The sequence below is a fragment of the Girardinichthys multiradiatus genome, chromosome 10 (assembly GCF_021462225.1).
Source record: "Girardinichthys multiradiatus isolate DD_20200921_A chromosome 10, DD_fGirMul_XY1, whole genome shotgun sequence".
In the NCBI taxonomy this organism is placed as follows: Eukaryota; Metazoa; Chordata; class Actinopteri; order Cyprinodontiformes; family Goodeidae; genus Girardinichthys; species Girardinichthys multiradiatus.
The window spans coordinates 35,062,411-35,204,173 of NC_061803.1; the positions used below are offsets into that span (position 1 = coordinate 35,062,411).

Consider the following 141,763-nt stretch of genomic DNA (forward strand, 5'->3'; position numbering starts at 1 on the left):
TTCTCCTCTTCCTTCCAGGGTGCAATAGCTCCTTAGGCTCGTCAGGAGGTGCTCTTAGGAGAGCTTGGATCCCTGGAACAGATTCTTTGCTCACTTAGTGGTAATCAAGCTTAATGTTATGATTTGTGGGTGTTTTTGGGTTTTGTTGGTCTGTTTCACAGTTAAGGTTTTCAATCGTGTTTCTGTTTATTATTTTCCTAGTCATGCTTTAGTTTTTGTCTTCTAGTTCATGTGTTGTCAAGTTAAGTTTTTGGATCTGGCTATGCTTTCGTTTCATGTTTTTCAAGTTATGTTTCCATTAGTTTGTATTCTTGTTTTGCTCAGTCAAGTTTGTTCTCTCCTGTCAATTAAGTTTATTCGGTTCACCTGCACCTAGTTAATCTGTCTTGCTTCACCTGGTTCACACTCCATATATACACACCTGTTCTGTTTATTCCTTGCGGAAACATTTTCTAATCATGCTCATTTCTAGTTTTCTTTTGGATCATGCCAACCCTGTCTTGCCTGCCCGTTTATTGTTTTGTTCCTGCCTCTTCTATGAGTGAGTTTTTTGTTAATTAAATCCTTTTGCATGTACTGTCATGCTGCCTGCTAGTCTGCATTCTGGGTTCCTCCGTTGCTCAAGTCCTAACACTTAATGTAATGCTTGTAAGTCAGGTTCTGACCTTTTTTGTCCCCCTCCACAGAACTACCGGATTCCTTCTGTGGATCTCTTCAGCCAAGGCTCCTGAAATCTGTTCCATGGCTCTTAGCGTCTTTGGGCTGAACGCTACGTGGGTCTCCATTTCTTGCTCCACTGCTCTCCTGGTAACTGCCTTTTGAGTCCTTACCTCTGCTCCACTGCCAATAATTTGCCTGTCCACCCTCCCACTGATCCACGGATTCCTCCTGGAAGGAAAAGAAAACAGACATGAGAAAACCAAACACCTGCCAACCTCAGATTAATGGATTGCTTACCTCCCTCTGGATTCCTCGTCGCCTTTCTGACAGTAATCTTCTCTCATCCTGAAATATTTCATCTGCATCATCTTCTGATCAGCTACTAGTACTTACCTTTTCTCCTAGTGCCATCCTGCCGATCTTATTTTCCTTATTTGAAAATAAACATTTCAGTTTTTGATCCCGCTTTGTTGTTACTTGCCACCCGCACCGGAGTCTCACTAAAAATCATGAAAAAAATATAATCCTTGATCACATCGAATCAATGTTATTTGTTAAATTTAATCTTATTTTTCAGAAATGTTTTAATAGATGGTTCCAGCTATGGGCTAGCTAGAACCTGGGTTGCAGCAGATCTAAGGAAGATACTGTTGTTGAGTCACTGTATTGTAGAGAGAATGATCTGACTTGATCAACCAGAGTAAAGCTAAAGAGGAGAGATGCTGTGCTGAAGGTAAGGTAAGTTTATTTATATAGCGCTTTTCAGCAACGAGATACTCAAAGCGCTGTACATAAAATTACAATACAATCACAAAGCAAATAAACACAGATACAGACACAGAGAAACAAATCAAATGATAAAATCAAACAACAGAGGTAATTTAAAAAAGTAAAATAAAATAAAGAGAATAGAATAATGGACAAGAAAATGAATGGAAAATGGACTGAAAACGCAACTAATCATGCCTAGATGGCACAGTCCAAGGCCCCTCCAAACATAAGTTTTTAATCTTAATTTAAAGCAACTTAGGGTTTCAGTGCTTTTACAGTTTTCTGGGAGTTTATTCCAGATTAGTGGAGCATAAGAACTAAAAGCTGCTTCTCCATGTTTGGTTCTGGTTCTGGGTATGCAGAGTAGATTTGAGCCAGAAGACCTGAGAGGTCTGGATGGTTGATAAACTGACAACAAGTCTGTAATGTATTTTGGTGCTAAGCCATTCAGTGATTTATAGACTAACAGAAGTATTTTAAAGTCTATTCTCTGAGCTACAGGAAGGTGATTCTTTGGATCAAACAGCTGTTTAAGGATGCTTTCCGGACTCCCAAATAGGTGTCCCAGGCCTGCATGCACATGGATGTGTCCTGGGAACATCCATTCCATTTTCATCTGAACCCTCCTGCACAAGCAGGTCTACCTTTTCCTCACATTCCTCCTGTTCTGAAATTTGGAGCAATGCTCTGGAAATTTTGGCAACACTCTTCGTCACATGTCCATTACAGTGTTTTTACAGTTTTCTGTGTGAGGGTATCTATTAGACCTTTCCTGCACCTCCACTGTCTGCCTGCACACAAACACACGTTTTCGTTTAACTTTGCTTTTGTCCGAGTCTGCCTCACCCTCCAGTCTGGCAGAGACCAGCTGTGAGCAACGGCAGGAACCCATGGTAACCTGCAAACATGAAAATAAGCAGCCGACCATGAGTAAACACTTCAATTTGTCATTCTCTCCTGTTTCTGCTTCCCCTTCCTCCTTCATCCGTCATGGATGTGTACATGAAAATCCTCGACAGGCTAAAGGTTTGCTTGGCAAGAGAAGGCAGTGCAAACAACTGCCTTCAGAAGTCCTCTTATTAGTAAATAAAGCCCACCTCTGCGTAATTTAATTACAATATAAATCCAAGACCTCAGAAGTTTGTTAGAGAACATCAATGAACAGACAGCATTGTGAAGACCAAGGAAGACAGCAGACAGGTCAGAGATAAAGTTGTGGAGAAGTTTTAAGCAGTGTTAAGTTATTAAACAGAATCTCAAACTCCCAGAGCTATGTTCAAGCCAACAAAAGAATATGGCACAACTGCAATCTTACCCAGACATGGTCAATCAGTTAAACTTAAAGGCTGGACAAGGAGATTATTAATCAGAAAAGCAGTCAGGAGACCTATGGTAACTCTGTAAGATCTACAGAGGTCCACAGCTCAGGTGGGATAATCTGTTGACAGGACAACTATTATTTGTGCTCTCCAGAGATCTGCTTTTCATGGAACAATAGAAAGAAGAAAACAATTGATAAAAGAACGCTATAAGAATGTCATAATCCAGATGAGTGTGATTGAGTGAGAGTGTGTCTCCCTCCTAAAAGAAAAGAAGATCCTGGTCGGGGTAGTGGTTCCAGACAATCCACCTTTGGCTGATGCTTTACCTATCTGATAGAGACAAGCTAAACCCTTGTAGAACATCTGAAGTTTTTAGCCTACGTTTTTCACTGTGGTCCTTTTAATTCCTGCTTACCTAAGATCTCTACTCATTCCAAGGCTGCTGCCTTCTCGCTAAGCCTTCTGCCGAGTCTGAATTTCTCCTTGGCGGAACTTCTCCAAGACAGTTTATTGCTGAACCAACTCCCACAGTCATCTTCCGACTGCCCCTTTGTCCCCTCTGCTCTCTGCCTGCCCATTCGGTTGCTCTTCTCCCAGAACCCAAAATATCTTCTTCAGCTTTGCTTCTTCCATATACCCTGGAGACCACTTACCCCACCTCACGCCACCACAAGGATCCACCTCCTCAAACTTCATCCTCTCACCTTCCCACTGTAAGCTCTCCATTCATATCCAACAGTTTGGATACAATAACTTTGTTGCTCCTCTTGCTCCAACTAAACTGTACTCTCCAGATCCAGATGAACCCTTTAACAGAGGCCCTGCAACAGATTTATTGACTTGGTTTCTGCATGTGGGTCAGAAAAATACCTGGTTCCATGTCAAACACTGCACATGACCATAAATACACCTTCCCCACTGTGAAACATGTTGGCAGCATCATGCAAACAGGCAATCATGGAAAAAAACCTGTTGGAGGCTGCAGAAGGCTTGAGACTGGGTTGGATGCTCACTTTCTAGCAGGACAACAACCCTAAAACATACAGCCAGAGATACAACGGAATAGCTAAGAACAAAGCACACTCAAGGGTTAGGATGGCCTAGTCAAAGTCTAGACTGAAATCAGAATGAAAATCTGGACAGGACTTGAATATTGATGTTCACGTATGCTTCCAATCTGACTTTTTGCCAAAGAATAAGTAAAAATGTCTAGATGTGCAGTATTGGTAGAGACATATCAAAATGCGGCAAATCCTGCATAATTTTAATTCAACTTTATGATTGTCCACTGATTGGTGTTGGTGTGTCATGTAAAATTTCAATAAGTGGTGTGAATACTTCAGAAAGGCACCACATCTACCACATTTAAAGCGGACGTCATGCCAGGATCTAAAGAGCTCTCTTGGCTTCAGAGCCTCCTATCCTGTCCTATTTTTCAATTTATCCCTTTAATTCCACATATGAATTTTCATTACTGGCTGCAGAAAAACAACTGGCGAGCACAAGATTGTGCTTCACAAGGCTTGACAGATTCTGAAGGAATAAAATGGAGCAAACTCGCTTCTTTAGTCTCAGACCTTTGGCTGCTTCAGCCCACAGTCAGGCCAAAGTTGTCTAAAATATAAGATTAATGGGAAGGGATTAGGAGAAAGGAATTAAATAATGAATAATCAGAAGCTGCTGCTCTATTTTAAATGCATCTGGTGAGAAAAACTCTGTTTAGTCCACAGTTTGTCCTCTTGTTTCTGTTGTCCTTACGTCTGTTGATCTTTCTCTTCGTATTTCTCCTTCCTCTTTTCTCTCAACCTTGTGTATTTATCGTGTGTTTATTGCAGTTGTGGACTAGAGGAGGAGGAGAACCTTCCTATAAAAACCAGTTTATGTAACCACATCAGACTCACAATGGGCAAAAATGTTTCTCTTTGTTTTCTCCCCACTTTAATATCTGAAATCCCTTACTGTTGTGTCCTGTAAACTTGATATGTATATATAATGCCTTTCTTTTTTTGATTTCAGTTTTCAGTAAAAATGTTAGATTGTTCTGCAGTGTTTCTCCAGAATGGACCAGCTGTGGTATCAGTGTGAAGATCAGCAGCAACAGGAGCCTGGAGAGAAAAGGGAATTTCCTTCTGGATCTTCTGAAACTAATGCTGGACCTTCAAGCATTAGTTTTGGTGTTTTTCTTCTTAACTGTCTAAACTTTTGTTCTCTGAACATAGCCGTTTGTGATTTCTTTGTGATCCAGATCTTCAGCTTTTTATTTTAAGTGAGTATGTCTCACCATGCATACGGTGTTTACTGGTTTCCCCCAAAAGATTTCCTTAATATAGTAGTCTGGACATTTTTAGGAAATACCCTAAACTAAACTAAACTAAACTAAACTAAACTAAACTAAACTAAACTAAACTAAACTAAACTAAACTAAACTAAACTAAACTAAACTAAACTAAACTAAACTGTCTAATCAGTAAGTGTGTATTTGTTTTGCTCATCTGATCTTTGGATCGTGTATGGGGAAAACATCTCGTTGTGTCATTGGGGATTTTTTGCTGATCGTCAGGTATTAAAAAAGGAAAAGCTATGTTCTTTTTGTGTTTATGAGGTTACAAGGCAACCAGTGGACATCTTTAGATGCTGTTTACTCCATTGACAGCATAGCAGGATATCACATAATATTTTGCTACTTCTTGGTGTTATATAAACACTTTTTTTCCCACAAATAAACCAAATGTGTTTTAAAGGTGACCTATTATACTTCCTTTAAAACATAGGTCTATGGGCTATACAAAACATCAGCACTCTGTGCGGGAAACAAAACTGAAACTTATAAGACACAACAATAAATACTTACATTTCTGTCATCTGCAGATTTGCCACAAACAGTAGGGACTGAATTTTTCTTCAGTCAAACTCTTTCTGCAAATTCTGCCATGTGCTGATGTGAGTTCTCAAAGCAGTTCGTGGTGAAGTTCACGCAAACTCATACTGTCTTCGGCAATGTGACTGGAACATTGCCCTCAAAAATAAAATGAAGCCACGAATCTCTGTTATCCAACAGCAGGAGAATATGCATGGACACATCTGGGTCTTTGCAGCCAACAACAGAACATCTGCCTTTAAGGGTAGCCATTGTAAAGCACTTGAAGGTAAAATCAGCCGGCGAGATGCTGTTAGTCAGGGGCAGGACTCAGGTAACGTTGCTAGGTGCCGATGTAGTTGTTGACGTCACATTTACACAGTTTTTAGAAAAAATAAAACATTCATTTATACCCAGAAAACGGCTAAATGTTTTGGGGTTTCTTTGCTTTTAGACCGTTTGTAGAAGCATTAGAGACCCAAATGGAAGTATAAAAACGATTAAAAAGTAAATTTTGCATAATAGGTCCTCTTTAAATATTCACTTGTTCGCTCACTCCTAGGTTCAGATCCCATGCTGGGCTGTGGCCTTTGTGTGTGTATTATGCATATTTGCCCAGTGATGCATTACTTTGGTTTCATGTCACAGTCCAAAAACATTTATGTTCAGCTGGAAATCTTAAACTGTCAATAAGGTTAGTGTGTTAACAGTTGGTCTTATTCCAGTCTTAATATTACATAAACAACAACAGTTCACAGATATGAAAAAATAACATTAATTAAATGTAAGTCAGGCAAATTCAAGCAAAGAGTTCAATGGCCAACACTAAAAGTCTAAAACGGATTGCTTAAATATTTGAAAAATGTAAACGTCTATAATTACTTATGGGCAATAACTTTTTCTTGTCCTTCATTTCTTGGTTTTAATTATTTTGTTTTAATCCAGTATCAATTTAATTCAGTTTATTTCATTAGTACCAGTTTCACAACAAATTGTTCCAAAGCACTTTACAAACAAAACATCCCTAAAAAACTTGCTCAGTTCAGTCATGCAAACAGATTCAGTCAGTTAAAGAAACACAATGCAGTCAAGTTCAGTTTATTATTGAGATGGGTCAAAGAGTTTTCTGCTTAGCAGATTGCATCGAGTCATTCAGTTGCAACATTCACTCCTCCTGGATGAGCACAATGCAAGCAACTGTTGACATTTGCTTGCATTGTAACAGTGACTTTGCAACAATCCCTCATACTGAACTTTCATGTAGCGACAGTAGAAAGAAATACTCCTCTTTAACAGGAAAAAAACCTCCAGCAGAACCAGAACCTGGCTCTGTGAGCAGCCATCTGCCATGACCGACCCGAGGTTTGAGAAGACAGAGCATGCATGCAAAGAAAGAAACAAAAACCCACTGATCCAGGAGTACTTTCTATGTTTAAGAAAAGGTTAATGGCAGTAGTAGTCTCTTTGGTGGCTTTTGGGGCTCTGACTTCATGTAGCAAGTATTCTTTGGAATAGTTTTTATTAATATCACAATGAATACCACAAACTTTAGTGGTAACTTTTTAAGCCGAGCCAACTTTATTTATAAAGAACTTTAAAAACTGACCAAACAGTACTTTGGTCAGTACCTGCATTTCTTTAGCACATATAGCCCATCTCTGCACTGAATGTTACCTGAAAGCTAGGAGAAAGTTACTTCTAACCATTAGCCAACATTTCCAAATCACTTACCAGATAGAAGGTTGGCTGAGCATGTCCCAACAGTTTTCCTAAAACAAATATGAAGCTAACCTGCATTAACATTAACTTCCCAAGATGTTTTTTCAAAGTCCATCTATCTTCCTCTTTTTTTCCCGGTCAGCTGCTATTGGCAAAAACATGCTGTTCCCTGCTAAAGACATAAATTTATACTTTTATAATTAAAGCCTATAGTAAATACAGTATAATTACTTTCAGGCAACATTTGACCACTTTCTTCTCTCCTTGGTTTTGTTGTTAGTTGTAGTCTTTAAAATAACTGAAAAGGCACCAACCCAGTTTGCCTTTGAGTGGCAATCAGAGATTCTGCCACCAGTGACTTAATAACAGGTCACATTTTCTTTTCACTAATTTCCTTATTAACAATGTCAGCCTGTTTTATACTGAGAGAGTAAAACACCCTGAAGTTCTACTTCCAGACACTTACATGTAATTCTGCCAGTTACACACACACACAAACAAACACAAACAAACACACACACACCCACACACACACACACACACACACACACACACCCACTCTTGTTTTGCTATATGTAGTGAGGACCATGTGTTGACTCCCATTGACTTCCATTGATTTTCAGTCATTTTCAACCCTTTCTATGCCCTAACCCTGACAATAACCCTTAACCTAAAGTCAATTCACATCTTAGTCCTAAACCTAACCGTTAGCAAAATAGGTCGTGAGGACCAGCAAAATGTCCTCACTTTGGTACAAACGGTCCTCAATTAGATGGTGAAATCGGGAAAATGGTTCTAACTGTGATGCCAAGACAGGAACACACACACACACACACACACACACACACACACTCTTGTTTTGCTATATGTAGTGAGGACCATGTGTTGACTCCCATTGACTTCCATTGATTTTCAGTCATTTTCAACCCTTTCTATGCCCTAACCCTGACAATAACCCTAAACCTAACCATTACCAGTGCATGCCTAACCCTAACCTTAACCTAAAGTCAATTCACATCTTAGTCCTAAACCTAACCGTTAGCAAAATAGGTCGTGAGGACCAGCAAAATGTCCTCACTTTGGTACAAACGGTCCTCAATTAGATGGTGAAATCGGGAAAATGGTTCTAACTGTGATGCCAAGACAGGAACACACACACACACACACACACACACACACACACACACACACACACACACACACACACACACACAAAAAACAGATGTTCTAAAATACCACAATAACAACATAGTCAGGCAATGAAATCCCCTTTGGGAGTTTGATTTCTTCACTATATAAGCTGCGTAGAGCTTTTAGAGGAGACACAACAAACAAGGAGCTATTAGGTTTCAGGAACAGTATGTGATTACAGACATCAGGTAGGGATGGACAAAAGAAACGGGTGAAGAGTGAGATGGTGTTTATTTAAAACCATTTTCTCCTCATTTGAAAGTTTTGCCGAAGCTATTGTTTAGTTCCAGCATAGAAAGTGATCTTCTCTGTAGCTCAGCGTGAAATGGGAGAAGAAAAGTAAGGAAACTGATTTGTTGGAACTGTAGCAGGAAGGAGAATGCAGCTGGGAATTTTGCCTGGAGCGAGGCAGGCTGAAGATCTGTGGTGAAAAGAAAAACCATCATAAAGAAGAGATGAGCAGAGAACAAGAAGGATGGAAGTTTGAAGCTGGGAGGGTGTGATGGACAAGACTGGAGGAGGTGGGTGATTCGCAGGAGAATTGAAAATGGACTTAAAAAGAAGGAGGCAAGAAGTCTTATCAGAAAAAAAGAAAGGATGCAAACTCAATATCTGAGCCAGAGAATCCAGAAGAATACTGCCAGATCACACATTAAAACTGGGCTTCAGAGTGGATGAAGATCCGCTGCCATTAAAAAGATGTCTGAGAACAACTGATTCAGCTTGCACTTCAGCCTGTCTGGGATCTGTGTTTCTGCACCTTCGCTGCACCCACTGTCTCATTCTGCTAACGTGTTATTTGATGTTTGTGCACACACCCACAATGTTGCAACACTAGACAGTCACAAACCAGCTCCTCCTGGTAGTAGCAGGTCCCTGGATGCAGCCACACTGTCAGTGAATGCTGCAAACACATGCCTGCTCTCAGCTCTCAACTCAGAGCTCTTTTTTAAGTTCTTGCCAAGGAAGGAGGAGGATGGAAAGTGTGGCTGGAGAGAAGAGACAGAAAGCAGAAAGAAAGCAGATAAACTGAAAGACTTGAAGAATCTAACTGCTCAAATCTGGCTTGGCTCACTCTGTGTGACTGGAGGATACCTACAAGTGATCCCTCACATACTTTGAATCAATCTGGACCTTTAGCGCTTTTTTTAACTGTTTACTTTCCTCTCTCCTTTTGCTTCCATGATGAGAAGAGACCGTTTCCTCCTGGCTGCAGCCCTTTCAGCCCTCTTCTCTGCAGATTTCTACTTCATCCTTTTGCCGAAGCTGCAAAACAGGAGACGCGCAGCGGGAAACATTTGCTCATGTAGTCCTAACAGCAACCTTAGCCTCCCCAGGTTGGAGGCTCTTGCCACACCGCAGCTGTCCAACTGGACTCTTACACCTCTTCCAAGTGATGCAAGTGCACTTGAACTTGATGATAGAGGCTCCAAGCTGCAGAGGCTGTTTTCCCACCCTCTGTACAACATTCAGACTCTGGAGTTGAAGCCAGAGGAGAGGCTGCTGCAGGTGGAACAGCTGATAGAGTACTACAGGAGAAAGGTGTCGCACTGGGAAAGGTCAGGTTCTCAATTAACTTTATCCAACCTTATTTTAGGCATAAAATTATTCTTGCATTTATTTGGAAGGAAGGTTAGAAATATTTCATTCAGAGTACACGTGTCGCGGCATGCTGTGGTTGAGAAGCAAGGTCAGGGACAGAGCGGTCAAACCCCTCTGAGGTGCTTTGCAACACATAAACAAGAGACACATGCAGATTTCCAAACATGTTACTCTGACAACATGTGTCTTCTGGTCAACAAGGAATTTAACTCTGCACAAGCTTATTTTAATCTTCTGGAAGTTTAAGCTGTAATACCATGTTTGTTTATTATTGACGAAAAATACTTTGACTTGAAAAACTATTCATCCCCCTTAAGCATCTGATCATTTTGTCATATTACAACCACAAACACCAATGCAATTATAGTTAATAATAGAAATAATTAGTGTTAAACTGTAAAGTGGAAGGATTGTTCTCTAAATGTTTCTACAAATAAAATCTGAAAAGTGTGGAGTGCATTTGTTTTCAGTCCCCTGAGTCAAGTCTTTTGGCGTATGCCTCTTAACAGGTTTGCACATCTAGAGACTTATTGCTCTATTTTCCTTTTAAAATCCCTGAAGTGTAAGATCTCTGATGTTGGATCTACTGGATGAATAACAGATCCAGAACTCTGTCTTCCAGACTTCCTGACAAAGCAAATCAGGCTGAATTGTGTTAAATGCAGTGGAGAAATCAAAGAACATGATCCTCACCATGCTGCTTGATTGGTTTAAATAACAGTGGGTTTGTTGAAGCAGGTTTATAATGGCCTCTTCAACTCTACCTCCAAACTGCAGGGGGTCCTGATATGTTCTTGATTGCTTATTGAAGTGTGCCAAAATAAGTCTCAACAGGAACTTTACGATGTGAGATGTCAGGGCAACAGGTCTATGGTCATTGAGCACTGATGGGGGAGCTTTCCTTTGACACAGAACAATGCAGGACTGCTTAAACAACACTGGAACCTTCTTCTGGGCCAGGCTAAGTTTGACGAGGTGCTGCAGAATCCCACAGAGCTGCTCTGGACAGGCCTTCAGGACTTTGAGGCCAACATCATCTGGACCGGATTCTTTGTACCAGTTCAGTCTCTCCGTCTGCCTCTTCAAATTACTTCTAGAGACAGATAGGCAGGGGGGGGGGGGGGTCACACACTCAGTCATGACACTGAGGTCCTTACAATGTGACTGGCACAGTGCATCCCAGTCTGTAGACTCAAAACAACCCTGCAGAGCATCTTCAGCTTCCTGTGTCTATCTTCTTACTGTGTTTATATCACAGCTTGCTTCACAACAAGGTATTTGTACTCTGGGCAGAGAAATAGAAGATTATGATCTGATTGACCAAGAGGAAGTTATGCTCTGGAGATGCATGAATCCTTGACATCTGCATAAAAGAAACCCAGGGTTTTATTTTCTCTGGTAGAGCAGCTGACAAAGCTAAAACATGTGGCAGAAAGTGAGGTATGGTTCAACTCAACATGTATTGCAACAAACATAAGCATTGGGTTGTTGTGTCTGTATCTTAGTAACAACTGGGTGGGTAGGTTGACCCGCAAGCAAACTTGGGCTTTTGCGCTTTGCTCCATGATCTTAGTTTGTTTTAAGCCTTCGATGGAGTTTGTTTGACTGTCCCACTCGCTGAGGTCACCTTGGACCATGTTGTGCCCCTTTGACCATAGACTTTGTTACTGCTGGTTTCAGGTTAATCTTGCTTCATGCTTTAGCTAAAAAGCTGGAAGAGTGGTGTAGGAATGCCAGATTTGTCAGAATTGATTTAATTAATAATAAAAAAAAGATTTATATTTTACGTTTTTGTAACTCGAGCTAATGATCCCATTTTTTACTGTCCAAAAATGGTACACAGCTCAATGCTGAAATGATGGCATAATAATATTCTGATATTATAAAGAGGGAAGAAATTTGCCTTCAGGTTCTTATTAACCTTTGTCCATTGTCTTACTCTCCACAGACGTAACAAACTGTACAACGAGGCAACTGCTTTGACCAACATGTCCTTTATGGAGCAAAAAATGACTTATGATCCAAATGCGAGCTGGCTGAAGTTCCACCTAGGAATAAACCGCTATGCTTTGTACTCCCGGGATGACCCTGCCATCCTCCAGCTTCTCACGGACATGAAGAACATGACAATTGTTGGCGCAGGTGAGGGGAAATTAAAAAAACACTTTCACTGGCAGAGACTATGCTCCAAATTCAAGATTTTACTTTATTAACAAAAGATGAGAGGATAAGGAAGTAGAGGGATCAGAAGGTTAACCTTCATCTAAGATATCTTATTTGAAAATGAAGAGAGCAGACTTAAAAAAATCAAATTTGAGTGAAACTTAGATTAGACTGAAATTAACAGTATAGATTTGACAGGTTGTTTGTGCTTTCATTAGGATGTAGCATTATGTAAATTGCGGAAATTTGACTGAATTGAGCTAGGTGACCATGAAGAGGTCAGAGGTCAGAGGGATGACAAGGGGTTGCAAAGCCAGAGAAAGGAGGATGAATTCAATGAAAATGGGCTGAGTAGATAAAAAGAACAACAGGTTGCAGGGGGGCTTTGGGGATGAGTGGTTTATTAAAAACACAGGAAGCCGGGTCAGAAAAAGACGAGTAGAGATGAGGTACAGATGAAGCATCTAGCAGTAGACATGTTTGAGGCATGGCTTTGCTCTGCAGAGTAAACAAAACCATCAACACAATGCATGTTCTGGAATATAAACCAAATAGTTATTTTCTTGTTTGCTTACCAAGTTTGACATTAGATCGCAACAAATAAGTCCAGCAATTTGTTCATAAGGTTTGAGCTCTAAACCTTTCTCTCTTACAGATTACACCCAGGATGAGAAAGCTCTAAAAGGAGCCTGTGATTGCAGTCAAGGTATGAACAACCTATCACTGCTTTTAATGAAACATCTCTTATCTAAGATTTTAAGGGTGTCTGGGCTCTTTTTTCCTCCACGTTAAGCCCTGCAGTTTATCCATATTGTCCTCATTGCTTCCCTGTTGCTTCCACTCATCTCATTGTTGCTTGGCACCATCTGACACAAACACTCAAAAGCCTTTGTAATAGTCCATGTGGTTTCTCTTGTATCAGGCCAGTTCAGATTTGTTCTTTCCTATGTGATACTCACTGCAGAGCAAAAACACCAGACACGGGTCTGTGTTCAGAGGCAGTTTCTAATGAAATGTTTGATGTCTGAACGCTCTAACCTTCATACAGCAGCCACCACCTAGGCTTTCAACTGCAACTTCTCCTCCAGGAAATGAAAAGCTGTTCATATAAAGATAGATACTGACCTCGGGGGAATTTCATAGAGAACCTAAGGAAGCTGTTTTGTTCCATTCAGCTGGAAATATGACCATTACAAATAAAGCTATTTTCACTGTGTTTTTATCCCGTTTCTGCCACATTAGCATCCCTGCACAATGAAGTGGGTGACCACACAAACCCAACTCTCTGCCAAGGAGAAATAAACACCAGAACAATCTGCAGATTCAGTTTAAATTTAAGCTTCAATTTCCGTTCTTGTTATTTCAGGCCCGAACGGCGACCCAGTTCATCAACTGCAGCTGCTCATAGAGTACGGCTCCCCACTGACTCCTTTCCAGAAATATTTTGTATGTAAACTCTGGATGATTGTTAACTAATAATACCCTGGAGTTTCATGGAGCACAACATGTGGTTAGTCAGGCCTTACTGCTGAGACTATAATAAACAGGCAGACAGAACTGCTGAAAAAGCCTCAAGCTGGATGACCAAACCCTAATTCACTTTATCACACAGAAGAGGCAGAACAGCAAGGATCTCCAGACTTTGAAAAAGATTTTTTTTTCCCTTAATAAATGAAACCATCATTTAAAAACTGATTTTTGTATCTACTTAGGGCATCTTTGTCTGATATTAACATTTATTTATTGATCTGAAACATTAAAATGTGACTTAAAAGCAAAAACAGAAGAAATCTAAAAGGGAGTAAATCACACACCTCCTTCTGTCTCTCTTGCAGTGGTGAAACCGAGTGGACATCACCTGAAGCTGGCTTTGAAAATGCATAACTTTGGAAAAGTAATGTTCAAACCAATGAGGTGAGGAATCCACTGATGAGGGATGTGGTACTTACATCATGAGGCTCTGTTGGATAAAAGTGCATCTAAGTGTTTTTAGTGTTCGTCTGGTTTCCAATAAATCACAACAGAGACTGTGATGTCATGTTCTATCTTAATTTATATCTGGCAAAATGATCCAGTTGGCTGAGGAAATTACAGTATTTGTGTTGTTGATTACACACTGCAGACTAATGTAAGTGACATCTTTATGGGTGTGGGTGTGTGTGTGTGTGTGTTTCAGACAGCAGAGAGATGAAGAAACTCCAGAGGACTTCTTCTACTTTGTTGACTTCCAGAGACACAATGCAGAGATCGCTGCATTTCACCTGGACAGGTGAAGCTGCATCACCATGTTCTGTCCTTGGTGATAAATTCTTCCTCTATGACATTTGTGCATGACTGATTGATAAACATATTTACATACAGTGCCTTGCATGTTTTGTTGCCTCACAATCTGGAATTAAAATGAATTGTTAGAGAATTTGCACCATTTCATTAACAGGACATGACTACAACATTGAAGATGTATTTTGTTTTATTGTGAAGCAAAACCCCTGGGTGGTGAACCACATTGCCCATATCAAAAGCTGCCATGTCTGTTCAGTTAGGTACGGTAAGACTGGTTACTGAGATTAGATTAATTTTATTGTCCTTACAGTTGCTAGTTTTGTTTAGAAGTTATCACCTGTTTTTAAGAAATGTCCCAATGAGATGTTGGCTGAACTTCTGAGATGTTTTCACTAATGGTTGCTAGAATGTTCTATTTGGAGCTGGTTATCAAGCGTTGGTGGGTAGAGACCCTATTTTCCAATTTCCAAAAGGTAATTTAGTTTTTGTAAAAAGTCTTTTAAACAGAAACCAGCTGAGGTCCTTGATAGAGGAGTCATACATTTTGGGCATGTCAGTTTACTTATGTCTGGATTTAACTCAACTGATACAACATAAATCAGAGATGCAAATGGTTTAAAAAAAAACAATCCTCCCAGCAACCATTTATTTAGCTTCCAGAAAAGATTGCAACATTTCTCCACAGCCCAGAATTTCCCAACCTGCTGATCAGTTTAAACCACAGAGTTTGGGTGCAGACCCAGCACACACACAGCTTTAAATAAATGGTTGCACTTTAAGCTGAGATGATTCATTCTCAAACACAGTCATCTGAGCGAGATCAAGAAGCCACAAGCAGTGATGGGTCATGGCTTCGCCACACGAGACAGAAAACACCAGAAGAGGTACATCCCCTACTGAAACAGTTACTATCAGTGCTACAAATATGTTGGGATGTAAACATATTAAGTTTAAAGGGGGATAGTTTGCTCCTCTTGCTGCCTAACTGCTTTATTTAGGCGTTTTGTTGCCTCTGACTTGGCTGTCAGCTCTCATTATTTTCACTTGCAATGAGGGGTTGAGGAATGCCTGCAATTTTAGAAGCAGCAATTCAGCTTCACACATTTGATTGTTTGATTACTGTTTGTGAGACGTGAGTGAAATACAGCTGCAGGGTTTCTAGGATCTCGGTACTGTATCTGAGCACAGCCGGCTGGATTACACGGTGTGGAGGCTCTCAGGGAGCTGCACTGGTGATAAAAATCACTGAGACTAAAAAATAACACAGAACTACAACAGATGTAAATCTTTGTTACCTTTGGGCTAGCAAACAAAGCTTTTTTATAAAGATGCTGTTTATTTCATTTAACCTTAGGTGACTTGTGAAGGCAGCTGGTTGCATTTAACTTCAGTCAGAGTAGAGGTTCAGGTTTTTATTTGTAAAAATGTAAAAACCATGACACTTTTCCTTCCACTTCCACTTTGTTCATCTATCACACAAAATATCACTAAAATACATATCAGTTTATGGCTGCAAGATGACAAAATAGAAAAGGTTTAGGGGTTTGAATACTTTTGCAAGGCATTTTATGGGAATGTTTTTCTTTCTTTTGAATCTCCTCCTCCTGTCAGGATCCTGGACTTCCGGAGGGTTCCGCCGGTGGTCGGCAGACGAGTGAATGTAACTGGAGAAATCCTCCAGGTAGCCCACAATGAAGACCTGCGAGCCGTGTTCTTCACCTCACCAGGTGCCAGCATGGGTCATGATTTACTCATTTACAGGATAATACCATTGGAGATATACAGTACTGTGCAAACGTTTTCGGCAGGTGTGAAAAAATGCTGTAAAAGAATGCTTTCAGAAATATAAATGATTGTTTATTTTGATCAATTTACAAAATGCTAAGTGAGCAAACCCAAACATACAGCCACAGTCATTATGAACTATCTTCAGCATAAAGAACAAGACTTACTGGAAGTGCTGGTAAGGCCCCCACAGAGCCCTGATCTCAACATCATGGAGTGTGTCTGGGATGACATGAAGAGACAGAAGGATGTGAGAAAGTCTACATCCACAGAAGATCTGTGGTTAGTTCTCCAAGATGTTTGGAACAACCTACCAGCCGGGTTCCTTCAAAAACTGTGTGCAAGTCTACCTAGAAGAATTGATGCTGTTTTGAAAGCAAAGGGTGGTCACACCAAATATTGATTTGATTTAGATTTCTCTTTTGTTCATTCACTGCAGTTTGTTGACTGATGAAAATAAATGATTAACACTTCTATTTTTGAAAGCATTCCTTGTTTCAGCATTTTATCACACCTGCCTAAAACGTTTGCACTCTACATTATTTTAACGTGAAGGAAAAACTTTTTTAAACTGCCATTTTTTAGTGCTGTCATTAAAATGTTTTTTTTTTTAGCTTGAAGCTATTCAGCCTTTCTCTCCAAAACCATCAGCTACTTTGCATCAAAAATGGCTCAGGCTCCAATGTTTGATTTGTACCAAATCATAAACTATGTAGGTTTCCTTCAAAACGTTTCAGGTGATGATGTCACTAAATACAGGAAGTAAACTCTGGACTCTAAATGAAACATTTCAGCCATTTTGTTAAAAGAATATGTGTTTTTATTGCAAAGCTTCAACATGTGTTGTGTTTGCAGTACAACTCTTTTCCATGCCCAAAACAGCCGTTCAGGTCAGGATTGGCAAAAAACCTCCAACTTTCTGCCACTATGTCAATAAATCAACCGCAGAGCACTTTTCATGGCAGCAAATTATTGTACAAAGTGCTTTACAGAGGTTAAAAACCAGACAAGCAAAAAACCAAGATAGACAAGATAACGACAATAAAAATTAAATCTATAACCTAAAATCATACATAGTAAACAGTCATTTTCTACAGCGCTTCCTGCATAATGGATCGTGGGGAGGATGGTGCCTGTCTCCAGCAGTCTATGGGCGAGAGGCGGGGTACATCTTGGACAGGTCGCCAGTCCATCGCAAGACAACACAAACACACGCAGGACAAACAACCACACACACACTCATTCACACCTGAGGGCAATGTAGAGAGACTAATTAACCTAACAGTCATGTTTTTGGACTGTGGGAGGAAGCCAGAGTACCCGGAGAGAAGAACCCACGCATGCACGGGGAGAACATGCAAACTCCATGCAGAAAGATATTTCAAAATGATCAAAAACAAGACAGTGCTTGCCAAGATTATTAATAACCTAAAGAGCAATAAAATGATGACGCATCATTTGATGATAAAATACTTCCTGGGATTGTTAATACCTAAACTAGAAATAAAATAATAAAACAAAGGAGATGATAACTAGCTATAAATTCAACCCAGGACACGTAAACAATGCAGTGACATGAAAATTTCTCTGCAAACAATGACACAAAACAGGGTTTTATGTGGTTTGTGAAGTTTTAAAGATGACACTAAGGTTTTCTGACTTGATCTGAAGGTTTGGTTGCTAGTTTTTCTCTCTGAATGTCATTCAGACAGAGAGGTCCTCTGACTTCAGGCAGATTTATAAGTCTGAGTCTATATTACCTCTCCCACATCTCTGATTTTCAGCATCCAGAAGAAACAGCAGAACTGACCAAAAGCAGGACATGACTAATGAACTCCTTTTTTTTTGCTTCTACAACAGCAAGCAACACATGTTTCTTCGCCAAGTGCCTGTATGTGTGTAAGACAGAATACGCAGTGTGTGGGAGCCCAGACCTGCTGGAGGGCTCGCTTTCTGCCTACCTGCCCGGCCTCACCATCGCTCCACGCCTCTCTATCCCAAACCCCTGGAAACGTTCCTACAGCTTCTCTGGACAGGAGGAGTAAGAATCCAACCCCTGCACACCAGAGGAGCTTAAGTTTAGCTAACCTATATCGTGGCCTTAACAAACTGAGTCACTGGAACTATTTTCAGTTATTTAAACCATTTTAGGTCATTAGATTCATACAGTTTCACACATTTATAGAAATATAAACTTTACCAACATTATACCATGTTGAGTCCAGCTCAATAAATTTTTAATATCTTTGAAAAGTTTAATAATTTGGGTTAAACAAATTGTGTAGATTCTTTCCACACAGAGAAATATATCTCAGGTTTTCCTGTTAATGACCTATGGCTAATACAGAACCCATTTTTCTGCAGATGGGAAGTAAATCCTTTTTACTGTGACTCAGTTAAGCAAGCATATCCTTACAATTCAGGAAACAGGCTGCTCAACATCATAGACATGTCCATCTTTGACTTTCTCATAGGTAAGATGTTTAAACAACTATATTTTTCTTTATTTTAGTTTTTATTCCAATACTTTTGCTTTTTATTCAGGTAACATGGACAGACACCATTATGAGATTTTTACCAAATTTGGAGATGAAGGACTACTTCTCCACTTGGACAACGCCAGAGGGTGAGGCATCTGCCTGGTGAACAAGTTCAGGGCCAGCCCAATAACCAAAATTTGATTTGAGGGTCCACTTCCCCAGTCACCAAGCAGGGACTGCAGAACATTACTTATTGAGCTGAGAGGTGGTTTTAGAACGAGAACTTATGGCTTTACACCCAGGGCGCCCTCCTGGTAGGGAGCACCTTGAGTGAACCTTCTACAGTTTGCCTGTCCGGTCACATGGCAGTGGCTGTCCCCCTGTGTCCTGCTCAGTCTGAGCACTGTGAGAAAATATGGCTGTGCACTGTGGCTGGACAGTGACCCTGAAGAAGGTATCTGGTTCACCCACCTAGTACTAAACTAAAGGTGTATTTCACAGATTTTCAAAGAATCTCTATTTCAAAATCTAAATTATGTGTATAGATCGATTATCAACTGAATTATTCTTCCCTGAACAAAAATGAATTCAAACATAATTTGAGACAGGACTGCAAATAAATATATATTTCTATCTGTATATGAACACCACATTTTGTGCCCAGGTTTGGGAAGCATTCCCATGATGAGATGTCTATCCTGGCTCCTTTGTCTCAGTGCTGCATGTAAGTTCTGCAGGACAAACATGTGAATACATTATAGTTTACTTTTATTAACCCAAACCTTTTTTTTTTTTTTTTCTAGGATAAAGCGCTCCACACTTCTGAGACTCCATCTCTTGGCCCGATCAGACTTCAGGCTAAGCGATGTGATGAGAGAGTCCCTCAAGCAGGACCCTTTAAGGCCGGTCCTGACCGAGCTCCACCTCTTAGCACTGGACCGCAGGTTACAGAAGGTCCTAAGAGTGGTGCAGCGCTGCATCAGGAGGTTCGGCCAGGATGAGGTGATCACTAAAGACTTTATAAAGCCCACAGTGACTCCTCAGACTGCCACAGAAATGAAAAAGAACAGATAGCTAAGGATTAAGCTGTTTTTGAAGACCTAATAATGGCATACAGTCAGCTTGCGAACCAAGATGGATCTGATTGCAGCTAAAGGAACAAGTTGTTATGAGATCTTGAAATGAAAACATCACTGAAAACTTCAGAACATGTAGGAGAAAGAACGAACCACTAGAGGACCAAATCATAGGGAGATCACAAGCAATACAGACGCAGTACCTTCCATATATATTGGCACTACTGGTAAAGATGTAGAAAAAGCCTTAAAATATACCTATTTTTGTTCTTGTAGTAGCATAGTTAATGCTGACAAAATAGAAAATCCAGCCTTAAATTTCAGACTCTTTATTCTTTAGGAATAAAAAGATATTCTATGTTGACAACATATTTATTTTTAACAAAATCCCCAAAGACATCTGTAAAATACATTAAACCTGAAGCTATTTTTAATTTGCTTTTCCTTAATTGATCAGAGTGTCAAAGAACTAATAAGTTATTCTTGTTCCCCATTGGGTATAAACATGGACAGAGGCCTATTTCTCTTGCAAATTCTTCAAAAATGGGAAATACATAAGAAAATCTAATTCAAGTTGTCAGGAAATGGTTAGACTAAAATAACCGGTTGCCTAAACTTTGCCATAACTACTGTTTGGGTAGCCCTTAAAAATTTAAAACCACTCCAAATATGACAAACAAGGTTTTTTTTTTGACACACTGAACAGTGGGCAGGAACTTATAAGAGTAAAACTTTGCTGAAAGGTCACTGTCAGAGAGCTGCAGCAGACAGTGGCAATTTGGCGTCACCAAGCCTGCCAACCAGATGTTTGGTGTGCAAAGTTAAACAGGTGGGGTCTGCAGATTGAACTGTGTTCTTTGGTCAGATGACATCAGGCTGTAGCTACTCTGTAATGCCCACTCTAGATAGATGAATAAATGGTAAACAATGTCATGCTCACTGTGAAGCATGGATCAGGATACAGGATGCTTTGGGCCCATTTCTCACACAGAGGTTCTGGGAAGTTTGTTCGAGTGTATGGCATCAATGACTAGGACATTTTAAATCAGAAAGTATTGGTCCACCAGCAAGGAAACAATCTAAAACATAAGGCTAAATCCAGACAGAACCTAGGTTCACCAGATATGACCGTCTCAGTCCCAGACCTAAACCCCTTAGAGGACCTGTTGGCTAAACTGAAGAGATGAGAACATAAGAGAAGACCCAGGACTCTGGATGATCTAGACACACTGTAATGTTACAGGTGCTGTCCTGTTGCACAAAGAGGGTTGAACAAAGTATTTACAGAAGAGGTGCCCGTGTCTGTAGCACACAATTTACTGCTTTCTCCCCTAAATAAATGGACTGAAATTAAAGGTTGGATTTTTCAACATTTTTCAGATGTCATGCTACTGCTATAAAATATTTGACAGTTTTTCACACATCTTTGCCAGGGGTCCTAATTCCTTTGGGGGGCATTTAAACAACTATAGTAGAGAGACGTCTTGCACTGGATATGATGTTTATCAAGTTTTGCAAGATGTGCAAAGACAAATATTTTTTTAAACTCTAAAATAAAGTTATTTGAAATAAGGACACGTGTTTTGGAGACTCTTTCTCACCTCAAATAATAGAAGTGTGTTAATGGAGGGGAACTATGAGTGGGAGAGAAACATTTAAATTCACTCCACCCTGTTTTCCAGACTTGTAATCCTGTTTCATCAGCGGATAAATGCCTTTATGACATCTAAGGCAGGCTGGGACAGAGAAATAAGAAATATGTCTGCAGCAGTTACACACATGGCTTTTACAGAACCAATGGAAATAAGATCAACTCATTTTATTGGGTTTCTTGTAAACTTTCAGAGCTTTGATCCTTTCTGACACCTGATGAAGTACATTTCATCTCCTCAGGAAATGTGCAGCAAGGTATCGTTGAACCATGGGAAAAACAATGTAATAAAAAGCAGTACATTTACTCTCTGTAGTGCACAGACTAAGCTAAGTTTTCCCCTAACAAGTGTTAAGCTTCATGACATAAACAGGCCTGCCTGAAATAGAGAATTAGCGATTATCCAATGGAAAAGAACAAAGTAAGACCAACGGTGGCCTGGAAAGGTCAGTTTAAAGTTTTGCCCCAAGTTTAGTTCTGGTTGCTGTTAATGTTAATGTATTCACTGGTCAAAATATATTTAACAGCCACTTTATAATTACTGTGTTATCTCTTTTGGTTATTAATGGCCTGATTTAGAAGACGTAGCTTGAACAAGTGGAATAGATCTTTTCAGGATGGACGAAACAATTGTCTCCCTCTGCTGTTCAGATGTGATTTTGCATCCTTCCTGACATTTAACAGGCAATCAAAATCTACTGGTGTAAACAGAGGTGAAGCTGTAGCAGTTTTAAGATGTTTTAGTTGATTTTTTGCATATTTAAAAATGATTGTTTCCAAGAAAAAAAACTGATGAGAAAAGTTATCATTGCTGTTCTCTCATTTTCAATTCATAGTTGCAAATATTCATTAGAACCCAATTCACATGTAAATATACATTAAACAATATATAAACGGTGCATGTCAATGAATTAGAATATTAAGTGAAACTCATACTGTATAATTTCTTACACAACTATGGTTACCAGCTAATGAAAACCCAGAAGGTTCCTCATAAAACTGCAAAATTACATAAAACCTATAAAAAAAAGGGTTTTTAAAACAAAAATGTTATGGACTAAATAATCATGGGTAGGATTGCGGACTTCACAATCCGTGTAATGATGTTTCGCTTTCTGAGATGTTTTAGCCTAATTCCAGTTGTCAGATGGGTTCTATACAATTTATTTGATTTATTGATTCTGCAGATTAGATAATAATCACACCTGGGTGCGGTTGGTCAATCAGAACTCAGGTTTCCAAGAAGAGGCAAATAACTTCTTATCATAGTCCCAGATTGGTTTGCCCTTTAATTAATGAAATCATCCTTAACTCGGGTTATCTTTTTCTGATATTAAATTGGTTTGATCTGAAACACTTGACTAAATAAAACAGCAGGAATTTTTAGTACATGCAGATCGTTGCTTTGAGAAAGCTACATAAACTGTAGGGACCTGATCTTCAATAAAAACCATACCAGGTCTGTCCGCCATGTAGAAGCTAGCTTGTTGAATCAAATGACACCAAAAGCCGAGTTCGAGTGTGAAGGATGAACTGCAAAAAGGACCAGATCATTCCAAGTAAAAACCACAGACAAAGCTGAATGACTTTTTACTTTTTTATTGCTTAAACTGCCATCTGGAACAATCTATACCAAAAGGATAAACATCTTTGCACATACAGGAAGTCAAACTAAATACAGGTTAGAATAGAAAAAGAATGGTCCTCTGATGGCCTGCAGCTCCTCGCGCTGCACACCGATCAAGTTCTCTGAAGGTCGGGCTAGCAGGAGTGACGAACGACTACTGTAAGCCCAGGTTAGGTAAGCTAAGGCAAACCGGGACGATTGCAGTGTGGCTAAAAACCTGTCCAACTAAAACCTATGATGCAGCTATTTACATGAAAACCATGTTCTGACAAAGGTGAATCCCTCAATCCTGACGAAGGAGAAACAGGATGTGTTATCAGTGGACACAAAGCCATGAACCACCACATCCGAGTATAAGGGTCAGGGAGAACAGATGATCAGTTTAAACGTTCCTGTCACCGAGCTGAACACTCTGCAATCAGTACCAAAAACCAAACATACATTTCAAAATGAAGCGCATACAACTGCTTTAAAAGAAGCAAAAACAGCAGATTTAGTTCTGACAAAAGAGTTAAGCAGGAATGAGGAGTTGGGTCAACATAGTCTCATTCAGGAGAGATCTTACAAAAACATTGTATGCCATTTAAATAATGGTGAAGCAGTTAAGCAAAGGAATAACAAAGGAAATATTTGACAAAGTTCCTGCTTCTGGAACAAGCTTTTTTCTCCTTTAAATACACCCTTCCATTCACACCGGATCACTGGATGCCCTAAAACATCACGCCAAGTATGCGTACAGAACGGATCACAAGTTACTCTTCTTCCAATGGCCGATAAGAAGCAACGAGAGCATCTGCCCGCTCTGCCGTCGGCGTTCACAGCTAAATATTTCCACACTTTCCTGTAACTCGTCTTCTGTTCTAAATTGAAAAGGTTTTCCCATGACGTTTTACACGATACGAGTACATACTGTTGATGTCAGTCGACAAGAACAACCGTTTACTTATTTATTACTTTGTGGCACCAAACACCTAAAATAGAATTTATGGAAAAATAAGTGTTTACAAAAGACAGTTAAACATATTTCACTCCAAACCAAAAGATTTATCATTTTTTCAATGATAATAATAGAACTATTTTACCTATACTAACATTTTGATTATAAACAATAGCAGAAGAGTGACCAAGTTATTTGGTATTTTCTAAACAAACTGAATACTGAAACTCACGTAATACTCCTCAACTTCACTTTCTATTTTTTTTCTTCGAGTTTTCAAGGCAGTTCTTGTGTGGTTGTTCAGTCGACTGGGAGGACTCTTAAGGGTGGTAGCCACTTCCTGCTGGAGCTCAAGGGAACATTTCTGCACTGTGACAATAATCAACATTTGGCACTAGCCTGGTAGCTGCACAATAAAAACGTTTAATTTGTACAAACTGTCCCAAACCAAGCAAAACAGACACGTCACCGTCTACATTATCCTCATGAAAGGGTAACAAAAACCCAATAAAACAAATGGAGCTTTAGGTTACAGCTGATTTCAAAAAGAAAGGACTAATACACTGAAAGACAGTTGGATGCGGCCATATTTCTGCCTTGTTCCTGTGTACGTTAAACCGACATGACCTAAAGAGGGAGGAGTCAGCCTTCACCTCATCTGCAGAGATAAAACCCAAACAGTAAAGGTGCCTTGTAAGGTCTGATTGTCTCATCAGTCTGAGACCTTGAAGTCTTTCAGATCTCCTGTTTTAAAATTAAATCTAAAAATTAAAAGATAAGTAACAAGTGGTGTAACTGTGTCTACAAGGTAGCGTACAGCAGCTGGTACAAGCGCTGGTGAATGGCTTAAAGTCACCACAGCGTGACACGTGGTAACAGCAAAATGATTTCTTTCAGTAAAACAAAGACAGAAATCAGAAGCCAAAAAGAACTGAGAGCAAAGTGACAACAAAAAGCTAATTGCATTTGTGGACCTTAGGTCTGAAAGAAGAGAAGAAGGTGAGGAAGTGGAGGGGTTGGGCAGAGAAGATCGGGAGGGATGCTCCTCCCTCAGACAGACAGCGACACGAAGCTGTTGTACTGCTGGATGTTGCGTTTGAGAATGTCTGAGCAGGGGCCCAGGACGCGCTCGAAACGGGGCCGGTCCAGCTTGACACACTTCAGGGGGCCGCGAGCAACCACTGTGGCAGCACGAGGGCGGTTCATCAGCAGAGCGATCTCACCTGGAAAGTAAAGAGAAACAATTAGAAAACTAAAACTAAATATTTCTTTTAAATCATTATATTACCTTTTCGACCAAACAAATCAGTTTCAGCTTTTCTCTAAGTCATGAGTCCTACTCTACATCCAGACAGTGGTGTAACAAGAGCTGCACAGGAAGCAGCTGAAACCCCATTCATTAAATGTTAAGATGTTTAAAACAAAGCACTAACTTTATGCAACGGGGAACAATTACTGCAAGTACTGCACACATGATGAACAGGAAGAGCATAGAAATGACTTATGAGCTGAATTATCAACAAGTTATATCTAAACAAAGAGGGAATATGGTAGCATTAGCCTAGCACTCTGCAAAGGGCTCCATATTAAAACATCAGCAGGACCAAGACGTGGGTTTGCATGTATTGAGTCAGATGCATCTAACAAAGAGCTGCCCTCCACAGACTCTTTTAGGGACAAAATGTCTGCTGCTTTAAAGAAAACTGGACACTGTATCTTCTGGAGCTTTATATGTGAACACATTAAATGGCAGACAATTGCAATACTAATGTAGACCATGTAGTGTTATTTTACAGTAAAAAGAAGGCATTGATGTTAATAAAGTACTAGATTGGGACTCTATCAACAGATGTCTTGGGACATTCCTACCAATAATGGTTGCACTCTATGAAGGGAGCTACTGATGTAATGTTCCTTTAATTCTTACCAAAGTAGTCAGATGGTCCTAATCTTCCCACTTCAACAAATTCCTCGTTCTCAGAGCGACGCTGCAGAACAGCTGCTGAACCCTAGAAAGGACACACAGATACTCTGCTTCAGCTTTCTCCCCCTTCACATGTGCCAGTGAACATCGCCACCATCAGGAAGAGCTTTAACAGCTTTACTGTATAATAAACTCTTTATCCATTAAAATTCCCAAATTACAAGAATCTGGTTGTTTCATTTTCTTCAGAGGAACCATGATAATTTAAAACATCACATATGGCTCTAAAAGTGTCATCTACAAGGAAAAACACCTGAGCTTAATGGCTGAAAGGGCACCTTGGACCAAACAGCTGCACGGTGGAAATGTGGTCATTTTGCACACATTTGACTTTTTTTTGGGACATTTGACTTATTGTGTCTTTAGATAAACGGTCCAGAACATAAAAAGTTCTGCTGCCTTACTGAGTTCACAGCTACTACCCGTTTCCGGCACTGTAGCTAAGGTTTCAGGTCCCTGTGGAAAACAACAAACTGAAGGGCAACAGAGTTGAAATCATACAGAAACAAGCACCAAGATGTTTAAAAAGCCATCTCTTCAACAGATTATATCATTTCATTAACAACAGTGGAATTTTAGACCAATGTTGGGAACATCAGACATTATAGAAAAAGAAGCCGATTCTGTGAGATCCTAAAGATTATTCCGAGCTTAGTAACACTGCAAAATATTGTCTGGATGCTAAATAAAGTCCTTGTAATATACAATAACAACGGCCCTACAGTAGAACCCAGATCTGGATATAATAAGTTATAAAACACCAGTGACATGTGCTAAACCTCACATCTACCAAATGTTGCTTTCTGTGTGCAAAGAAAGCTAGAATCTGTCAGGAAATACAAGCTGCAGTTATGGGAGGTCAAAGGTCTCACCACTTACTAAAGGTGTATTATTATTATTTCTATGTTCTTTTAGGAAATCTCTTGATCGATTATTTGGACGAATTGCTTTTCCTCAAACAGATGAAAAAAATGTTGAAATTCTAAAATTAGAACTGAGAATAATTAATAATGCTGGTGACAAGAACCTGAAGTTTTTACCCTCTGTGAGCTCTGATTGGTCAACAGCTGGTTGGAAACTAAAAGCCTGATCCTTCTGTGATCAGGAAGCTCTACCAGGTCACAGTGACAACGCTCTGGTGTGGAAGCAATGCCCGGCTGTTGGTTCAGGTTCAGCAGATAATAGGAAGCTGAACCTCTTTCATCGGTTTTTCTCTGTTTAACTTGACTATCAAAAATAATTAAAAGAGTTCAATTGTAAATGTTGTAACAGACTAAAACTGGAATTAGCAGGTCAGAGTTTTACAGAATCCGTTCTTAGAAATCAACCAGGAAATCCGTGATTGTTGCATCTTTAGTTTGTTCCACATGATGAAAACAAAGTGAGCTGCAGATTAAAGGGCACATCTAACACTGATGGGAATACTCAGTGACAATGAAAATGTACAGTTGTGGACGTGTTCATGTATAAAGAATTATGAAACAGAAGCATACCTCTAAAATAATGAAGAACTCATCTCCAGGCTCGCCCTGAACAACGATCTTCTGTCCATCCTCGAACTGAACAGGCTCCAAGGCGTCAGCCACTGTCAAACGCTCCCATTTGTCAAGAGACTCTGAGGATGGAGATGATAGGAAACATCTGAGCTGGACTGACTGACAAGATATTTTTAGATACTCTTCGTGTTATTTGGATCTTCACACAGGTCACATGATGTTCTGTTCCTATTTTTAAACTGTTGGAACAGAAGAAACTCACCTAAAATGGACACTTTCCTGAGGAATTCCTCATACATCTTCCTCTTTCTCAAAGTGCTTCCCTATAGAGGAGGACATTTTGTTTTAGCGTAGCTCCAAACGGATGAAACAACACATAGCGAGGGATTACTGAGCATTAAGCTGAATACCATAAGTATTCTCCTGTAGCTGTCTCTGTCGATGCCCCACAGCTTCACGTTGGTCTTGGCTCTGACTGTAGCTGCTCTCGGGGTGCCGTAGATTAGTGCCAGCTCTCCGAAGCTGCCTCCCTCTCCGATGCTGGTCACCCATTCATTGTTCACATACACCTGAACGATTGGTCAGATAAAGACCGTTTAACAATCCAACAGAGACCTACATGTTTCTGTCAGGTTATATTAAGACCAGCAGATACTCACGTCCATCTCTCCTTGGTCGATGACGTAGAAGTTGTCCCCTTCATCACCTGAAGGCACAACAATAAAATGTTTAGCTTCATAGTAACTTTGTGCTTTGAACAGTCTTTCTTGTACACTATTGTTACCTTGCTGAATAACTGTTTCTCCAGCAATGTAAGTGACTGGAAACATGGCGTCAAATATGTCGCTGGGAAAGAACAGATTAATGAGATGCTGAGGTGGATATACATAAACATTTAAACTTTATTAAGAAAAACTGTAAACAAATAGCAGGTACCTCCTTTCATTGTCATCGAGGTGTGAGAAAAGCACATTTTTTTCAATGGCTTTAGCCAAAGCAGCCATCGTTTTGTAGTCCTTTGGAATGACCTTGAATATCAGGAAGAAAGCAGATGTTCGAAGCAAATCCACGGTAGCTTGTATCATATCTCTGATTGCTGAGGTCAGAGGTCAGTCTGTGCCTACCTTTCTGACATATGAGGCTGCATCCTCCTCTGTGTAAACCTCTGCACTGAAGGCTCCTCTCCGACGGCGACCCTTCACCACAGGGTTCATGGGTGGAGACACTTCCTCATCACGCGAGTCTGAACGGGAGCTGCTGCCCTTCTGCTGGTTTTGAATCTGCTTGGCCTCCTCCTACAGGGTGATGAGAAAAAGAGCCACATTGAATTTAAAGGGCTTATAAACCTGTCATAGGTCTGCCTTTAGATGTAGCCCGATGGGTTTAGCTAACAGAGATTAGATTTGTAGATACTTCCAGCTCTTGTCATCTCTTGTCACCTTTAGTCAGGGTTTTGGCAAAAGGGATCTGTCATACAGAACTGAGATCAGGTCATTGAATTATATGAACGCTTTTGATGCTTTTAGCTGAATTTAAGCCATAAGACTCCAGAATAAGTTTGATTCAGCCATACTGCTTCATTTAGCAGCAGCATTTTTAGTAACTCCCACTGTTTTAGTCTCTACATCCCAACATTTTAAGGCTCAGAGAATTAAAAGTTTGCATGTTGCACTAAATCCTGTTCAGGGCTGTCTTCTTTCCTTCTGTGGCTCCATTCTTTGTATTAGAACGGTCTCTGAGGATCTGTCAGTTCTACCTTAACCTATCAGTCATATATCATCTAGTTGGAATCAGAGATTACTTTGTTTATTCTTTTGTTAAAAAGAAGGTTATGCTGGGTAAATTATTGAAGGCATAAAGTGACATTTATGTGCCTTGTAAGTTCAAAAACCAATGAAGTAATAAAAGAAATTCGCCAATCACAGCTATTCTGGTCCTTTTTCAAATAATAGACTTAAACATTTAAACCTGAAGTTGAAGAACGTCTAACCTGCAGGATTAAAATATAACAAAACATCAAATGAAACCAAATCTAGAATGAACTACCCTGGTCCATGTAGGTGTTTTATCTGTCTGGTACTGAATAACACTTAAAATTAAGTTTCTGAAAACTGTTGAAAGATTTGAATAATTTGAGAAAGCCTTGAGCACTAATTGATGTTTCAGTTCACTGTGTTAGTGTGAACACACCAAAACAAAGAAACCACCGGGTAGAACAGGGAACACAGCACCGCAGACAAATGCACATTTGCTCCACAACAATAACTGCCATTGAAGGCGACATTACCCAACTGATTTGACTGGTAGCTTTTAATGCTTTGCTTTGAATGATTATACATTTTCACTATTATGGAAAAAATCAGCTTTTCTAAAACACACTAAAGAAAAAAACAAAAACACTAAAACTTAAATAAAAGTGGCTAAGTTAACTCAATGTGAAAAGATACTGAATCTGTTTAATTAACAATATAATATAAACAGCTGTTTTCAACATACATAAAAAATTACAAGAATAAGACAATAATCTATTATTTCTAAGGTAAATTATGGCTCTGTTGCATGATTAGCTTTTATCATATACTGATTTTTTTACTGCCCAACGACCAATATCACAAACTACACTGAATACAAACCTTTTCCAGCCTCTCGAAATACTCCCTGAGGAAGGCCATGGGCCTGTCAGGCCTGGAGGTGCACAGCTGGACAATGCAGTCCTTCAGCAGCTGCTGGATGTTGTGTTTCTGCACGTACTGCTCACACTCCCTGAGGCTCCGCTCTTCCTCGCTGCTCGTACTTCCAGATGCCATGACGACAGCCGCAACCCTGCTCTATGACCTCTAACCTTAGAGCTGGAGAGGAGACAAAGAACTTGATGTCAGACTATAACTGTGCATTGTAAATTTAACCTCAGTATTAGTAAAACATTTAAATAAAGTGCATATTTGTAAGGATGAGTCATGGACTGACAGAACTGATGAAGATGTGAGAAAAATAGAACCAGAGTGAGAAGGCAGAGGAATATGGGGTTTGTTTTGTTTGCCATGGAGCCTGGTCATATGATGTAATCACACTTATGTGAATGAAGAGAGAAAACTAAATTAGATGGACATTTTCCACCAGTCTAAAAAAAAGCATTTCTTAAAAAAAAAACTCAACTCTCTGATGCTTTATCACTGGTCTAAAGTTAGAGATGATGAGATGAATCTGCTGTTAAACAGGCCAAACCATAACAACATTTACACACAATACAGACTGATCTTAGTTGACCTAAGGGCTCTGAATTCAGCTTTTACCTTAAACTATCTGTTCACTACAGCACCACTGTCTTTGAACTCCTGGCACCAATCAATGTGTGCATTTCAGAGAAATAAATGAGGACCTGTTTCACTAACAGAACAATCCAATCTATGCCTGCATGTGCAAAGAGCATGAACCGGATCCATGTCAGTTCTAATCTGACGAGAAGAAGGGAAATTACTGCCCAGTTATCAACGATGATCCTGGCATAGACTGCATAGTTTCTGACAGGAAACGTGTCTGGCTTGTTTTGATCCCACCTAACGTTGAAGATGATGGAGTCACATGTAACAGCTATCAGTAGAGAATGTAGGCATTATGTAATGGACTGATCTAAATACACACTATGGCGGCCTGAGTATCAAAAACACATCCAGTCTTTGGTTCAGTTGCAGAATCTCACCTGCTGTCCAAAAAAATAATCAACGTCATTTAAAGTCAAGGCATTTCTGTCATGCACAACATGGCTTATGAGAAAACTTGGAAATATGTTAAAGGGCAGACGACAAATGCAGCAGTAGTTAATATAACCGCTTTTTAGAATAAAAACCAAATGTCCTGTCTGTAGGAGTATCGCGTGTAGGTCAAGAAGGCCGACTGCTGAAATCAATTGATTCACAGCAAACAAATTTAGTATAAACTAGTTCAAATTTATACCCCTTAACCTACTAAAATGCTAAATAAATGCTGCTTACAAACTGTCTAACTATATTTGGCCACCGCTGTGCGTCAACGGCTGGTTTGCTGGCTCTGTGCAAAGGCAAAGCTCTCCTCCAATGACGCCATCTTGAGTTCTATCATAAACAAACGAGAAACAGAGGAAACAAATTTCCCATAAACAGACAGCGGCGAAACGACGCAAATACTCACAAAAACGGTAAAATCCCACCGAGCCTTTCGATAAAGACCCGGGATGTATGGTTTATTTCACAAAGCACACCGTTACCAGAGCTTGCTGCTCGATTCGATTTTTTTTTCTCGAGCCTTGGACCGCTGCCCCACCGGATACGGCTGAGAACCAATCAGCAGCCGTCACTGACGTCAATTCTCCCCATTCTGACATGTGAGACCGTAACCCGTAGCAACCTTAAAGGGGACAGCGCGGAAACGGTGACGTCAAGGAAAGTTCGATCAACAATCTGTGTCCTTTAACTGAAACACAACAAACGTTAGATGAAAGCGATATCATAGATGGTCTCTGTTCAGAGAATTTACAAAAAAACTGAAGATATTCAAAAGTTATGAATAAAAATCTAAAACTAGAAAAATTTGCATTTCCTGCGAAAATGCAGTGTGAATGCTGTTTGCTGAATTTTTTAGCTGAAAGCTGGCAGAAACAAGTTGAAACTGACTGCAGAAAATCTGCTGAAATCTGATAAATTAGTAGAAATACCAGAAACATTAGCAAAAAAAAAAAAAACTGTCATCTGATCTGTTTAAGTAGGAAGACTATTAGCTATAAAACAGCTTAACAATGTAAAGTTACCTCAAAACTACTTGTTGAAACAGTTGTTGAAATGCAAGAACTGACAAAAACTTTAAAAAAGCAGGAAAGAGCTGCCCATAGATGAGCTGAAAAAGCATAGAATGAAGCAACAATATAGCCCAAGAAATTGAAGTCAATGCTAAAATACATAAAAATAGCAAAAAATTTAGAAAAAGAATGAACTAACAACAAATACGCTGAAGTAAGCTTTATTTTAAAAGGCCAACATGGTCCTATTTCCAACACTGGGTGTGCGCCAACAGTAGTGAGAAGCCACATTACAATATACAGAAACAAAGGTTCAAAAAATCTTTGGAAAACCAATGATTATCCCTAAGTAGCAAGAAGAATGGAAGTTATTCAGATAAATAGATCAAAAGAAGTCAATTATCAAAGGAAATAAATTCATTAAAGAAAAATGGTAACAAAAGAATGCAAAATAATTTAAAATAAAATACAAATGGCTAAAAGATTAAAATACATTAGATGGAAAATGACCACTAAAGGAAAAGGATTCACAATATCAACAACATAAGACAATAACCATAGACAGATGAATTCTCAAAAAAATTAATAAATGTTTACACTTTGTAGAAATATGTGTGAAATAAATATGATGTATATAACATGCAGCCATAGAACAAACATTCTCCCAATACAAACATAACAAAACTAATTAGATGCAAAACCTGAACTACATGATGCAAGAAAACGAGACACCAAAAAACAAGAATGACACTAAATTATTACAAAGGCTGGTTACAAATGAGTTCAAAGTAACCAAACTGCCATGCAAAAGGGAGCAGTGTGCCACTGAAAGCCAAGGTACGTTTATTTACCCTGACCAAAAATATAAATGCAACACTTATTGTTGCTCCCATTTTTCATGAGCTGAACCCAGAGGTAACACTTTCTCTATATACACAAAAGGCCTATTTCTCTCAGATATTGTTTACACGTCTGTCTAAACCTATGTTACTAAGCAGATCCATCCACTTCACAGGTGTAGCATTTCAAGATGCTGATTATAGAGCATTATTATTGCACAGGTGTGCCTTATGCTGGCCACATTAATAGGCCACTCAAAAATGTGTTGTTTTACTGTATCCAAAAGCCAGTTATCTGGAGAAAAATTCATTTCAAACAATTCATCAGTCAGATTCTTTGATCAAAAGCTGCAGCAAACAAAAACAGCACATCTCAGGTTTTTAGAAAGTTTATTCCAGAGCTAAGGAGCATAGAAACTAAACGCTGCCTAAATCTAGTTTAGTTCTGGTTCTGGGAACACTGAGTATGCAGCTCTCTGAAGACCTGAAGAGTCTACATGTTTCATACTTGAGAGGCACCTCAGAAATGTATTTTAGCAGACATTTATGATCTATTCTTTGACAAACATGGGGCCAGTGCAGTGATTTTCATAACTGGTGTCGTATGATCCACTTTCCTGGTGATGGTTGGACTCTGGCAGCAGCATTTTTGATGAGTTGCTCTACGTTGTTGCAGTAATCTAACCTACTCAAAATAAAGGCATGCACCAGTTTTACTGTGTCCTGTCTTGACAGTAAGGTCTTCATTTTGGATATGTTAGATGATTGTATGCCGATTTTGCTGCACACTTTATGTGTCCATTTATTTAAATTTAGATCCAAGTCCAAAACTACATCTGGGTGTCTTGCATTTAGCCCCACTGAGTCTAGTTGACGGATGATCTCAATCGTCATATTTTTGGGACCACAAACACTGGTTTCCAGTATGTCTGCATGAAGCCGGTGGAAATTCTGACCCATCCACTTATTTATATTATGGACACACTGACTGCGTGACTGTAGTGTAACAGAGTCATTCAGTGACACAGAGAAAGAAAGTTGTGTGTTGTCAGTATACATGTGGTTAGAGATGCTGAAGTACTCTATCATCTGTGCTAGGGGGATCATAAGGATGTTAAATTAAAGTGGCCAAAGAATGGAGCTTTGAGAAACCCACAATTCGTTTTTTTTTTGCCCAGATTTAAGATTACCAAATGACACAAAGAGCTCCCTTTCTGGCAAACCAGATCTGAACCAGTTAAGCACAGTATCACACAGTCCAACCTATTTTCCCTTTTTATCATTATGTTATGATCAACTGTTTCAGTTGCAGCACTGAGATTGAGTAAGACCAAGACAGGAGTTCTAGGCCCATCACTGTGAAGATGTATAGTGTTCAAACCTTTTACCAAGGCAGTCTCTGTGCTGTGGGGTGGTCTAAAACCTCACTCTATGAAAACAGCTTAAGATCTTTCTTAAAACATCCACTGGTGGTATGCACTTGTACATGCTGTTGAAGTTGTTCCCCAGAAACTTCTGCGTGCTCGTTTGTTTTGGTAAAGCTAAATAACATAGAGTCTGCACAGTTTCTTTTACCCCGGCCGGAGGAGAGGTGTTCCAGCTGAGTCACCAGAACACTTCTGACTTTTCCTCCCCAAAGACAGACATTCAAAAGCAAAGCGTGTACAATTACAAAGAAAAAACATATTTTTAGCTGAGTGTCAGTTGAACTCTTACACCTGGCATTCAGCTGTCTGTTCCGACCTTCACCACATTCCTGTTATTCTACTTTTGGCTGTTATTTTCAGACATGTACAGAAATATCTTCACTGGTGCCGGTCAGACCACAGCCAAGTCAGACACACACACACACACCTGTTTTGAGCAATCCACTAATTTACACAGTACATTTTATTTCACACATTATTAAACCTAACTTGAGCATAGCAATGAAGACCCTATTAAGTATTTTAAATATTTTCCAACAATGCCCATGTGGTTTTGTAAGAATGAAACCCAGGGAGATGACGCTAACAACTACTACAAGCCAAGAATCAAGAAATCCAGTCTGGGAACAATGACTAATTCACCTTTACTGTGTTCCAGCGGCAAATCTAAAAACCCATTATTGGCCAACTATCTTCGTGACCAGGGTAACCTCTATTCCCAAAACGAGATTTCTTCATTTTATGCATTAAAACACAAAAGGAACATGTTCACAAATAGATATCACAAAGGGCTACATTACTGTAGTTATTTTTGAGGTTGCAGATTACCCAGGGTGCTTTGCAAATTGAAAAACCAAATAGATTTGCTAAATGTTATATTAAATATACATGCTAACTACGATTAACAACACAATCCAAAATCAATTGGGTTGCTTTTGGATATTTATCTGCATTTTATACATTCAAACAGTAAAAGAACATGCTTACAAATAGACAACTTTTTCCCAAAAGCTCCATAAGTTATATTTCAGATTTTGATGTTGCATATGAATAAATGCTGCTTTCCATTTGCCTCAAAAGTCAAACCTGGTTGAGGGAATGATATCACCCCAAAGTTAACCGAATGCAACAGGAAATTTAAAAAAATACTGGGATCATGTAACTTGTGGGAAAACTTTTCAGGCTCACTACAATTAGTAATATTAATGATGTAGTTTCTTAAGCATCCAAATGGAATAGATGTAGGACAGCATTGTTATTCCTTTATTGTTTGCTTTATTGAGTTGCAAACGATTGCAAGTGTAAATAGTAATTTATTTCTGCAACTTTCACTGCATTTATAACTACCAGATATACTGGATTTTGAGGTTGCAGATGATTAGATGCTGCTTTTCCTTTCTTACAAAATCAGAACAAGGTTGCAGGAATGACACCAAAATATCCACTTCCAAGTAAGAAAAATCTATAATGAGATAATTGTTATGCTTTGTTTTCCGGCATTTTAAAATGATTTATACCAGCTGAAAACTCTGAGCTTTTTTCTGCTTTATGTATTCCAACACTTAAGAAAGACGTCCAAATTAAAATCTTACAAATGTCATATACTAATGCAAAACGCATTAGTATATGACATTTGTAACATTTTAAACATGTGGCAGCCATTTTAAATTTTCAAGTTGGGTTGTTGAGGAACGACCAACTTTCCATCAAAAGTAAGCACGCCCATTTCAGAGGAAATTCTATTTGATTTTTCAATATTGGAACTTAAAAATTCCAATTTCTGATGACAACTAGAATCCACAAGGAAGCGTATACGTTTTCATGTTGCATTTCCAATCTAAGAGGAGTTCCATTTATAAAAAATCAGCAAATTGCCTCTAATTGGCCATCCCAATAATCTTGAGCAGGATCTGCCATTTTGCATCCACTCATATCATTACATATCACTGGATGCAAAAACATTAAACCTACAGCTGTCATCCACATTTCTTATTTTTTAAAGAAGTGCTAATTTCAATTTAACAACCAATATTTGATCATGAATTATTAACAATGAATCAGCTACAGAAAGAAAGTCAAAATCAATAATATAGTTTATCTAATAGATAATAATAAACTTCTTACTGCTATTTTGTAGATGCAGGTACACATAAAGCAGTATGAATGACTGTTTTCTATTACCCTACTACAATTAATTTCAATTATTTTATCAGGTAGAAATATACTTTCTACCAAAAATGGTTAGTGATATTTTACTGCTGTTTTCGAAGACAGCAGTAGTATGAGTAAATCTATTGCCAGGTAAAATCTGCTATGGTGACATTTAATGTTCCTACATAACATTTGTTCTCCCGAGGACAAAACAACCTGAGCAAATATTGCGAAGTTCTTTAGTTATTTTTGGACCTCCTCCGGGTTGTTTTTGTCGCCGTGTTTTATCCAATTAAATAACCAAAACAATTCCTCGTGATGAGACAGAAAGGTCATCCAACCAATCAGATGTTTTATTTCTTCCTAACAGGCAGTTGATGATTGATGTTTAGACGTGTTATCAAATCATAGATCAGCGCAACAAAAGGTTGGCCAATAGAAATGCAAAAAGGAGGGGTCGACTGTTACAGTGAGCCAATCATTGTGCGGCTGAGAGTGACGCATCCTGCCATCAGCTGTTTTTGTTTTTCTGTGAGAACACTAGAAGTTAATACCGCCATAATAAAGGATTCCTGGTTGACTGCAGTTATTTAAATCAGCCAGGAGGTGTTACCGTTGATCTGTGAGCCTGCGGTCCAACTCATCCTCCAGGCAATGAGCGCCCCCCGAGCCGCTCTCTGAAACCGGACATTCCTTCTCTGAAGAGTGCGAGCGTGGCGCTTGGAGTCTGGACGACCAGGAGGAGCAGCGGGCTCCGGCGGGGATCGGCCCGAGCCAAAGGCCTTCAGCTTCGGACAACGAGACGACAGAGGATCGGGTGGCTCGGATGGAGACCCAGGAGACCCCATCGGAGGGTCCCGGAGCGCACCGACACTTCATCTGCGCCTCGTTCAACCAGGACACCACGTAAGCGACCTGCAGGCCGGTCCGGGCCCTGTGAACTCAAAACTCCTTCATGCACCTGGCTGTTGCATAACGATTTCCAGCCGTGTCCCCAGATTATGGTTAGAAATGTAATGACACGAACCCAAACAGTGAAGCAGAAAGCAGGCAGAACAAAGCTGCGGGCTTTTTAATCGGAACAATGGAAGTTAAGATGGAGGTGAAGTAGGTCACTGTGTTAATCTTCAGGGCCTGTTGCACATCAAAGTGGCTACTTTGTAATCTAACCTCACTGACCGCCATAACATTCATAAACTAAGTAACAAACGTTTTGTTTTGCTGAACATTAATGAGGCCTGACCTCTTTTCACTGTCTATTCTTGATCGTTGTTTCTGCAAAACCAGAACTTGTTTGATACTTTAAAGTTATATTGCAAAAGTATTAACACCAGTCATGTCATAAGGAAACCCCTTAATGTATTTTATTGTGAATTAACATTAAATTAGCTCATAATTGTAAAGTGGAAGAAAAATGGACCCTTGATTTTCAGTATTTCTTTACAAATAGAAATCTGAAGTGTTATATGCATTTGTTACATGTAGAACCATTTTTCAGTGCAATTACAGCTGCACATTGTGTGGTTTGTCTCGTGTTGTTTTGGACATCAAGAGATTCAAATGTTCATATGTTCTTTGCCAATAAGCTCAAAATCAAAGAGATGGAGAGCATTTTTAGATATCAATTTTCAAGCCTTGCCACAGATTTTGAATTGGATTTAGGTCTGAACTGGGCCATGCTAACACATGAAAATGCCTTGACCAAAGGTGCTGAAAGGTGAACCTCCCCTCCAGTAGGTTTTCATCATAGTTCTCACAGTGTGTCTGTTTTGATCATAGTTCTCTGTCTGTGGGCACAAAAATGGGATACCGGCTCTTCTCTGTCACGGCTGTGGACAAACTGGACTGCATCCATGAGGGAGGTATGAAGCAGACTGGTTTTCATTCTAGCCTCACAATTTCTCAATAGCTCCTACACAAAAAACGATCATTTGCGTGTAACATGCATGTTTGTATTTATTTCTGTCATAAAACCAGTCTGCTGCTCCATTACTCTGCTAAAGTGAGGCTGTCTAAGCAGTTATTTGAGCTGTTATCAGGTTAGTATTGGCCTTACAGTGAGTTAAATATAGGCTGCAAAATGACTGCTTATATACCATCAATTTACACTTTACAAAACAATCAGGGTTATTTCATATCCAATTACATAGAATAACATTTTAAAGAAAATCAAATTTATTCTAATATGCCAAATACAAGTAAGCCAAATTATAACACTATATAGTCAAATTCAGTTGTTCAAAGTTGCAGCAACAGATCCATCTAGGTCAATACACCTTCCACCCCTTCCAGGAAAGTGACACAGCCAAACGCAGAAGTACTGGGTCAGGAGTACTTTCTGTGGAGAGAGAAAACATAAAGAAAACAATAAGTTAATGGCAGCAATAATAGCAAATAAAGCTTAAATGAAGAGTATCGGAATGAGGAAGAGTGGTCAGGATGTCCTCCAGCAGCCCTAGCGCCTAGCAGCTTAACTACACAGAGAGCTTGAGATAGTCTGAGACCCTCTATTTACAAACTTTATCAAAATGGAAGGTTAAAGCCTGGTCGTAAGAATATACTGCCTAACAGATAAATACTTGCAGTTAATACCCAATGTTTTCTCTTTTCTTTCACTCAGTGGACGGCCCAGATGTCTACATAGTGGAGCGACTGTTCTCCAGCAGTCTGGTCGTAGTGGTCAGTCTTTCCATGCCCCGTCGAATGAACGTCTACCACTTCAAGAAGGGTACAGAAATTTGTAACTATAGCTACTCCAACAACATCCTCTCGGTGAAGCTGAACAGACAGGTGAGAACAGCAAACTGATCTTTCTGTTTCTGTTTCGCTGCACTGTTGTGCTGATCTCGTGGTCTGTCGCTGTCACTTCATATGCGGACATCAGCGACTCGTGGTGTGCCTGGAAGAGTCCATCTACATCCACAATATCAGAGACATGAAACTACTCAAGACCCTGCTCAACACACCCGTCAACCCAACAGGTACAGCCTGCAGTTTTGGCTTGAGTGTATCAAAGCTACAAAATTGATTCAGAAGAACATTGCAGTAGCAAAAACAGCTGCAAATGGACCAGAGGGTCGTAAAGTCTTAATAACCCATTAATAAAACAAACCAAGCATTAGTTGTCAGCCTGCGTACAATTATAACCTAAAAACCTTTTCTGAGTTGATTAACTGCTTGTAGACAAAAGAACATTATGTATAATTAAGAGTTTGCACCATTTCTTTAGCTTATGAAGTCTTCATGTAAGTCAGATGTTTAGTGGCTAATGTCTAATTTTGCTAATGCATATATGTACAAAATGTTATGAGGAAAGGTGACAGAAATATAAAGGTTGGGGTGCTTTCTAGGTGGTTCGTTCATCATTAAAGGTATTCATTTGTCTCCCATTTGAAGTCGTTTTAACATAAAACATCTAGTCGGGTTCTCTAGTCTGTTAATCTGCGTTGCATATAAATAAATGGGAATTGGTTTAGCAGGAAAATGTTTTATAGGCTCAGAGGTTTAGCCAGAAAAACAACTTTAGTGTAATACCGGCAGCATGATAAGGTGTGTGGACAAATGTTCTCAAAGACACCCTTGTTCTGACTTGTGGAAATACAGAACAAAGTTTTCATATAGGTTTGTTCACCAGACTCTATTGATGTGAAATGCAAACTGCCTTTATTACTAGACAGAAACGAATAGAAATCTGAGGGTTTTGTTACTTTTTATTGGGTTTCATCATTGACAATATTTATCTCTGCCTCGTTTTGAGCATGGCCATAAAAAATGTAAAAGTGTAACTTTGACTCAATCTTAAACAGTTCACTCTGTTACCCTGCAGGCCTGTGTGCTCTGTCAGTCAACCACGGTAACTCCTACCTGGCATATCCAGGCAGTGCCACCATTGGAGAGATCACAGTCTACGACGCCAACAACCTGGTGAGGATTGGGATTATAAACCCCATGGAAAGAAATGAATATAATTAGAGAGCATTTGTTTTCCACTTTCAGAGCACCGTGACCCTGATCCAGGCCCACGACAGTCCGCTGGCAGCCCTGACATTCAACGCCTCGGGTTCAAAACTGGCCAGTGCGTCTGAGAAGGTGAGGACCTGATTTCTTTTCCACCCTCCTTTAGCTGGTTTCAGTAAAGGTAGGTGTGAAGTACTTCTTCTTCTCTTTAGGGGACTGTTATCAGAGTCTTCAGCATTCCAGAGGGTCAGAAGTTGTTTGAATTTCGGCGAGGGATGAAAAGGTCAGTGCTTACATGTGTTTTTAAGCTTTTCTGTTATTGTGCTTGCAAACCAGGATAACGAGAATCGCTTTAAAAGTGAAAAACATTGACAAAAAGGATGAGGTGCAGGGATCACAGCTCTTCTCGTTACTCTTTTGCCAAGCTGGGTTAATCAGAATGCTAGCAGGCTAATTTTATAGGCCATGCTAACAGCACATTTCTGTCCGAGTAATGATATGTATGCATATAAACAGACTATCAAACAAATTTCCTTAAAATGATTTCCTGTTAAAAATAATTTTTGTATTTTAGTGATGCATGTCGTTTTTTGGCTTTTGAAAAAACATACACTTGCAGCTTTTTTTGTTGTTTTGTTTTCTCATTGATATTTTGTGTTTCAGATATGTTAGCATCAGCTCACTGTCGTTCAGTGCAGACGCTCAGTTCCTGTGTGCCTCCAGCAACACTGAGACTGTTCATATCTTTAAACTGGAGCAGCACAGTCCCAGGTAAACATGGTTCTACATTGTTTCCTTTGACGTTCGAGTCACACATTAGATTTGGTATCACAGGCAGCTAGTCCAGTGTTAGTCTCTACCTCCAAACAGCCATATATGCTTGAATATATTATGTGTTGCAGTTTTAACCATTAAATATGTTTAATCTAGGTCCATAGGCTTTTGCTCCTTTATCTAACAACCTTCTCATGTAATTTACTAAGCAAACCCGAAACACAAAACCAACAGATATCTGCTGTATTATCATCTGGATAATCAGCCCAGACTGGGCTTTTCAGTGAGGTAGCTGGAAAGAGACAGACGTTTCTAGCATAACGTCTAACTGACAGAAAGTTCTTCAGCAAGGTGCCGTTTAGAGACAAAGGAGGGATTTTACAAAGCGATAAAATGCAATGCAAACCCCTTCATTTTTTTACTGGACTCAGATTGTACTGAATACACACTTATCAAGTCCAGCAGATGGAAGCTATTTGCACACATTTTTGCGTCAGGCTGCAGTTGTAATGCAGACAAACAAGTCAGAGGAGATCTTTGACCTACAGGGGTTGGACAATGAAACTGAAACACCTGTCATTTTAGTATGGGAGATTTCATGGCTAAATTGGAACAGCCTGGTAGCCAGTCTTCATTGATTGCACATTGCACCAGTAAGAGCAGAGTGTGAAGGTTCTATTAGCAGGGTAAGAGCACAGTTTTGCTCAAAATATTGAAATGCACACAACATTATGGGTGACATACCAGAGTTCAAAAGAGGACAAATTGTTGGTGCACGTCTTGCTGGTGCATCTGTGACCAAGAAAGCAAGTCTTTGTGATGTATCAAGAACCACGGTATCCAGGGTAATGTCAGCATACCACCAAGAAGGACGAACCACATCCAACAGGATTAACTGTGGATGCAAGAGGAAGCTGTCTGAAAGGGATGTTCGGGTGCTAACCCGGATTGTATCCAAAAAAACATAAAACCACGGCTGCCCAAATCACGGCAGAATTAAATGTGCACCTCAACTCTCCTGTTTCCACCAGAACTGTCCGTCGGGAGCTCCACAGGGTCAATATACACGGCCGGGCTGCTATAGCCAAACCTTTGGTCACTCATGCCAATGCCAAACGTCAGTTTCAATGGTGCAAGGAGCGCAATTCTTGGGCTGTGGACAATGTGAAACATGTATTGTTCTCTGATGAGTCCACCTTTACTGTTTTCCCCACATCCGGGAGAGTTACGGTGTGGAGAAGCCCCAAAGAAGCGTACCACCCAGACTGTTGCATGCCCAGAGTGAAGCATGGGGGTGGATCAGTGATGGTTTGGGCTGCCATATCATGGCATTCCCTTGGCCCAATACTTGTGCTAGATGGGCGCGTCACTGCCAAGGACTACCGAACCATTCTTGAGGATCATGTGCATCCAATGGTTCAAACATTGTATCCTGAAGGCGGTGCCGTGTATCAAGATGACAATGCATCAATACACACAGCAAGACTGGTGAAAGATTGGTTTGATGAACATGAAAGTGAAGTTGAACATCTCCCATGGCCTGCACAGTCACCAGATCTAAATATTATTGAGCCACTTTGGGGTGTTTTGGAGGAGCGAGTCAGGAAACGTTTTCCTCCACCAGTATCATGTAGTGACCTGGTCACTATCCTGCAAGAAGAATGGCTTAAAATCCCTCTGACCACTGTGCAGGACTTGTATAATTCCCAAGACGAATTGATGCTGTATTGGCCGCAAAAGGAGGCCCTACACCATACTAATAAATGATTGTGGTCTAAAACCAGGTGTTTCACTTTCATTGTCCAACCCCTGTACTTCCACTGCTTTCTCCGGGTCGCTTCAACATTTCCCTGCTTGAATAGTCAAAATAACCTCTTATGTGGCCTCCAGATATGACCGTTTTCATGACCTTGTCAAGTATACTGCAAACAGTTGGAGTACCTGTCAGTGTATATCAAAGTTTCTCTCATTTATAAAAATCTTATTTTTCTAAGTTGAATATTCAGGAAGTTTTGAAATAAGCCATGATATGCCATAATTTTAAATACTGATATATGAATATGTCAAACACTTAATGTAAACCAAAGGAACTAGCTACACCCATAACTAAGATATAACTAGAGCTGCTTCATCTGGTATCTAAAATCATATATTTTTTGACACATTTTGCAAACGTTCGTCGGAACATCTTTTAGGCCAATTATGACAATTGGAAAAAAACACACTGCCTAGTAAATTAGCCGTAACGTTCTGAATAATAGACTTAAACCCTATATTGAGCATCTGTGGGGCTTCCTCAAACGGATGGTGGAGGAGCACAAGGTCTCTAACCTCCACCAGCTCCTTGATGTTGTCATGGCGGCGTGGAAGAGAACTACAGGGGCAACCTGTGAAGCTCTAGTCATCTCCATATTCTTGAGAGTTAAGGCAGTGCCTAGAATAATAGTGGCTACAGAAAATATTGACACTTTTGGGCACAATTTGGACATTTTTACTTAGGGGTATAGTTATTTTTGTTGCAGCAGACATTAATGGCGGTGTGTTATTTTGAGTCATGTTTTTGCAGCATTAACGACATCAATTGGATGGGCTAAATGTTTAACTATAACCCATATTTATGTCCCTCAGTCAAGAGGAGGAATCTCCAACATGGTCAGCATATGTGGGGAAAATGTTCACAGCAGCCAGTACCTACCTGCCCACCCATGTTTCTGACATGATGCACCAGGACCGGGCCTTCGCCACTGTACGACTTGACATGTCTGGCCTGAAGAACATCTGTGCTCTGGCTACGTAAGAACATTTTATTTTCCTAAAAAGGGTTGTATCTGAGTAGATTTGTTTATATCTGATCTCCTTTTAGGATTCAGAAGCTTCCACGTCTGCTAGTTGCATCCTCAGAGGGGAACCTCTATATCTACAATGTAGATCCGCAGGACGGAGGCGAATGCATCCTTGTTCAAAAACACAGGTGTGTTCATGTTTATAGAAATATTTGCTCTATAAAAAAAAAAAAATCTACAAATATTTCAAATAAGCAGCATTTTCTTTCATTACTGGCAGAATGTCACTTTGTATAAAAATGATGATACAATAAAATATGAGAGTTAGTGTCTCTGATAATGCAGAGACTTATGTTTCTGGGTTGTCCTTTCTGCTCTGTGCCTTCAGACTCTTTGAATCCAGTGAGGAGCAGGAGGAAGAGAAGGAAGAGGAAGACCAAGAGGACGGCCCCCAGCAACCAGCCGGCCAATCATATGCTGCCACTGTGGCTCTCGCTTCAACACCACTTTCCTCCACCACACTCATGGGTAAGGTGCATCATCCATGGGTGTGTTATGGCAGACATTCTCATTTTACAAGTTTAAATGTCTTACAGTCTTTTGCCGTATTTATACAACTTAATCTTTTTCATATTTTATCATGTTAAAACCATGAAAGGAAAATAAATAATACATGGTTTTTAGATATTTTCTTTTACCAATTAAAATCTAGAGGTGCAAGTCCTTGTTCTACCAGCTAGAGAAAGAAAAGTTTTGCCCTTTCTTCTGCTGCACAATAGAGCATCTGTGAACATCAGTTTCAAGTCTTAGAAACCATTTTTAGGTTTAGCCATTTATTTTCAGCTGTGGACTTTCAATAAGTTATTCTAACACATGAATAAGCCTTGATTGTTGTAGCTCTGGCTGTATTTTGTTCTGCTGGTGTCTTGTCAGAATCTCAAGTCTTTTCTTGCAGTACTGCCTCCATTCAGCTTCCAGTCAACTGTGACCAGTCTTCCCGTCCCTTCTATAAAATAGCATGACCACAACATAATACTGCCACCACCATGTTTCATTGTGAGGATGGTGTGTTAATTTTGACCTGCAGCTCATGTAGGCCAAACAATTTAATTTTGGTCTCATCTGACCAGACCAGTTTCTTCAACATATCTCTGCAGCTCCTCTACTGTGGATTTCTTGCATGCTTCTCTGATTAGAGCTCTTCTTGCCAGACCTTAATTTTTTTTGGGATATTGATGTATTACATTACCTTCTACACAGCTTTCTCCCTGACTTGGTCTTCATGATACTGTTTGTTCACAGATGTTTTATTACAAACCTCTGAGGCCAGAAACAGTACAGCTGCATATAAATTTAGATTAAATTACACACAGGTGGATATCTATAGTGGATATGAGTGGATAAAACGTGTGTGAGGATTATTAAGGTAAAGGAATAAAGCTGAACACAGAGGTTTTGCTAGTAAGAACTGACTTACAAGTCTTACAGAATCTTAAGCTGTTTCTTTTCTCTAAATGACTATAGAACACAAGCATTTCCCCCAAACAAAGGAGCCAAATTCTAGGGTGGTTTTCTATCAGATTGTTGCCAACAGCTGCTATCGGTAGGAATTAGAAAACATCTCCATCTCCCCTCTTTCCCTCCCAGGTTACTCTGAAGATGGTGGAGCACAGAAGGGTGAAGTCATCCCTGAGCATGAGTTTGCAGAGGGCCCCGTTTGTCTGGATGATGAAAACGAGTTTCCTCCAGTCGGCAACTAGAGTAATTAAACAACCGTTTCCCAAGATCCCTCCCATACTCCACTGCACAAATTCAGACCTACAGTACTTATTTCAAACAGAAAGGATGGTCAAAACTAATACTGATGACGAGACGTTGGCTCCCCTGACCTTCCACTAAGCTCATCGTTTACCTTGGATACAGTGTTAGTAAAGAGTATTACTTTCTGCTGGTTCTCGTGTTCTGCGTTCCTCTAATCTTGTATGAAATCTGGAAAAAGAAGAACTAGGACATCTCTCATTAGGAACACAGGAGTACCCAATATAATGCCATAACCAACAGTGTTAAATATTTCTATGTAATATGCATAAAGCAAGAGACTTTGACAGAGAATTAACCTTACTGATGTAGATAAATGACAATGAAGAAAAGAAACAATATTTCATGAAGATTTATGAAACCTGATTTTTTTTTCCATTTTAATTTCAATATTTTTTCTATGTCAATACTGCACTTTTTTTCTTAATCAAATGTTATACATTTAGAAAAATAGTCTGACATTTCAGGGGTTTGGCTGGAGGCATGCTAGGAGTTTACATTTGGCATCAAGTGTCACCCTAACTATATCAAAAAGTGACTGGTAACTGTTTATAAGTCCTGCAAAGCATTTCATTTATATGTTCTGGGTTGTTTTCTATTAGTCCAGGCCTGGATAATCCAACCATACTGGCACCAGTTCAGCTCCCACTGCAATATTTTTCTCTGAGACCTCATTTAAACTGAAAGCGAGTGAGCGGTGGGGTATACCCAAAACAGCTACTAAAAACAGTTTTTTTTCTAAATAATTTACCCCCCTTGACCTTTTTACATTTTGTCACATTACAGCTGAACTTTTACTGAGTCATGCTAATACATGAATATGCTTTGATATAAACATGGGGTGCCAACAGGTTCCCTTTAGGATTGGGATGTCTTTAGTTCCATCCATCTTATCATCAACTCTGACCAACGTTCCAGCCCCTGCTGAAGATGTGCGTCCCCTCAGCATCATACTGCCACCACCATGCTTTACAGTGTGTATGGTGTATTCAGGTTAATGCGAAGCCTTGGCTGCTGTCAGACGTGGCGCTTGCATATAGGCCAATAATTGCAGTTTTAGTCTCTTCTGACCAGAGCTACTTGTACCCCATGCTGAATGTGTTCCCTTCATGGAATAAGGTAAACAGCAAATGGGACCTTTTACAGCTCAGACTGTCAGTGTGTTTCAGATATTTTGTTTTCATTCTTTCTTGTTGGGATTGAAATATGTTTTAATATGTTGTTGCTTATGTTAACTTTTAACCACACAGATTTTATTTCTCCAAAAATGTCATTTTCCTTTCTCTTCACAGTTATGTTCAACTTGTTAGTGTCTCTATTCCATTAAATTGTAATTAAATACACTAAAGCTTGTAGTGTGACAAAATAAGAAAATGTTCAAGGGGTATGAATACTTTTGCGAGGCACTGTAACTGTGTTGTGATCCTGCAGCAGTTATGTATCAACAGCTGGGGCTGACATGCAATGAGGTATGTATGTGCAAAACCCATCTGAGATATCGCCTTGAGGAGGTTCTTTTAAAGCTGAGAAAAATGTGCATATTTCCCGATATTAATCATTTATAGTCTGCAGACCAATTTTTCTTTCCTTTTTGAGCTTTAAACCCCAGATAGGTTTATTCAAGTTATTAAAGGCTATCAATGGGCATTGCCTCCGAACAGACGTAGTGCTCTAAAGAAGGAAAAGCCTGTGTGTAATACACTATTTAAATCATAACACGTGCCATACTTATTACATTACTTGCAGATACAACTATGATATTAATCATGGTAGCAACACAAGAGACCAGTGAGAGTCACAACAAAACCTGATAATATTTTTGGAAGATTTGACTCTCAGGGAGGCAGTGGCCAGCAGACATGTTGGTGACGAGCTGCACATAGCAAAGCTACAGGTCTCGTATGATTAAGACCTATTTAATAACATAATGTTAAGATGTAACACAAGTTATTTTTTACACTGATGTTGAAGTGTTCTTTGGTAAAACCTTATTACACATTAAGACATAGACATATCATACCTAAAGTATGTTAAGAATTTTTATTTTATGTATAATGTGTATATATTACATTTCTATATAGTTTACTAGGAAACCTGGTAATAACACGTGACCTGCCAAAAGATGGCGCTGTTTGGACACTGGACATTTTTCCCAGTGACTCATTAAATCTGAAAGTGACTCAAACTTGGCTACATCTGCTTATGTTGTCAATATTTAACATTAAACTGGACCTCATTTAGCCTAAAATATAACAAGTAATCTCCATCTTTACCCGTTATACCCTGGATGGCTGCATCGAGGACCAACAGCATCTACATATGGGCCGCCCTCTACCGCCAACTGCATGCTGCCCCATAACAGGAAATTTTCACAATGTGACTTTGTTTACAGTTCAACAAAATGAATCTTACATTGCATACTGCAGTTCAGCCGCTGCCATGTCATGTTTGCACATCTGCAGCATCTGGACATTGAGCCTTTTAATCAACACTTTCTGCACACCAAGTGCTGCGTAGATGCAAATGAGTTGGCTGTCTCCACTTATGTTTGCCTGCCTCATGGCGCTTTTTTGCAGCTGCTTTTATGTTTCTTCTGGCCTCAGCACACAGTGTGGCATCGACAGACAGCCTTTGTTCGGTCACAGCATGGTGCTGCTAATTCATCTTGGCTATAGTCTGCTGTGGACACTGATCTGTCAGTGGCAATGTCCCATAGGAGTTCATCTCTCTTGTGGGCAACCCTCCATGCAATCGCCCTGTAGTCAGGTGTGTCAAACTGCAGAGGTGTTTCTTCTGCCTCTTCATGCTCCAAGTCAAATATAAGAGGCGGGTCGTGGAGCTGCACCTGTCCGGTTCCACCGTTGCAAGCTTCTGGTCCACCTGTCAAATCCTATAAAATTTAAAATCCATGGCTATATACAGTGCCAGTGAAAATGTTAACTATATTGAACACAAGCATGAATGTCATATTACTTTGAACTGTCATCTGATCTATAATCATTCTATTCTGAAAAGACAACTTGACTGAGTTTAAAAACAATAGTTGGGTGCCAATGTTTGCAGATTTTCTCTAAATCACACAAAATCATCATTTCACACACAGGCCCCAAAATATGCAATAAACCCCCACAGATGCAGATAGGGCTGCACAGTGGCACAGTTGTTAGCACTGTTGACTTGCACCAAGAAGAACATGAACATGCAAACTCCATGCATGGGGAGAAAATGCAAACGTGTGTGTGTGGTTTAAGTAGGTTGGTTTTCTGTGTTGAGATCAGGTCTATTTCAGAAGCTTGAAATTAGCATACTTTGTCCATTACTAAACCAGTTTTGATATGTGTTGGATGGGTGCAAAAACTTGTTATCACTCATGTAAAAACTTTGTGTTGCAAGGCACCTGCACTATGCCTTCCTCCCTGTGTGTGTGAGATCATTGTTATCTCTGTGTGAACCAGCCTCCTTTCCGTCTCACACACACACACACCCTGTCTGAACTGTCTGTTGAACTGTGCATATAAATAAAGAGATAGGGTGTCAAAAACTTTGTAGTTTCACTGCAAAGTGGGCTACCCTTGCTGCAAGTAACTATGACTGTATCGTTCTTACCTCTGAGTTGACTAAATAATACCTAACAATATGTATTAAAATGTTCTTGTTGGAGCACCCAAACGTGTCATACCCAAACTGTTAGATAACGAAACTTGTTTAGGAGGTTGAAGAACGACTGAGGATCTAGCAAGGCTCCAGGTTGTCCTACACTGGAAGCTGCTAGAAAACCAGTGTTTTCAGTAAAGTAAGAAAAAAGCCCCCAGAGCTCAAATGACGTTTGCAGCTGTCCACAGGAATAAGCTAAATGTCTTCTGAAGAAAGGTTTATAGATAGACGAGGTAAGGACATTGAACTATTTGCCAACAATGATAAGAAACATGCTTGCAGGAGACAAGATGAGGTTTTCAAACTTAAGTACACTGAACCAATTGTCAAGCATGGTGGTGGCAGCATCATGCTGTGGAGCAATTTCTTTACCTGTGAGACAAGTGTTTAGCTTTTTAGTCAAATCAGACAAAGTTGGACCTATTTGCCCGTAAGGACAAGAAGCGTGTTGAAAGGAGCTTTCAAACACTGCAGCAGCGGTCAAGCATGGTAGTGGCAACATCACATTGAGGGGATATAACTAGTTTCAGAAATAATAAAAAAGGCAAACATTAAAACTTTTGGAAAGGCCCCAAACCCAATCCTTTAGAAAATGTTTGACATTCAAACATATAAAGGGCATCTGTCAGTGATGCTGCAACAATAGAGAGAAATTTGTTGAGGTTCCATGTGAGTTCTGAAGCTAGAAAGAGGCGTGTTCTGTTATTCTACCTCCCTGCTGAGTTAAACAGAGCTGCACCCATTTAATGTCACTGTGATGACCTTATGCATACACTTCACTATAGTGGCATAACAAGCAGCAATGCAAACTTGACTTAATTAGCACCTGTGATGTAGAAAGCTTTGTGTTTTCCGGCTCGAACTGTTTGCAAGTCCCCAAACTTCCCTGCAGCACCACTGTTAGGATGGAAGAGGATCTACAACACAAGAACACAGGGCAGTCCTGTTTCACAACACAGGCAAATGTAGAAAGTGACTTACAGTTGTGAGGGCAGAGTTGTTTGTACCTCATGACCAGAGTGTTCTCCATGCAGGAGAATATTTGTGGCGTCAATGCCATCATAACGCCTGTCTGAGGGAGGCGCTATCCCTGCCATAGACAGAACAGTTGAAAATATGTCCATACCACTGCAATATGAGAAAAGGTGCAAGAAGGTGAGTTGTAGAATCATAATTCAATTCAGGGCATTTTATTTATATAGCGGAAAATTATCATAAATGTCATCTCAAGGCACTTCACAAACCGGTCTAATTCCAATTACATACAGCCCAATGTACGGGTACATTCCATAAAGTTGGAATCCTATTGAAAAGTTCATTAATTTTAGTTCAATTCTATTGAAAACATTAAATTCTTATGTAGATTCATTACACACACAGTTATATTTCAAGTTCTGCAACCAGGATTGTGAACTTGATTAAAATTATTTTAGGTGGTACTGAATAATACTGGACCTAGCTTTGCGAATGGGTTTTGTACATCTATATGGAAAGTAGTTTTTTCACTTGTTTACCCTCAATCCATTATGCTTAAGGTAATTCTGTGTGTAGTTTATGGTAGTTTATATCATGAGATCATTAGTTATTAATAATTTTTATTTGAATTAGTTTTTTTCTATGTGTATTGAAGCAGATGCTATCTTGGCAATTGGATTGCTAATTTTAAAAATGGTATCGTGATAATTGTCAAATAAATGTAAAAAGAAATTTATATTTTTTTGTTCACATCACCCAACTTTAGGTTGGGTGCCTACGTTATGATGTATTTGGTGCCTTTGCATACATTTCTGCAAAGAAAGCAGAAAATATTTATGTCTTTAAGCACAAATAATTTTTCTTTGCACTTGTTGGCTTAAGTGTTTGGAGTAGTTGAAGTATATTGTGAAAGTGTGCTTGCCTGAGCACGGCTGAGCTGGTGGTGTTTGCAGGGATCCTGCCTGGCCAATATACCACAGTGGGCACCCTGTGACCTCCCTCCCAGGTGGTCTGCTTAGCTGAACCTCCACCTAACATGCAGGCAGAAGATCACCTTATATGGAGTAAAGCAATAAAATATATACAAACCCTAGCTAACTGGATACAGCTGACTATAAAGCCTTGTGGAGCTTTTCAGTAAACTGATCTTAACTTAACTTTGTTGGTCTGCCATTTTCCAGTGAAAGGCCCAACACTTCCTGCAAACTCGCACTTTTGTTCCCAAGGACCATTGTCACCTAAAACACACAGAGGACTGTATTTATCACACAATCTTCAAGTTTATCATACGAGGGCATATCTGAATCCTTCAACTGTCTCACCAGTGAACCAGATTAGAGTATTGCCTTTATCTGTTTCATCGGCAGCAGCCTTTATTGCCCCGACCAGACCGTCGAGTTCCCGCAGGCTGGCAGCATACACCCCGTCACCTGAAGAGTTAGCCACCGTGGGGGCGAGTGGGACGTGCATGTGAGCTGATGTGACAAAAAGAAGATACGGCTGTACTCGGGCCCTGCAACCAAATGACAGTTCTCTTTCAGAAAGCGTTCACTGAGTGAAGGTATGAAAACATAATTTCCTCATGAAGAAGATTCATGAGAAAGCAACATGATCTGACAAGCTGTTGACTGACTTACTTAAAGTTATGTGGCGTAACAGCATTCAATTTTAGTTTCTGACAATGTTTAGACAGTTTAGACATGCTTTTATCAACTGTAATTATGACCCTTATCTTGGAAAATAAGGCCACAGGAAACTGCCACAGTTTGATTTACGCATTATTATACAATGTACTTTATCTGTAAATAACAAATCTTTGGAATATCTGCAGCTTAAATGCAACAAATGAGCACTTTCATGTTAGAATGGCTACATGTCCAATCATTGCTCAAATTATTTTCAGAAATGTAAGAATAGAGATGCTTCTCTTCAGCATTGTGCCCTGTCAAAGTATTCACACCCCTTATACTTCTACACATTGTGTCACATTAGAATCACCAACTGTAGTGTATTTTATTGGGATTTATGTAAAGTAAAAGGAATTCAAAGCTTTTAACAAATTAACTGAAAAGCGTAGCATGCAAATGTAATCATCCCCTTTACTGATAGTCCTAAATAAAAACTAGTATCCTGAAAGGTCAGCTAATTAATAAGTAGATCCCACCTTTGTTTTATATAATCTTAGTATTAATACAGCTGTCCTGTGAAACCCTGAGATCAGGTAGGAAAACATGTTTATTAGCTGTGCACTGTACAAATTTGTTCTTATGCAGTTTCCCATAAGGCATGAAGGGGGCGCAACAAACCTAAAAACTAGCTCTGTCCACATGACCAAAGTTAAAACTTTTGGCCTAAATGCAAACTTGGTGTTGGCAGCTTCATGCTGTGGGGATGCTTTTCTTCAGCTTGGACAGGAAAACGGGTTAGACTTGATGGGAAGATGGGTGGAGCTAAACACAGGGCAACATTGGAAGAAAATCTTGTTAAGGTTGCAAAATAATTGAGACTGGGGCTGGCGTTCCCCTTCCACCAGGACAATGACCCTAATTAACAACCAGAGTTACAATGGGATGGTCTAGGTCAAAGCATATGAAAGTCAAAGTCCAGATTTAAATCCAATTGAGAATATATGGCAAGGCTTAATGATGTTTAAACATGCTCTGTGTAAACATCCAGTCTGACTACTATTTTCCAAACACTGGGAAATTTCAAAAAGAAAATTTTAGTTTCTAAATTTGGAAGCTGGTAGAGACATACCCCAATAAACTGCTGTGACTGGTGCCTTCACTAAATATTGACTCACAATCCTGACCAAGTTTAAGGGGTCTGAATATTTGTTGCAAGCGCTGTACGTGTCAATGATGGAAACAAATATAGTTAGAAGGTTTAACTGCCCTGTGTTCTGTTTCCTTCTGTTCCTGTTCTTTGAAGGAATGTGGCCTTTCCAGCACTGAATTAAAGCTTAGCTGCTGTTGAATGTTAAACAGCACCAGGATGAAATCTGCAGCGCTCATTCACATGACCTCCCGACACAGCATGGGGGCATGTTGCCTTTTAACCAACAGCTGTAAGCAGCAGGGTTCAGTGCCCTTCTCCTGCTAGACTTTAAACATGTGCAAACACTAAGAGTGTGCTCTGTACAAATACTGCGCAATACATGCTCACACCAAACATCCTTTTTCCCATGTGATTAGTTGTATGCTGTTTTTAAAAAGTTAGGACCAAAATTGATGAGAAATAGTAGCATTCCTTGCTCCCTGACCTTAACACCTCTTGTTCCTTTAGACTGCTTCATGGCATAGTCCCTGTATAATTTAAATTGCCTAATGATGCCAGCTGTGAAGTGAAAATTCCATCATGTTAAACACTTGCATTGAAAATAAAATGATGAAATACGTATTTCACTTTCCCATGATATCTTACTTCTAATGTTTCACCCTAATTGCACCACTGGGACACACATAATGCACTGCATTCCAATGGTAATAATAAGGGCTATAATAATGGGTAATATCAGTGAAGGTGCAAACAGGTCTCAAGATTTTTTAACCCAAGATGGCTGAAAGAAGCCTACTTAGCCTACAGGAAACTAAAGAAGTGCCATCCGTAACTCACCAGCTAAAAGTAGAGTCCTGAAACGAGGTCGAACCCCCTGTGATTTGTTTGATCCATCTACACTGAGGAAGTGCCCTGATGTTGCTAGATTGTGTTTTAATAATCTTTGCTCAGATATTCTTAACGTAGTGAAACTAATGAAATCTGCCTTCGTACCTTCTATCGCCATAGATGATTAAAACAATTCGGACATCCAAAAGAGTCTGTGGTAAGGTAGAATCCCTGTAGAAACCCACTAAACTTGAGGTTCACAGGCTCCACCTCAGAACTACCAGAATGGAATACATTTCTAATCGTATTTCTTTAAATGATAAATATTCTGAGGTAATGAAACAATAAACCAGTTTCCTCTGTGACTAATGATTTCAACATTTTTTTGTGATGAAAATCAATTATGTCAAAGGAAACATTTGTCCATCAATGTATTATAACTCTGTTTGTGGGTCTCCACTTACTGTCTCAGAATGTGTTTTGATCCAGTGACTCCATCTAACATTTCATCTTGATAAAATGAAAATATATACCTGTCCAAAAGACTTTGTCCCTGCATTGTTGTTTAAAAAGCCTTTTTCCTGGTATAGTCTCTTGTATTGTAGAAATCTGTAACACTTCACTTCTAACAGGTGTGGTTCCACACAAGAAATTTTAAAATGTGCAATTTAGATCCTTTATGTCAAAGCTTCATGAAAAAGTAGCAGCTTACTCTTTAAGCGGAAAAACATGAAACCTTTCACAAGTTTCAGTCTGGTTTTCGTAAGCTCCACTTCAAAAAAACTGCTTTAACCAATGTTGCTAGTGATATTTTGATATCAGCTGGCTCTGGAGCATCCACTGTAAATGTTCTCTTGGACCCTACATCTGCCTTTGACACTGTAGATCACAGTATGTTGAATAACAGGCTCCGGGATGTACACGGCCTATCACGTGTGGCTTTGGGTGGTTTAACTTTTGTCTTTCTGGCAGAACATTCAGTGTTTTGCAATCCAGATCACGTCAGACTCCAAGAGCCTGCCATGTGGGGTACCACAGGGCTCAGTCTTGGGACTTATTCTATTTGTTTTGTATATTTTCCTTAGAGGCCAAATAATCAGACTGATGTTTCTCTCATTTATATGCTGATGATATTCAGATCTACTGTTCTTTTAAGAGAACTGAATATGTAAAGTTGTCGTTCTTGATACCCGGTTTAATAGTGTCAAACAGTGGCTCTGTGACAACTACTTGCAGGTGAACTCTAATAAGACTGAAAGTGTATTTTTTGCCCCTGAGAACAGAATGACTAAAATCAAGCAGTACCTTGGAGTACCGTGCTCTTCTGTCTAACCAAACCTCAGAAACCTTGGTATTATTTTTTGCTATATCACTTCAAAAATTTGACCTCTGGCATCTAAAGCTGAATTAGAGATGATTACTTATGCTTTACTTCATCTTACCTTGATTTTTTTTTTAAGAACAACCTTCTTATGTGTTTGAATAAGAAAGTTCTTGACCATCTCCAGTCTGTACAGAATGCCAACACACCAAAGAGACAGCACAATACCCCAGTTTTAATCTCTTTATAATGGCTACCATTACATTTTAGAGTTCCATTTTAAAATTTTAGTCTTTACCTTTAGAGTCCTGTGGTCAAGCCCCTGCCCATATCGCAGACCTTTTACAGCCCTACACATCGCAGTCTGAGATCCTTTAGTTAAAGCTTGTTAATGGTCCCACAAATACTTTTAAAGACAAGAGAAAGAGGATAAATCCTTTAGAGCTAAGGCCCCCTGGGAATGCACTGCCTCCATCTGTGCGGTGTCTCATTTATTCAGACTGGTTTTTAACTAGTTTTAGGCTGTATTATGTTATATGTAATCTATTTTATCTTTTATGTCTTATCTGCTGTGTTTTTAATGTCTGTTTTTATTGTAAAGCACTCTGTGGATTTTGATCTGTGAAAGGTGCTATATGAATAACGTTTACTTACTTACTAAGTACAAGCTGGCTACCCAACTAATTAACTAGTTAGTATAAGGTTTTTTATGATTGTTCGGCTCTTTACAGAGGAAAAAAGTTATAATGTGCTGCACAACTAGCACTTAAGCAGGTACATATTGGATGTTTTTTCTTAAGTCTATGTATCAAAATTAAAATAATATATGCATTGTGGATATTATTGCTATAGATTCAAATTAAGTAAACTGGATCATATTATCTGTTTTAAATTTGTGCATAAATACAATAAAGACATACTATTTTATGAGATCTCACATGACCCATGTCTTGTTTGAAGCATTTTATATTTAAAGTAATTATGAATCATTCATATATTCATATCATTTAAAAGATGTCCAGAAGTTGGTTTGTTGGAATCTGAAGTTTTTATTTCTTAGATTTGGTCTGAAACAATCCAATAAGTTTCTGACTTAAATCAAAGTCATATGACTTGGGGTTATACATCTGACCTTTATCAGGCTCAGAATACGTTGTGCTGTTATCCTGAAGTCAACATGTTTACTTCATATTTACACAGCTGCAGCCAGTTAACATCTAATATCTATACACAGGTATGGTGACTAACTTATCAGACATAAGTGCTAGTTGAAACTTTATGAAAGGTTTATGCTTAGTTAAACTTAAACCTATTAATAAAAAAATACTATTGGTCAAAGCAGATGAAAGCTTTCTGGATTAGAGCAAGAAAATATATGAAAGACGTTAGATAATATGAATCAACGGTGATTTCAGGAATTAGTTGCTCCAGATTTGTGCAGAAAAGGTGGAAAAAGGAATGAAACACCTTTCTCTTATGCATGTGAAGGTAACAAAGTTAATTTGATTTGGGTGGGATTAGAATAGATTTAGAAAATATTTAAGGGAGGCAGTTAGTACATAACCTCAAGGTTTTCAATGTAGGCCTATGCTTTGATTACTGTAATTAATCTGGGATAAATACAGCTACTTGGGGTCCTGATTTACAACTTGCAAAAAGAAAAATACAAACTTCAATTCTTGAACAAGATCCCCTGTCAAACTGTTAGAAAACATGATTTATGTGCTCAAATAAAAGACAAACTTGATTATGGCCTCCGCATCTATAGTACACAGAAATGATAAATTAAAGCAAAGTAATGAGAGGTTAATCATTTTTGCAATTTGTTACATTTATAGGTTGTATTGTCACAGCTAGATCAATAATTCACATTTTTGTCTAACAGAGATCAACAGCTCAATCTATTGTTGTGTTTACTATTCACAGCTGCGTTGTACCTTGCACCGTGTATAATCCTGAGTGCAGCAGATTTGTACTTCTCTGTTAGCGCCCGAAGGTCAAGCGGCTGCTCCACAATAGAGCCGTTTTCCACTAGAGGAAGGCCCACCTTGGAATAACAGCCACCATGCACGCTCCTACTCTGTCTGGAACATAAAAACACAATAAACTATGAGGGTCTCCACATGTAGAGGTGTGACATGATAAGAAATGCGTTTGAAAGAAAGAAATAAACCAACTGAGGGTTTAAAAATAAAATGTATGCAGACTTTTCATGCATATATGTACAGCTGTTTAATTGTTGTTCTTAGAGTGATTATCACAAAAGCCCCTTTTAATATTGCCATACCTGATCACTTTAGGTTCTGATGAAACACAAGGGAAACAAGGGGGTAGATCGTATCCTGGTCTGTCAGTACAGCCCATGTCATTACTGTATGGAATACCTAGGAAGTAATCGAAACCTGTCCACAAAACAAGGAACATGTGGTAATCATTTAACACATTAACCTCCATCCATACGTTAACTATACCTGCTCAAGCCTAACCAGGATCAGGAGTATGCATGGGTCTATATGAGATTCTCACAATATTTTAGTCTTGAGTCAAAATGCCACCATTTTCCACAAAGATTCTATTACATTTCCAAAATTGCTATCTTTAACATCTATTCATTAATATTTTGATGTGAAACATAGACTAGGCACAAACAGAATGTAAAACTTCTACAATTAACTGTAGTTTACAGGTCAGAAATCACACCTTCTCCTCTTTAAAACGTCCAAGTCCAGAGTCAGTCTGACAACACTTAATTAATTAATCAAGCTGCTCGGGTAGAACTGATAGTTGGTATCTTATCAGCTGTACTGAGGGATAAATTGTACTTCTTTGATTTCCAACGCCCCATTTTGTTTTTATTGTTAGCAGCGGGAAACTGTAGCAGCTACTTTTCAGCCAGCTGACCAGGAAGGCACAGCAACAGGTGGATTAGACTGTAAATATTTAAAACCTTGGTATACCTTGATACTGGTAACTGGTCTATGCCTATTGAAGGGCTGGTAACCTGGCAGTGAAGTGAATGACATTGTAGATGAATGTCTCCTGGGTAGTATCGGTATGGATTATAAAGTCATTTCCATCTCATTAAATAAAATATAATCAGTCTGAAATCCTTAAAATCTTCTGTCTGAAAAGTAAATTCTCTTTATATATAAGACATCCAACCTTAGCAAATGCTCTCTCACAAAGTTTTCATGCATAATCTGGAATTCTAAATAGCTGTTTGGAGTCTGAGGAAACGTTTGGAAGAGATCATGAGATGATTCCTAACGAAGGAAAGCCTGGAGGTCTGGAGCTAGAAAACAGCCCTATCATAGGACATGATGGGAAGTATTTTCAAGCTGGTTGGACGCCATTTACTTTCTCAGAACCAACTTGGCCTTATTCTCCAGGTTTCATCAGGTCTCTCAGTTTGGTCGAACAATGAACCCTGGTAACCCCATGACCCTGTTGGAGTTATCCTTTGTTGTAGTATCTACCAATCTGGGTAGATGCTACAACATAGACATAAAATATTACAATTAAAAACCCATGTTTGTCATGATGTTTACTTGTTCTCTAATACAACCAATACAATCCCAGTAATGCTAACAAATACTAACAATCTGAGGGAGATGAACCAGGTGAGCAGAGACATTACTAAGAGTATACAGGTGGTACTGGTCCAATCAACAAAGCCAGGACCAATAACTGCAATGCTAGGCAGAGGAAAGAATGAACAATGCAGCAGCCGACAGCCTGGACTTACCTCTGTTGTTTGGACCGTAAGGTCCGTTGTGTCCGAGGTGCCATTTCCCAACAATGGCGGTGTAATACCCAGCCTGCTGCAGCAGCTGGGGCAAAGTGACTTCAGAAAGAGGCAGGCCAGCCACAGAGTTCACAGCAAAGTTATGAGTCACTCCATTTCGGAGGCCATAACGGCCTGTAAGGATGGCAGCACGAGATGGAGAACAGGTAGAAGCGGGAGAGTGGAAGTCTGTTAATCTGGGAAAGACACAGTTTATAACATCTGAGGTGCATTATACTTTCATTATGTTGATAACTTGTTATGGAATTCTGACTCACATCCAATAAAAGATCAGTTTTACCTGAGCCCCTGCTGGGCCATCTGGTTGAGGTTTGGTGTATTATTTGTCTGTTTCTCTGGTTGGTTAACATCCAGGTCTCCCCAGCCTATATCATCTGCCAGTATGATGATGAAGTTGGGCTTCGTTTTGAACTGTTCTTCGGCTCCTCTTTGGGACACTGTGTAGATTACCAGCCCAAGCAACAAAATCACAGACGGGAGCAGCTGAGATGCATGCTGGGCCATCTTGATTTGAAAACTGTGAAAAGTGACCGATAAGTCAGCATTGCGAGAATCATATTTACTTTTCAATGCAGTGAAACTAAACTGCTACACCCGGAGGTGGAGCAATGAGGTGAGGGTGGCCCAGACTTTTTGTGTGTTTTGCAATTATTGAAGCTTTATTTACAGTTAAGATCAAAACTGTTCATACCCCTGGAAGATTTAGATTGAATATTATTTTCATTCAACCAAAAAGATACAAAATAAGACAGTGGTCTCTGAAAAGATGCAAAGACAAAGTAAAAAGGAGTATTAATAAAGAATATTTATTTCTAAAGATTCTTTTTCTTTTTACATTTTACTAAGAAATTAGATGCTAAAATGTATTTACAACCTCCTCGTTTATCAGTGGAACAGCAATCAAACCTTTGCTGAGTAGGTTTTTGCATGTTTCCATTCAAACGTTAATTGCAAAAGTATTTATGTCACTTGAAGAATTCTTCCTTTTTGTGAATTTACAACCACAAACTTCACTGTATGCCTCAGAGGTTTGTTAGAGAACATTAGTGAACAAACATCATCATGAAGACCAAGATGTAGAGAAGTTTGAAGCTGGGTCAGGTTATAATACAATATTTTTAAATGAAATAATATAAGATGTTTTTGGCAACACGGATTGTTAAATATCTTATATAGGGGGAAACAAAGTTAATCAAATTATTAGGTCAACCACTGCCCTTACCCTGGGTCCAATCCAAAAGGTAACTTTGTCTACTGTGGGAAAGTTTTAATGGAAAAAAAATAGTGTTCTATTTGTCGCAACACCTCATAGCCATCTGTCTTTCCCATCATTCCAGTATTTCCTGATAAACTTGATTTTTCCTTCGAGACAACCTAGAAGTGCATTTCCTGTGTCTTGTGCAGCCAAAAAGGACCACGACATCTAAAACCGGAGGTAAATAGAGCATTTATGGTTATTTATGAAACGATGTTTCAGAACAAGTTGATATTTTACTGTGAAAATCTGGAATTGAGGAGTTAAGTTGCATCAAACAAAACAGTTTTTTAAGTTTAATAGAGGAGGAATGCCTGAGTGAAGGGTTCGGAGTGAACACAGCAGAACAAAATCATGGGAGGAAGTATTTACAACCTCAAAGATTTGTTCTATTTTTGCCTTTTTGTCACACTTTAACATTTCAGATCATCATAGAAATGTCAATGTCACACAAAGGTAACCTGAGTAAATAACAATAACCTGAGTAAATGATGATTTCATTAATTACAGGCCTTATATGAAAAAATAATCATCCCCCGATTAAATCATGAATTAACTGTGATTAACCATATTTTTGGAGAGGTGAATTTAATTTACAGCCAGGCCTGAAGTCTCTGGTTCCAAAACAAATCACTCAAACAGAGCCTGTCTGACAACATGAAGTAGGCTAAACGATTTCAAAAAGCAACACATCATGTCTCAATCTAAAGAAATTCAAAAACTGATTAAAACACAGTCACTGATATCAAATAGTCTGGAAAATGTTCAGGCTTTTTCTGAAGCTTTGGGACTCCAGCGAGCCACAGAGAGGACCCTTTTCCATAAATGGAGAAATATTTGAACAGTGGAGAACTGTCTCAGAAGTGGTTGGCCTACCAAAATTACCCCAAGAGAACATCATCGGATCATCCATGAGGTCACAGAGGAACCCAGAACAGCATCAGCAGAGCTTAGCTGCTTTGGTTAAGGCCAGTGTTCAGAATTCAACAATAAGATAGAGACCGGTTTAAAGGCCAAAATCGCTGCTTACCACAAAGGTCCGTCACACATTTACCAAAAAACATCTTAATGATCACCAATAACTGTGGTAACCTGAACAGTATTTCAGAAAAAGAACATCATACCAACAGGCAAACATAGTGGTGGTGGTGTGAGGATCAGGGGCTGCTTTGCTCTAACAGGACTTGGACCACTTGCTGTAATTGATGGTTCTCTATCAGATAATCTTGAAGGAGAATTCCAGTTCATCAATTTGTGACCTTAAGCTCAAACTCACTTAGGTTATGCAGCAGGACAATGATCTGAAGCTGACCAGCAAGTTCACCTCTGGAGGGCTAAAAACATCAAAATTATGATTTTAGAGTGTGCCAATTGAAGACGAGACTTCAATCTAACTTAGATCCTGTTATGGGACTTAAAACAGGCAGTTAACGTTTGAAACCACTCCAATGTGGCTTAATTAAAATACTTCTGCAAAAAGGTCAATTTTTCCTCCAAAGCTGTCAAAGAAGTGGCGGCTGTTGTTGCTGCCAGGGGTTTATCCTTCATTCTATCTTTGGACTCTGATGGATGCAGATTGTTAACCTAAAAGAACATAGTGTTCAGATGACAGATGTTTCAGTTCTTCCAAAATTCGGGAAAGCCTGGAAGAGACCTGCATTTAAATACAACTTTCCACAGGTTAAGACCTGACAACCTGTAAGCAGCAGTCAGAGCAGGACTAGTTTTAAAAAGGCGTCTTTGCTTCTCTGGACGGTAACTTCACACGTAACAGGCTGCAACCAGATCCCTTCAACCCTTCTCCCCCCTCTTGATGAATGTGGGCCTGTGACACACACAGCACGCCTGTACTCGGGGTTCACGCGTGTCTGTGGAGGAATGCCAGAGATAACATGTGGCTCTCACACAGTAGGACAGTGAAAACTGCTGAAGTTACTTTGACGAAAGAGGGATTAATTACGGCTGAAAGGAGCAACTCACAGGTCAGACAGAACATTTCTCCGGCATGTCTTCTTCTTTGGTTGGTTTTCAAACACTACTTCCTCTCACTGAGAGCATGTCTTCAAAATGCAACGTACAGATACTAACAGTGTGGAAGCGCTGTCAATAATAAACAAGCACGCGACAACAAACCGCCGCTGGAGCGAGGACATTGCGTCATCTGCACGAGGACAACGCGACGTCTACACCTCCTATTGGTTCAAACTCAGATTATCTGGCGTCTTGTGGTTTACATCAAAATCAATGTGAAATATGGTCAATTATAAGAAGAAGAAGAACAGGAAAAAAGACAATATGATTTCCTGTCTTGTGAGTTGAGCGTAAAAATCTAATAGAAACATAAGTTTCTGGTTGAGGTACAAAAAAAAAAAAATGTCCAAACATCTCAAAGTCCGACATTTTTCCATTCTTTTAATTGTTTCTGTCTATTATCGTCGTGTTTGATCTGTTTATTTCGTAAGTTGATCAAATACCGACAGTTCCTTGCAACAGTTTCCATGTCTCTTTAACCTTTTCGCATTTTGTAACGTCACGATCTGTTTTATTGAGTTTGAGGACCAACTCAAAGTCTTTTTCTAACAAATAAAAATCTGAAGAATAAATTTGTTTTTTGTTCCCAGAGTCAAATCTGTGTAGAACCACCTTCTGCTGCGATTATGCTGTAGGTTTTTGCAGGAAAGTCCAATTTTCACATCGAAGTACTTTTTCTTCTTCTTATTATTATTATTTTTTGCTCAAGCTCACATTGGATGAAACGCATCAGCTGTCAAGTTCAGATTTCCAAATTTCATTTAGGTCTGGACTTTGACTGATCCATTTTAACACATGAGCTATGCTTTGATATAAACTGTTGTTCTAGCTGTATGTTTAGGGTGAATCTCCACCCAGTCTTAAGTATGTAGTAAATAATAAGAAATCACACCACTCTTTTTCATATTTTTATTTTCCAAAAATTTTAATCATTTGCCTTACACTTCACAAATATTTGCTACTTGGTGTCAGGTATGAAATCCCAATAAAATAACTTGAAGTTTCTTAAGTAATAAAATATGGAAAACTTCAATGCATTTGTGAATACCTTTCAGATAAGCTTATTTGGTTTTTAATTTCCAAATAAAGTGATATAAAAATGTACACCGTGTTTGCATCATTGTGATGTAGATTCATTCCTTAACATAGGAGTCTTTTATCTGATTAAAATAAAACTCATTTCATTAAGTGTTTAATAAATTCATGGAAGGGTAGCAGTTTCATCCTCATGCAAAGTACGAATGCAAAGTCTATTCCTATATTTAATGTTATTGGAAAGGATTAGAAACCGCATTCAGAGGTCATGAGTCCCTGACCCAGCTGTCCGCGGTTCGATTCCTGAGACCTTTGCTGCATGTCTGCCCATTTCCGTCTGTATTCTGTTAATTAAAGGCCACTACTGTCACAAAATAATAAAAAATCGAGGTACCAATTAATGTTATGAATGCAGTGAGACACGGAATGCTGTTAACATCTGGATTTTATCCGCTTCCCTCTAAGTGCATTAATAATTAATTAGTTCAACATGCAGAAAGAGGTTGAACTTCAGCTACTGTTTTTCTCCTGATTTTTATGGGCTGCGCTCTGACACTGTTTGTACATTAAACATAGTTGGGAAGGATGCGCACAATAAAGACGCACTGACGGTTCTGTGAAAGAGTCCAGTCTCACCTGCCGGTGTTGAGGAGCAGACCAGAGGGCTTCAGGCGTCCTTTGACTCTTCTTCGCAGCTGTTTTAACCAGACTGACTCACTTGTCAGATTTCGACCCCTCTGCAGAATCCGACCGAATCACGAGCGCCAGCAAGGATTTGGACTCTAATCCAAAGCGCACTCACTGCGGGTTTATTACTGGTACTGGCAGGTGGCCGAGGTTCGGCTCCACATTGCAGGCGGAGCGCGGTTCAAAGGTCCGTGCATGTTTTGGTAATTCGGTTTTCTCTTTCTCAACAATTCCTAAAAACAGACACAATGTTTACATTTTGTGCTCATAAAGGGTTGGAAAAGTTTAATTATGTTTTATCATTAAAAACAATAATAACAGACCGTTAGATAAACTCAAAATGACCAATTTTGTATACTCCTTATTTAGCTCCTAATCTAGTCAGTGACTGTTGGAGGCCCTGATTCTTCTGTACACCTCAAAGCTGTTGTCCCAGATGTTTGTTTCACCACAAACCCAGCAGGCTGCAGACGAACATGAACATTCGAATAAATAAATCACATGATTTTATCTCAAGGGCTGCACGGTGGCGCAGTTGGTAGCACTGTTGCCTTGCAGCAAGAAGGTCCTGGGTTCAATTCCCAGCCTAGGGTCTTTCTGCATGGAGTCTGCATGTTCTCACCAGGTACTCTGGCTTCCTCCCACAGTGCAAAGACATCCCTGTTAGGTTAATTGGGCACTCTAAATTGCCCTTAGGTGTATGAATGAGTGTGTGCATGGTTGTTTGTGTGTTGCCCTGCGATGGACTGGTGACCTGTCCAGGGTGTACCCTGCCTCTCGCCTGTAGACTGCTGGAGATAGGCACCAGCTCCCCTGTGACCCACTATGGAATAAGTGGTAGAAAATGACTGACTGGTCTTATCTCATATGAGACCATCTATGTTCAGTGATGTCATGGAGGGTTTCAGAATATGAGAAAAAAGGCTTCTTTGCTGATGATTTTGTTTTATGTATATCACTTGTTTTTGTTGTTCTTTGCTGGTTTCTGGTGAGAAAAACCTAGAACAAAAAACGTGTTCACTCGCTGTTGCATTCTGATTGTTGTTTATCTGAAGCTGACCGTTATTAAACAGCCCTGCTTGTTCAGATGATAGACTATTTAAAGTAAATTAAAAATATATTGCTTGTAAAAATAACTATGCAGGAGCACTACTCCTCTTCGCTTACTGGTGCATCACAATAAATTAGAACGTGTAAATAGATTTATTTCTGTCCACTCTGATGATTATGGCTTGCAACAAATTAAAACTCAAAATTCAATTTCTTAGACAGTTACAATATACAGTATCATAGTATGAATCTATGAATATGAATTTAAGCTTTTGAATTAGATAATCAAAATAAATGAACTTTCTGATGAAATTTTAATTTATTGAGATGTAACCTTTATTGGGCTATCTGAACACAGGATCTCATTTTGTAATATTTTCATATAATACCTGTTAAGGGTCTATTAAGCTTAATTCATGACATTGTGCAGATGCTAAAGCTTTCGCCTCTTTTGCAGGGCATGGCTCTGTGTGGAGCTAAGATAACCCAGTTCTTGGGGGCCAATCTGTACTCAGAGGCTCCTGACGGAGGATGGGGGTGGGTGATCTCTGTGGCCTTTTTCCTGGTGGAGACTTTCACATATGGTATCATCAAGAGCTTTGGGATCTTCCTCCAGGACATGATGGAGGAGTTTGGCGAGACCAACAGTCGGGTCTCGTGGATCATTTCCATCTGTGTGTTTACTATGACCTTCAATGGTAGGTAGAAAAAACAAACCTAGTCTATAAGTCTTATTAAAATTACAGTGAACAAAGATTTCTATTCAATCTGCAGGTCCTCTCTCCTCAGTGATGACTAACCGTTTTGGCTTCCAGTTTGTTGTTATTATTGGAGGATTACTTATTTCCACTGGAACCATTGCAACCAGCTTTACTAGTTCACTCAATCAGATATACATCACCTATGGCTTAGTTGCAGGTATTCATTTGACTTCTTTTACACCAATAAATGTTGAATGATGATGTAATTCTTTGACGTTGTGTCCGACGGTGCAGGTCTAGGCTACTGTCTGACTTTCCTGCCCACTGTCACCATCCTTTCAAAGTACTTCAGCCGTCGGCGCTCACTGGTCATTGCTTTGGCTTCTACTGGGGAGTCCTTTGCAATGTTTGCCTTAGCACCAGGTAAGAGCAAGAGTTTCTTTAATACCTACAGTGCCTTGCTAAAGTTTTTTTACCCTTTGAACCTTTTACATATCAAGCCATTGCCAAAATCTTTTATGTGTTTGATTGGGAATTATTTTGTATAGAAAACCAGAGAATTGTTTATAATTAGATGAAAATGGATGGAAAATGAGACATGATTTTCATTTTTGTTTTATTAAAAACAATAGAAAGGTCATTTGGAGTCAGCCACCTGAGTGCATATGTTTTAGAACCACATTTTGCTGTGATTACAGCTGAAGGTTTTTCAGGGTGTCTATACCAGCTTTGCCCATCTTGAGACAAATATTTATTTCCCTAACTTCTTTGCGAAATAGCTCAAGCTCAGTCAAATGTGTTGGGAAATGCTTTCAAGTCCTTCCAGGTTCTAACACATGCTTTGATCTTAACCATTTCCATTGTAGCTTTGGCTGTATAGTTAAAGGTGTTGTCCTGCTGAACGGGCGACCTCTGCACAAGTCTTGCAACCTCTAATAGGGTTTCTTCCACCTCTGTATTTAGCTCCATCCATCTTACCATCACCTCTGACCAGTTTACCTGTCCTCGCTGCAGAGAAAATCCCAATGCATGATGCTGCCACCACCATGTTCACTGTGGGGGTGGTGTGTTCAGGGTGAGGTTCAGTGCTGGTTTTGCACCACACATGGTTTTTCAACTAACAACTGCTTTCTTCTTGCCACATGTCCATAAAGACCATTTGTGCAATGTAAAACTAATCCTATCAGCAGTCTCACACCTGAGCGGTCCATCGCTGCAGCAACTATTGGCCTTTTTGCAGCTTCTCTGATTAATTCTCTCCTCGCCCGAACCATTAGTTCAGTCATGTAAGGTTTGCCATTTGCTAATTTTTGTATGATTGATTGGACAGTGTTCAGTCAGAGGTTCAAAGCTGAGGACATTGTTTTGATACCTCACAAATGCTTTACAGTTCTCCACAACTTCATCTCTGACTTGTCTGCTGTTTTCCTTGGTCTTCCCGATGTTCCCTACCAAACCTTGTAGACCACTGAACAGCTGCAGTTATACTTAGATTAAAAAATACACAGGTGGAGTATGTACTAATTAGGTGACTTCTGGAGGCAGCTGGTTAAAGTTTATGTACAGGTATCAGAGTAAAGGAGCTGTATACAAATCTGGTGAAGAAATTTAAACCGTGTCTCCTTTTCGTTCCACTTCCTTAATTGTTAGTAATAAAATACACAGTGGTTGTAATACCACAAAATGTGGTAAAGCAGTGCACTCAATGGCAATTTAAAAGAAGCTGACCAATCACACGTCATTATCTCTGCCTTTCAGCCTTTTCTGTTTTAAGAGACAAAATTGGCTGGCGCCACACCATGGCAGTGATTGGAGCTCTGCAAAGTATCATCATCATCTGTGGTGCATTGCTTCGGCCAATTATTATTAAGCCCAGAGCGACGCAAAGTACAGAGATGGACCCGTTTTCCCCAAAGGAGCTGGAAGCACTCAAGACACAAGAGAATGCAGACTGTTTGGTTCTTGAGAACCTTGAGGTGAAGAACAGTGAGCTAAGCAGAGGGTATGTGAGCACCGGTGACTCAGGTGTCCAGTCACTTAAAGACAGCAGCACACCAGAGCACAATATGTTACTGCACAAAGAAGCAAACTTAGAGACAGGTCCAAACTTTTTGGAAAAAGATAAAGAACCAGAAAAAGAAAAACAAAACAAAGATGAGGAGAAATCAGTAGACAAGGAAGAAGGTGATAAAAAGTTATCTGCAGCAAACTCTATACTCCTAGACTTCTCCATCCTCAGAGAGTGCAGCTTCATCCTCTACTCTCTGTTTGGACTGTTTGCCACTCTGGGCTTCTTCGCCCCTCCGCTCTACATCATTGAACTGAGTGTAAACCGCGGCGTGGAGCGAGAACAAGCCACCTACATGCTCTCCATCATTGCTGTGGCTGAAATCTTGGGACGATTCTCCATCGGATGGGTCCTGTCCCGGGAGGTGTTCAGGACAAGAAAGCTTCTGGTGCTCCTGATGTGCGTGATCATGATGACTGTCGATTTGGTGGGATTTACTTTGGTAAGAGAGTTTTACGGTCTGGCTGTGTGTTGTGGTCTGTACGGGTTCTTCATGGGAACCCTGGCATGCACTCACATCCCCATGCTGGCCGAGGAAGAGGTGGTGGGCGTGGAGAGGATGTCTTCAGCTGCTGGTGTCTATGTGTTCATTCAGAGCTTTGCTGGACTGGGTGGACCACCACTTGGAGGTAGGAAAGATCTTTTTATAGGTTAACATAGCAACGTTATAACTGATTTTCTAATAGCTGCCATGTTTTATCTCTCTTGTCCTTAAAAATCCCATAAGATAAAAATCCAACTCTTAACCTGTTAAGCCCGACCAACCCGCCCACCGGTTTTTTATGTCTTACCTTTACACAGGTACCACAAGTTTGCATGTAGACCTTATAACAGTGGAGCTATACTTCATTTATTTCAGGTCTGTAATTTCGGGTGAAAATTGCTTCTAAAAACCTTAGTGCTTCAAAACCTTGTCCTGCAGTCCGTCCATCCTCTTCCACTTATCTAGTACCTGGCTAATAGGCCCAGGAGAGTATCCTGGACCTAGTTCCTCTTCCTAATGATCCTCTCCAGTTTATTCTAAGGAATCCAAAACGGTGTTCTCAGGCCAGAAAGATTATAAAGCCAATTCAGCAAGTTCAGGCTCCGCCATATGGTCTCCTCCCAGTAGGATGGGCTCAAAAATCTCTAAGGGAGGCAACCAAAAGAAATCCTCTCTAGATGACAGATCTCCTGTCGGTTTGTAGGCTGAGGTAAATCAAGAGTTACACCTGAGCTCAGAGACAAGAGCAAGACATACATAACTCCAGACATGGCACTGGTCCCTCAGTATATATCTCGGGCTTTATTCCACCTTCACCTGTGAACAAGAAGCCAAAATACATTAACTATATAAAGGAGGAGGCCAAGGGTGTCTAGTCAGAACAATGTCCTCACACTTAGAGGAACTGTCTTTTATCTCAGCCACTTCATGCTCTGTTGTGAACTTCTTCAATGCACACTGAAGGTCACACTCATTTAAAGATACCAACAGAACCCCATCATTGGAATAAAAACAAAAGCAAAGGTTCCCATCCTCTTCTCCTCAGCTATAAATTCCTGCTTATGAGCACCACAAACAGTATCAGCGACTCAGATTGAGTCCAACCCAGACAGAGACAAGCTGGGCTTTATGCCACGAATGCAGACGCAGCTTTTCCTTTGAGTATACAAGGACCAGCAGGCCCTAAAAAGCTAAGTTGCACCAATTAATTTGCTGGTGATTGAAAATTGACAATTTGGAGCTTGACTGGTTCTAACCAGGGAATGGCCGATTGGAAAACCAAAAAATCCTAACTTTTTTCATTTAGTAAACACACCTCATGTAAGAACTACTAGGTTGTTTTCTAACAACACTCCTAGGTGTGATTGCAGTTGCTGAGTGATTTCAGTATCACGAAAACTAATGATAGCTTTGTCATATTACAAAATGAGGTGAATGAAGCAACTCAACTCAATGTCTATTTATAGAACTTTTAAATCAACAAAAGTTGACCACAGTGCTAAACAAGCGAGGATGACAGCTTAGTTTTAGGAACTTCCTTCAAAAGCTGATTAGCAGACCCAAGCGTACTGTCAGTTCAGAAACTGATGTACCCGATCATTCAGAGATTAAAAACAAGCAACGACATTTTAAAACCAAACTTGTCTTCCACCAGCGAAGTGAAGAATGTTTGGATGGTCAAGGTTTGCGCTTTCCAGTAGGATGCATAGACAGTGTTTCAGCTTTTCCACATGCTTGTGAGGAATAAAGCCTTTGACACTGGCTAAGAGCCTGAACTTCTTAAAGCTTGACTTAATGACTGAAGAAACCTGTTTATCAAATTTAAATCCCTGTCAATGGTCATACACAGGAACTTAACTAATAAATGAAGAAAGGGAATAAAGGAACCTAGAGGTCAGACTTTCATTGTGCCTATGCCCAGACAAAATTACCTCGATTTTGTCATCAAAATTTAAAAGATGCCTGCTCTGTTATGATTTGTGGGTGTTTTGGGGGTTTTGTTGGTCTTACTTCACAGTTGAAGTTTTGAATCATGTTTCTGTTATTTTTCTGGTCATGTTTTAGTTTTTGTCTTGTTCATGTTTTGTCAAGTTTGGTTTTTGGATCTGGTTATGCTTTAGTTTCATGTTTTTCTGGTTTCTATTAGTTTGTATTTGTATTCAAGAGTCTCTGTTTTGTTCCAGTCATGTTTTGTTCTCTCCTGTCTGTTAATTAACTTAATTCGGTTCATCTGCTCCAAGCTAATCTGGCTCCTTTCTTCACGCTCCATATACAGGTCCTTCTCAAAATATTAGCATATTGTGATAAAGTTCATTATTTTCCATAATGTCATGATGAAAATTTAACATTCATATATTTTAGATTCATTGCACACTAACTGAAATATTTCAGGTCTTTTATCGTCTTAATACGGATGATTTTGGCATACAGCTCATGAAAACCCAAAATTCCTATCTCACAAAATTAGCATATTTCATCCGACCAATAAAAGAAAAGTGTTTTTAATACAAAAAACGTCAACCTTCAAATAATCATGTACAGTTATGCACTCAATACTTGGTCGGGAATCCTTTGGCAGAAATGACTGCTTCAATGCGGCGTGGCATGGAGGCAATCAGCCTGTGGCACTGCTGAGGTCTTATGGAGGCCCAGGATGCTTCGATAGCGGTCCTTTAGCTCATCCAGAGTGTTGGGTCTTGAGTCTCTCAACGTTCTCTTCACAATATCCCACAGATTCTCTATGGGGTTCAGGTCAGGAGAGTTGGCAGGCCAATTGAGCACAGTGATACCATGGTCAGTAAACCATTTACCAGTGGTTTTGGCACTGTGAGCAGGTGCCAGGTCGTGCTGAAAAATGAAATCTTCATCTCCATAAAGCTTTTCAGCAGATGGAAGCATGAAGTGCTCCAAAATCTCCTGATAGCTAGCTGCATTGACCCTGCCCTTGATAAAACACAGTGGACCAACACCAGCAGCTGACACGGCACCCCAGACCATCACTGACTGTGGGTACTTGACACTGGACTTCTGGCATTTTGGCATTTCCTTCTCCCCAGTCTTCCTCCAGACTCTGGCACCTTGATTTCCGAATGACATGCAGAATTTGCTTTCATCCGAATAAAGTACTTTGGACCACTGAGCAACAGTCCAGTGCTGCTTCTCTGTAGCCCAGGTCAGGCCCTTCTGCCGCTGTTTCTGGTTCAAAAGTAGCTTGACCTGGGGAATGCGGCACCTGTAGCCCATTTCCTGCACACGCCTGTGCACGGTGGCTCTGGATGTTTCTACTCCAGACTCAGTCCACTGCTTCCGCAGGTCCCCCAAGGTCTGGAATCGGTCCTTCTCCACAATCTTCCTCAGGGTCCGGTCACCTCTTCTCGTTGTGCAACGTTTTCTGCCACACTTTTTCCTTCCCACATACTTCCCACTGAGGTGCCTTGATACAGCACTCTGGGAACAGCCTATTCGTTCAGAAATGTCTTTCTGTGTCTTACCCTCTTGCTTGAGGGTGTCAATAGTGGCCTTCTGGACAGCAGTCAGGTCAGCAGTCTTACCCATGATTGGGGTTTTGAGTGATGAACCAGGCTGGGAGTTTTAAAGGCCTCGGGAATCTTTTGCAGGTGTTTAGAGTTAACTCGTTGATTCAGATGATTAGGTTCATAGCTCATTTAGAGACCCTTTTAATGATATGCTAATTTTGTGAGATAGAAATTTTGGGTTTTCATGAGCTGTATGCCAAAATCATCCGTATTAAGACAATAAAAGACCTGAAATATTTCAGTTAGTGTGCAATGAATCTAAAATATATGAATGTTAAATTTTCATCATGACATTATGGAAAATAATTAACTTTATCACAATATGCTAATATTTTGAGAAGGACCTGTATACACCTCCGATCTGTTTATTCCTTGCGGAAACATTTTCTGTATCATGCTCATGCCTTGTTTTATGGATTGTGCTATGAAAACCTCTCTGATGCTTAGAAATGCAATTGTTTAGAGTTTGTTTAGACACATGAAGCTCCTCTTTCTTTCATTTCTCTCAGCATGGAAAACAAGCATACCCCAGCCCCAGCAGAGGAATAAATAATATCATGCCATCACATGGTAGCTTCATAGTTTACTAAACTTGTTTCATCGTGCCCATTTCGTCTGCCTACAGGTATGCTGGTGGATGTAACTCAGAACTATGGAGCAGCGTTCTACTCCTGTGCGGTGGGCATGGGACTGGGTGCTGTATTCCTGGGTTTGGTTAGACCTGCTAAAAAAGGACTACCCTGCAGGAGGAGAAACCTGCAACCCTCTGCAGTTAAACATGAAAGGAACCCTGGCTACAAGGAAGAGAGCGGAGAGCTGGACCGGACAATGCACAGGACTGCTCAGAGACAGAAGATAGGCAGGACATCAGTCAGGGAGGAGCCACTAGAGAAGTCAAGGAGATTAGAACTCATTGAGCTGGAAATGCACAAATGAAATAACAAATCCGTAAATGTATCAGGTGAAAAGCCATGGATGCAGTAAAGACAAGGACCAACAGTTCAGTGAGGGGAGTCATACTAAAGTGTTAGATCAAAATATGGAGTTGTGCCTTAAACGTGATGTACCATGCAGTATTCTTATGGCAAATATGAAAATTTATGTTTTTATCTTTTATCTGTGTAAGTTATAGTGTAGTGTGAATGAACAATGACATGAGTGTAACACAGAGCTGCAAACAAACGATTCTATTGCACTTGCTTTAGAAAGAAAATCACAAACCTCAGGGGACAGTAACTAGTAAATATTTTTTTAATCAAATTCTTAACAAACTGATATTTTTTTAATCAAAGGTATGTCGAAAATTGTCTTTTTGTAATCAAACTGTGTTGTATCACAATAAAGCAATGACCTGTGTTGAACTTCTCATTTATATATTAGTTTTATTTTTGTTTCATGAAGCAAAGGCTCACATATTCATCACATCATTCAGTTAAGATTTTGCATGGTCATGTAAACCCATCCATCCATACCAAACACACGTTAATGTTAAACTGAGAATAAACAGGTCAGACTGTCATGTATTTTTCAGACTCAAATTAAAATGTGAAAACTTTTCACGTTTTAAAAATGAAATTGGTGAATAATATGCCATTAAAATGCCTTTTCTACAGAATAGAGGCATCAGTTACTGGACAAATAACGGGAATGTTTACAGTAGAAAAAGCACCATGCTGGAAATGAAGTCGGCTTCAGGTTGAGCCCATCATTCAAGCCTTTTCTAAATCAACTGTTACAAACACAGTCACAAAGGTTCATATGAGGAATTGTTCAACAGGTTTCTCTCAGTGATGTATTTTAGGAATATGGTCTAGATTATCTCATTTCTAATTTTTTAAGTAAAATATCCATGTTTGCATCTCTACAATCTGAAATATTTCAGATTTTTAGGGACCAGAACTATTCTTGGGGTTTATCTGTTGTTGTTCCTTATTTTTAAGTTTTATTTTTTATTCGGCCCTCTGCTGATCCCCTCGGAGAATTGACTAGAACCGGGACTAACACTCCGATTCTCCCGGAGGTGTTCATTTGTGGTATTTGCATTTGGAAGGTGTTGCTGTAAACAGAAAACATGCGATCAGAGGAGCTCTCCATGCAGGTGAAACAAGTGGTCCTTCAGCAGCGAAAACAGAAATATTCATACGAGAAAATGCTACAGTATTAGGAGTGGCAGAATGGTACATCCTGAGAAAGAATGCCCTGGTGAACTCAGCAATGCAAAAAGACCTGGACCAGCTAAAAACAGTCAGCTGATTGGCCAATATTTCAGTGTACATTCACACCACCAAATTGACCACAGCTTTTGGTTTTGAGCAAGTGGTTTTTATCCTTTACGTTCCTATGTCAGTACAAAAGTCTGACGATGTCCAAAGATCACAATTCAACAATCGACCTCTGATAAAATATACTTATGCAAGTTTCATACTACTTAATTTCAGCTTTTTTTTTTCTCTCTATATCTCAATGTCTGAATGAGTTCTTTACTTTAGCTACAGATTGATTGTGTAGCCATATTGTAACTTCCCTTCATACCACGTGTAGTGTAAGCCAAACAACATAATAAGGTAAGGTAAGTTTATTTATATAGCGCTTTTCAGCAACGAAACACTCAAAGCGCTGTATATACAATTACAATACAATCACAAAGAAAATAAACACATACAGACACAGAGAAACAAATCAAATGATAAAATCAAACAACAGAGGTAATTAAAAAAATAAAATAAAGAGAATACAATGATGGACAAGAAAATGAAAGGAAAATTGGACTGAAAACGCAACTAATCATGCCTAAATGGCACAGTCAAAGGCCACTCTAAACAAATAAGTTTTTAAATCTTGATTTAAAGCAACTTAGAGTTTCAGTGCTTTTACAGTTTTCTGGGAGTTTATTCCAAATTAGTGGAGCATAAGAACTAAAAGCTGCTTCTCCATGTTTGGTTCTGGTTCTGGGTATGCAGAGTAGATTTGAGCCAGAAGACCTGAGAGGTCTGGGTGGTTGATACACTGACAACAAGTCTGTAATGTATTTTGGTGCTAAGCCATTCAGTTATTTATAGACTAACAGAAATTTTAAAGTCTATTCTCTGAGCTACAGGGAGCCAGTGTAGGGACTTTAGAACCGGGCTGATGTGCTCCACTTTCTTAGTTCTAGTGAGGACACGGGCAGCAGCGTTCTGGATCAACTGCAACCGTCTGATCCACTTTTTAGGCAGACCTGTGAAGACACCATTGCAGTAATCAATTCTACTAAAGATGAACGCATGAATTAGTTTTTCAAGGTCCTGCTGAGACATTAGTCCTTTAATCCTGGAGATGTTCTTTAGGTGATAGAAGGCCGACCTTGTTACTACCTCTATGTTCCTCTGAAGGTTCAGGTCTGAGTCCATCACTACACCCAGGTTTTGAGCCTGACTGGTGGTTTCTAGCTGTATTAACTGAAGCTGTGTGCTAACTTTTAAACACTCTTCCTTTGGACCAAAGATTATTACTTCAGTTTTGTTTTGATTCAACTGAAGAAAATTTAGGCCCATCCATGCATTGATTTCTTCTAAGCATTTACCCAGCGCTTGAATGGGTTCATGGTCACCTGGTGACATCGTAACGTAAAGCTGTGTGTCGTCTGCATAGTTATGATAACTTACGTTGTTGTTTATTAAAATCTGAGTTAGGGGGAGCATGTAGATATTGAATAGGAGGGGCCCTAAGATGGATCCTTGGGGAACGCCACATGTGATTTTTGTGGTCGTAAAGTTACCTACCGACACAAAAAAGTCCCTGTCCTTCAAGTAGGATTTAAACCAGTTGAGTGCTGTACCAGAAAGGCCGACCCAGTTTTCCAGGCACTCTAATAAAATGGAGTGATCAACAGTGTCGAATGCTGCACTAAGGTCCAATAATACCAGCACTTTGGTTCTTCCACAGTCTGCATTTATACGGATGTCATTGAACACCTTGACAAGAACAGTCTCTGTACTGTGGTGAGCAGGAAGCCTGACTGGAAGACATCGAAGCCGTTGGTCGTTGTTAGGAAGTTGTTTAACTGCTGAAACACAGCTTTTTCAATAATCTTACTGATGAAGGGGAGGTTTGATATAGGCCTGTAGTTCTGTAGTAGCAGCTTGTCCAAGTTGCTCTTTTTCAATAGAGGTTTGATAATTGCTGTTTTCAGGGCCTGGGGGAAAACATCTGACAAAAGGGATGTGTTTATTATTTGTGTTAAATCAGATGTTATGACAGGCAAAGCTTTCTTAAGGAAAGCTGTGGGTAAAAGATCGAGACAGCAGGAAGAAGAGCTTAGTTGCTGTACAATTTCTTCTAAGTTTCTGTAGTTTTTCGGGTGAAATTGGGAAATTTTGTCAAAATCAGTTCTAGTTGGAGACAACTTTGGTCCTGGAGTTGATGTGGATGTGCTGACTGCCTCTCTGATCTTTTGGGTTTTTTCAGTAAAGAATTTAGAAAATTAATTGCAGGTCCTGGTAGAGTGGAGTTCAGATGTTACAGTTACAGGAGGGTTTGTTAACCTATCCACCGTAAGATAAAATGTCTTTGTTGTTATTGCACACACAGACCATACACAAGGAGATTCACATGCTCAGGTAAGAAGAAGAAGACTGGGATTTAACCACACAGGCCCAGAACCTATCCCACCCCCAACCCACTAACACATGCACACAGCATACATATAGATCACACGCTGTTATGCTGTTGCATTGTGTTGAGTTAATTCACCAGGTTGTTGGGAAATTAACTGTAAAAGTGGAGTCCTTGGAATGTTTTGACAGCTACATTACTGGAGTGCAGTTGGGTGAAGATTAGGAAAACTAACGATGGCTGATTATGTGGAGAACAATTATACCTGGAGAACCACTGCATGGCTCGTTGATTTAAAGTAGGCTACTGTGGTGGGCTGTTGACAACTGCAAGTCTGTGTGAATGCTGCAGATTATGTGTTTCTAATTAGTTTTTGTTAAAAGTGATCATTTGCCACTGTAGTAAATTAAATGTAGACTGGTCTCATAACCTTTTAAATCCCTGGGTTGGGTCTCAGTTTGTTAGGTATCCTGTCCTCATTCACCTCATTACATTATTCACCATTTAAATCTACTTCATGACTCAAATTCAAACTAGCAACCTCACTATAATTGGTTGCGTGTTGGGTGGGCTTTGTGAGTTCAGCTTTCCAAATATATTCACACAAATATAGTCACACAACAGAGCAATAAAGTCTGACTCTATCGTTTAGCACCATCTAGTGGTTCCTGTGCATGAATTGCTTAGAAGTATTTGTACTTAAGTGATGACAAAAGCTCACCCATGACAGAATCACCGTGATTCCAACAATGCAGAAGCATTTGGTCACTTTCATTTCAAAAGGAAACAAGAAAGAAAAAAATCTCCATTACTGGTTTGTTGTGTTTAAGTGAAAGTTTCCAAAACTGGTATCATGACATGGGAACTAAACTTAGATAAAGAAATATATCTGAATTACTGTTCTCCCTGAAAGAGCATCCCGTCTCAGACACAGTAACTGCTGGTAGCAACTTAACAGAGAGCCCATAGCAAAAATTTGTGATATTAATATTGAGTGTTCTGATATTGCAATGACGTTTTACACTCATCAGCCACCTTATTAGGTACATCTGTACAACTGCTTGTTAACGCAAATTTCTAATCAGCCAATCACGTGGCAGCAACTCAATTCATTTAGGTATGTAGACATGGTCAAGATGATCTGCTTCAGTTAAAACCGAGCATCAGGATGAGGAGGAAAGGTGATTTAAGTGACTTTAAACGTGGCATGGTTGTTGGTGCCAGACGGGCTGGTCTGAGTGTTTCAGAAACTGCTGATCTACTGGGATTTTCACGCTCTACCATCTCTAGGGTTTACAGAGAATGGTCAGAAAAAGAGAATATATCCATTGAGCGGCAGTTCTGTGTGCGGAAATGCCTTGTTGATGCCAGAGGTCAGAGGAGAATGGCCAGACTGGTTTGAGCTGATAGAAAGGCAACAGTAACTCAAATAACCACTCGTTACAACCAAGGCATGCAGAAGAACATCTCTGAACGCACAACACGTCGACCCTTGAGGCGGATGGGCTACACCAGCAGAAGACCACACCGGGTGCCACTCCTGTCAGCTAACAACAGGAAACTGAGGCTACAATTCACACAGGTTCACCAAAATTGGACAATAGAAGATTGGAAAAACGTTGCCTGGTCTGATGAGTCTCGATTTCTGCTGCGACATTCAGATGTTAGGGTCAGAATTTGGCGTCAACAACATGAAAGCATGGATCCATCCTGCCTTGTATCAACAGTTCAGGCTGGTGCTGGTGGTGTAATGGTGTGGAGGATATTTTCTTGGCACACTTTGGGCCCCTTAGTACCAATTGAGCATCATGCCAATGCCACAGCCTACCTGAGTATTGTTGCTGACCATGTCCATCACTTTATGACCACAGTGTACCCATCTTCTGATGGTTACTTCCAGCAGGATAACGTTCCATGTTATAAAGCACAAATCATCTCAGACTGGTTTCTTGAACATGACAATGAGTTCACTGGACTCAAATGGCCTCCACAGTCACCAGATCTCAATCCAGTAGAGCACCTTTGGGATGTGGTGGAACTGGAGATTTGCATCATAGATGTGCAGCCGACAAATCTGCAGCATCTGTGTGATGCTATCATGTCATTATGGACCAAACTCTCTGAGGAATGTTTTCAGTACCTTGTTGAATCTATGACACGAAGGATTAAGGCAGTTCTGAAGGCAAAAGGGGGTCCAACCTGGTACTACCAAGGTGTACCTAATAAAGTGGCTGGTGAGTGTATTTGCAATGTACTGTTCGACCCTAGTACCGCATCCAGCTGCTGGAATGAACAGTGTTCTGCAAGATGTTCAAATTTTAGGATGTTTTATAACCGTACTCAACTTTAAACTTCTTCATAACTTTCTCCATTCAGGATGCTCTCTTTTACCATTGTTCTCTAGATTCACTAGCTCCATACACCTCTGGATTTTATGACTAAAAGAAGTTGAATGCATATGTATGCCACACTTTTCTCATTATAGAGAACGGTTCATTCAAGGAGTGTTAATCCTAAAAAAAGGCAGAGTATTTTTTTGGAAGACTGGAACAAAGAATGGTACCGATGGTTCCAGTCAGCGTCAAAATGCACAGTGCAATCCTTCCTCCAGAACCAGAAGACACCTTTATTCTTTTGAGTATTTACTGTATAAGTTAGCCACAGGAGACAATTTAGATACAAAAGCTTTGTGGAGTTCCTCCCCAGAATGCTGCAGGGGGGGAAATAATTCATTTGATCAGAAAAAATGAACTTTTCTTGGAACTAGACATGTATAAGTTTCAAGTATTAAAGTTTGCTGAAGTTTTAAAAATCTAAAAACCAATTAAATATTTAGTTATACTGATCCTTATTGTTAAATTTCTGCTGTGTTCCGTTTTCACTGCTTATAACACATCGACAGAGGACAAAATGTTTCTTACTGCCTAAATGTCCCACCCACTAACAGCTGCCAAGATAAAGGAATAATAAGTGTTATTCTCCTCATGATACCTACAACAGTTTAATCAACAGCATGAGTTCTTTTTTGTGTTTCCATTGGATGTATTAAATGGTCAGTGGACTCAACTCCAAAGTAGAAGCAACTTAATGCTGCAAGGTTCAGGAGAACATTCAATAATTGATAACCAATTGTTTATCTTTTTTCCTGTTGCCGTTGGCAGCACATTATCACATTATCACATGGATTTATTGCTAGTGATCCACAGAATAACTAAATGTCTGTAAATATAAAACTGGAGCTCACAGACCATGGTGCTGAGGCCCAGGTAAACACAGAGGCAGAGTCTTAATGAGGCTAAAGTTTGCATCTGATTTGTAGCTATTCTGCTGCATTTAAGGGCACTGGGTTACCTTTTATCTGCTCCAGTTCAAGATCTAACAACCTAAACTGTTTTTAATTTCCTATGTGTTCTTATGATAAAGTTTGTGATTCGTGAAACCTATATTCATTTTTTGAAAACTCAAAAAATAGAAATGTTAATGTGTCTGGTGTTTTTTGTTTTGGTTAGATGCCACCTAAGATGTGCTTGTAAACAGCAATATGGTCATGCAGGTACCTGCATGGTTGGACTAATGATATAAAAACTTGGATGACGTTAAATTTTTTGCTTCTAAATTCAGACAAAACAGAAGTTGTTGTCTTTGGACCGGAGTCTTTAAAAAAGAAACTGCTTAGTCAATCACTTAACCTGGATGGCATTAAATTGACCTCCGGTAATAAAGTAAAAAACCTTGGTGTTATTTTTGACCAGGACATGTCATTTAAATCCCATATTAAACAGGTTTCTAGGATTTCCTTCTTTCACCTCCGGAACATTGCCAAAATTAGAAACATCCTATCCAGGAGTGACGCTGAAAAACTAGTCCATGCATTTGTTACTTCAAGGCTGGATTATTGTAATTCTTTACTATCAGGATGTCCACAAAATGCAGTTAAAAGCCTTCAGCTGATTCAAAATGCTGCAGCAAGAGTTCTGATGACAATTAAAAAGATAGATCATATTTCTCCTATTTTAGCTTCCCTTCATTGGCTCCCTGTTAAATTTAGAATAGAATTTAAAATTCTCCTCCTCACATATAAAGCCCTTAATGATTTAGCTCCATCATACATCAGAGATCTGATTGTTCCATATGTTCCTAACAGAGCACTTTGTTCTCAGACTGCAGGTTTACTGGTGGTTCCTAGAGTCTCTAGAAGTAGAATGGGATGCAGATCCTTTAGTTATCAGGCTCCTCTCCTGTGGAACCAGCTCCCAGTTTTAGTCCGTGAGGCAGACACCCTGTCTACTTTTAAGGCTAGGCTTAAAACTTTCCTTTTTGATAAAGCTTATAGTTAGAGTGGCTTAGTTTATCCTGAGCTATCTTCCTTATTTTGTACCTCCGTCTTCTTCCCTCCCTGTTGGTTGGAGTAAGGGGGAGTCAGGTTTAGCCTAAACCGGCTCAGTTATGGTTGAGGTGCAAACACACCCTCCATTTCTGCTACCTGTATGACCCCTTCTCTTTTCCAATGGTTATAATCAGTCTGACAGAGAGAGGTATCCCAATCCTTGTGGTTTTTAGTATAACAATGACCATCAGTGGGACCCTTTGTGGGGTTCCTTGAGACGACATTGTTGTAAATAAGCGCCGTTTAACTAAATAATCTGAACTGAAACTATCTGTGTAGTTATGCTGCTATAGGCTTAGGCTGCTGGAGGACAAAATGACCACTTTCACCCTCTTCGCTACATTCTCACACTACTCTCCAATTTTGCATTATTTGCTGTTATTTCAGTTTTTAACTTTATGTTCTCTCTCTTTTCTCTTCCTAGAAGCTACACCTGGCCTGGCTCTGTGTCTACCTGTGACACTTTTCTGGAGAGGGGCATCGTCCAAGCTTCTGCTGGCAACAACTTAATGCTCACCTTCTACAGATGATCCACATGGCCCTGTCTTTTAGTGTTTAACCCTTTCTATCTCCTAGACATGGCAACTGACTGAGCTTTTACTGTAACTAATTATATGTGCTCTCTTTCAGACTCTAACCTTGAAAACTGGCTCAGAGTTTATCTGTTCTTTCTTTCTAGGTGAAACGACTAAAGGAGCTACATCCATTAACATTTACTTTTCCTTATCATAGAAAGTACTCCTGGATCAGTGCTTCTGTGTTCTTTTTGTGTCTCTGCTCTGTTCTCTCTAACCCCCAGTCGGTCGTGGCAGATGGCCGCTCACACTGAGCCTGGTTCTGCTGGAGGTTTCTTCCTGTTAAAAGGGAGTTTTTCCTCTCCACTGTCGCTACATGCATGCTCAGTATGAGGGATTGCTGCAAAGTCAACACCAGTGACTGTCCACTCCAGGAGGAGTGAATGCTGCAAGTCACTGACTGGATGCAATCTGCTGGGTTTCCTTAGATAGAAAAACTTTTTATCCAATTTGAATAAATAACTGAATCTGACTGCACTGTTCAATGGTTACGATTAATTGGAATGTATGAACCTGACTGTTGTGAAGTGCCTTGAGACAACATGTGTTGTGAATTGGCGCTATATAAATAAAACTGAATTGAATTTAATTGAACTAACTGGTAGGACAGGGCTCAATACAAGTCTGCCTGAATGGCACTTTTTCTGCAGAAGGAGCAGGTAATGCAGCAGTTCTGCAGGGAACATTGGAACCTGGCTGAAAATAAACATTGATGAACTTGGATCATTAAATCTTTCTAGTTATCCCCGTCTGCCTTGCATCTCTTCATGTGTTTCGTTGTTGCCAAATTTTCCTAAAATCCATGCTGTGTTTTCGCAAACATCAAACATTTGTTTTGGATTTTTCATCTGAAATCACTAATGAGAAACAAAAAACAAGTGCTTATTTCAATTTCAGTTTAATATACAATATTATATTTAAACATAAGATGTTTTTTTTTCTTGCCTTCAAAACACAGATGAACAGAAATGAAAATTAGATTTAATATTTAAATTTTAATTATACAAAGCAAATTACCGATAAAGAGAAACAAATAATCATAAACTATAGTTGCCGTAGATGCTCTTTCTTCCATACACCTCAAAGCCCTTGTTGAATATTTTTTTTAAACCAGAAAAACTAACACATGTTTAAAATTTTGGATGAGGAATTGGATAAAATGGATAAATATTTTATTGCATTGAGAGCCAGCCACTGAAAACATTCATCCCTGCTATTTATGGGTATTGCCATCACAGGATGAACATTGCTAGCTTAAGTCTCTTTGCTGATGATTGGATGTTTTCTTATATATGAGAAGAAAACAAAAGAAAATGCGTTTCTAATTGAATTAACATTTTTTATTACCAAAAAAAAGGGCTGCACAGTGGTGCATTTGGTTGCACTGTTGCCTTACAGCAAGAAGGTCCTGGGTTCAACTCCCAGCCTGGAGTTTGCATGTTCTCTCCGGGTACTCCAGCTTCCTGCCACAGTCCAAAGACATGCCTGTTAGGTTAACCGGTCTCTCTAAACTGTCCTTAGGTGTGAATGAGTGTGTACATGGTTGTTTGTCTTGTGTGTCTCTGTGTTGCCATGCGATGGACTGACGATCTGTACAGGGTGGACCCCACCTCTCACCCGTAGGCTGCTGGAGACGGGCACCAGCTCCCCCGTGACCCTGTATGGAAGAAGCGGGTATAGAAAATATATGGATGGATGATCACAAAAAGAGAAGTTTGATTGGTTTCACAGAAAGTATGTCGCAAACTATCGAATATGTAATAATTATAAAATAGGACATTTCAATTATCACCATTCTAAAGGAGTTTATTCTAGAGCATCTTGAATGTAGCGGGGTAGCCCTTTAGACAAGGTCCGAATACGATACCAACTTTAGCCTCTTGGAGAACCCGCTCTCTGATTGACATTAAAGTCTAATATCTTCCTAGTTTAACCGTTGTTGTGTTTCACCGAATTGTCCTGAGGTCCAAACAGCAGCTTGACGCGACAGGCGGAGGCTACGTAGGTGGGATACGGAAGCGGAAGTAGCGCCCCTCAGCTACAGTAGCTAGCTGCGGGTTGGTTCGCTCCCTGCTCGCCGTCATGCCTTGAGTTCCTCGAGATTACGCTGCGTGAACGAGAACACGCAGCAGGAGGTTCTGTCGGTTCGCTCGTCGTTCTTCGGGACAAGGTGTCGGAGATCTGAACTGGACCGAATCACCCACAGCGAGGGCTGTTGTGTTAGTTGTGCCGAACCCGGTGTTACCGGCGGCTAACCCTGGTGAGGTCGGAGGGGGGGAACCATACTGAGCTCCACTGAGAAATGATCCTGAAGCTGAGCTGCTGCAGAAGACTTTGAGCCCGGCTTGTTTGGAGGGTTAGCCGAACCTCAGCCGCGTTGCTGCAGAAATGCTGGCTGGTACCAGGTAACATGTGCTGCATCTTATTACATGATTTGGATCCGCGTTATTTCTCACGGACCTTATTAAAGATGTCCCGATGTATGTGGAACATATCTGGGTGTGTTTCTATTTTTGGGTCCCCCTCCCTGCAGTCCTCCTTTCACACAGTCTTCTCCGTTTCCGCACAGGAAACGACACCGTAGCTCTGACAGCGTTGACGACCAGCAGCTGCCACCTCAGGCCAAGAGGTCAGGAGGAGGTCCCTGCCTGCTTGTGTCAGACCTGGACTCTGAGGTTAATCCTGGGCTCTAATATTTCTACCTATAGCGCCTTGTAGCAGTATTTAGAGCCTCATTTTGAGAAGGATGCATGATTTTTGAATATACATTCTGAGTTTGTATTTAGACAACCTGTGTTGGTTAATATAGTCCAAGTGTTGCCAAAACATGATTTGCCCACCAATAAGATTTTCAGCCTGCTGGATGGAGTTTCTCTGCAGTGCATACCCACACCTGACACCGATCACTCAGCCCAACATGCTGAAGGTCACAGAGAGAGCTGAACAAACAAATGAAAAAGACATGATTGAGGAAAATGTGGATTTATTGCTACTCTTCTAGTCATTCCAATATTTACCAATAACATCACACTAATGTTCAAGGTTGTCCTGCTGGAAGATGAACCTCCATCCCAGCCTCAGGATTTAGCTCCATCCATCTTCCCATCCACCCTGAACAGCTGTCCTGTCTCTGCTGTAGATGGTGCTACAACTATGTGTCAGAGTGGAGATGGTGTGTTCAGGGTGATGTGCACTTTTCCTCTGCTTCTAGAGTTGTAAAGAACACTATATTGCAGAAATTTACTGAGGCAGGGAGGGCTGAATACGATTAAATGATGGATAAATTCATGTATCGCTTTCCTTCCATTTAACAAATATTCCCTGTATTGAAGTTTGTGGTTTTTAGGATGCTGTGAATACTTTTGCAAAACACTGTAAATGTAATACATGTCCATATTGTTGTGCTTACATTGGTAAAGCCATTACCATTTATAGTATGTAGAACATGTGATTCTGCTTTTCCCAGGAAATGCACCTCTCACAGAAAGCTCAGGATGCTTTATCCCAAGCTCCTACATCTCCTCCTGCTTCCTTTCTCTTTCTGCATTTTCAGTCTTCCAGCAGCGACAGCAGCAATGGAATCAGCAGTCCAGAAAGGGCAATAGAATCCAGCACCAGGCCGAGCGCTCTCCTCCAGAAATACTGCATAAGACCGGAGCAAGAAGACTCTGCCAGCTCCTTGCAGCACCGTCTCCATGGCCATGGGCAAAGCGCCTCCTACGACTACATCAACAGAGTTCTGCGGGAGGCGCACTTCAGCAGCCTCCAAACCAGAGGGTGTCCAGGCTCAACGTGACCCTGACCTCTTCTGTCGTCTTCTAGTGCCGACGCTGAAGCCTTCGATGCGATTGCAGCATCCTGAAAGGGGTGGGTGGTTGAGGGTGACGAGCTCCTCGGCTCATCCTCACCTCACCTGTTATCGTTTGTTGAGACCATAAGCACATTCGCCTTTCCATGGCCTAGCCACTGTGGGGTTTTCCTGTGTTGTGTTGACATGTGTGTGTGTACGCACCCTGTGCACTTTAAAAAGTATCATTCTTTTTACATGTGGACATTTTCATTGGTGCTAATGACAGCAAAAGTGTGATGATGCTTGTGAATTTAAATAAAGGTATGCACTTTACTCAGCAGTTCCTTTGTGGCTGGAGGATTCAGTTGCTTGTTTCTTAGGAGGAAGCTGTGGTGCAAGCTAGGCAGGCTGACGTGACATGTTCATGGTATAACTCAATAAAACTATTATGTTATAAGCATTTAAACACGTATTTTGAAACAAAAGCAAAAATGCTTCTTATTGTTGGTAAAATAGAACATTGAATAATGGTCATAAAGCTGTTGGATCTATTTATTTTGATACGGAGAGTATGGGAAAATAGACAAAATATGGTTGAAATACTTCTTTACCCCTGAATTTGTTGCTGTAAGCAAGGGAAACATATATGAGCCTTTTTACAGCCAGCTGACTGGCAGTGGACAGCAGCAGCTGGTGTGTAACTTGTTTCTCCAGTATTTTCTCTGGAATCTCAAAAATAGCTTTACATCACAGGAATGGTGTGAACCAACATTTCATGTAAACCTTGGTACCAGAATCTGATCCTAGCAATATGCAAGCTAACCGATTCGGTCCGGTAACAAAAAACCCAACATTTCAGCATTTTTTTTTCCAACCAAAGTTAGACATATGTACATTAAAGTTATGCTCAAAATGAATCTAAAGTATAGGTTTCCCTTTTGCTGTGACCCAATTTTGAATAACTGGAAGATAGTTTAATAATGGAGAATGGGTTTAAGATAACAGTGGGCCTTGGCTGATATGAAATTTCATGGTAATGATAATCTAGAGGAAAAATATGGAATTTACTCAAATGTCTGACATGATCTAATTTCTTTAGTTTAAAACTGAGAAGGAACAAATATTCCTACTTCTGGTCAAATCAAATATTATGGTTATGCTAGCTAGGTACATGCTACATGTACCATACATCATGAGCTTCAGTAAAAGTCTGGAATAAACAGGAAGTAAATTTACTTTTGAAGTAAATGGGATGTTTCTGTTCTGCTCTTTAGAGTAACACGGGTATAACAAGCTGATATTAGCTGGTTAATTCGTCAAGCTATTGGCAGCTAGCCTGCAGTTGGCAGCTTAACAGGCCGGATGACGTTTTAAAACAGCATTAAATTAATAAGCAGATGGTTGAATCTTTAGCTTCACTGTATTAATTATCCAGGATTTTATTCTGAATTTGTCTCTTAAAAGCAAGGAAACTTAGCTTTCTGTTGGCCAGCTGACTTACAGTGGGCAGCAACAGGACTGTGTTATTCTAAGCTTCATTCAGACTGTAGACTGTAAGGACAACAGGACTGGATCAGAACCTGCCATGCTAGGCCAAAACCTCACTTCAGATCTGACGTCTTGGTAGAAGACCACGGCTATTTTAAATTTTGTGCATCAGTGGTCAGCCATATGTTTATGAACTGTCAATACGACTCATCTCTTATGTACCTCAGAAACATTTCAGTCAAACTGCAGCCAAAAGCAAGCATGCATGAAGCAGTACCAAAAATATAGCATGTTTTATTGTTCAGCAGCATGGCTTGTGTTCACTGAAGCCTAACAGACGTTTTTCAACATGGAGTTTACTGAACTTTACTGTAATGTGACGTTTAACAAGAGGCTTCAAATGCTTCATCAAAACTTCCTCCATTAAAGATTAAACACATCAAATATCTGAATAATTCATTCCTCCATTAGAATGTCAATAATACATCATGCACATTATAACTTTTCAACTATAACTATGCAGAGAAGACATTTTCTCCATGTAAAGAAAAAATCACACCCACAAAACACAAACATGGAAGACAAATTTCTTTTAAAGGTCTGAGTCAAAACAAAAATCATCTCTAGTGCAAATCACAAACTGGGTTTCTTCCTCAGAGGTTGATAACATGCAGCAGAGGTGTAGGTTGTTACTTCAAAAACAAAAGAAGAAGAAGAATCCTGAGATAAAGCAACCATCAGGCCTGCAACCAAAACGCCAAGTCATTTCAAGGCTCTGATGTTTCCCATTACTTCACACCTGCTTCTTAACTGAAAACTTTTTTCTCAGCCTCCGTTCCTGGGCTTCCTGCCTTTCAACATAAGGCATTTCGATTTCTTGTTGTTCCGGAAAACACTGCATGTTAGAATACTTTAAAAAAATGAAACCTAAGGCATCAATGTTAGCAGACCCAGAGCCTGTTAGTCATGACAGACATGCTTCTCTAGAAACCCAAACTTACTCCTGGCTGAAAGCAACTTTCGAGGCGAACGGAAAGTTAATCTCCCATGTACATGGATCAGGCATAATAATATGACCCCTGTAAAATAGTGTGAGCAGTTGAGGCGTGGACTCCAACTAGAATCCCAAAGGTGTGCTGTGGTATCTAGCTCCAAGACTCCAGTGAAACTCCAGTCGTTGAGGGCCATTATTGTACAGCTTTTAGAAGTTTCTCTGCTTCAACACACCTTAAATCTAAATTTTAGGTCATTAGCAGGATTCTGAAGAACTCGACTACTTACCGATGACGTAATTTAGCCATTTGATTCAGGTGTGTTGTACCAGGGACACATCTAAAGGTTGAAGGACACTGGCCCTCAAGGACTGGAGTTTGACACCCCTGCTTTAAGGAGATTAGGAGCTAGAAAACCTGCTAGCTAAAAGAAAACCTTTCCAAAAGGATATATATTTGACATCATCATAAAGTTGTTCCACAGCCTCACAATGTAGTAAATAGTCAGGAGTTGAGGAAGGAGAAAGCTGATGCTGGTTGGCTTTCATCAGATGAAGCAGGACTACAACCAGAAGGAACTTCTGCTCTGTCTTCAGTCCAAACCACAGGAGAGTTCTTCAAACATTTAAAGTTAAGTACAGTTTGAGTCACATTTGAGCTACAGTCTGTTTGGTCCGACTCTGTGTGTGGCGCGTCTCTTCCACACAGGGGACCACCCTTGGTCACCAGCTCCATCCCACTGAACAGAGACAGGCTGCTGTGGTTGGCCAGCACCTTTTCAGGTTTAGAGGAAAGAGAAGAACTTCCTGGATCTCCAGCAGTCCTAACGGAATGGGCCATATTTTTAGTCAAATCATCCATCTGCTCTCCTGTGGAGCATCTCCATCTCTCCTCCACACTGGAAGGAGAAGATGGGAGACTTTGTGGTTGGACGCTGCATGAGGACGAGTGCTCCGGCTGGTAAAGTTCAGAGGTGGTGTAGTCAGCTGAGTTTGTTGCTTGTGAGTTCTCCAAGTAGGCAGATGGCAGGAACTGATTAGATGTTGCCTGATGGCTGCTGTGCGCTGCATCTTGTCTGGTAGCAGGCAGCGATCCACCCATCAGAGCCTCAAACTGCCGCAGAATCTGGAACGAGAAGATAAGCAACAACCTAACTTCAAGCAATTTTGACCTCTGAGTCCTTCCTTTGCATCTCCTCGTCTCTTACCTTGGTAGCTTTGTTCACCACAGGTCCTGGAGGCCCCTCACTGAGCTGGCAAAGTCTACATTGAGTAGCTCTGAATATTTGCTCCAGAGCAAGAAGGTCAGAGGTCATGAGGCTGGCAACAGCACACAGAGCCCGCTGCAGGATCAGAGAACCAGAGGTTTACAGCAAGAACAGTCATAGCTTACAGAAATCTCCTCGGTAAGATGTTTTTGTTACCATCTTAACAGTGCATGACAGATCTTGAAGCTTGCTTGAGAGCAACTCCACCACAACTTCGCAGTTAAGAGTAGAACACCTGAGAGGTTAAGTAAAACAAGAAAATGGCTGACACAGCACAATGTATACAGAGAGAAAAAGCAACTTAAAGAGGAAGAAAAGCACAGACTCTTTAAGGAAGTGTTGACTCTCCTCTCTGGTCAGGAAAACCTTGGATCCTTCGGTCAGTCTGTTGATAAGAGCCATCTCCTGGCCACAGTCTCCCAGCTGCAACGCTTCAGTCCTGGAGAACATGTGGAGAACATGTCGAAAGATTACAGTCAACTACAATACAAGATCAAGATCTTAGATGGCCTGATTCACCTGAATGCAAGCGTTTCTGGTCTCATGAAGGTGGATCTATCTGAGCCAAGCTAGATCACCAGGGCAACAGGAGCAGAACCCATTTCATTTTTACATCCAGTGGGTTTATCATATGGGAAAAGGTCAAAAAATGGGGGGTCATGCTGTTAGTGTGTCTATAAAACAAGATTCAGTGAGATGTAAAAAAGGCTTTTTTAATTCACCGTCAGCCGGAGGACTTAATTAATACTATTATTATTATGATTATTATAATGCCCCTTTAGGTGTCTAGACTTCCTCGTAAAGACCTGATTTTGTACACTGCAGTAAGCTATATACTCTCAGCTGTACCACCCAGTAGGATGTAGCCAGACAAACGTGTGATACTCAGTGTAAAGACTAACACCCTCACATCTACATTAACACCAATATATGATTTATAAAGCTAAATTATTTCCACCCACCTGTCAGTAGCAGACAGGGATCAGAAAATGTGTCTGGACTCGTAGATCAGACACATTTTCTATCTCAGGTCGGCCAGAGCAGTTATACGAGTCAGAAACAACCTTTAACCTTGCACAGTGAAACCTTAAAAGCTTTGTGTCACTGCAAGCAGCAGTCGTTTGACATATTAACCCTTGGCACAACTGTCCTTTCCTGCAGCTTAATATTCCTCACATCTACCGCCTATTTTTCTCAATAAGGTCTGAATGATGATTGTTTTTTTCATACAACATGAACCTGAGCTTTTATTGTGAATTTGCACAGAGTCTGAAACAGACAATGGAGCTTAAGGTTTGGGTTTAAAGCCCAGCTTTGTTAAACTAGCTTCAAAGTTTATCCCCAAAATCTCCTAAAATTAGTTAAATAAGCAACAAAAACAGGTGTGTGTATGTTTTGCTTAGTTTTCCCTACATTGGGTCTCCATTTTGTTAAATGAACAGAGTCTAATGAACACTACACCGTATGTGAAACTCATTGAACACAGAAATAACAACACGGGCCAATTAACAAATTTTAAAGGGTCCTTCATATAAAAGCAGGTACTGACCGTTCAGAGAGGTCCCCGTTACTTTCTCTGCTGGCTCCTGATTGGCTCCTGGTACCAGCTGACTTGCTGCCCACAGACGCTCTGCTGTTGGTGGCAATGTCCTGAGAAGAGTTGTGAGAGGAGTCGTTGCTGCTGTCCGTCTCTTCCCAACCACCGCCTACCTGCCCTGGGCATCGCTGGGTCGCTGCAGTGGTGAAGGCACATGGGAGAGATTTATATTACAACATCATGCTTCCAGGGTTTCTGTACATTCCTTTTGTAGAAAAAAACTATAAAAGGTAGTTTATTGCCTAAACGTCTGCACTCATCTACAGGTCTTGACTTTGACTAGGCTTTTCTAACACATGCACAGGCTTTGATCGTAATCATTCCAATTTAGCGTCGTCTTTGCAGCCTCTAAGAGTTTACACCCACAATTGTCCTGTATTTAGTTCCATCAATCCTCCGTTGAACTCTGACCTGCTGAAGAAAAACATCCCCACAGCATGATGCTGCCACCACCATGCTCCACGGTGTGGATTGGATTTGCAGTGCTAGTTTTCTGCATCACACTATTTTGCATGTAGTCCAAAGAGTTTTGTCCTCATCAGCCCGGAGGAGCTCCTTCCACATGTTTGCTGCGTCGCCTACATGGCTTTGGGCAAACTGCAAACACAACTTCTTATGGCTGTCTGGCAAGCAAGACTTTCTTTTTGCCACTCTTCCATAAATGGCAAATTTGTGGAATACACTACTAGTAGTTGTCGTGTCGACAGATTCTCCCACCTGAGCTTTGCATCACTGGAACTCCTCCAGTGATGGCAGTTCTCTGATTAAAGCTCTAGTTACTCAGCCTGTCAGTTTGGTTTTCCATGTCACAATTATGCACTACTTTGTGTTGGTGCATCACACAACAACACAGAAAATACAGTACAGACCAAAAGTTTGGACATACCTTCTCATTCAAAGAGTTTTCTTTATTTTCATGACTATGAATATTGTAGCTTCACACTGAAGGCATCAAAACTATGAATTAACGCATGTGGAATTATATACTGAACAAAAAAGTGTGAAACAACTGAAAATATGTCTTATATTCTAGGTTCTTCAAAGTAGCCACCTTTTACTTTGATTACTGCTCCACACACTCTAGGCATTCTGTTGATGAGCTTCAAGAGGTAGTCACCTGAAATGGTTTTCCAACAGTCTTGAAGGAGTTCCCAGAGATGCTTAGCACTTGTTGGCCCTTTTGCCTTCACTCTGCGGTCCAGCTCACCCCAAACCATCTCGATTGGGTTCAGGTCCGGTGACTGTGGAGGCCAGGTCATCTGGCGCAGCAACCCATCACTCTCCTTCTTGGTCAAATAGCCCTTACACAGCCTGGAGGTGTGTTTGGGGTCATTGTCCTGTTGAAAAATAAATGATGGTCCAACTAAACGCAAACCGGATGGAATAGCATGCCGCTACAAGATGCTGTGGTAGCCATGCTGGTTCAGTATGCCTTCAATTTTGAATAAATCCCCAACAGAGTCACCAACAAAGCACCCCCACATCATCACACCTCCTCCTCCATGCTTCATGGTGGGAACCAGACATGTAGAGTCCATCTGTTCACCTCTTCTGCGCCGCACAAAGACACGGTGGTTGGAACCAAAGATCTCAAACTTGGACTCATCAGACCAAAGCACAGATTTCCACTGGTCTAATGTCCATTCCTTGTGTTCTTTATCCCAAACAAGTCTCTTCTGCTTGTTGCCTGTCCTCAGCAGTGGTTTCCTAGCAGCTATTTTACCATGAAGGCCTGATTCACACAGTCTCCTCTTAACAATTGTTCTAGAGATGTGTCTGCTGCTAGAACTCTGTGTAGCATTGACCTGTTCTCTAATCTGAGCTGCTGTCAACATGCGACTTCTGAGGCTGGTGACTCGGATGAACTTATCGTCCGCAGCAGAGGTGACTCTTGGTCTTCCTATCTTGGGGCGGTCCTCATGTGAGTCAGTTTCTTTGTAGCGCTTGAAGATTTTTGCAACTGGACTTGGGGACACTTTCAAAGTTTTCCCAATTGTTCAGACTGACTGACCTTCATTTCTTAAAGTAATGATGGCCACTCGTTATTCTTCACTTAGCTGCTTTTTTCTTGCCATAATACAAATTCTAACAGTCTATTCAGTAGGACTATCAGCTGTGTACTGTATCCACCTCCTGCACAACACAACTGATGGTCCCAACCCCATTTATAAGGCTTGAAATCCCACTTATTAAACCTGACAGGGCACACCTGTGAAGTGAAAACCATTTCAGGTGACTACCTCTTGAAGCTCATCAACAGAATGCCAAGAGTGTGTGGAGCAGTAATCAAAGCAAAAGGTGGCTACTTTGAAGAACCTAGAATATAAGACATATTTTCAGTTGTTTCACACTTTTTTGTTCAGTATATAATTCCACATGTGTTAATTCATAGTTTTGATGCCTTCAGTGTGAAGCTACAATATTCATAGTCATGAAAATAAAGAAAACTCTTTGAATGAGAAGGTGTGTCCAAACTTTTGGTCTGTACTGTACATAAAATGTGGGGCTGTAACGAGACAAAAACCCTATTCATGACCCCATAATTTAGATGAATGTCTCACCTTTTGGTGTGCGAGTGGGCAGGTTATAGGTGCACGCTGGCACAGCGACCTCTATGGATGCAGATGGTGCCACAACTGCTCGGTAATGGTTCTCTTGCAGGCGGATGCCCTGGTGCTCCGTCGGGGGAAGGACAGCGCTGGCAACTACCTCAGCAGCCTTCTGGATCTTATCCAGTAGTGAGTCACTGCCTGCAGACAGACACACCTTAAGGATGCAAAGTATTTCACTGAAGGAAAAACAGAGTTGATATCTGCAGTGTGGTGTATGTCACTCACCTGTCCCCTGCATCCCTGGACTGTACCCAAATCCCTGCAACCCCGACCTTTGGGAACCTGCTGATCCCATTCCTGAAATGAAACAAACAAACAACTGATTATGCCTGAAGTAAAACATTTATTCATTTAATTGTAACCTATTAGTTATCCATAGTCGTACAGCCTTTTCTGATACTACATACTAACCCACTGTTGCAGGGCCTATGTTGTGCGGAGCAATGCTTCCTTTGGTGGAAACTGCATCAGTGAAAAGTAAACGGGCCACTTCCTGTAAAAGAAATAGTTAAAACTTGCAATCACTTGAATGCAACTGAGTAACAGATGATGCCCTGCGTCTTACCTGTGCTGCACTCCTCACTTTCTGGTATAGCGCTGTGCCGTGGATGGGATCAGGAGCACCGCTGTGAACTGAAAGACAAAATTACAGAATATAAAAAAACTCATGATTCAGTCGCAGACTGATAGGAGAGCAAGGGGTCTCACTAGATGCTTGCTGGATGAAGGTAGAGTTTCTTCTAAGTTCCATCAGAAAATGCTTTGAGCCTTGTCCACATAGATGGATAAAGATCTTCAGCACCTGGCAGGACAGAACAGAACCATAAGTAAGTCATAGGCAGGAAGGTGTTACTGCTTTGGGTCGCTCTTACCTTCAGTTTGACATGACATGACTCCACCTGTAGTCTCTCCAGGAGATATTCCAGCAAACACTGGCCATAGCCCGATGACTCATGGCAGATTTCTAACAGCGCGGTTAAGGTTAAAGGTATTTTGCTTCAATATAGAACAGCATCTTCTAAATGTGCACAGCTTTGCAATAATCTGGAACAACAAAACATGACGGAAACATGCCAAAACCATCAGAGAGATCTTCAACAACACAGCACAGGCATCACACATCTAATTTATTAAGGAAAGGGCTAAACATCCAGTGCTTTGCTAAAGTAGTCGCACTGTGGGGTGGAAGGAAAACAACACATAGTTTTCAACTTTCCTGTGCAACCAATTGCGTTCAAAAGTCACCTAACTGGTAAACAGGGTCCACCTGTGGAATGTATTCTACATTTTAAATACTGCTATTTCTGAAGGCCTCTAATGTTAGAGAGAACGTTAGTGAAAAGAACAGCATTGTGTAAACGAAGATCAGGTCAGGTTGTGGAGAAGGTTAAAGCAGTTAGGTTAAAGGACTTCTCAGTGAGTTCTGTTCAATACATCATCCTAAAATGGAAAAAGCATATGACACTACTCCTAACCTACTAAGACATAGTTGTACACCTACAATGACATACCTGAAATGAATACCATTAATACAAACACAGCAAAGAGGCCCATGGTAACTCTGGAGGAGCTGCAGAGATTAACAGATCCGGTGGGACAATCTGTCAATACCACAACAATTAGCTGTGGACTGCATCAATCTGGCTTTTATGAAAAAGTGGCAAGAAGAAAGCCATGTTCACAATTTCCATGTAGGAAACACAGCAATTGTGAGGAATAAGGTACTCTAGACAATGGCTTGCATGCAAAACTGTGTGGCAGTAACACTGCATAGCACTGTGCACACACCACCTACATGGTAAAGCATGGTGGTAGCAGCATCATGCTGTGGAGATGCTATTCTTCCACAGAGATGTTTTCTTATTTTAATTTGTAAAAAGATTTTAAAAAAACGTGTATCATTTCTAATTATGTTCTACTTTATGATGGCCTGTCACTTATAATCCATTTTTAAAGGGTATGAATACTTTTACATGGCACTGTACAAATTGAGTGGAACCATAGAGTCACGATGGCTCTGAGATGTTCCAGAAACCAGCAGGAACACCACCGCCAATCAAGGATACTTCCAATCTCCTGGAAAAGGTACCCTGGACAGGGGGTTTCATCATCTGCTGTTGCCTTCATCAAGGTGGGGATCTAAAATTATTAGAGCAATATTAAGATGTATGTGCCAAAACATCCACTTACAGTATAGAAACAACAGCATGACTCTTAGCTCTAACAAAATAAGCTGATAAACTTGTTTCTTTAGGTTCTTAGCTTGAATGCTAGCAGTAACAAACTACAAGCCGCTCATTAAACTATTAAAGGAGATCTTAGCATCAGATTCTACTGGTCAGGTTCCTCTAAGCTGTTAGTCGGTCCGTCATGATCCAACAGAAGTAAAATTCACTTACTTTCTGCAGAAAAGATAACCGTTCCATGAATGTTGCCATGATTTAGCAGTCTAAGCTGCGGGTCACTCATCTTCCGGCTAACCTAGGGAGGCGGGGTTAATATTGACAGCCAGCCAATCAGGAGGCAGTAGGTAGACTACTTGCCGTTGTCATGGCTTCTAAGCATAGGCATCAACGAATCAGATACAGGAAAGCCTCCCAGCCTTTAACGTTTCCACAGGCATCACTTTGACTGACAGCTACGTGAGCGAATCACATCTACACAGCATCTTTGGGAGGTTCTCCTTTCTTCTAGCAGAGGTTGAAACATGGCGCCGACCATGGCCGGCTTGAAAACATGACCTGCTGGGTGACATGTACACTTGTTTTAGACGGGTTGGGAATCTGTTGGTTTATTTAACAAACGAATGAGCACTGGCGGTTTTTTTAAAAAAATTAATTTGAAACTCAAAAAATAAAGCATGTCGGGATCAAATGTGTGGAGTCGTAGCCGGGAAAGACTGAGAGTTTTCCCTGAGCTTTTATCTCAGTGTGCAGAGGAGGTAAGCTTGTTGATCACCTTCCATTAAAACCTGGCTGGAAGATAAAAAGGGGTTAAACTTTGTCCACATTATGTTTCCTACATGTCTTAACTGTTTTGGTGTCTTTGGTGAATACAATTTACTGGTTACATTTAGTGAGTTTATCTCAAACATATTTACTTTTCAAAGCATTATGTATTTCTGCTTAAGTTGTCCCCAAATTATATTCGGATTCATTCATTAAATAAAGGTATTCTATACTAAGGTACACCTAGAAAAGAAAAATAAATCAATATTACTGAAATGAAAGACAAGATTACATACGAGCAAACAAAAGTCTTAAAAGTGTGGCGTGCATTTGTATTTAGCTCTTTTCCCCTAGTGCCCTGAAATAAAATCTAGTGAAACAAACTGCCTTCACCTGAGCATACAGTACATACAGTCCACCTGCATGTAATTTAATCTGAACATACGTCCAGCTATTCTGTGATGGCTTCAGGTTTGTTGGAATACAAATGAACCAACTCCAGTGTTTGGGGGTCGTCTGACGTGGCGAGCTCAGCTCAATGGGGAGCTGTGTGTAATGGTAATCTAACACTGTAAATCACCCTGAACACACCATCCCCACCATGAAGCCTGTTGGTGGTGGCAGCATCATGCTGCAGGGAGTTTTATCGTCAGCCGGGACAGAGGAGCTGATCGAGATGATGGACGAAATACAGAACAATCCTAGAAGAAAACCTCTCAGAGGCTGCCCAAGTCCAGAGACTGGTGGAGGTTCTACTTACAGAGAACAACCCGTAAACATAGTGCCAGAGCTGCAATGGAATGGTTTAAAGCATATTGATCTGTTTGAATGGCCTAGTCAAAGTCCAGACCTAAATTCAATTGAAAAATCAGTAGAAAGACTAAAAACGATTGTTCTGAGATCCTCTCCATCCAGTCTAAGCTTGAGTTATTTTGCAACAAAGGGGCAAAATCTTTAGATTTTAGATGTTGAAAACTGGAAGAGACATTCCCCAGAGGACCTGCAGCTGCAGTTAAAGATTGTTCTACATAGTATTGACTCAGAGGGTTAAATCCAAATGGACAGCCCTCTTCAGAGGGGGAAAAATAAAATATTTCCGGTTTAATCCCTTTATTTAGGCAGCGGTTTATGGCAAGTGTGTTGCAGCTTCAACAACAGGCAAACAGGAGCTGAAGAAGGACCTGTGTGCTAAAGAGTTTGAAGCTCTGAAGACCTGCTTTACAAACGCAGTAAGTCATAGTCTGCAATAATAATATTGGTTTTAATGCAGCTATAAGTATTGATTTGATGTTTTTCCATTATTTGATTCCCAGGCCAGGAAGAGAATCAGATGAATAACTAACATCTGGACCTGGCTGGAGCACCAGGTTTAAAACAGCTGATCGGTGGGAGAAAACTTGAAAGACGAATGATGCTGGAAGTGTTTCAGATTTGTTTTTAATAACACAATTCTGTAATATACTGAATAAACCATTTCACCAGTTCATATTCAAACAAACCAACAATCAATGTTGTTGAATATCTTTTGATTCTCGTGTACAGGAAAACATTGCACATACAAAAATATGCTTGTAAGAAGGTCTAAGATGTTAAATGATAACTAACAATGTGATCTTCACAGGAGAGACCATTAAATAAAGACAAGATTTCAAACCACAAGACTTATCATCCTAATTTGATAATTTTTGTGAAGAAAAATGAAGGTTCAGAGGAGAAACGAGCACAAAGCGTAGAGAAATTGCACATTAAGTCTGTACTGCAGCATACAGAAGGGAAGGCACCAAGAAATCTGCAAGCTGATGAATAGTTAGTAAAATAAGTTCAGTCATTGTCCAGATTAGAAGCTACATTATATAAACCTCCCAGGTGAAGGTTGAACTTAGCCACCTTGACCTGAAGATGTAATGGGGAGCAGCCATACAGCTTTACTCCAGATTATCAGGGATTTATTACATGAGAAATCCACAAACTGAACAGAGACTGATGCATGAACAGATTCTACAGAGCCAGAATCCATCAGCTGCCCTTCAACAAGGATTACCTTGTAACAAACATTAAATACAGAATATTCCTGGTCAGAAATATCAGACTTTGCATAGATATATTTACACAGTGACCTTTCCAAAAGGATGTTCTTCTAGACAAAAATAAATTAATATTTACATAGTTTAGTGAAGCCTTTGGGTCATCTTTAGAGTACACACGTTTCAGAAGCGGGAACGTAAGGCAGCAGTGTGTTGGTGCAGTATTCTGAGGTTTTGCAGGTGTGGGGGAGGTGCTGTAAAGCCATTAAACAGGAATGTGTTATTTTGCTCCATCATCCTCTGTGGCCTGTTTAATCTGCCTGGAGTGCACCACCGCCCCAGCAAGCAGCTGCTGCTCCAGGGCAGCATGCAGGTCCGAGCCTCCCAACTCCAGCAGGGGCTCCAGTCCAGGGACCCCTCTGGATCCTCTAGAGTCCTTCAAGAACCCTGCGGCTTCTCCAGGTCCCAGTTCTCTCTTCCTGCGCCTCAGATCCGTCTCTACCTGCTGCCTCAGCTTCTCGTGGGAGCCCTGGAGGCGTGCCTCGGCTCTGACAGCCCCATCTTCCACCCCTTCTCCGGGGTCCAACAGAGCAGGAGCTTTTTCTTTGAGGTCTCTTCCTCCTGATTTCAAAGCTTCAGCATCTTCTCCCTCAGCCCTCTGTGCAGCATTTTCAGCGTTTCTGACTTCTATGGCCCGCCGCAGCTGGGCCAGCCTCTCCTGAGTCTCCTTCGTCTCCAGCTCTTTCTTCGCTCTCTCGTTTATTTCATTGTCTACTTGTTGAAGCTTCTCGGCTAGCTTCGCTTTCTCAGACTCTTGCTCTCTGATCAGCTTCTCTCTTCTCTCTCGCTCCAGTCGTTCCTTTTCCACCCGAACCTGAACTTCTTTTTCTATCCTTTCCTTTTCAGCTCTCTCTTTCTCCAACTGCTGCTGGATGGCTAGTTTTTCCTGTCTCTCCTTTTCCAGGAGTTCTTTGGCCAGTTGTACATCTACATCCTTCTCTTTCATTTGTCTCTGAAGTTTTTCCCTTTCTAGCACATTTTCACTAGACACCTTTCTATTTATATCCCTATTAAGCTTCTCCAATGTTTCTTTTTCTTTATCAAGTTTTTTTTCTTCATCTTTAACCTGAGATGCCTGATCATTTTGAGGCTCATCAGGTCTTTTCTTTTCTAGTTGCACTCCCCTCGCTCCCAGCTCACGCTGCTGCTGAGACTCTCCTCCAGGCGCAACGTTAGCATCTTCCTTGTAAGCTGCAGCACCAGCCCCTTTAGCAGCCTCAACTTCAGCTCCTGTGTTCCCAGCTGGATCCTGTTTCTGGTCCACAACAGCAGCCTCTTCTCCTCCAGCTCCTGCTGCCTTCAGGTCCGTTTCTACGACAGATTCTTTGGCTTTCGCCGCTCCTTCTTCCTGGATACTTTTCTCTGCCTCAACGTCTGCAGCTCCTTTCACATAAAAAAAAAACAAACACCAAATTATTGTTAGTGTGAAACATCCATTATTAAGCAGGTAAGTGTTTTAATTTGAGTGCAGATTTCATCCTTAGACCACATAATCTGGACATCTTGTTATCTTCAAGAATTTGGAGAAAAAGAGCAGGTGTGGTATAAAGCAGAAATGCGCTATGGAAAGTTGGATAAACTACTGATGACGTGTGACAGATTGGGCAAAATTGGATTCACATCTGCATTAGGATGTTAACTCAAAATCTGAGAAATATAAAATATCAAGGTTTCTGCACCTCCATCATCAGTTTTAGTCTCACTATATTAGTGCAAACATGCCAATATTTTAATCCGCAGCATAGGTGAGGCCATTGTTTGCAATAATGTAGTCAGAAGGAACCATGGACATAGATGAAAAATATGTCAAAATCATCTCAAGCCTTAAGCAGCAACTACTGGAAAATCATCAAGAACCATTAGATCTCCTGCTCATGCCTTTACCTCCTCTTCCTAGATAAATATGGCTTCAAGGCTTTTCTCTGACAGTGTCAATAATACATCTCACATAAAACTGCAGCCTGAACAAGCTACATTATCCTTGAATCAATCAGCCTATGTGCGATGTGGAGGAGCACGTGCTTCTCCCCAGTTGGGAGCTTTATTCAGTGGGGAACGCACCATACAGCACAGAAAAATCTTTACGATTTATCGTTCCTGTGAATCACTAAACTAATATTTAGTTGTAGAACCACTGGTTCCGGGGACTGGGTTGGCCACCCCAGAATTTATTGATCCGGAACCAGAATGCTGCCGGCTTACTGGTGTGTTTGGGTCGTTGTCTTATTGAAACACTCATTTTCTCATCAGCATCAGTCAACATGGCCTCTTCAAGTATGTTATATATGTAAACTGATGCATGATCCCTTGTATGTGATAAATAGACCTGACACCACAGGAAGAGAAACATCCCCACATCATGCTGCTTGAACCACCGTGCTTCGCTGTCTTCAGAGTGGACTGTGGCTTCAGTTCAGTGTTTGGGGGTCATCTGACAAATTGTCTGACTAAATGTCTGTCAATCTTCCTTTCATCAGTCCTCAAAATGTTTCTTCATTTCTCTTTGGTCCAGTTGATGTGTTCTTTGGCAGATTGTTTCCTCTTCAAAATAACTTGTTTTTAACAGTGGGATAACTTTGGGGGGACTTCTTGCGAAACATCAGCTGTAAACAAGCGTCTTATCATTCTCCCAGTACTTATCGTTAACTTCGGATATTCTTTGATTTATACGTTTTCCCCTCTCCAATCAATGTCCTAATCAAAATAAACTGTTCTTCTGAACAAGGCCTGGAATGACCCATTTTTGTTAGGTTTTCAAAGAGAAATGCATGAACAACAGGTGTTGGAGTCAATCTTAAAGGAGGCCCACCTAACTCTTCACACAATGAATAATCGTAGTGATTTTGAACACGCCTCTTTCAATCAATTATTCGATTACCAAGACTCAGTAGCATGCATATAATGAATGTTGGTTCTGTTGGTCTTCTATGACTCTACTACACCTACTAGTATATTAATTTCTGTGTGGTGATTAGTCTAGTTGGACTCTGTTACTTTGAACACAACTTTATCTAAGAGTCATGTTTCCATGCGATACTGATCTACAGAAGTGTTCTCAAATGTTTCTAGACAGATAGACATTTTATTGTCCCCATGTGAAGGAGCATCATTCTGGGCTGCTAAGCACAAGTATAAACGGGTTTAACGGCACATCTTGCATGGAGTGTTTTTACACACCGCCTGGCTGTTTCTGGTGGATTTCCTTGTGCTGCTCCTCTATGACAGCCAGTAGTTTTTCCTGCTGGTCAAGAAGTCTCTTCTGTTGCTCCTGCTGCTCCTTGATCACCTGAAGCAGCACCGCATGGTCCAGTTGGCCCTCTGCATGGAGACAAAAAAACATCCAATTCAAAGAACAAAAGCTGCACAGAAAGAGGAAACACATATAAATCTGCTCCACACCCGTCTCTAGACCACAGCCTATATATCAACTGTGAGCACACACACACACACACCCATGTTTTACTATCTTTATGAGGACTTTTCAGTTACTGCCATTGACTTCCATTCATTTTCCTTGATTTTTAGTGCCTAACCCTAACCCTAACAATAACTCAATTCATACCCTAGTCCTAAACCTAACCCCTGTCCCAAGAACAGAATTTGAAAAAGTGAGGACCAGGAAAATGTCCTCACTTTGTCAAAATGTCCTCACTTTGTCAAAATGTCCTCACTTTGTCAAAATGTCCTCACTTTGTCAAAATGTCCTCACTTTGTCAAAATGTCCTCACTTTGTCAAAATGTCCTCACTTTGCGATAAAAATACGAAAAATGGTTCTCACTCAGCAGCAAGTACAACACACACACACACACACACTTGTTTTGCTATATGTAGTGAAGACCATGTGTTGACTCCCATTGATTTTCAGTCATTTTCAACCCTTTCTTTGTCCTAACCCTGACAATAACCCTAAACCTAACCATTACCAGTGCATGCCTAACCCTAACCTTAACCTAAAGTCAATTCACATCTTAGTCCTAAACCTAACCGTTAGCAAAATAGGTCGTGAGGACCAGCAAAATGTCCTCACTTTGGTACAAACGGTCCTCAATTTGATAATTTGATGGTGAAATCGGGAAAATGGTTCTCACTGTGATGCCAAGACAGGAACACACACACACACACACACACACACACACTATGTTAGAGGAGACAGTGGATAGATGGTTTCTTCACTATTATTAGAGATGCACCAGTTTGAACCAGTGTTTGGCTAATGTCTGACCTGCAGATAAAGTTTTCAGTAGAGAATTTTCTTTAAGAACAATAGTTCAAAATATAGAAAAACAAGGAAATACATTTTCCCACGCCTTTCTGATATAAGCAGTCAATAAATATTTATATTCAGAGCAAAGGCAACGTCACACTGTATGTGAGAGCAACTGTAACTGTAAAAAAGAATTTACAATTTTAGAATAAAGACAAAAAGATGACAGAATAGTTTCTCATGTCAACAATTAGTTTACATCTTTACTTTAACTTAAGTTTTCCAAAAAGATAAAACAGAGCAACCTGGCTGTAATACTTCCTGTTATCAGCTTTAACTCTTGCTCTCTCTTGCTGTCTGAAGAACCATAGATTTGCCTCAACATGTCAGTCAGGGCAAAAAAGGTTAAAATCAGCCAGATCTGGTCAACATTGGATTTCTCGGTGCATCTCTCATCTATTTGTAGAGTAATGCAGTATTTAGATATATGAGCTGTGTGTTAAAGTAGTGATTAATGATCAGCTGCTGAGTAAATGTGGAAAACTGGAACAGACTGTAAAACAGAATAGAAGGAAAGGAGAATCCATACCTGCAACCAGCTTTTTTATCACTGCGATTTGAATCCGCCAGAGAGAAGGAAAAAAGGCAAAGTGATTAAGAAGAGGAGAAGAAGAAACAACAGAATATAAGAGTTGCCATGTGTTTAACTCCTCTAATAATATAAGCATGGACCACAGAGATCACATAAGATGCAACAAGCAAAGAGAGAGATGAGGAAAAGAAGCAACAAAAGATATGTTTCATCTTCAGCAACCTCATCAGGGACCAGGGTGGGTTTCTGAGGGGGATTTTCTCCGGATCTTAACGTCCTGGAACCTTTTTGGTTACCGAGGCTATTTTTTAGGTGCATTTCTCTGTTAACCTGGATTACATCCCATGGGTCTAAGGGGATCCTCCTACAAGAGTGCCGCTGGATTTTGGGAAGCACATTTCTTCCCCCCACTACACCTGAGTCCAAATTGTTTTTGAAATCTATGAAATCAGATAAATGCAGCAATAATCTCAGATTGTTTCACAGTAGTTATGGTTTGAAAGTTACTGACCGCCACTCCAAAGTGTGTAGAAATGTACAGGTAGAATGAATTTTACATGAAAAGCTCTGGTCCCGACTTCCAAGTACAGGAGAACGGAAAACATTACAACTGGCCACCTAGAGGTTCTGACAGTTTCAGGGCTGTTAAACTCTGAAACTGAAATAAACCAGTTTTAACTCAGAAGAAGTTTGTCATAATTCACAGATTTTTGATACTTAAAGCCTTTGAGATGTGTCGTGTATGAACAGGGAGCACACACACCCAAACATCTGCTGCCGCAGCATGTCTGCTCCATTCACACATAACCTGAAATAAACAGATGGGGCTGTTCAACCAATCAGAAATCTCGATCCTCTATGAAGCTCATCCTTTAGTTCAGAGTCCATCTAAAGAATCCCGCCTCTCTGCTAGCGACATTTTTTGTGGAGGATTTCTACCTGCTTTTGTCCGAGTTGGTTCTGGTTCCTGCAGTGGAAATGCACCTTATCAAGTGTGTTTACTGAGTTTGTATTTAAATACATTGATAGAAATCAGCCAACTATGATTAAAGGAAGCTTGGATTTCCTGTTACAGAGCGGATAATTCACTGAAAACGCTCTGATCAAAGAGATTTACCTGATAAAGATAAAAGATTTTTCAGCATCTATGTTCTAAGAATAAAGCGAAGACAACTACCAAGGATTGTTAATTATTGACTGATTTTAAGTTTGAATGGAGCAAACATGCTGCAACAGAGGCTGCTGCATGTTTGCAGTTACTGTACCTTATGAGACACATCATTGGCTTTAATTATTAAAAACCTGTAAATTATTATTAAAACTGGTTTTATTTCAGTTTTAGAACTTAACCGTTATGAAATTGTCCAAAATTGCGTCTTTAGACAGCTGACTGTAATCCTGATTGGAGCTCTGATTTTTATTTTCTCTCGCAGGTGGAAGTTAGGATTGTCAAAGTTCATTCAACATCCTTTCTAGCTTTGGATTTCTACACAGTCTGGAGTGACTTTTTAACAATAACCGCCATGAAACAATCTGAAATTAATACTGGTTTCAATCACATTCTGGATTCTGCTGGTGAAGATCTGTGTCCCACAGAGATCCCACAGAGCAGCAGGAGGAGGAGGAGGAGGAGGAGCAACTCAGCGTTGGAGGACGTAATCTAGATAACCGGCTCCGTTTATGAGCCCAAAGATGAAACGCAAACCTCTACTGTCCAAGTTAGATAAGACGGTTTCAGGAAGCCAAGTTCTGAAGAAAAAACATTCAGTAACCCACAATGTAAATAAAAGAACCAGCAAACTCCAGGAACATCTCCTACAGACCGTATAAATCTGCCTTTCAGAAATGACCAGGTTACACCGAGCACATGGTGCTTGGAACTCAATTCATAGAACTTAAACTTTCTCACATTTTGTCATGTTGGATAAGTAGTTGTCTTGAAATCGGAAAGTGTTGGGTTTAATCCCAGCTTCCTCTGCGGCCACAGGTCATTGTGCCGTTGGGCAAGACACGTACCCCAGGTTTACTGATCTGCACATTGGTGTATGGATGTGCATGTGGCTGGGTAAATGTGGCTCTAGTGTAAAGTGGAAAATGATAGATGATTTTCAAAAGAGGAAGAAGGTTCTCTGATCAAATAAGCTCAAAACTAAACTTTCTGGCCTACATGCAAAACACGATGGGAGGATAATAAAACTAACACTGCACATCACCCTGAATCCTCGATCCAAACAGTGAAATATGGTGGTGGCAGCATCATGCTCTGGGGATACTTTTCTTCAGCAGGGATGGACAATCTGATCGAAATTAACGAGAAGATTGATGAAGAAAAATGCTTTAAAGCAAAATTTTACGGGCTGTAAATGTTTGAGATGGGTCAGGTGTTCACCTTCCAGAATGGTTACCAGTGGAAGGGTTCAGTTTAAAATATGTTTATTAGAATCTAACCAATATGAATCTGTGACAAGGCTTTAAATGTGCTGTTCACAGGTACTCCTGAAGCTGAATGAGGTCAGGCTAATTTGCAAGAAAGGCAAACATTTTATTTTATAACATAAAATCCCAATGAAATTCTATGAAGTTTGAAACATGACAAAGGGATGTGAATACTTAACCACTTAAGTTTTTAATATTAATATAAAGCTTAATATTTAGTATTCTTAACTATTTCTTGCAAAATATCTCCCTCAATCTTATTCAACCAATTTTTTAAATATTACAACTTACTTTAAGGCTCTCAGTGTGCACAGATGGAATGAATCTTCTCTTGTAGAGAAGGTGAGAAGGTGATTGGCTGCAGTCTACTGTCGCTCCAGGAACTGTACACCTCCAGGACCCTGAAGCGGGCAGGGAAGATTCTGGCTGATCCCTCCCACCCTGGTCACAGACTCTTTGAGACTCTCCCCTCTGGCAGGAGGCTGCGGTCCATCCGGACCAAAACCTCACGCCACAAGAACAGTTTTTTCCCATCTGCCACCAGCCTGGTTAACAAAGCCCGGAAACCACCCTGACACTGTCCCTTTCCCCCACACCCCCCCTTTTTTTGCTGACAGGACACCTGTAACCTGTAACTCTATGAGTTACATTAACGCTCAGCTTGGACTCCTGCTTTACTTGCACAATGATCACCTGCACTGTTGTATTGCTCTTGCATCTTATACTGCTCTATATTTACTCTCACTCACTTAAAACTGTGCACATATATTTATATTATATTGTAGATATGTTTATACTGTTTAATTTGTATTGTATTGCACCGACTACGCCAAAACAAATTCCTTGTATGTCCAAAAACGTACTTGGCAATAAAGCTTTTCTGATTCTGATCTTCTGATTCTGATTCTTGTAGAACCCAGATTCTCCTAGCTGGGTGTTTTGAAGTGTTATTTCCTTCCTAGTGCTGCTTTTGTCATCTTATTTTCCACATTCTATCTACATTTTATTGGCTGAAGAACCTTTATGACTAAATTAAAGGCATCAGCTTCACCTACCGTCCATCTTGTCATCTGCTGTATCTTTGCTGTCTGCAGCTGCGCCTCCGTCTGCAGCAGGATGATGCTCTCCTACAAAACCTGGAGTTAGAAAGAAATTTAAGGAATGTTGAAAAGTATCCCTGGCATTTTTTCCTGTTAATTTAAAGCGTGGCTTCAGATATTTACCCTTTTCTGCAGCATTTGGTCGTTTGGCAGCTTCTTCAACTTGCACTACTGCTGCCTGATCGGTTGCCATTGCTGCATTTCCATTAGCAGCATCTTTGACAGGTTTTTCCACCTCCTTAAGAGGAGCTGAATCCGATACGCCCGCGTCTCTAACAGGCTTCTCCAGCACCTCATTGGCCACCGCATGGCCACCCACTTTTCCCTCCTCCTTACTTCCAGCAGCCTCTGGTTTTTTCTCTTCATCGTTTTCATCTTTCCTTTCATCTGCCTTCAGACCAGGCCTCAGCTCATCCTTTCGTGGTTCTTCTCTGGCACCTTCTTCAAGGGAACCAGCTTGCTTCTTTTCCTGTTGCAGTTCTATGTTGTTCTTCCTCGAGTCTACCCTCACTTCATCTTGAGGGATAGGCGGCTCGTGGCGATGAGCTTCTCCCTCTGGCACAGCTACAGTAGAGTGAACAGACAACATTGATTCTTCACGGCTCGAAATCTGGTCCATTTAACGGTTTGGTTCAGCTTTCTTACCGGCGTCAGGGCGGTCCAGCTGCACCACTTCTTCCTTCTTCCTCTCAACTGGTCCTTTGATCTGGGGGGGCTCAGCATCTCTCTCTGCAGGTGGCACCACATTTCCTTCTGGAAGATCAGGCTTCTCTATTTCTACAGGTTTCTTGGCCGCAGAGTCATCTGTGAAGAAACAAAAGATTTGTCAAAGTGAGCATTACTGTGTTTCTTCAAACATCTTTCCATCATTGTCTACAACGGCTCGATGGAAAACCTCGGAGAGTTTGAGAAACATCAATGTTTCTTTTTCCCTCTTGGATTAAAAAAGTAATTTTCAATTTAATTGCTTGTGTGAGAAAAATGGAATTAAACAAAAACATGGACATTATGCACAAGGAACTGCATATGGGTGCATCTTAGTAAATTAGAGCGTCACCATAAACTGAAACACCTACAGTATATTTAACAGATTCAACACATACTGATATATTTTCTGTTTAATTCTTAGAATTTTGATGATTATGACTAACAGCTAATGACATCCCCAAGTTCAGCTTTTTAGAAAATCACAACACTACATAAGACCTGTTGTTGTCTGAGGTCCAGGAGTGGCTAAACACAAGGAACGTGGTAGTTTTAGCCCCATGTCCCGGATCGACCTGTACGCGGTTGCTCTTGAAGCACCTACAGTCCATGTCTTTTGAATCTGCCTAAAACCTGAATGGGCTTTGCTTCAGAATCTTCTTAAAAATGCTGTTATATCTGTTGCTTGTGCACCTTTTTCTAGTCACATTTTTTTTCCTTACACTTACGAACTTTTCATAGATATGCTTGTGTGTAGAATATCTAAACAACTGTCAAGTCAGTAATAGACCCCATGACTGTGTTACAAATGCTTTTTTTATTGGTCTTGTGTGATATTTTGAATGTGGGGTTTTATTAGCTGTATGCTATAAGCTTTAAAGCAACACAAACAAACGCTTGGTACTTGTAATGAACCTATGTATAAAGTAAATTGCTGAAATAATTTTGGTTTTGATGATATTTGAATAAATAAAGATGCACCTGTATTTTACTGCTAGTTTGCACAAAGCGTTTTCCTGCTGTTGATTTTAAAAGATCCACTAGGTGGCAGTAAATGCAAAAACAATATACCTGACAGTGCAGCTCAGTGACTAAACTGGGGAAAGGGTGAAAGGAAGATGATTTAAAACTAACAGGAAACAGGTGGAGAGTTTGCTCCATGAGGACTAATAACAGCAGGATAATGAAAACCAAAGATGAAGCCTCATGTCAGGTTAGAGGAAATAAACATGAAAATCAATGAATTTTTATAATGGGAGACTGAAGTTTCCAACTAAACTTCCTCCTGTTACTCCAGAAAACCCTGATAAAAACAATGTTTTCAGGGTCTCATATTCATTTGGTTCATCTGCCTCTAAATCCACATCATCCATTTGCTTCATACAGGCTGAGTCTGCAGTCATTTTATAGCTGCCACAGGAGGTGTGAGGGTACAGGAGGCTGAAGACAGCGTATTTTAAGGGGTTGGGGGCTGGTAGGAGAAATGAACAGAGGCAGAAGGGCTGAGAGAAATTGCTGGAGTTTGAAGGGCATCAATCCCGCTTCATCAATGTCAAGCCCAGAGCGCTGCTTTCAGATATTATCAAGAGGTTATCTCCTCACCCTGGCTGCCTCTGTTCCCTGTGCTTTTGTTTTAATTTAAATGGCATTTTGACCCTGGTTCTTTTTTTTCTTTACAAAGCTCAGTTACTCTGCTGCACAAGCCCCCAAATTTAAAAGCAACCCCAGAAATAAACATCTTCCTTCTATTGCTGCTGCATTTTACATCAAAAAATTACATTCAGCAGTGCTGGCCAATCTTACACTCAGCAGACGGCCCCAGCTCCAGCCCACTGAGGTAAATGTTTCCATGGCTCATTAGTAAACCACTTTCATTTACAGTCCATCAAGTGGCTAAGTGTCTGCCAGCCATTAGAGGAAGTCATGATCTTTACCATGCAGGTCAGGGAGGTTTGGTAGAGGTGGGATATTCTTGTTAGGTGCCGGGAAAGGAGGAGCTGGGACTTTGTAGCTGGGTCCGCTGCTTGAAACAGAGAGCGTGGTGAAGGTGCTGATCAGGAGGATTCCCAGACCGACACAAAGAACCAGCTACAGGACAGACAGATGAGACAGAAACAAGTCAGAAAGAGCAATTACACACACATTGCTTTCCAAAAGTATTTCCACCTCTTTGTGCCACGTTATGGAACACGATTCAATCCATCTGAAAATTATACGGCACATCTGAAAACCTACTGTCCACCTAAAACGACAGCCTGGGTGAGAAGAGCACTAATCAGAGCACCAGTCAAGAGGCTCATGGTAACTCTGGAAGAGCTGCAGGGATTCACAACAATCTGTCGTCCACAAATCTGGCCTTTAGACAAATGGCAAGAAGAAAGCAGTGTCTTATGACAGAAGTCAGGGGTGGGCGATCTGGACTTAAAATTATATCACGATATTTTGTGGTATTTATTGTGATAAAAATGACAATAAAAAAATAACTTCTTTTTAGGTAACTGTGTGGCTGACTGCATGTCAAAGCAAAAGCTAAAAGCTAAATACAGGGAAACCCTGGAAGGAAGCTCGTTAAAACCTGTAAAAGACTTGAGACTGGGTCAGAACCTCCCCTTTCAGCAGAACAACAATCCTAACCATAAAGACAGAGTTATAATGGAATGGCTTAGATCAAAGAATCCTCATGTTCAAATGGCCCAGTCAAAGTCCAAACCTAAATCCAACTGAGAATCTTTAGTAAGAAAATGAATGTTGTAAGAGGCACTCCATCCAGTCTGAGTGAAGTTGAGGGATTTTGAGAGGAAGAATGGATAAACATTTCATTCTCTAGATGTGCAAGGCTGGTAAAGACACAACCCCAAAATACGAAGAAGTAACTGCAGTGAAAAGTTGCTTCTACAATGTTCTGACTAAAACTGCATACCACACTAGATTGTCATTTGTAGAACATAAAATCACAATTAACCATATTTGAAGTTTGTGGTTATAACAGGATGAAGACATTTGTGAGGCACTGTTTTTACACTGAACAACAAGCATTAGAACAGAGGAGAGTCAAAAACCTGGGAAATGAAGCCGTTCTTCTGAATCTTTCTGAAGATGAGAGCAGGACATATGAAGCATATGAGACTACCCATGGTGGCACCAGTCAGACCCAGGATGGTTTCCACTGATGAGAGAAAAACACAGTGATAAGCTCACAGTAGATGTTCCAGTGAAACTATTTTCAAGTGTCACCAAAAAATACAAATAAACAATGCAAATAATGAGATTTCTGAGCATTAGAATCAAAGTCAGGAGAAATCAGGCTAAAAAGTTGTTCTACCAATGTAAATGATGCAGTATGATAAACTGAATGAATGAATAGGGCGGATTTCAAAGGATCCTGGGTTTACTTTTGAAAACGTGGTTCAAAATCTACACGTTTCAACCATTTGAGTACACGGTTCCAAATCCTCTGCAGTTTTAAGTTTAAATCAGTGTCAGCTATTCATAGGCAGCACCATCCATGGCACACTGCTCCTGGCAGGGAACAGCGAGCATGGGTCCAAGCATTAACACTGAGGATCACCGTGCTGGGCACCAGGCCCAGAAACCTATCGTTCATCCAGAGGACGGACACCATATTGTTTTGCTCAGATTTAGTATCCATTCTCCCCGGGGTCCTCGCTTCCTTTCTCCTCAGTCTATTAGTCTGATTAGATACACAAAGACACAGCCCCCCCCACCCCTTGTGTGTACGTCTGCTTGTGTGATAAACCAATCAAAGCTTTAACAAACAGTGACTAGCTAAAAAGGATGAATAAAGTATCAACCAATACTAACTTTGAACCTATTCATCTCCACCATTTCAGAGGAGTTTGTGAGGGGTAAACCAACCTGAAGAACCTGGCAAAGAGCCAGTATTGGTGTGCACATGAACTTGTCTTTGTGTGATTTGATGTGTGTGTGTGTGTGTGTTCCTGTCTTGGCATCACAGTGAGAACCATTTTCCCGATTTCACCATCAAATTGAGGACCGTTTGTACCAAAGTGAGGACATTTTGCTGGTCCTCACGACCTATTTTGCTAACAGTTAGGTTTAGGACTAAGGTATGAATTGACTTTAGGTTAAGGTTAGGGTTAGGTATGCACTGGTAATGGTTAGGTTTAGGGTTATTGTCAGGGTTAGGACATAGAAAGGGTTGAAAATGACTGAAAATCAATGGAAGTCAACAGATGGTCCTCACTTTATATAGCAAAACAAGAGTGTGTGTGTGTGTGTTTGTGAGAGAGAGCTGGGGAGAATAACAGCCCCATCTACCTGTCAGCCCATCTAAAGAGGAGATAAAAGTTGGGGCCCTGATTTAAAGACTGTGTTAGAATGTGACAGTCACTGACTCGTAAAGTCACATTCACACACATCGTAAAGCTCCCCAGCTACACCGCCCACATAAAGGAACACGTGCTCCTTAAAAACCTCCACAAAGCACCACACACACACATGCCATTTTAGTGCCTTCTGTCACTGGAACACACACATCTACACACAGGATGTACCATTAGGGATGAGAATGCCTCCCAGCATGGTGCCAAAAACAATGCAGAGGGTTATCATCTGGAAGCGCAGAGGGGGCATGTAACCTCCGGCAGCAAAGGTCCCATCTTTCTGCTGTTGGAGAAAACCAGAAATCAGACTGGAGCAAACAGGGCTAAGGTCGACCACTGAGGGTAACTGAACTAAAATCTGAAAAACTAAAGCTGATTTTTGTGTCCATCATTGATGTTCAAGAAGTGATGAGGTTACAGTCCTTTCAAAAGCACTCATACCCACTTTTTCATATTTTTTCATATTACAGCTACAAGCTTTAATGTATTTTATTGGAATTTCATTTTGCATTCAGCTTTCCTAGTCAATAACTGTGCAGAACTACCTTTCTACGCAGTTATGGGGTCTGTTTTCAACCGACATTGGAGGTCTGGAAACTGAAACTTGCTCAAGCTCAGTCAGATTGGATGGATGGCGTCTTAACAGGACGTTTCAACTCCAATTCTAACGGGTTTTCTTACCAAGTAGGTTTGCAGTTGTGCTGTAGTCTATTTTCAGATGATGGATTTAACAGAGCTTGGTCAGATGTTCACAGCTTAGGATATTATTTTATAACCTCTCTCTGTTTACAATGTCCCCACAACTTTGTCCCTGACATGTCTGCTGTGTCCCCTGGCCTGTCATGAAGCCGTCTGATCAGAAACGACTTCTCTAAAAAACTTAATGGGATTAAATTACACACAGGTGGTCTCTATTACCTAAATAGATCAAGGCACACGTTTTTATTTAGAGGTATCAGAGTATAAGGGCTGAATCAATTTCACAACACACTTTTTAGATTTTCATTTGTAGAAAATGTGCTAGGCATAATTTTCCTTTGACTTTACAATTATTCATTACTTTGTGTTGATCTCTAACATAAAACTCCAATAAAATACTTTGACATATGCGGTTGAAGGTGATAAAATGTGAAATGACTGAAAATACAGGGGTGTTAATACTTTTTTCAAGGCAACATAAACTAACACATGTTCCTAATGAAATAACCTTCTGAAACTAAGTGAATAAATGATATCTGACCCTACCTGCTGCTCAAAAAGCATGGTGTTGATAGCCTGGCGGCAGGGTAGGATCATCATGGGAAATCCAACAGCCACGGACATCATGAAGCCCACACGGATCATCTCTGTCACCAGGTTGGATGGAAAGTTCATGAGAACATTGCCAGCAATGTTCTCCGTGAAGCTGACGTAGCCGAAGAAGCCCACCTGGTTAAAGGTGAAATGGAGGACAAAGTGTTGAGGTGGAAAAAAGCAACAAGAAGACAAAATTACAATAAAAGTTGATTTTTTTTCTGGCTGAAGCCGTTCAGAGCAAATTCTCTAATAGCCGTGATGAAGCTTAAAGTGACAGCGGATCTACTCACTGTGATGTAGAAGATGGTGACCACGTTGAGGGCAGAGGTGAAGATGGTGCTCATGCGTTTGACTGACGGCTCGTCCAGGCTATCGTATGTAGGCAGCACCTGTCTGTGAGGGACAAGCAGGCCAAAACAACAAGCTCGGCATGCTGCTCGACACAGGACCATGCTGGAGCTGCAGGTCTGTGTTACATGCTGCCTTCATGCTGCCTGCGTTTTCACACAACTACATCCTGCTCTGGGAGGAGGCTCCTCACCATCCCACTTCTACTCAGGAGGTCAGGGAATGTACTTCCACAGAGGTTCGGTAATTTCTGTTTATTTTCCTGTCCTGTCAGCTGACAACACGATAATCTTCATAGCCAATTATTACAGGTTTAAGGCTGGGATTTTCTCTGTAAAGGTATTTAATAAGCAAACATATGGGACCCATGAATGCTTCTCAGTAATCTAATGATGCATCGTCTTTCTCCTGTTCTTGTCACAAATGCACTCATCTAATCTTATTTCCTTTTGTTTATCCCACTAAAACTTGACTAATGCACATTGATCATAAAACGTTTTTAAATGAAGCTTTTATCAGCTGCTACGTTGTAGTGCTTCTAGTTATATCTGGTTCACCTGATTTCACAAACTGTTTTCTTTTCCTCTTAATATTATGGGGGACAAAAACTTAGACACGCCTTTATTTTATCCTTTTACAGAGAACAGATGAAGACAAGCTAGTGCCAGCTGTAAAAAAATATTATTATGATTATTAATAATAAAGAAATAGAGATCAATTAGATCTTAATTTAAAAACCATATTCCCAGCTTTGTAAACTGCTCTGACAAATCTAAAACAATAGAAACATTTTCACCTAATTGACCAAACAACAAATGTTTCCCTTTCAGAATTCTGCTAAATAGTAATCAGTAATTTATCTGTACATATGGGCAAGGAACTTTGCTGGCTTTGATTTTAAAACATTATCCAAATATGTCACAAAAGCAGAAAAGGTCCTTAAATTGATTGATATTTGTTATTAAATGACCTAATTATTGTGTAAGATTGTAAAGCTTTGATATGTTAAAATTGATTTAGCCTTTTCTGATGAAGAACGCTCTGTATGGCTGCAGACATGTCTCAACATGTCACAGAAAACACAGCTTCCTATGAAAGATCTCTGAGCTTCCTCTGACTTGTATCACCTTATTAACACTGAAGATTTTTAACCAACATTCCTCAGTAACAGCACCCGCACTGAAGAGCAGAGGTACACATGTAATCACAGTCCTGTCCGCCATTTTTTGTTTAGCATCTCCACCACTAAACAAACTGGAGTGGGCATCAAGGGCAGCTGGAGCCCATTCAACCAGCCACATACATTATTAGCATTTAGTGTATGAACGATTTGTATTTGAAATGTAATAAAAAACAAATGTTGTATCTGACTAGTCCAGTTCAATTGTAAAATTGCAAACATTGATATTGCATTTTAATATTGTACTAAGCCCTAATAAAGACTGATATTGTTGTATGTATGTTATATGGTGTGTTTGATGATCAGATTTTTGAGATTTCAACCAACAGGTGAAGCTGGAAACCATCCTATTCCAGAGATCAATTCAATTTTTTGTGCATTTTGATAAATACTTCAAAACTTAATTGGCGATGTCACAAAAATTCTATCAGACTTTATCTGGTTTCTTGTTAATGTTACTACATTAAATGTTAGTACATTAAAGGGGACATATTATGCGAAATCCACTCTTTTAGCCTTTAAATACATGTTGTTGTGTACATGGAGTCTGATCGAGTGCAGAAAGGTTGAATTTAGGCTCTCCAGGTGCTGTGTAGATATCTTTATATTCGGTTTGGGTCGTATTTTTCTGTCCGTTCAGTTTTCTCTATCATCTGTTATGTTTTACAGTCACAGTATTTGCTGCAGAACAGCTAAATAAGATCATGGACTTCCAGCTGATCTATTTTGCATATCTGGCATATTTATTTCTCGCTGCGATTTTCTAGTCCAAGCTCAAGTATGCCTATGCTGAAATAGGATAAATTCGGTTTGGTTGTTGGGTGTATTAACCAACACAGTTCATTACACCATTCCCAGCATCAGAACCACTTCAAAGTGCCTGGTTAAAGTTTTTTTTTTTTTCATTGAAATGTTCCCATATCAGTGGGAAAATTCCTACTTTCCCCTCTTCAAGGACGAATGTCTTCAGCAACCTACGTTAATATCAAGAAGGTTTTACTGAAAGACGTCATCTGATTAAAGGGTCAGTTCCTTCTGTCTGAAGAAAAGACGGAAGCAGCAAATCGGTAAGCTGCAAATAACGCTAAATTGACAACAAACATTAGTTTAGACATGAATTTATTGTACATGACGTTCTGGCCATTGTTCTGATAGCAGTAGCATCATGCCTTCTGCTGATGTTAGTGCTGTGTGCTGCTTTTAGCTCCTTGAGGACATAAACATAATGCATGTTTTAAATAGTATTATTACATAAACAGTTTTCATTTTTTTTTTTTTGCCGTTTTTGCCTTTCTTCTGTGGCACTAGAGAATTTGTATCAAACTACAAAAATGGCTGAATGGGTTAAAGTGCGGCACACCTTGACCTGTAGCAGGGCGGGGTGTGAAGTATCTCAGTAGCATTAAAAGAGACGGTACCAAAACGAGTTGCTCTCAGACGCACCTCAGAACAGGTAAAAGAGGAGCCTGAGGAGCTACAATAACAAGGAATTCAGACCAAAGCATTGCAGTTCCATTTTATATAGACCACAACTGAATGATTTAAGGGTGAAAGGAAGAATTTAAAAGCACATGTCCCCTTTAAATAAATACATGCTCTTATATAATTTGGAAGAATTCTTACTCTTTATTGGCAGTTATTTATTCCATAAACCTTGTTTTTCCCAGCTGGCACCATTAGAGCTCTGTATCTGTTTGCACGGTTGCTTAAGAAAATCTGACGTTTATAAGAGAATTATCTTGGACTGAAATATTAATGTCTTGGAAGTAAGCTTTTCTAAAGCCTGGGACTTGTCTATAGAATCACACAACTATGATCTCATAGATACTAAGCAACAGGTCTTCCACTGTTTATTTTCAGGGAAGCTTCCTGTCTAGATGGCGTGTCTCAAAGCTCAAACACCTGTGGATTTCCAAGTCAATATCAGAACAAATCATACAGCAGAAGTGTGTCAGTTCATGCAAAATGACATGGGATGGAAGTGTTGAAAGGTGTAGAAGACGCTAACGGTGTGTCTGTGACACAGAATAGGTGACAGTAGTCAAGGCGGCTGAGGTCAGATCTGAGACTGCCCCCCTCTCTCTATCTCTCTCCATAACTTCCTGCTCTGTACTAGGAGATGGGGTGGCTGTTTGGAGGGGACCATAAACACATTAACCAGTAAATTTACAGGTTTTATATATAACAGCCAATGCCTGGCAGGTTTTAGAGCATTATAAACTTTCCTGGCAGATTCTTTTTCCCCTCACCTCCTTTTTCCAGTCCAAAAGAAGGGGCATGGAGCAGAAATAAGAAAGGGAGCAAGAAGCCATAACTTTCTCCTTGTTGTGTTCTTTCTTAGCCTGTCTCTCTTTCACACACTCTGATTTTTATTAGCTCGAGCCTAACCAGGATGCTATTTTTTAATGTGCAAGCCAATAAATCTTTCAGCCGACATTAAATGAAACAGTAAACATCTAATGGTCATTCAACTGTCCTTGCTTGAAGGCTGGTGTCCTCTATGGGGAAACAGATGAGATATGGTGGAGAATTCTTCATTGTCCAACAGGATATTTAACCACCAGGATAAACTGAATCAACTGTCCGGTAAAACTCAACTGAAAAAGAAATTATTCATCTGGAAGGAAACATTTCAGAAAAGCTGCTAGGACCCAGTTGCACAACTCTGTGGACCTTTAAACCAATAGTTTATTAAAACACTTCTTCATTTAATTTCAGCCTTTAGTCTTCTTTGGTAGGAGTTCATTAGCATCCCAACTCCTTCCTGGTAATATCTGCTCAGTCTGCCTTGAGAAGGTTCTGTAGGATCTAATAAATGTCAGGACATCTCTCGTCCATATCCCTCTTCAGTTGACCCCACACCTTTTAGTCCAAGTCAGACTCTAGCCAGGTCATTCCACCACTTTAATTTCCCTCTTATTCTCTTGTTGGTTCAGATGTATGAAAAATTAAACCCATCTTCATCTTTAACTTTCTAGCGGACAGCACAGGGTTTTGGATCTAGTTTGATCTAAACAGAACGAGAGGGTGGAAGGAGAACAAGAAGCTGGCACCAACATGTTTTACTGTATGTCTGATGTTCTTTCAGTGATGCTCATTGTTTTACATTTTATGGAGCTTTGAGAGCAGAATTAATCATCCCACAAGGTTTCTGGAGTGTTTACCAGACCTAGATGTTTTGTGTGGATAAAAAAGCTTCTATCCATGAAGCCCCCTTCCTTAGCCAGGTCATATGGGGGACACGGTAGGTTGTTGTCATGTGTGTAACCTAGCCAGTCCTTGTTAGAAAACCCAGGAGCACCTTTAGCATTGTTTTTGGGCTTTGCTGCCTCCCCCTGTTTCTGTCTGTTGTTTCATCCTTTTTGGGGAAAAGAACATTTCTTGTAATGTCCCTGTTGTCCTAGATCTTCAGAATTATTAAGGCACCATTAATTGGTACAACTGATTGTTTGATTTATTAATTAATCACACCATGGTATATAAATAAAGCAGTGGAGCTTTTATACCTTTCTCCTGACTGACACCTTTGTAGATATAGAGTTCCTTGTAATACTTTGTTGAGTTAAAGAATGTTTTCAATATTGCAAGAAGATGTAAAATCCAAGTAAGAAAACTGAACTTTCTTTTAGGTTAACCAGATTTAATATAATTGGTGGCAGGTGTGACGGGTGTGAAGACTATACGCTGAAAGTAAACCAGAAGGTGCTTCACCGAGGTGTTTGTTTCAGATGGAACTTAACTGGGGGGCTGTAGACTTTAAAGAGCTGATCTATGTATTACAATACTAAAGGAACGCTGCGAAAACAGTTCAAGAATGCATGGTGATGTTCTGGAGCACTGACTGTCTAGTGTTCATCAGAGAAACAGCCTGGGAGAAGGAACTGTCTCTGTGGCGGCTGGTTTTTAATCATAAGGCATGAGGAAGCCGACTCTATGGTTGATTGCTGCCGCTGTACAGGCACTGTTTTAGGAGGGGAAGAGCCAGAGGAGAGGAGCCGGGAGCTTAGCACTCGCTCCTGTCTGGCATTGTAAAGTTTTACATTCTGCTTGCTCCAGTGTGTGGCACTGGGTCAGACGGTAAAACAGACTGGTGGTATTCTCCGTCTCTGTCTGAGCAAGCGCTCAATGTAATTTGCAGTGCACTTTGTTTTTTGTTTGTCCGACTTTAAATAGCCAAAATACCTCCACACGACTAAAATGCTCGGATCCTCCGCGTCAACGATGTTGTTCGCTGTGTTTTGCATATTTTCTCCTTTCAGAGCACTCTTTGTTTTCTCTTTTTTCAGTGATGTCTCACCGGTTACGTGAAGTAAGAAGCTACGGCTGCACAAATATTAGCCGTTAGCGAGTCTGGCTGCTACCGTGCTGTCCAGTGTTGCCAGGTGAGAAATGTAGGATTATCGTATTTTGAGGGAAATTATTGTACACTCGTCATAACCAAAATAACAAGTCTGTTGATGTGTTGAATAGTGTCTAACAGGCATTCGCAGCTTTGTGGCGTCAGTACGGAATGGCTTTATCAACAGCTGCAGCCCCACAGTGCCGGGCTCAGCTTCTTCTTCTTTTCTTTTTCTCAATCATGGGCGGGCGCAGTGGACTATTCAGCCAATCATGGCCGTTGTTCTGTTCACACGTAGGTCACATTTGGAAAAGCACGATTGGCTGGAATTTCCAGCATTTGTTTCCGAATCTGGACGCAGATGCCTTCAAGGTTCACAAAAAAACTCCGACAGACTTTGGCGATAGGCTGATGATGACTGATTACAACCACACATTCACGGAATGGTCAAATTATTGTACATTTGGACCTTTTTAGGAATATTGATCGTACATCATACAGAGAGCAAAATTATCGTACAAATACGATAATTATCGTACACCTGGCAACACTGGTGCTGTCTGCATCAACGTAACTTTGCGTGGCTCTATTCCAGCCACATGATTGGTCCAGCGCAGAGCAGCTGTTAGTACCATTGGCTATTCATCTCATCTGTTTTGTAAAGATCTATAACGACCTTTCTCATATGTCTATCAAGGAAAAAATATATTGAGATATATATTGCTATCATTTTATCGCCCAGCTCTAGTTTTAATGTGCAGCTTTTGCAGTTTAAAAGGTCAAAACGAATAGTTTCTTTGACTTTGTGCATTTTCATGAATGGAACATCCATATCAAGACATTCTGACCAAATTTCCAAGCTTTTGCCATCTACTGCTCACAGAGGGACGTTTCTCCTGCGCACTTTATGTGTCCCTAAGCAGAGCCAAATGTTCCACATTATTCTACCTCCAAAAAACACAGGGCCAGCTCCCACCATGTCATAATGGCAATGTTAAGTAATGTTCTAGCTGAAAATAAACACATTTCATGAACGTAATAAAAATCCAATGTGCTAAGAGCTGTTAAATCAGCCTTTGAATACATCTCTGTGTCTGTAAGATGGCGGGGGTCCAACGTGTTGATTAGTGGTTTGGCTGAATCTAAGTGAGTGCTTGCCTCGCTCAGTATGACCACAGGCCAAGAAATCCCCCCTTCCAAATATCACTTAGCACAACGAGTGCAAAGCACACACACACACGGGCACTTTTTCTTGGTTTTGGGTTGATATGCACAAGCCCATCACCCCATGTTTAGTTAGCTCTGTGTCATTACATTAATTAAAGTCAGTTTTAGGTCTCCAGGCTTGCAGCTGCCCACTCCCACCAGCTTTGCTCACTTACTTTGGCACAAAACAAAACAATACACCACCACCACCCAAACATCTGCCCCTTAATGACCTCACCATAACACTCCCCTAAATCCCTTCCCAACAACACATTCAGATCTAATACAAACTCCATCCGTTAGGATGGCTGAGGGTGCCCGCAACCCGCTCAAGTCAAACTCGGAGCAAGCAATGATCATAGAGCACAGCACAGAGGGGGCACTGATTGAGCACGCAGAGGGGTGAAAGTGAAGACATGCAGGTTGTCAGAGCTTCTACTCTAATGTGGTTGCTACACTCACTGTGGGGAACTTCACTGGAATGCAAAGACAGTATTTAATCACTATGTTTGCATTTAAGAGAAGTGTCTTAAGTGAAGACAAAAAAGAAAGTTTTCGACTGTATCTGGAGAAAGTAGACATTATTGTGGAGCAGATGTTGACAAGTCAATTACAAAAAACTGTTTTCCAACACAACATCGCCACATAAGTGATCAAACTTGTGCATTCTTCTCTTGAGAAGCTCAACCTGAATCCTTAAATCCTTAAAATTACATGATTAGGCAAAAGCAGATCTTAAATTATTCAGGACTGTCTTTAAGGACTAAACATGGGCAAGCATCAAGGTATACTACGGTTTTAAAAAGCTTCAAACCTTGAAAATCTTATTGTTTCTAGAGTTTAAAGCCTTTTCTTCTGATATACCAGAGTAAGAGCCAGAAGAGACCCTTCCCCATATGTTGCTGCGCACTACTAGTCAGCTGGCTTAAAAAAAGACCTACAGGACTTTTCTCTTCTCAAGGAAGACAAATGAAGGAATCTCCAACCAATTCTGTTGTTAAGGTGCGTTTTAGAACTGTAGATACCCAGACTTACTAACCAACTAGAAAGTGTATTTTAAAACTACAATAAAATAAAAATAATATTATTATTATTATTATTATGTATAGAAAACTAACTGCCATGGTGGTATATTATAAATGTGTGCAATGTTAGGATAACATAAATCGTTAATAATGATATTTAATTAAGGAACAGAATAGGACAAAAACAATGATAAAGATAGGCTTACAACTTAAGACAGACGAGGTTTATCAGGCACTATGTGACACTAGGCGACCATTATTACCAGATGAAGAAGAGATTAAAACCAAGTGTTTCATTCTATGGTATAACCAGCCCATACCTTTTAAGGTCTAATATAAAAGAAATTCCCAAATCTGCAAAACTGTAGCTGAACAAAAACTTCTCATATCAGTTTTCCTATGTAATCCTTAAAGGGGGTAGATGGCGTGATGAGTACTTACGACTGGCAGGCGAAGGCCATCCCATAGATAGGGATAGAGCGAAAAACACCCTCCCAGCGCACCACATAGACCTGCCCTAGCCACCAGCCGCTGAGCAGCCCATGTTTGAACGAGGACAGCACCATCTGAGGGGAAGGAGGTGGGGAGGAGGGGGAGCGGGGGTTACGGCCCAAACCAAATGAATACAGATGGACGCAGGACATGAAGATCAAAAGGAAAGGAGGATGGTATCTATGTTGGTCAATTAACTCGCAGATTTTTCAAAATACTAATTAAGGCAAAGAACATGAAGAGGCAGAAATGAGAGGAAACCACATTCTGAATGAAAACCCCGTCTGGCTGAGGAAACATGACAGAATCAACAGGACAAGTCAAATTAAAATGATCAAAACTGAAGGTATTTGGAAGAGTTATAAAGACAATCAAACAGGTTTTCACCAGCATGTGTTTCCCATGTCTTGCTCCTTTAAGTGCCTGAAAACAACAAACATCTCCCACACCCAGAACACGGCGGCTGATTCTGAGTGGGTTCCTGGATGGAGGACAGCAAATCAACGTTGTTAAACCCCCCCGCCTTATTACTACTGCCACCAAAGACACACAAACACACACAGCACAAACCCAAAAAGGCGAATGATGGGGATGAAGGAGAGGAGAGGGCAGAAGGTTCAGGTGGGCACATGAGGAAGGATTTTAGGGAGAGCAAAGCTTCCTTCACTCTATGCCCTTACCGTGGTGTTATCTGGGGGTTTACTTACGGGTGACAGCAGAAGGTTGTGGCGATAATGGGCAGGCACTGAATGACGCCCCTGAAGCGCCACAGGTGAACCTGCTCCACCCAGGAGCCCGAGATTATGCCGTAGCGCAGAGACGACATCACTATCTACGTCACCAGAAGCAGAGACAGCGCCGGGGGGGAAGGAGGGAGTTGTGCACATGTTAGATAAAGGAGAGCAAAGAGAGGGAAGCAAGACAAGAGAGGGAAAAGTGGAAAAACAGAAGAGAAAGTTATATGGTGAGGGGTGAGAGAGATCAGTTCAGGGTAGAATGGAAAAAGGGAGGGAAGGAGATACATCTATTAGAAGGTCAGAGGTCAGGGCCAGGTCATACCTGCTCACCACACCACTGTTCTAGGTTATATACATGCTCCACATCTCACATAACACAGAAAAGAGCACGAATGGGAGTTTGAAGACGTTGGGGGAAGTTCAGTAAAACTGAGCTATACACAAAAACTGAGTGTGTGTTCACTAAAAGAGTAAATAAACGAATTCACATGAGGCAGAAAACTGATGCTGGACCGTGTCAGAGGCGTCTGCTGCAACACAGAGCAAGGCTGCGTGAAGCAGTTTCTGTTGCACTAAAGCAGGTTTACTAAAAGGAACAGGATGGAAAAATGCCTCCTCAGCAAGTAATAAAGTTGTGTTGAGGCCTACTAAAGAATCACAATTTGGTTCAGGTGTGTGGAACCAGGGAACAAACTAAAACATGCAGGATACCGGCCCCTGAGGGCCCTTAAGGACTGACTTGGACACCACTGGTTAAAATGAAGCACAGAAGGTTCATCCTCTCACTTTCAACTCTTGTTCTTGTTGTTCCAAAGTTACTTTATCTAAATAGTACTTGTATGTATATTGTTGAATCCCATAAACAACTGAAATTCCTCCACTTTCCTAGATGTCTCTGTTAGCATACAGTGCCTTGGAAAGTTGTCATATATCTTAGACTTTTCTATTTTGTCACATTTCAACTACAAACCTAAATGTACTTTATTGAGATCTTGTGTTATAGACCAACACAGAGTAGCACAGAACTGAAACAGAAGAAAAATGTTGCATGGTTTTATTTTATTTTTTACAAAGAAAAATCTGAAAATTGAGACATGTAGCTGTGTAGAACCACTGCAATTACAGCTTTTAAATGAACATCTCTACTAGCTTTGCACATCTCCAGGAGGATATTCCCACTCTTTGGGAAAACAGCCCAAGCTTAGGAAAACATGCAATGATTTTGGTGAATCTTCTAATAATGATACAAGTTTTAACAAATGAACAAATATGTAACTAGGCCGTGTTACTGCGTTTCTGCTTCAGGTTCACTGCTTACATGAATCCTAGATATAACAGCTAGTGGAAGAAAATGAAATACATAAATGTATACATAAATACATTAAATCCATCTCATCAACATAATTTTATTGAAAAGGTTCTGCCTAAATCTGCCGTTCTGTAAATGAAACAACTTCCTTCTCGTAAAGAAGTAAAGTTTCCCTAAGCAAAAATGTCCTGCTGAAGCATTTTCACCATTAAATTAAATGTATTACCGGCATAAAGCCTGAATATATGATTCTGATTATCATATGATATTTATTCCAGTCCAACCAGATCTTTGCAATACTGATATTGATATCTGGGAACATCAAATTCTAAGTTTCACCGCATATTCTTAACTGGACGCCTGGACATCTGTGTCCAGTTGACAGATTCTTCCACCCGGGATGTGGCTCTCTGCAGCTCCTCCAGAGTTAAAAGGGGCCTCCTGGCAGGTTCTGATTAATGCTCTTCTTCCCTGGCCTCTCAATTTAAGATGTGATCTTGTTTTACAACCTAACCTGTCTGCTTTGTTCCTTGGTCCTGATAATGCAGGTTGTTCACCAACGTTGCCTAACAAACCTATGAGGCCTTTATTTATACTGAGATTAAACTACAAACAGGTGGAAAATGTGAGTTCTGCAGGCAGTTGGCTGCGGTGGACCCTGGTTGAAAACCATGCATCAGTTTCCTTCCTCTTCACAATTATGTGCAACTCTTTGCACCTCTATCAGATAAAGCTGAAGTTAGTGTTTGCAACGGGTCAAAATGTGAAAAAGTTCCAGGAGTAAAACTACCTGCAAGGCACATTCCTCCACAGACTTTTCTATAAGCTGTTGTACTTAGGGAAGCTAAGCCCAGGTTAGTATGAAGACATGGAGAGGGGCCATTATCTGTGGGCTCATTGCTGATCATGGCTAATTAACAGAAGTACAGTTAAAGTAGAAACTGAAATGTCATGCTGACTCTAGAATAACTCAATAAAAAGGCAACTTTCACATGGAAAGACTGGTTCCTCTGAAGAGAACACATCTAAAAATGTTCCAATGTGGTATAAAAGGGCTTTCCGTTTATATAGAAAACCAGAGCAAAAACAGACAGATTCCTTCAGTGGAGTCATCTGCATCAACTCTTTTCTTAGATTAGAAGTCAGATTTAACCCAAAGACCAGAACAGCAACTGTTTTCTGCCTCAGGGATTTAGTGTGGATTTGCTCTTTAGAAACAGGAGCAAGACAGTATCTTGTTGGTAAGTAAAAGAATCAGTAAAATGAAGCAAATAAGAATTGACAGAGAAAACAACAAAAATAACATTTGTTCAAACTAAAGCAGCGACTGAAAAGCAGAGCGGCAGGTTAGATTCATTTGGTTTTTTACATGAAGGTCTTCAACAGATCACAGTCAAATAAACATTCATACACAGCTGCTGTTAGTTCATCATGCAATAGAAATACATATGTATATATACACTGCTCAAAAAACATAAAGGGAACACTGAAATAACACATCCTAGATCTAAATGAATAAAATATTCTCATTGAATACTTTGTTCTGTACAAAGTTGAATGTGCTGACAACAAAATCACACAAAAATCATCAATGGAAATCTAATTTATTAACCAATGGAGGCCTGGATTTGGAGTCGCACAAAATTAAACTGGAAAAACACTACAGGCTGATCCAACTTTGATGTAATGTCCTTAAAACAAGTCAAAATGAGGCTCAGTATTGTGTGTGACCTCCATGTGTCTGTATGACCTCCCTACAACACCTGGGCATGCTCCTGATGAGACGGTGGATGGTCTCCTGAGGGATCTCCTCCCAGACCTGGACTAAAGCATCCACCAACTCCTGGACAGTCTGTGGAGCAACGTGACGTTGTTGGATGGAGCGAGACATGATGTCCCAGATGTGCTCAATCAGATTCAGGTCTGGGGAACGGGCGGGCCAGTCCATAGCTTCAATGTCTTCATCTTGCAGGAACTGCTGACACACTCCAGCCACATGAGGTCTAGCATTGTTCTGCATTAGGAGGAACCCAGGGACAACCGCACCAGCATATGGTCCCACAAGGGGACCATATGCGGCCCTCCAAAGAAATGCCCCCCTACACCATTACTGACCCACTGCCAAACTGGTCATGCTGAAGGATGTTGCAGGCAGCAGATCGCTCTCCATGGTGTCTCCAGACTCTGTCACATCTGTCACGTGTGCTCAGTGGGAACCTGCTTTCATCTGTGAAGAGCACAGGGCACCAGTGGTGAATTTACCAATCCTGGTGTTCTTTAGCAAATGCCAAGCATCCTGCACGGTGTTGGACTGTGAGCACAACCCTCATTTGTGGACGTCGGGCCCTCATACCATCCTCATGGAGTTGGTTTCTAACCGTTTGTGCAGACACATGCACATTTGTGGCCTGCTGGAGGTCATTTTGCAGGGCTCTGGCAGTGCTCTTCCTGTTCCTCCTTGCACAAAGGTGGAGGTAGCGGTCCTGCTGCTGGGTTGTTGCCCTCCTACGGCCTCCTCCACGTCTCCTGGTGTACTGGCCTGTCTCCTGGTAGCGCCTCCAGGCTCTGGACACTACGCTGACAGACACAGCAAACCTTCTTGCCACAGCTCGCATGGATGTGCCATCCTGGATGAGCTGCACTACCTGAGCCACTTGTGTGGGTTGTAGAGTCCGTCTCATGCTACCACGAGTGTGAAAGCACCACCAACATTCAAAAGTGACCAAAACATCAGCCAGAAATCATAGGTACTGAGAAGTGGTCTGTGGTCCCCACCTACAGAACTACTCCTTTATTGAGTGTGTCTTTCTAATCACCAAAGATTTCTCCCTGTTGTCTATTCCATTTGAACAACATCATGTGAAATTGATTGTCCATCAGTGTTGCTTCCTAAGTGGACAGTTTGATTTCACAGAAGTTTGATTTACTTGGGAGTTATATTGTTTTGTTTAAGTGTTCCCTTTATTTTTTTGAGCAGTGTGTATATATACAGGGGTTGGACAATGAAACTGAAACACCTGTCATTTTAGTATGGGAGGTTTCATGGCTAAATTGGACCAGCCTGGTAGCCAGTCTTCATTGATTGCACATTGCACCAGTAAGAGCAGAGTGTGAAGGTTCAATTAGCAGGGTAAGAGCACAGTTTTGCTCAAAATAGTGAAATGCACACAACATTATGGATGACATTCCAGAGTTCAAAAGAGGACAAATTGTTGGTGCACGTCTTGCTGGCGCATCTGTGACCAAGACAGCAAGTCTTTGTGATGTATCAAGAGCCACGGTATCCAGGGTAATGTCAGCATACCACCAAGAAGGACGAACTACATCCAGTAGGATTAACTGTGGACGCAAGAGGAAGCTGTCTGAAAGAGATGTTCGGGTGCTAACCCGGATTGTATCCAAAAAACATAAAACCACGGCTGCCCAAATCACGGCAGAATTAAATGTGCACCTCAACTCTCCTGTTTCCACCAGAACTGTCCATCAGGAGCTCCACAGGGTCAATATACACGGCTGGGCTGCTATAGCCAAACCTTTGGTCACTCATGCCAATGCCAAACGTTGGTTTCAATGGTGCAAGGAGCGCAAATCTTGGGCTGTGGACAATGTGAAACATGTATTGTTCTCTGATGAGTCCACCTTTACTGTTTTCCCCACATCCGGGAGAGTTACGGTGTGGAGAAGCCCCAAAGAAGCGTACCACCCAGACTGTTGCATGCCCAGAGTGAAGCATGGGGGTGGATCAGTGATGGTTTGGGCTGCCATATCATGGCATTCCCTTGGCCAAATACTTGTTCTAGATAGGCGCGTCACTGCCAAGGACTACCAAATCATTCTTGAGGACCATGTGCATCCAATGGTTCAAACATTGTATCCTGAAGGCGGTGCCGTGTATCTGGATGACAATGCACCAATACACACAGCAAGACTGGTGAAAGATTGGTTTGATGAATATGAAAGTGAAGTTGAACATCTCCCATGGCCTGCACAGTCACCAGGTCTAGATATTATTGAGCCACTTTGGGGTGTTTTGGAGGAGCGAGTCAGGAAACGTTTTCCTCCACCAGTATCATGTAGTGACCTGGCCACTATCCTGCAAGAAGAATGGCTTAAAATCCCTCTGACCACTGTGCAGGACTTGTATATGTCATTCCCAAGACGAATTGATGCTGTATTGGCCGCAAAAGGAGGCCCTACACCATACTAATAAATTATTGTGGTCTAAAACCAGGTGTTTCAGTTTCATTGTCCAACCCCTGTATATATATATATATATATATATATATATATATATATATATATATATACACAGTACAGAACAAACGTTTGGACACACCTTCTCATTCAAAGAGTTTTCTTTATTTTCATGACTATGAATATTGTAGCTTCACACTGAAGGCATCAAAACTATGAATTAACACATGTGGAATAATATACTGAACAAAAAAGTGTGAAACAACTGAAAATATGTCTTATATTCTAGGTTTTCCAAAGTATCCACCTTTTGCTTTGATTACTGCTCCGCACACTCTTGGCATTCTGTTGATGAGCTTCAAGAGGTAGTCACCTGAAATGGTTTTCACTTCACAGGTGTGCCCTGTCAGGTTTAATAAGTGGGATTTCAAGCCTTATAAATGGGGTTGGGACCATCAGTTGTGTTGTGCAGGAGGTGGATACAGTACACAGCTGATAGTCCTACTGAATAGACTGTTAGAATTTGTATTATGGCAAGAAAAAAGCACTTAAGCAAAGAAAAACGAGTGGCCATCATTACTTAAAGAAATGAAGGTCAGTCAGTCCGAACAATTGGGAAAACTTTGAAAGTTTCCCCAAGTGCAGTCGCAAAAATCTTCAAGCGCTACAAAGAAACTGGCTCACATGAGGACCGCCCCAGGAAAGGAAGACCAAGAGTCACCTCTGCTGCGGACGATAAGTTCTTCCGAGTCACCAGCCTCAGAAATCACAGGTTAACAGCAGCTCAGATTAGAGAACTGGTCAATGCCACACAGAGTTCTAGCAGCAGACACATCTCTAGAACAACTGTTAAGAGGAGACTGTGTGAATCAGGCCTTCGTGGTAAAATAGCTGCTAGGAAACCACTGCTGAGGACAGGCAACAAGCAGAAGAGACTTGTTTGGGATAAAGAACACAAGGAATGGACATTAGACCAGTGGAAATCTGTGCTTTGGTCTGATGAGTCCAAGTTTGAGATCTTTGGTTCCTACCACCGTGTCTTTGTGCGGCGCAGAAGAAGTGAACGGATGGACTCTACATGCCTGGTTCCCACCGTGAAGCATGGAGGAGGAGGTGTGATGGTGTGGGGGTGCTTTGCTGGTGACACTGTTGGGGATTTATTCAAAATTGAAGGCATACTGAACCAGCATGGCTACCACAGTATCTTGCAGCGGCATGCTATTCCATCCGGTTTACGTTTAGTTGGAACATCATTTATTTTTCAACAGGACAATGACCCCAAACACACCTCCAGGCTGTGTAAGGGCTATTTGACCAAGAAGGAGAGTGATGGGGTGCTGCGCCAGATGACCTGGCCTCCACAGTCACCGGACCTGAACCCAATCGAGATGGTTTGGGGTGAGCTGGACCGCAGAGTGAAGGCAAAAGGGCCAACAAGTGCTACGCATCTTTGGGAACTCCTTAAAGACTATTGGAAAACCATTTCAGGTGACGACCTCTTGAAGCTCATCAACAGAATGCCAAGAGTGTGTGGAGCAGTAATCAAAGTAAAAGGTGGCTACTTTGAAGAGCCTAGAATATAAGACATATTTTCAGTTGTTTCACACTTTTTTTTTCAGTATATAATTCCACATGTGTTAATCCATAGTTTTGATGGCTTCAGCGTGAAGCTACAATATTCATAGTCATGAAAATAAAGAAAACTCTTTGAATGAGAAGGTGTGTCCAAACCTTTGGTCTGTACTGTATATACATAGAATAGTGATGGTTTGCACTAGAAAACTGATCTGAGAAGGTTTGTTAAGGCTTGATTTTAAAGATAGAAACCACCTTCCCCTAGCAACTGTTCAATAACAAATACAAGGAGTGATGAATGATTTTAGAAAGATTCTGACAGAGTCTGCAGCCCAGACAGTTCCTCTGAGGAACGACACTATGATGAAGATCAGATCAGATTGTAGACACAGTGAATTTGACCATTGATGGCAAAGCTGAAGCTAATCATTTTATTTCATATCATGTTCCAGCTGGGTATACTGATACGAACTGAAACTCACTTTTCCCTTGCAGGTTCTTACAGAACCACCAATCAGGCCATATGGTCTTTATAATGACTTGGCTCATAAAGATCACTACAGATCTTTGATGATGAACTATGGCCATTCCTGTCTGCCCAGGCTCTACTTACAGAGCTTCTATGTGTTTATCATCACCAGCTTATCCACATCCATTTATTTCTCAAGGAAACAGCAGACATTTGGCTTCAGCTGTATAGAAACCAAGTAAGAACCACAGAATTAAAATAAAAACACGCGTATAAAAAGAGACAAACTAAAATACATAACTTCATATACTCAGATCCACAACAAGAAGTTTGATTTTGGAAGGGCCTATGTTTTTTTTAAATCGAGTAATGATTTAACACAAAATAACAAAGCTAACAGAAAAACTGTCTGGTGTTTTGTTCTTTTCTTAACTAATTGTATCTGAAGTTTGCTTGTATTTCACAAAACGTCTGTCAAGTGGATCCATCCATCCAGAGATGGATGGTCCTTTAAATGAAATTGTCTCTTAAATACTTCAATAGTTGAACTTGCGCTCCAGACTAAAAATAAGGCAAAGAAGAAAAATCAGCTTTTGCATCAACTTTCAATCTTGTTAACTCAGTAACAGCATCCACAACAAAGCCTGTTCTGTGTCTTGGTGCATCTCTAACTGTAAGATCTAGGTCACATTTGGCATTATTGTCAATCATTCTAAGCAGTTCTAAAATATCAAACAATTAAGTTGGATTTCTCTAATCTATTGTTTAAAAATAGCATTTGGCTCCAATCTAAACCAAATTTCAGACTTGTGAATCAGAAGGCTTAGATCATTTATTGTTTTGCTAGTGCAAACCATAATCCGACCTTACTGATACTCATCACATGTTCTGGGCAGAGCTGTGCGTCATTGGGCTCACCGTGAACATGAACAGGGTGTAGAAGATGAGAGCCATGGCTGAAAAGGACTGGATGGAGGACATCATGTTCCTCTGCAGGCTCAGAGGGAGGACAACCACCAGCGAAACGGCGATCAGCAGAAACACACGGAAACTGCCTGTCACCTTCACAGAGCAGAGCAACATGATGATACGATCAATTTTAAAAACCCTTTAAAATACAGGAACGATAGTTATGTCTACAACTCATATCCTATTCACTTGTTATATGGTTTGACTATTTTTTTGTGGTGCAAGAATATATTTAGGAGAGGGTTTAGATTTACAAATAAATCTCAAACCTGTAAACCCAGCAGCTGAGCAAAGAAATTTGAGCCCAAGTCAGCAATGACAACATAGAAGGCGATACAGGTCCCAAGCATCAAACCGATCATACTGCAGAGACAAAAAAGATGTTAAATTGAGTCAGACATTAAAGGTTTACGGTTACCTTCTATTTACAGCTGAGTTCTAAAGAAATAAAAAGCATTTAAAATCTAAACCATTTACAAAAAATACACAAAGTGCATCATGAATACAAACTGAAACTTGCCTCATCTCTACAAGCGCTTTTCCAGGTTTTCCATAAGCATGGAAGGCTGCAGAGAGATGAGCATCAGCGTGAATAACACAGAGATAATCTAACAGTGGTTCATTTCAACCTGAGCTAAAATCAGCAACCATCAATATGACTGCAGGTAGATGTTTGGCAGGCTTTCTTGCTTCTTAAAAACCAGCTGCATTGATACTTCTGCTTCAGCTTTACAAGAGTTTACCCACCCAGTCCAGCATAAGTCCTTCGTTTGGTGTTGCTGGCGGTGTGGACCAGAAACATGCAAGACTTGTGGGTCATCCATGAACAGAAGAACAGCAAGAGAGTACCCAGCACTATCCCACACTGGGGAAGAACAGAGGAACAGAGGGGCAGGTTAGCTTTTATCACAGCATCATTTAGGATTTCAACAGCAGAGCTGATTCATTTCTGAGTTCAAAAGGTTACGAGTAGTCCATATCTTAACGGTCAAAAATAACTGTCAGCATATTCAAACAAGTGTATATCTGTCATGGTAAAACAATGATGGTTTCTTAACTGCTTAGGAATTTCACCTCTATTTTATCAGCCGTCAAACTTCCTTTAGAGGTCAATGGTTATTTAGATTGAAGAGTGTGGAGCTGCAGTCCATAACAACGACCTTCTCATGTGAAACAGACTGCTAAACAAAATATAATAACAACATCCTGTTGGATGAACACTAACTGCAGTTCAGAAAAATGTAAACCACAGCACCGTGCCAAAGGTAATCACACCCCTTGATTTTTTCTACATTTATTAATGTGTTTTACTGAGATTTTATGTGAAAGACCAACAAAAAATGGTGGATTTCTATGAATCTGGAGGAAAATGCTAAATAGTTTTCAACAGTTACAAATTAAATTTCCCAAATGTGTGATGTACATTCGTATTAAACTTACTTCAATCTGAAGACCCCAAATAAAATCCAGAACAAACTCAATACGTTTCTAATTATACTTAAAAATGCTTCAGATAGCAGTCATGTAAGATTTCTGGCTTCAGGAGCTCATGCCAGAAAATAATGAAGAACTCCAGAAATTCCTTAAAAAGTTAACTCTCCTCCCAAACCATTCCGAGACCATTGTTGTTTCAGGAGAGAACCAAATCGTTAAGTAAAACAACAAATTATGATTAATCCCTCTTTTTATTAAAGTACACGAAACAGGCTGAAAACAAGAAAGGAAGTGGCCTAAAGGCAAAACAATCGCCATAAAATGATAAAAGAACATATGTAGATGATTGAAGGTACCAGTCATTGAACTCCAACTGCATTTTCCTACAGGAGTTGTCAAATGTTCTTTAAAAAGTGGGGCGCTGAGTGGCTCAGACGGTAGAGCATCAGCACAGGCTGATGGTCCGCCAACTTTGTCTCTGACAAAGTTGTCCTGTGTTTAATTCCCAGTTCATGTCTTCCCTTTCTCCCTCCACCCTCTTTCCTGTCAAACTACTGTTCAATAAAAGCCACTAGTGCCAAAACAATCTTTAAAAAAAACCTGTTGATAAGACTTGTCACATCTTTCCATTTTTGTAACCACAAAGTCCTGTTCAGGGTCACAGGGAGCTAGTCCTGGTCAAAAGACAAGATTATTTTAATAATCGATCAATCTGATTAATTGCTGCAGCCCTAAATGGCATACAAGCCTTTCACCCTTAAAGACTTGGAGTTTATCACCAAAAATACCAGTGGAAAACACTGGGAACATGCAAAAAGCTGATGAGCAAATATAAAAAGGGTTTAATTCCAGCAAAGCCAAAAAAGATTTTCCCTTCCATTACTCATAAGGGTAAAAAGATCTCTGACATGCCATTTTTCATTAAGTAGTAACTAAAATATTCTGTCACTCTTTTTAAGTGGTGTAAATATATTCAACAATAGCATGTGTAAGATTTTGGTTGAATAAAACAGCTACAACTACCTGACATTTATTTCTAACCACTAAAAATGCACAACATTCATCTAAACTCTTCATCTAAATATAAAAACATTTTTCAAATTAAGCATTTTTTGTCATTTTTAGTTACAACTTTTCACAGATGTGTTATCAACCACGTTTTAACTTCAAGTTAGAACTTGAAGTCAAAACTTTTAACATGTTTATATTTTTTTATAGAGTGATTAAAAGCTAACGATTATCCATTAATCAAATAATTTATACAAAGGGAAAAGGAAGTCACAACGTCATACCATAATTTAAATAAATTAACTAATTATAAACCTGCACACATGACCTCTGGATCATGTGAAAGGTTTTTTCAGGGATTATTTTTTAACATATAACTTTTCAAAAAATATAGCTATAATACCTAGTAATAACTAAGTGGATCAGGGAATAAAATGACATTTTGAAAGTCCACATATCTTAATGTCTTTGAGAATTGATATTTTGTATAAACTTGATGTATTTCTCAATAAAATCAATTATTACTATACTTCAATACATGACAAAAAAGATCTAACATTGGATGAGGAAAGTATGGGGAAAACTAGATCAGTCCGCGTTTTTAGTGCAGGTGTTTGCATGGATTAAGGTTGAAGTGGACCTTATGCAGCAGCTGTCACTGACCCACCTGTTTGAAGCAGAAGGGCATGGTGAGCACACTGACTCCAACGATGCTATTCACCACGTTCATGATCAGACCCCAGTTTGACGCCGTCATTTTGAGCTGCTAGATGTGTGGCGGCCCCCTCGTCTTATAACACAGATAAATCTGGAACAGGCAGAAACAGGACCACCGTCAGGACCTCTGGCGATGTCCTGGCTCGGTCTAATCTTTTGGAGTCGTACTGAGCTGATGGTTTACTCCTCCGAGGATCAGTGACGTGGCGCTCTGAGAGGAAACACAACGATAGCTAGGTGTAACATCCGCATATCTTTATTTCCTTTCTAAAATACTCGCTGATAAACTACCTTAACGCCTCTGGGTAAAGGTAACCAAGTCCACATAAGACAGTTTATAAAGTTTAAAGTCGTTAGCCACAGAGCTAACTAGCTTCTAACTTCGTAGTTACCTTCCTTCCTTTCTGCCTTGCTCTCCTGCTACGTTATCATCTGTAATTCCGCCACAATTATCCGTTTTCTGCGTATAAAAGGCGCGGTGGGCGCTTACTGAGAGCAGAAAATCAATGTAACACAGTTTAAAAACACATACAGGAGGACTGTTTCCCTGACCGCGTATCCAGGAAGTGGTATGGAGGAGCTGCGTGACGCAGTCCGCAACTTTCAGGACTGCTGAAAGACTCGGGCGCCCACTAGTGGTGATACATAACTAGTTTCTAAATTGCTTTTCAGTCTTGTGCAAGAATCTCATAATGATGATTATTTCCAATCTAATCTTCTCACACAGGTTCTGGCCACTTCTTAAAGGTTAATCAGTTATTATACAGCCAACATTCATCATAGATAAATAATAGAAACTAATCTCAACACTTATTTTAGAAATTTTGAAGCATTTAACTTATTTTCAGAGACGTTTGAGGCCATAAGCAGAATTTCATTTGGACCCACCTCTAGCTAAAGCCACTAACCACCACACATTACTGATCTATCTTCTATATTGTTTGCACTCCATTGTTTTTATGTTCTGCATTTCACACAGCTTGTTTTCATTAATTTGCAAATCAGTCAGTCAGTCAGTCATTTTCTACCGCTTATTCCATAGTGGGTCGCGGGGGAGCTGGTGCCTATCTCCAGCAGTCTACGGGCGAGAGGCGGGGTACACCCTGGACAGATAATTTGCAAATCATTTAATAAAGTGTATTACATGACAAAACATGTTTTTTTTTACAATCTCATGAGGTAATTTACATTATACATTAAATACATAGCACTTAACAACTTGTTTTAAGCATTTTCCTTTTTTTATAGCAATCATATTCATTATAAAATACAGGAAATATTCATGAGTTTCTTCAATGTTTGTACAAAGTATATTGGAGTCAAAGTGACAGCCAGACATGTTAGTTGATCAGATCGCAGATTATTTAATTATTTGACCAGTTTCATTCTCTGGCTGTATGAAGCTGAGTAAATGCAGCACTGCCCCTCCCCTACATGTTGCTACCTACTGCCAGTCAGCTGAGATGGCCACTGCACACCAACACAAACAGTGATGGTGTTGACACTAAAAAGGGGCTACCAGAATTGCAGGCTAGCTACCCAAGATAGCCCAACTGTATAACTAGTTAGATGCTCTTTGTAGAACAAGATAATTTTAGCTTCTTTTACTCTAAGTCCAATTCTGTAATGACCAGAGGACCAATAAGGTTTAATATTCCGCAGAATAACCACATGAAAATTACAAATGAATTTAATGGGAGTTTATTCTGTAGCTTAGCAATGTTACAATCCTGTTGTTACAACAATCTGGAGAAATCTCTCAACATAAGCAGCAAGGCTGAAAACCAGCATTTAATGCCTGTGACCTTCGACCCCTCAGGTAGCACTGTATTAATAACCAACTTCATTCTGTAACAGAAATTACCACGTGGGCTCAGGAACACTTCAGAAAACCATTGTCAGTAAACACAGTTCATCGCCATATCGACAAGTTAAAGCTCTACCATGCAAAACCAAAGCCATATATCAGCAACACCCAGAAACGGCACCGGCTTCTCTGGACCCAAGCTCATCTGAGATGGACTGAAGATAAGTGTGCTGTAGTCCACATTTCAGATTGTTTTTGAAAATCATGGACATCATGTCCTCTGGGCCATAGAGGAAAAAGACTATCTGGATTGTTATCAGAGCAAAGTTCAACAGCCAGTATCTGTGATGGTATGGGGGTGTGTTGGTGCCCATGGCATCATGGGTAACTGGCACATCTGCGAAGGCACCATTGTTGCTGAAAGGTCCATACAGGTTTTAGAGCAACATTTGCTTCCATCTAAGCCTTCTTCTGCTCATGTGTTCCAATAACGTGGCTTTGTAGTAAAAGAGTTCTGGTTCAAGACTGGCCTGCCTGCAGTCCAGCCCTGTCTCCCAAATGTGTGGCTCATTATAAAGCACAAAATGTAACAACGGAGACCTCAGATTGTTCAAGCAAGAATGGGAAAGAATTCCAGCTACAAAGCTTTAACAATTAGTTCCCAAAGGCTTACTGAGTGTTGTTAAAAGGAAAGTTGATGAAACACAGTGGATAAACGTGACCCTGTCCCAGTTTTTATGGAACGTGTTGCTAGCATCAAATTTAAAATGAGTAAATATTTGCAAAAAACAGTATAGTGTATCAGTTTGAACATTAAATATATTGTCTTTGTAGTGGATTCAGTTGCATATAGGTTGAACAAGATTGGCTAATCATTGTGTTCTGTTTTTTACGTTGTAAACAACCTCCCGACTTCTTTGGAATTGGAGTTGTACCATGAGAATCTCATAGCATCCCATATCTTGTTTGGACATGTCTGATTTTGTTATTGCTGCAGGTTTTCCTTACTGTGCCTTTATCAATTTAAATTAGCAGTTGCGCATGTCTTTGCAGTTCTCCCTGTGGTTGTTATATAACTATTTACAGATGTTTTGTGATAAATGTTGGCGACTTTTCTTCTCTCTCATTTTTGTGAACATTTTCCTTCCTTTTAGTTGTTAATTTGTATGTTTCTGTTGGTTTGTGTCCAAAGTTTTTATTTTCATGTTCATTTTCTTAGCGGATTTATTTCTTAGTTTGTTTTGTGGAACATTGGTCCAAGTTTGCACATTTAAGTTAAATTGTCATTTATCAGTTTTTATATCATACTTTTAGTTTCCTTGTAACATATCTTTCCATGTTTCATATTGGTTATTTGTCTGTCTTTGTGGAAGTTTTGGTCATTTTTTTAATGTTTTTGTTTCTACACACATCTCATATCTGTCTGCCAATCCTATCTTTTCTTTGATTGTCATTTTTACTTGACAGACACATTGTTTAGTTGTAGTTTCTTTTGAGTTGGAACAGTTATCTTCCTGTTAGGTGTGTTGTTTTATGTATACTAGCTGTCTTAATGTTTAAGCAGTTTTTGCCCTTCTTATGTGTCTTGGTTGTGTTTTTGCCTATCTTACTACTAATAATTTATTTTTATTGTAAAGCCTCTAAATCCAGATGTACAAACACACATATATACACAGCTAAGTACTGTACAATAATGCATAGTGCTATTCTAATATGAGTCAAATGGAAAGTTTTTTTACTCCTGCATAATAGATTATGCTTTTGAGAGCATTTTGTCAACATTGCTTTTTTGTTCTTTCCTCCCCCTGAGTGTCATATACTAGTAACGGAATACTTTTACGTTGTTATATTTACAAAAGCACCAACAGTCATGCTGGAATCTTGTTTTTCCAGAGGCCTCAGATATTCCTTTCAGGAAAAGGAAACAAGCAACAAAAGACTAAAACAGACAAGACCAAATCTGGCCGATGACGCTGGAGAGGGTTTTTCCATTTTTTAGTCTCTGCACCTGAGATGCTGCTGGCAGTGGCCTCGGTTAGTTTCCGTTTGTCAAAGTGCCTGCCCGGTGCCCTCTCTGATACACGACTATTGTGTCATTTGACCAGGAAAGAGAAGAAGGAGGTGGGGGTTGGAAGGAGTGAGCTGTGGAGGGCAAAGAGGGGCTTGACCTTAGATTTCCCCCCAAGCCGGTTGTGCTTTCCCCCAGGGATGAGGGATTTTCAAAAACAGGCTTGTGATGAAGGTTTGATAAGCAAAGAAGGGGAATTTTGAATTGCAGAGAAGGATTGTGTGTGTTTGTGCGCGTGTGTGTGTGTGTGTGTATTTGTACATGTGAGATATTGTCGATTGTTACAGAATCTACTACAGTAGCCGCTGAAAACACTCTTTTACCTTTGAGGGTGTTTCCTCATTAGTTTTGCACTGTAAAAACCATCCATCCATCCATCCATCCATCCAGATTGGGTCTCTGGGTTAACAGGTCCAGAACATCCCAAACATTCAATCTAGTTGTGGTTTTATTATGGAAAACATGGCTCACCACCCAGGACACCCTACTGCCAGCATGAGAACTTGTGATAAAAATTGACCAGTTTTGCCCCCAAACTAATTTTCAGTTGCTTATTTGCATGCCCATTCAATGAGAAGTGGGTCCAGTGTAATCACTGTAAGAAAATATGTCCACACACAGCGCTTGTTTGATGGAGCTGATGTTGGTCTATTCTGCAGTAACTTAAAAGACGACTTTAACTTTCTTTTACTGTTTTGTTAAAGAATAATTTCATCGACTGTGTCTGCCCCATATTGTCCATTTGGATTCTCTGCTGACTTCCGTGTGCAGCCCGGATTTGCGACCTTGTTTACTGTGCGTGCTGGGAGAGGGAACAGTAAAGACGTGCAAAGGGTGGAGCTAAACACTGTCTAAGACAGTGTGAATCAACTGCAGGCTGTAGTGAAAACTAAATGAAACATTGAGCTAAAACTGGTGAAATTACGAGTGCATGGTTGTCTGCAAGAGGTGCTGCTGAGAGCTTCTTCAAGGCCTTGAGGAATCTAATCTATGTTTGATCATCTCCAGTTCAATATCTTACGAATTTGGACCGATGAAATCTGAACTGGATAATTAAGCACAGAAAAAAGATTTTAAAGTCTGAAATTTATGAATTCTTTCTAGTTGTGAAAACACAAAAATCATAATTTTCTGTTATGTGTTTGGCAGTTGCCTCAACTTCCATCGAGACAACTATAAAAGCTATGACCAAAGAATCAATATAGGCAGGCTTTTTTTATACAGTGTTATATATGAAGTATTACGTATGTTATTTAGATTCAGCTGTTCACCAATAAAAAGTTATATTAGACAATATGGAATTTACTTTGTCTATAAATAAATAAATCTATTATTAAACAAAACATAAAAGTAATAAATTTAACCCAAATAATAGTTGTTTATTAATCCAGGTTATCAGTTCTTCTTTTCAACCCATTCTTTTTACTGTACCATTAGGAACTAGTCACTTAAACCCGTCTTTTGGGTTAGAAACCTAAACCAGTATTCTGGGTCAATTCCAAACACAGCCCAGTCCTGAATTGGTCCATATTGTAAATAATCCAGATTTGTTTGTTTTTAACAAAACAGTTGTTAAGAGTGTAAGCTTACACAATATCCTTTTTCAATAAACAACTTTTTATACTAATAAAGTCAAATTTATGCCCTTGATGTCTAATTTAAGCTTTTATATCAATGAAAAGCATTTATGGCTGTTTGTTTCTGTCATTTAAAGATGTATTTATTGTTGTGTGTGTGTGTGTGTGTGTGTGTGTGTGTGTGTATGATCAGAAAGGTTAAGACAGGAAAAACCCTGGCCATTGTGCACCAGTGACCCCTCAAAATCAATGTGACAGACTGGTTGATTGGCTGGAGGGTCCTGTCTCTCTGCACATAATCCCTCAAGGTAGACCATCAGCCAATCCTGCTGCGCTTGTGTGTGTGTGTGTGTGTGTGTGTGTGTGTGTGTGTGTGTGTGTGTGCATGCATGTATATGGATGTATCTCGGCTTGTCTGTGTGTCTCTCTTCACCTAATCCTCCAGGATTGACCAACAGCGATGGGATTGGGTATTAGTGCAGTTACAGGGGGTCAAGCCTGCTTGTGTGTGTGTGTGTGACTGAGAGAGCTTGAGTGTGAGAGATACTCCACGGTAGCCCAATTAGACCGCAGAGTGCCCATGTGTTTTTGTGGGCCTCAGTAACATGTAGAGGTACTGGGAGGTTTCAGTGGAGTTTGCCGGGGCGAGGTGGGGTGGGGAGGCAAATATCTACGGCAGATTTGAACGGATAACCCGGTTGGGGTGAAATTGGATGCAGGCATCTGGATTTGACCTCCAGCCCTCAGCATGACCCCCAGGTTGCTAAGGGGTCGCGGGGCACAAAGCAGAGCACTGACCCTGCACAGGTCAAGCATGCTGGCAGCTGAAAGGACGCCTTTGTGAGGGCCGTGCATGCTTCCTATTTCCCATGAGCACCAGGGGACTGTGTCTGCCCAGGAAGCCGAACAGGAGAGTCAGAGGAGGTGTGTGTATGTGAGTGAGGGTGGAAACCGTACTTGATTTTGTTTATATTTCTGCCTGTTTGCCTCCCGATTATCACTGACTGAAAATGTTCCCCTGATTTTGATTTGCTGCGAAACGCCTTGCTGTTTGCTTGATTTTTTTGCATTTTGACAACAGTTGAAAGACTCTGGAACATCAGGTTGGAAATAGCAACTCAAATGTATTCTCTAAGCTCCAGTTGAGGGACAATGTTTGGAGAAAAAATTGAAACACATTCTATATTGTTCATTTCAAGATCCGATCCAGCTTTTCTTTGAGCCTGAGAAGTTTGTTAAGAAATAATAAATTTTTTGTAACTTCTGTTTGTGTTTAGGTAAGAGAAGAGATACTTCTTGGATTTCTGGGTATGCCTACGGTTGTTGCTTGTGTACATCTGTTAGCGCCTCCTTAATGAGAGCATGCACATTCCCTCCAGTCTGTGTGGCCCTCGGAGAGGCAGAGCAAAGCCCCCCTGCTCCAGTAATCACATTTAATTACTCACCAGCATTAGACGGCCTATGAATAGGGTTTTTAGGCAGGCCTCTCACACAGAAATTGGCGGCATCCAGCTGAACATTGCCCACCTTTGTCCTGCCTCTTCTGTTATATTCTATTAAGACTTTGTCATTTGACCGTCATCAAAGCACCACGGTGCAGCACGAACAACTGCAGGACTAATACTGTGCATTAAAAACTGGGGAACAACGTCGGTTTTCTTGGTTGAACGGCTAGAGTCTGCCCCTTTAATGAAGCAAATGGGACCACACATTACACTCCATCCACAATTACATAGCACCTATTGCTGATAAAGGATGTTCAGTCTCGAGCATTTCCTTCATTTAAGCCAAAAAGACTGAAGCGAAGAGGTAGAGTTTTCCTTTTTAATCTCTCTGGAGATTCTCACACTTTAAAAATGATAGGGGAAGGTGCCAAGTTATCATTTGTCCCATTTTGATCTGCAGGAGGCATGTCCAGCCTATGATTTATACAGTCCCGTGCAGAA

The 141,763-nt window shown here is 40.3% G+C and overlaps 9 protein-coding genes and 1 long non-coding RNA gene across 22 annotated transcripts; 6 read left to right on the top strand and 4 right to left on the bottom strand.

Annotated features, from left to right (window-relative positions):
* The first annotated feature begins 450 nt into the window (after nt 1-450).
* Nucleotides 451-1,118, top strand: LOC124875659. Its single transcript, XR_007040094.1, has 2 exons — nt 451-541; nt 687-1,118. It is a non-coding gene; the product is annotated as an uncharacterized LOC124875659 (long non-coding RNA).
* A 7,561-nt stretch (nt 1,119-8,679) lies between these two features.
* fam20a (FAM20A golgi associated secretory pathway pseudokinase) lies at nt 8,680-21,482 on the top strand. Its single transcript, XM_047376141.1, has 11 exons — nt 8,680-10,079; nt 12,071-12,264; nt 12,941-12,991; nt 14,121-14,199; nt 14,462-14,554; nt 16,180-16,295; nt 18,214-18,394; nt 18,718-18,827; nt 18,898-18,979; nt 19,498-19,557; nt 19,637-21,482. The coding sequence occupies exons 1-11, from the start codon at nt 9,703-9,705 to the stop codon at nt 19,905-19,907; spliced, it is 1,614 nt and encodes a 537-aa protein (XP_047232097.1). The 5' UTR covers nt 8,680-9,702; the 3' UTR covers nt 19,908-21,482.
* Nucleotides 21,483-23,143: 1,661 nt separating this feature from the next.
* On the bottom strand, nt 23,144-31,927 carry LOC124875410 (cAMP-dependent protein kinase type I-alpha regulatory subunit). The gene is made up of 11 exons (XM_047377556.1): nt 31,772-31,927; nt 30,238-30,453; nt 28,729-28,899; nt 28,541-28,632; nt 28,389-28,450; nt 28,264-28,310; nt 28,015-28,173; nt 27,867-27,927; nt 27,602-27,723; nt 26,052-26,133; nt 23,144-25,347 (listed from the first exon to the last, which is right to left on the bottom strand). Exons 2-11 carry the CDS (start codon nt 30,409-30,411, stop codon nt 25,175-25,177), a joined length of 1,143 nt encoding a protein of 380 aa, XP_047233512.1. The 5' UTR covers nt 30,412-30,453; nt 31,772-31,927; the 3' UTR covers nt 23,144-25,174.
* Nucleotides 31,928-37,279: 5,352 nt separating this feature from the next.
* On the top strand, nt 37,280-47,467 carry LOC124874982 (WD repeat domain phosphoinositide-interacting protein 1-like). 2 transcript variants are annotated; one of them, XM_047376705.1, is made up of 12 exons: nt 37,280-37,698; nt 38,572-38,654; nt 39,413-39,582; nt 39,677-39,773; nt 40,619-40,716; nt 40,789-40,881; nt 40,962-41,032; nt 41,413-41,520; nt 44,152-44,316; nt 44,387-44,494; nt 44,695-44,834; nt 45,954-47,467. In XM_047376705.1, exons 1-12 carry the CDS (start codon nt 37,619-37,621, stop codon nt 46,064-46,066), a joined length of 1,326 nt encoding a protein of 441 aa, XP_047232661.1. In that variant the 5' UTR covers nt 37,280-37,618; the 3' UTR covers nt 46,067-47,467. The 2 variants fall into 2 exon arrangements, with proteins under 2 accessions (XP_047232661.1, XP_047232662.1); XM_047376706.1 differs by lacking the exon at nt 38,572-38,654 and having other exon boundaries at nt 37,419-37,698.
* On the bottom strand, nt 38,729-64,581 carry LOC124874981 (arylsulfatase G-like). 5 transcript variants are annotated; one of them, XM_047376704.1, is made up of 11 exons: nt 62,721-63,002; nt 59,766-60,002; nt 59,426-59,661; nt 57,968-58,082; nt 57,618-57,764; nt 52,076-52,266; nt 51,911-51,991; nt 51,676-51,784; nt 50,786-50,906; nt 50,605-50,695; nt 38,729-39,130 (listed from the first exon to the last, which is right to left on the bottom strand). In XM_047376704.1, exons 2-11 carry the CDS (start codon nt 59,987-59,989, stop codon nt 39,060-39,062), a joined length of 1,386 nt encoding a protein of 461 aa, XP_047232660.1. In that variant the 5' UTR covers nt 59,990-60,002; nt 62,721-63,002; the 3' UTR covers nt 38,729-39,059. The 5 variants fall into 5 exon arrangements, with proteins under 5 accessions (XP_047232660.1, XP_047232656.1, XP_047232655.1 ...); XM_047376700.1 differs by lacking the exons at nt 38,729-39,130; nt 62,721-63,002 and adding exons at nt 48,150-49,004; nt 64,443-64,581; XM_047376699.1 differs by lacking the exon at nt 38,729-39,130 and adding an exon at nt 48,150-49,004 and having other exon boundaries at nt 62,721-62,973.
* Nucleotides 62,558-73,704, top strand: LOC124874979 (monocarboxylate transporter 7-like). Of its 4 annotated transcripts, none has more exons than XM_047376695.1 (6): nt 62,558-62,722; nt 66,001-66,241; nt 66,318-66,461; nt 66,539-66,667; nt 68,003-68,941; nt 72,958-73,704. In XM_047376695.1, exons 1-6 carry the CDS (start codon nt 62,558-62,560, stop codon nt 73,266-73,268), a joined length of 1,929 nt encoding a protein of 642 aa, XP_047232651.1. In that variant the 3' UTR covers nt 73,269-73,704. The 4 variants fall into 4 exon arrangements, with proteins under 4 accessions (XP_047232651.1, XP_047232652.1, XP_047232653.1 ...); XM_047376697.1 differs by lacking the exon at nt 62,558-62,722 and adding an exon at nt 64,557-64,680; XM_047376698.1 differs by lacking the exon at nt 62,558-62,722 and adding an exon at nt 64,579-64,696.
* Nucleotides 73,705-83,936: 10,232 nt separating this feature from the next.
* Nucleotides 83,937-86,010, top strand: si:dkey-21c1.1 (uncharacterized protein LOC100150256 homolog). The gene is made up of 3 exons (XM_047377349.1): nt 83,937-84,292; nt 84,457-84,562; nt 85,441-86,010. Exons 1-3 carry the CDS (start codon nt 84,276-84,278, stop codon nt 85,681-85,683), a joined length of 366 nt encoding a protein of 121 aa, XP_047233305.1. The 5' UTR covers nt 83,937-84,275; the 3' UTR covers nt 85,684-86,010.
* A 1,429-nt stretch (nt 86,011-87,439) lies between these two features.
* On the bottom strand, nt 87,440-96,160 carry tepsin (TEPSIN adaptor related protein complex 4 accessory protein). Its single transcript, XM_047377348.1, has 13 exons — nt 96,033-96,160; nt 95,700-95,772; nt 94,506-94,597; nt 94,342-94,435; nt 94,199-94,266; nt 94,045-94,126; nt 93,859-93,930; nt 93,583-93,771; nt 90,974-91,157; nt 89,750-89,863; nt 89,581-89,659; nt 89,365-89,499; nt 87,440-89,282 (listed from the first exon to the last, which is right to left on the bottom strand). Exons 1-13 carry the CDS (start codon nt 96,069-96,071, stop codon nt 88,662-88,664), a joined length of 1,842 nt encoding a protein of 613 aa, XP_047233304.1. The 5' UTR covers nt 96,072-96,160; the 3' UTR covers nt 87,440-88,661.
* A 121-nt stretch (nt 96,161-96,281) lies between these two features.
* ndufaf8 (NADH:ubiquinone oxidoreductase complex assembly factor 8) lies at nt 96,282-97,831 on the top strand. The gene is made up of 2 exons (XM_047377350.1): nt 96,282-96,574; nt 97,700-97,831. The coding sequence occupies exons 1-2, from the start codon at nt 96,494-96,496 to the stop codon at nt 97,829-97,831; spliced, it is 213 nt and encodes a 70-aa protein (XP_047233306.1). The 5' UTR covers nt 96,282-96,493.
* Nucleotides 97,832-98,002: 171 nt separating this feature from the next.
* slc38a10 (solute carrier family 38 member 10) lies at nt 98,003-134,933 on the bottom strand. 5 transcript variants are annotated; one of them, XM_047377343.1, is made up of 20 exons: nt 134,758-134,933; nt 134,316-134,576; nt 131,954-132,071; nt 131,727-131,772; nt 131,476-131,569; nt 131,156-131,299; nt 122,661-122,785; nt 122,341-122,434; nt 121,903-122,027; nt 113,654-113,756; nt 113,313-113,495; nt 112,239-112,350; nt 110,763-110,869; nt 109,638-109,791; nt 107,644-107,802; nt 107,122-107,562; nt 106,954-107,034; nt 103,460-103,480; nt 101,843-101,983; nt 98,003-100,048 (listed from the first exon to the last, which is right to left on the bottom strand). In XM_047377343.1, exons 2-20 carry the CDS (start codon nt 134,403-134,405, stop codon nt 98,886-98,888), a joined length of 3,501 nt encoding a protein of 1,166 aa, XP_047233299.1. In that variant the 5' UTR covers nt 134,406-134,576; nt 134,758-134,933; the 3' UTR covers nt 98,003-98,885. The 5 variants fall into 5 exon arrangements, with proteins under 5 accessions (XP_047233299.1, XP_047233300.1, XP_047233303.1 ...); XM_047377344.1 differs by lacking the exon at nt 103,460-103,480; XM_047377347.1 differs by lacking the exon at nt 131,954-132,071 and having other exon boundaries at nt 134,758-134,932.
* Between the last annotated feature and the right edge of the window lie 6,830 nt (nt 134,934-141,763).

Bases quoted from the DNA above. Each gene is read 5' to 3' on its own strand.
- fam20a (XM_047376141.1), top strand. From the start codon at position 9,703: ATGATGAGAAGAGACCGTTTCCTCCTGGCTGCAGCCCTTTCAGCCCTC. The intron at 18,395-18,717 runs GTAAGAATCCAA...ATTTTTCTGCAG, and splicing joins AGCTTCTCTGGACAGGAGGA to ATGGGAAGTAAATCCTTTTT. The intron at 19,558-19,636 runs GTAAGTTCTGCA...TTTTTTTTCTAG, and splicing joins CCTTTGTCTCAGTGCTGCAT to GATAAAGCGCTCCACACTTC.
- LOC124875410 (XM_047377556.1), bottom strand. From the start codon at position 30,411: ATGGCATCTGGAAGTACGAGCAGCGAGGAAGAGCGGAGCCTCAGGGAG. The intron at 28,451-28,540 runs GTACCTGCTATT...GTTCTTTCCCAG, and splicing joins CTCGATGACAATGAAAGGAG to CGACATATTTGACGCCATGT. The intron at 28,174-28,263 runs GTGAGTATCTGC...CCAATCGTTCAG, and splicing joins TCGACCAAGGAGAGATGGAC to GTGTATGTGAACAATGAATG.
- LOC124874982 (XM_047376705.1), top strand. From the start codon at position 37,619: ATGGAGACCCAGGAGACCCCATCGGAGGGTCCCGGAGCGCACCGACAC. The intron at 37,699-38,571 runs GTAAGCGACCTG...TTTTGATCATAG, and splicing joins TCGTTCAACCAGGACACCAC to TTCTCTGTCTGTGGGCACAA. The intron at 41,521-44,151 runs GTAAACATGGTT...TATGTCCCTCAG, and splicing joins CTGGAGCAGCACAGTCCCAG to TCAAGAGGAGGAATCTCCAA.
- LOC124874981 (XM_047376700.1), bottom strand. From the start codon at position 59,989: ATGGCCCAGCATGCATCTCAGCTGCTCCCGTCTGTGATTTTGTTGCTT. The intron at 57,765-57,967 runs GTATGGCAATAT...TTTATGTTCCAG, and splicing joins TCAGAACCTAAAGTGATCAG to ACAGAGTAGGAGCGTGCATG. The intron at 50,696-50,785 runs GTACAAACAACT...CTTGTGTTGTAG, and splicing joins GAGAACACTCTGGTCATGAG to ATCCTCTTCCATCCTAACAG.
- LOC124874979 (XM_047376695.1), top strand. From the start codon at position 62,558: ATGTGGGCCTGTGACACACACAGCACGCCTGTACTCGGGGTTCACGCG. The intron at 66,242-66,317 runs GTAGGTAGAAAA...TTCAATCTGCAG, and splicing joins GTTTACTATGACCTTCAATG to GTCCTCTCTCCTCAGTGATG. The intron at 68,942-72,957 runs GTAGGAAAGATC...GTCTGCCTACAG, and splicing joins GGGTGGACCACCACTTGGAG to GTATGCTGGTGGATGTAACT.
- si:dkey-21c1.1 (XM_047377349.1), top strand. The intron at 84,563-85,440 runs GTTAATCCTGGG...CTGCATTTTCAG, and splicing joins TGTCAGACCTGGACTCTGAG to TCTTCCAGCAGCGACAGCAG.
- tepsin (XM_047377348.1), bottom strand. From the start codon at position 96,071: ATGGCAACATTCATGGAACGGTTATCTTTTCTGCAGAAA. The intron at 89,500-89,580 runs GTAACAAAAACA...CTGATCCTGCAG, and splicing joins TGTCATGCACTGTTAAGATG to CGGGCTCTGTGTGCTGTTGC. The intron at 89,283-89,364 runs GTAAGAGACGAG...TTCTCGTTCCAG, and splicing joins TGGTGAACAAAGCTACCAAG to ATTCTGCGGCAGTTTGAGGC.
- ndufaf8 (XM_047377350.1), top strand. From the start codon at position 96,494: ATGTCGGGATCAAATGTGTGGAGTCGTAGCCGGGAAAGACTGAGAGTT. The intron at 96,575-97,699 runs GTAAGCTTGTTG...CCCTTTATTTAG, and splicing joins TATCTCAGTGTGCAGAGGAG to GCAGCGGTTTATGGCAAGTG.
- slc38a10 (XM_047377343.1), bottom strand. From the start codon at position 134,405: ATGACGGCGTCAAACTGGGGTCTGATCATGAACGTGGTGAATAGCATC. The intron at 131,300-131,475 runs GTTTGAGATTTA...TGCTCTGTGAAG, and splicing joins CTCAGCTGCTGGGTTTACAG to GTGACAGGCAGTTTCCGTGT. The intron at 107,563-107,643 runs GTAAGAAAGCTG...ACTCTACTGTAG, and splicing joins GCTGGACCGCCCTGACGCCG to CTGTGCCAGAGGGAGAAGCT.